The sequence below is a fragment of the Vulpes lagopus genome, chromosome 18 (assembly GCF_018345385.1).
Source record: "Vulpes lagopus strain Blue_001 chromosome 18, ASM1834538v1, whole genome shotgun sequence".
Taxonomy (NCBI): domain Eukaryota; kingdom Metazoa; phylum Chordata; class Mammalia; order Carnivora; family Canidae; genus Vulpes; species Vulpes lagopus.
Genome location: NC_054841.1, coordinates 14,434,304 through 14,573,498, shown reverse-complemented (window position 1 = coordinate 14,573,498; position 139,195 = coordinate 14,434,304). Strand labels below are relative to the sequence as shown.

The following is a 139,195-nucleotide window of genomic DNA, read 5'->3' as shown; positions in this document are numbered from 1 at the left end:
TGTGTGCTTTTTTTTTTTTTTTTTTAAAGATATTTATTCACGAGAGACATAGAGGGAGAGGCAGAGACACAGGTAGAGGGAGAAGCAGGCTCCCTGCAGGGAGCGCAATGCTGGACTTGATCCCGGACCCCAGGATCACAACCTGAGCCAAAGGCAGATGCTCAACCACTGAGCCAGCCGCCAGGAGCCCCTGCATGTGTGCTATTCCTAACAATAAGGAGGTTTCAAAAATAATGGTGCTTGCTCTATGGTAGCAGGAATGGGGATGGAAAGAAGAGGCTTATTTTGACTTTATGTGGAAAGTAAGGAGAAGGGGAACGTGAGGAATGCCCTGGGAGGAACCAATCTGGGGAGCGGGGCAAACAAAGGCAAGGTGCAGTGTTTAACACCGTGAGTCTGAAGTTGGAGATGTCCAGGACCACCGTGTGAGCTCAGGCAAGTCACTTCCCTAAAGTCCAGATTCCCTCTCCTCACGAGGGAAGCAGCAGTGTGGTTTCATGGAATTGGCTTTGGGTTTTGATGCTGGAAACCCCAGTCTTATGACCCCAGTTGATACTTAGTATGATTTCATACCATTACTTGACCCCTGCCCTGTCCCTGCAGCCTGTTTGCTCATGGGTAGACTTGAGATAATCATTTCTACTCTCACGAGTTCTTGAAGAGGATTAAATGGTAAAATAGGATATAAGCACTTGGGATATTTGGTGCTTTCAATTAAGAGACTCTTAGTAACAAAGGAAAAGATACTTTGAAAGTATAACAGCAAGAACAGCTAGAAGTGACTATAAGGTTTTTACACTCCAGTGTTAATAAGAACTACCTGGGGAGCTTGCAAACCTGGGCATTCTGTAAGTCTCAAATGACCATATAATTTACTGTCCAAACCAGGGCACTTTTTAAAAAAGATTTTATTTATTCATGAGACACACACACACACACACACACACACACAGAGAGAGAGAGAGAGAGAGAGACAGGCAGAGGGAGAAGCAGGCTCCACGCAGGGAGCCTGATGTGGGACTCGGCCCCAGGATCCAGGATTACAGCCCCGGGCGGGAGGCAGGTGCTAAACTGCTGAGCCACGCAGGGATCCAAAACCAGGGCACTTTTGAGAAAGGAGGCAACATTAATAATTATGCCAGGAAAACAGATATAAATCAAGACTGTCCCAGGGAAAGCAGGACATGTGGTCCCCCTAGCCAGGTCTGAGGTGGGCACCAGGCATCCGGATTTCCTACCAAGCTTCCCGAGTGAACTGGATGCTCTGTGAGGGCAGGATCGACTGCACCTCCCGTGCCTGTATGGAGCCGGTTTATTTTTGGAGGGCTCGAATCTACTTGGAGCAATCCTCATCACTGGGTGAGGCGGTAACAGCTAACGTTTATTAAATGCCGGGTACCACACATGCTGGGTACTGTAATTACAGGTTATCACCCCAGTTTTCACCAAATCTTTATGAGGTTTGGCGGACTACCTTCAATTAGAGGAAACTAAAGCTTGAAGAGGTCGAACTCCCGCAAGGCCACACATCTAGGATGGAGGCGCAGGGCTCTGAATCTAGCCGGACGGGGGGGGGGGGGGACCCTCGTTCATGCTGCTGCCTCCGATACGGACAATGCCCCAGCCCCACCCAGCTGCACGGGGCCAGGCACCACGGATGCAGAGGCTGCTGCGCAGCGAGGGTACCCGCTGCCTCTGGCTCCGCTAGGGACGCGCCAGGCGAACAGCAGGTGGCAACCTTGGGTTCCTCTTAAGCTACTGTTGAGGTCAGTTTAGCGAGGCGGCCGGCGGGAGGCGGGGCCAGCCTAGAACCCGGCAGGGCGCCGGGCGTGGGGCACCCAGCAACTGCACCTCCCGCTGGGCTAACTTTCGTGGCCGGCCTGAGCTCTTAGCGACGCTCTGCCCCGCAACTCGGAGCCGGATACGTCAGTGCTGGGAGAGCCCTTCTGATGCATTTAGCATCTTCCTAACTTTGCCGAAGCCCATTATTAGGTCTCCCACGGCTGTTCTGAGTTTCTTCTACTCAGGAGCACTTGTAACTAGCGTAGCCTCAACAGTGGGAAAAGGTCCGATTTGCATGCGGCCTGGACATGGAAAGCAGCTGTTAGACATTCTTGACCGAGGCCCAGAGGGCAAGCGGCTAAACGTTTTGGTGGCAGCGCCCCGCCGGAGCTAGGACCCAGGGCCCCGCTACGCCGAGAGCCGCGTCACCAGAACCCCGCCCCCGGGTCGGCGTCTCAGGGAGCGACCGCAGGTTCCCAGCCCGCCCCGCGCCCCCCGGTGCGCACTCTCAGTCCGGTCCTCCCGCCCGGGCCGGTGTGCTCGCGCGGGGAAACTGAGGCAGGGAGCGTGCCTGTGAGCTCGTTCCTTCCTCAGTCCGCACCCCACGGCCCGCGAAGCTGCCGTGCCCTCTTGAGACCCGCATGGGACAACAGGGAAGGACAGGAGGAAGGGGAGGGGGCCAAAACCCAGCAGGGTCTGTGGAGTCGGCCGGTCCTGCCACACTCAAGATGGCGGCGCGGCAGCGGCGAGGTCCCTCAGAGGCGGTACCAGCGCATGCGCAGCGCGGAGTCCCGGCCCGGGACACAAGATGGCGGCAGCGGCGCTGGGGAGGGCGAGGCGGAGGCGGCAAAACGGGAGGTCGAGCAGAACGTGTAGCCGCGTCCCCTCGAGTCCGCTCCGGGCAGGTAAGAGCCCCAGGAAGCCATGGTCCCGCCGCGAGCCGCTCCGGGGTCCGGGGATCCGAAGCCGAGCGGCGGTGGCCCCTCCGGCGCTTTCCGCTCGGGGCCACCGCTTGCCCTGTCTCTGCCGCCGCCGCCATCTTAGGCCCGCGGGTGGGCGGCCGGGCCGGTGGCTTGGGTGAGGGAGGTGGGCCCGGAGAGCGCGGGTGGAGCGGCCTCTAGGGCCCCTCCGCTGCTGCCGCCGCCACCGCCTTTGTGTCGGGCTCCGACTCTGAGTCGCCTCAGCCCGGGGGCGGGAGCGCGCGGTGGGGCGGGGGGCGGAGCCCGGGAGATGGGCCGGCGCGCGCGCGCCAAACAGCCCGCCCCCGCCGGTGTTGGCGGGGAGGGGAAAGGGTGCGCGCGCTGGCGCGGGTGGGGGGGACCCCTCCGCGAGCGGCCCCCGCGCCTGCGCATTTTGCAAGTCCTTTGACTCCGCCTTCCTGGTTCCGAGGGTTCTGATTGGTGCATTGTTGCGATAGTCCCGCCCCATCTTCTTCCAATCCCGTAACCGGGTTCTTTCCTTATGGTGGGTTCCTCGGGTTGCGCAGATACTGTTGTTTATTTAAGCCGATCGGCGGTGTCGAAGTGCGGTATGCGCGGGGGTCGGGGAGCCTCGATAAATAAAAACGTCATCTTAATGATAGAGTCATTTCTTACGTAAAGTGTACAATACGCTGGACTCTACGTATACAGACCCTATAGGTCGAAAGATTCGTGTTTGTAAGTCAAAAGCGGCAGAAGGATCTGGACCCCGGGTCCGCCCAAACCCAGAACGGGTTCCTCGGCCGCCGACTTGCTGCTGCTTCCAGATCACTTGGGGAATTAAGAACAAAATTTTAATCGTAAAAAAAATGGTGATTTGAAGCAGTGTTAAGAATTCGTCATCCCGATTCCCAGATCCACCTTTCGGGGTGGGTTTAGAAAGTACAGATTTCTTGTGTATCTCCCCTCCCCATTTCTGATGCCTAGGACGTGAAGTGAGGGACAGGAATCTGAATTGTTTTACGAGCCCTCGTGATGCGTAGTCGGTTGTAAAAGTACTGCAGTGTCCCCATTTGGCCTGTAATTGTGCTGCTCTCCCTGCCCTGTGTAGTTGAGCTACGTAGTTGGTGGCGCCTGGATGCCGCACGATATTTACTGGGGAACTGTCAATAAAGATGAACATGCTGTGTTACGTAATGCATTTGCATGTACTGTTATTATTGTAATTTTAAAAGATTGATTTAAGAGTGTTTTTTCTGCTCACTGTTGGTGGCTTGGGAGCATGCCCCCCATCTGTGATATGTACAGTTGGCCCTTGAACAACACAGGGCTTTGGGGCACTGATCCTGGCAGAGTCAGAAATCCCAGTATAACTTTCCACTCCCCACAATTTAGCTACTAACAGCCTAATGTTGACTGGAAGCCTTACTGGAAACATAGGTAGTGAATGAAGACATATTTTGTATGTTATGTGTATTATATAGTGTATTCTTACAATAAAGTCAGAGGAAAGAAAATGTTAAGAAAATCATAAGGAAGTGTAAATACATTTATAGTAGTGCATCGTACTGAAAAAATTGCATGTAAGTAGACCCACACAGCTCAGACCTGTGTCATTCAAGAGCCAAACGGTATGTTCACTTTTCTCTTGTCTTCGGGATATTTTGGTTGATAGGAGCAGCTACACAATTCATGGGGTCCAGTGTGCAAAATGAAAACGTGGTTCCTCTTGTTAAAAATTCATTAAAAATTTCAAGAGAGTGACAAGAGAGCATGAAACCAGGCTTAGGGCCCTCCTCAAACCGGGCCTGTGTGACTACATGCTACAAGTCTATGAAGGTGAACCTTTTGGTTTGCAAAGCTTGAGGACCATTTTCATCCTTTTAATCTCCAGATCTCCCACAGTGTCTCCTGCCCCATCCTAGAGGCTCCCAACTTGCTTTGTGTCGCCCCTGTTGCTGTTAGCCCTGCTCTGCAGCATTTCACTGGTCTGTGACTCTCTCTTTTTCTATTTGCTCTGCAGTTGCTGATGCAAGGAATTCCCTGGGCCCCCGTCCACTCCACTGCTGACCAGCCCACCCACCTGTGCTGAACCTCCTGCAGATCTCCCCCCTGCCTCTGTGGGACCCTGTGACGTGGGGGCCCATCCAGTCGGAGAAGAAAACCCTCTCATGCTAGCGTTGCAGACCCCAGAGGGTGAGAAAAAGAGGGACCTTGTTCAGGCTTGAGACCTATGGGCTCAGCCCCAAGGCACCGGGGATCCCTCCTCCCCAGAGAATCAAGCTTTTTCTCCCCTTGGTTAGTGGTTCCGAACCTTTTGTTACCATGGCCCCCTTTGGTTGTATGTATGTCCTCTTGCTCCGTGCATTTTTACTGCCAAACTGTACCAATGAAGTCACCATTCACTTTTCCCTTTCCAAATTAACAAAGACATCTATGACTGAGTGTACAAATAAAATTAATGTCCCAGTGATTCCTATGATGTTGTCGATAGCCAATCAGAGCTTCTGATCATGAGATAATCAGTGTGACCATGATGAGTTGATAAAATTTTAGCAAGCAAAGATAACTGATGTCTCACCATGCCTTTGTGCTCTTTTTTGGGTAAATGTTTGATTTCTTTGGGTGTTGTGACATATTGAGAACAACTTTGGGATCACCAGTCCAATCTCATTTGGGCCCCTAGGAGTCCACCAGCCAGGTCGGAAATCACTGGCCATTGAGGCTCGCACTGGGTGTGCTTTGGTGGGGGTGGTGGAGAATACAGATCTGAAGGAGCTGCCCTGCTTCCTGATGTTTAAAGTAAATTTTCACATGAGGATGAGGAAGGAAAGAATTAGACATTTCTTCTCAGTCCTACGGGTTTCTTTAGCAACAGATTGTTTTCTGCTCTGAAGCAGAGAATGAAGCAGCCACTCAGATGCCTGTCCCCTCTGAGCTGTACTATGTTCCAGTTAGATTTTATTGGATAGGAACAGGAAAGAGGAGGATTTGCTGTTCTTTTTTGTGGGAATAGCTTCTCAGGGGCAGACCCTGTTCTGTCTTCTGTGCCACCCTTTGCTTTATAAATATTTGCAGAATGAATAGAGTTCCTATTGTGTCCAGGTACCATGCTGAGAACTGGAGAGATGAACTGGGCCCAGTTCCTAGCTCTGGGAGTTCTGACCATCTGATGGGTAGACAAACCCAGCTGATAGACAGGACTGGGTACCACAGTGGAGATGTTCATGGCCCTGCAGAGGAGCTCTGACCACCTAGCTTAGGGGAGGGAGAGTCCAGGAAGGCTTTCTGGAGTAGAGTGGACATTGTGACAAACCAGGCAGAGAACTGGGGAGAGTATGTCAGGCAGAAAAGAGCAACAGAAATGCACCCATTTTACAGCCTGAGGGGACTGCGACTTAGATCCCAGGGCTCCTCTGCTACCACACTGGCCTTCTGGGACAGGACTGAATTGATTCCTTCATATCTGCAAGTGGTCAATGGAGCCCTCAGTGGATTGTAATTGGTGGGTGAGGGGTGGAGCTGACCTCCATGCCCTGCTGGCCTGACACCCTTCGGTCCTCTGTGTGGCAGGTCCGGTGTGGGTGCTGAGATGGCCAATGAGAATCACGGCAGCCCCCGAGAGGAGGCGTCCCTGCTGAGTCACTCCCCAGGCACCTCCAATCAGAACCAGCCCTGTTCTCCAAAGCCCATCCGCCTGGTGCAGGACCTCCCAGGTACTGGCGAGGGGCAGGGCAGGGTAGGGTGGTGGGGTAGGAAGGATGCCTCAGGAGCAGCACTGACCCTGGCTGGGTTCCATGCTTGTTTGCAGAGGAGCTGGTGCATGCGGGCTGGGAGAAGTGCTGGAGCCGGAGGGAGAACCGTCCCTACTACTTCAACAGATTCACCAACCAGTCCCTATGGGAGATGCCTGTGCTGGGCCAACATGACGTGATTGTGAGTGCCAGCCCAGGGCAGGGGTCCAGAGCAGCTTCTAGCATCCGGGCCTTCCCTAAACGTCTCTTGAGCCTAGCTCCATCTTGGAACCCGGGGATACAATGGCACACAGATACATTCCCACCCTTGTGTAACCTACACTCAAATAGGGGAGACTGACCCCTAAAAAGATGATTGTATTAGTGTGATATTGAACCTGAACTCCATGTCAGGCACTGTGCCTGTGATGCAGTTGTGAGCAAGATGGATCTGGTCCTGCCCTTGCACTCTCGGGGCCCACAGTCTATTGAGTAGCTGGCAGGATGGCGCTGGCACGGGCATGAAGGATAGTGTTAGATTACACCAGGGACCCTGGTCGGCTGGAAGGGAGGGGACAGGAAAAGCTTCTCTTTGAATTAGCATTTCAGGTGACAAAGTGACATGAAAGTTGTCAGATGGGAGAAGCGTGTTCTAGGAAAGAAGTGTCAATGTGATCAAGGAAGTACTAGCACGAGATGTCTGGCAGAAACGTGGGCTTTTGGATCCCTATCCGTTGGGGCAGACTTACTTTACTGGGCATAATTAAGCCAGTTGGCACCCCCATTTTGCAGATGAAGACACTAAGGGTCAGAGATGGGAAATGACTGGCCCAAGACCTTGAGCCAGTACGAGGCAGAGCTGGAGTTGAACCCGGTGTGATTTCAGGGCCACCCTGCCTACCATCACTAGTTCTTTGTGTCACCAAAGGAGTTCCAGTGTTCAAGGAGGAGAAATTAACGTGTACAGAGGGTTCCTGTCATGTCAGATGTCCTGTTAAGCTGGTCATATTCATGGACTCATTGAATCATCTTCCCAAAGGGAGGTTGGGCCTGCCTTAGCATGGCCATTTTGAAGGTGAGGGAATTAGGAAAGAATGTAACTCTCTCAAGGTCACACAGTTGCAAGTGGCAGGCAGGAATGGAACCCCGTGTTCTTTCTGCGTCCCAGCCTCTTTTGTTCTTCTCTGAGCAGTTGGAGCAGGGGGGCATCAGGATTTTATGTTATTGGGGCTCCTAAGCCACTGGCCCCACTCGCAACTCTGCCGGTCTCCCTCCACCAGTCGGACCCTTTGGGACTGAATGCGACTCCACTGCCCCAAGACTCAAGCTTGGTGGACACCCCCCCGGCTGAGAACAAGCCCCGAAAGCGACAGCTCTCAGAAGAGCAGCCAAGCGGCAATGGTGTGAAGAAGCCCAAGGTGAGTGAGTGCAGGCTGTCAGGATGTGGCTGGTAAGAGGCTGCTCTAGGTGGCAACCAGCAGGTTTCCTGCAAGGGCTGGGCAGTGGTAGGTTGGGAGGGGGCCTGGTGCACAGCCTGCCAGCTGCACCAGCGTAGCAGCCATAGGCCAATCCTCCTGACCCTGATACCTTTGTTATTCTAGATTGAAATCCCTGTGACACCCACAGGCCCATCGGTGCCTAGCTCTCCCAGTATCCCAGGAACCCCAACACTGAAGATGTGGGGGACATCCCCTGAAGATAAACAGCAGGCAGCTCTCCTCCGACCCACTGAGTGAGTCCCTGCTGATGGGCATCCATCATCAGTGCAGCCTGCATGCCTGGCATCCCTCCCTCCTTTTCCTCTACTGTCCTCAGTGCTCCTTTCTGTGCCCCAAGGGTATACTGGGACCTGGACATCCAGACCAATGCTGTCATCAAGCACCGGGGGCCATCAGAGGTGCTGCCCCCACACCCTGAGGTGGAGCTGCTTCGCTCCCAGCTCATCCTCAAGCTTCGGCAGCACTACCGGGAGCTGTGCCAGCAGCGAGAGGGTAACTGCTCCTGGGCTCCGGGACCCTTGTTTCCACCTACCCTTAGCAAGGGCCAGGCTCAACCAGCTGGGCTTGGGGATGGTGCTGTGAAGCCTCGTGGCTGAGAGCATAGGCTGTGGAGGGGACAGGCCTGCTGGAGCCCCAGGTCCGCTGACCGCTTACAGAAAGGGTGGCTGGCACCAGTAACCACAGAACTAGTCCGTAACCTTCCAGAATGCCCACTGTCAGATACACACGAAGCCTTTTTGTGTGCCTGTAAGAGAGCATAGAAACAAAAAAGTGCCTGTACCTCACGGCATGGCTACTACTACACGGAGTAAGTGGATTGGAAAGCCCTCCGTACGCTGTAGCTTTTATTAGTTGTAAAGCAGCCTTCTAACTATGCAGACATATAGTTTCTCCTTTTCCCTCTTATCTAAGTAACATTTACTCACACTCAGTATAAAACTAGCAGTTCTCAGAGGACACTTAGGGGATGTTGCCTAGAGGATGAGCTGCTGGCAGAGTGGGCTGTCGTCTCGGGTGCCCCATCCCTCCCGTGTGCTGGGCCCACACGCAGGCAGCTGATCGAGCCAGACCTTCACCGGCTGTGCTGTCCTGCAGGCATCGAGCCCCCTCGAGAATCTTTCAACCGTTGGATGCTGGAGCGCAAGGTCGTGGATAAAGGCTCTGATCCCCTGTTGCCGAGCAACTGTGAACCAGTCGTGTCACCTTCCATGTTTCGAGAAATCATGAATGACATTCCCATCAGGTACAGCCCACGGCTGGGGCCGACTCGGGGGGCTTTGGGTCTGCGTAGCCACTCCTATGTAGAAGACTCTAACCCTGCCTGCTCCGTATGCCAGGTTATCCCGAATCAAGTTCCGGGAGGAAGCCAAGCGCCTGCTCTTTAAGTACGCAGAGGCTGCTCGGCGGCTCATTGAATCCAGGTTTGCTCTCCTGCCCCAGGAAGCTGGGTGTATGCTCAGAATGGGGAAGTGTTGGGCTGTCTGGCCATCTCACGGAGCTCAGTCACTGCTCTCCGTGGCAGGAAGAGGGCAGGCTCCCAGAGGAGGAGCAGGGGCTTTGAGGGAAGCCCTGATGCCTCAATGTTAGTACAGGTGGGTGGGAGGAGGAAGCGTGGAGCAGATGCCGGACAGCTGGCTGTTATGTGCCTTCAACTGGCAGGAGTGCATCCCCTGACAGCAGGAAGGTGGTCAAATGGAATGTGGAGGATACGTTCAGCTGGCTGCGGAAGGACCACTCGGCATCCAAGGAGGACTATATGGTGAGTGGCCCTGGGTGAGGAGGCTGGTGGAAGGGCTCCGCGGCCACTTCCCACAGCTGCCTGCCTAGGCTGGGCTGGGCCCCACGGCAGCCTGTCTGCAGCTCAGCAGACCTTTGATGCTCATTGGTCCCAAAACTCCCGCCATGTAGAGGTTTGTCCAGGCTCCTGGCTCTCTCCTAAAGACTGATCCTGTGCTCGGCCACACATGAGAAGTATCTGCCTTTTCAACTTAACATCTCCCTTGAATAGATTTTTGGACACAGATTGACAAACTGCCTTTTCTTGGGTGTGTGCGCTCACCACAGTTAAGAGCCGGCACCAGATTCAATTCCCTCCTTTACTGTGTCCACAGCAATTCTGTTTTCTGGCCCAGACCCATCACTTCTTTAACTCTCCACCAGCACTAGCAATGGGCTTTCTTTTCAGGACCATTTTTCACAAGAGACAAGGTTTCGCACTTCACGATAGTAACTGTACTTGACATGTAGAGTGACAAAGGTAGGTGTACTCACTAGCCAGTGACTCATTTTCACTCATCACTTTCACACGTGTGATTCAGCAAAATTACAAATGCCTAGTTAAATCCTTGCAAGTTGCTAAAAGCTCAAATTTTAAATCTGCAATGACCAAGGACCCTGTTTTGTAATGGTCTCTTCTCCCTGGTAGATGGCGAATGCTTTGTAAGTGGGGACTGTGCCTGGTTTGTCTGTTTCCCCAGAAATTATCATGAGATCTGGCACAGTGTAACCCCAACTATAGATGCTGGCATTTATTAGACACTTGCTGGATGCCAGAGGCTTTCTTAAGCCCTTAATGGGAATGTTCACATTTAATACTCAAACTGCCTTCTCTGGTAAGTATTTTGTGTTCCCTTAACAGTTGAGAAATAAGACTCAAAAGACACCAAGGGACTTGTCCAAGTGACACAGCTAGTAGGTAGCAGAGTTGGTTTCAAAATGAGGACTGCTGGAACCCACCAGCCCTCCTCCACCAGCCCCCTAGAGCTCTGATCACGAGTGTCTCCTCCAGGACCGCCTGGAACATCTGCGGAGGCAGTGCGGCCCCCACGTCTCAGCCGCAGCTAAGGACTCTGTGGAGGGCATCTGTAGTAAGATCTATCACATCTCCCTGGAGTATGTCAAGCGGATCCGAGAGAAGCACCTTGCCATCCTCAAGGAAAACAACATCCCAGGTAGGGAGCCAATGGCAGGGAGCCAGCTCGAGGCTGTCAGCTCTGTTTCCCGGTCCCTGACTGAAGGGGAAAGTGAGGCTTGGTTTGGGGAAACCCGTTTTCCCCAGCAGTGTCTGGGGCAGGACCTGTTGTCCTTGAGCTCAGGTATTTCAGCCCTCCTCCAGGAAGTGGACAAGGGCTGGGAAAGGGGGAGCCAGAAGGTGGTGAAGACAGGCACAGGGTAAGCAGTTAGGGGGACTTGGGTTTACACCTGTTCTCTGCAAGCCCCCATCTCCCCCACACTGCGGACTAGGATCATACGAGAACTTAGTGGTAACTCAAAAGAGTGCTGGCCAAAAAAGCTCCCTAAACAAGGTGTTTTAATTCCTGTGAGAGCGATGCAGTACTCCTGCCTGGCAAACTGGGGGTCCAGGTCAGTACAGAACGTGTTGACCTGGGGCCACCAGCTCTTGCCCTTGCCTGGCTGTTAACGTGGTTATCAAACTATCTGAGCTCTGTCCTGCTCCTTCATGGGATGAGACTTCCCTCCCTCGGCTACTGGGGTGTATGCGTGTGAGGCACCCAGCATGCAGTAGGCACTGGGGCTGTCCAGGAAGCCATGGCCCCTGACTGCTCTCCCTGCCCACAGAGGAGGTGGAGGCCCCAGAAGTGGAGCCCCGCCTGGTGTACTGTTATCCAGTACGGCTGGCCGTGTCTGCACCCCCTATGCCCAGTGTGGAGATGCACATGGAGAATAACGTGGTCTGCATCCGGTACAAGGGAGAGATGGTCAAGGTCAGCCGCAACTACTTCAGCAAGCTGGTAAGAGCTGGGGTGAAGGGGAAGCAGGTCCCCCCAGGTGGGAGGTGAGAGGAGGGAGGGCCAGCTACTTCTTGACCCAGTGTCCTCAGCAGACCTGTGATTAGGGAGGGAGGGAGGGAGGGAGCATTGCTGAAGGCCATTCCCCTCTGTTCCCCAGTGGCTGCTTTACCGCTATAGCTGCATTGACGACTCTGCCTTTGAGAGGTTCCTGCCTCGAGTCTGGTGTCTTCTGCGGCGGTACCAGGTACAGGCCTGGGGCGGCAGTGGGAGGGCTCCTCTAGAGGGTGGGAGAAGGCTGAGCCTCAGAGGCTGACAGTGGCCACCGTGCAGATGATGTTTGGCGTGGGCCTCTACGAGGGGACAGGCCTGCAGGGATCGCTGCCCGTGCACGTCTTTGAGGCCCTCCACCGACTCTTCAGCGTCAGCTTTGAGTGCTTTGCCTCGCCCCTCAACTGCTACTTTCGCCAGTACTGCTCTGCCTTCCCGGACACTGATGGCTACTTCGGCTCCCGCGGGTGAGAACCAGGGGCTGCCAAGGGCCCTCTGCCCAGGGAAGGGGTCCCCTAGAGCATAGATCTCCCCTGGGCCAGCTACTTCCTAATGCTTTAGGGTCTTGGAATCGGGTGGTGTTGGGTGTAAGCCCTTGCTGCCTGTGGGGCCTTGGACTGCTCACTGTACTTCGGGAGCTGGTGGGTTTCTCAGTGAATTAGCGTTGGCTGGGGTGGGAGCACATGGTCCAGGCACTGAGAGGCATGGGAGGTGGGGATTCAGACCTCAGGGACCTGACAGACTCACGTGGGAGATGGGAGGGGAGGGAGCACGAATGAAAGGAGACGCGGCCTCCAGCAGAAGAAAGGCTGGGCCAAAAAGGGGATAGGCTCTGCAGCTGGGGACCCCTGGCAGGGGCTTGTGCTGTGATGGCAGCAGAGTCTGAAATGGGTTTGAATTCCAGCCCTTCCATGAAGTGCTTGGTGGACTTGGCCGCCAAACCCGAGCCTCTCCATCCTCAGCCCCCAATGAAGTCGGCCACACTTATGGCCTGACTGCAGGGCCCATCCCTTCAACAAGGTGGGGGTGGCACCCATTTCTGCTTGAGGGCCTGGGTCCTGGTAGGACTTTGAATGCTCACCTCCATCCCCAGGCCCTGCCTGGATTTCTCCCCGCTGAGTGGTTCCTTTGAGGCCAACCCTCCATTCTGCGAGGAGCTCATGGATGCCATGGTCTCTCACTTCGAGGTGCGTGTGCTGCTGTGGGTGGGGGTGGCCAGCAAGATTGCCAGCCACCTGGAGGGCAGCCTTTGATGTCTGCCCGATGCCTCCTCCCTCCCACAGAAACTTCTCGAGAGCTCACCAGAGCCCCTGTCCTTCATCGTGTTCATCCCCGAGTGGCGAGAACCCCCCACACCGGCGCTCACCCGCATGGAGCAGAGCCGCTTCAAACGCCACCAGCTGGTCCTGCCTGCCTTCGAGCATGAGTACCGCAGTGGCTCCCAGCACGTCTGCAAGAAGTGGGTGCTGGGGGAGGGTGGGGCTGGGAGGACTGGGCCGTCTTGCCAGGCCGAGCCCCACCCTGAGCTGCTCCTTTGCCCACAGGGAAGAAATGCACTACAAGGCCGTCCACAACACGGCCGTGCTCTTCCTGCAGAACGACCCTGGCTTTGCCAAGTGGGGGCCGACACCAGAGCGGCTACAGGAGCTGAGTACCGCCTACCGGCAGTCAGGCCGCAGCCACGGCTCCAGCTCCTCCTCTTCCTCTGAGAACAAGGACCGGGACTCGGGCCGTGAACAGGGCCCTAGCCGCGAGCCTCATCCCACTTAACACATCCTGCAGGGAGGAGGAGCCCCAGGGTGCTGGTATGGACTGCTGGGACTCAGGCCTCTCGGGGCTGAGCAGACCCCAGGACCCTCCCCCTGAGGTGGCTGCAGGACTCAGGCTGCCAGGTCATAGGAAGATTATGGCTCTGCCAGGGCTCCCCCTCCCTGCCCGATCCCCCAACTCCTCACCTCAAACTCACTCCAACTCCTGTGTAAATAGGTCCCATCCCTGCCCGTCCAGTCCCTACCATCTTATTGCCATCTTGTTTCATTTGTAAAAGGAAATACAGAACCCTGCCCTCCCCTCTGAGAATGTGTGAGGGTCTTGAGGGCAGAGAAGGCGGAGAACCTGGAGCTAGTCTTGGGACCACACACACTCCACCCAGGCCCATCTTCTTATGACACCCCCGGCCTTCACACTCCCAACCTAGGGCTCTGGTGTCTAACTTCCCACCCTGCTGACCCCACAACTGAGTCTCTGGTGGCCTCTGCCTACGTCCAGTGAATGTGTGGAGTCCAAAGGCCCACCTCATCTATGTGCAAGCTGTTCTCACAGCCAGGCCTGCACTCATACCTCCAGGGAGCAGACTGGGGGCTGTGCCCAGGCAGAGCGCTAGACTCCTGCTAGACCTGGAGCTGCCACAGTGAGTGGGCAGCCAGCTGATTCACAGTCCCGGATCAGTAGGAAGAGCAGCTCAGCCACCATGGGCTTTAGGGTATGGTCTCCGTGCAGATAGGCACCTGGCTGTGCTGCCCTCTGAAGACACAGAGGAGCAGGTGTTTTTCTGGGGCCCGGGGAGAGGGGAAGGAGGTCTGAAAGTGCTCATAGGGGTTCTTACCAGCTCAGCCATCTCTCCTAGTATCAGGCCTCTGCCCCAAGGGCCTGCCCTGCTGTTGGGCCACCACACTTACAGAGGTAGGGCAGGACGCACTGTGGAGCTAGGCAGCTCTTGTGAGCTGTAACAGGCTCTTCTTTCCTGCCATTTCCCAAGTCCTTGCGGACAAAAGTAAGATGGTCAGGACTGGACTCTGGTCCCTTTATTGAGACTGAGGGGCCAGTGGGTCCATCCAAACAAAAATAAATTTCTCTCCCCAAAGCCTGCCTGCAGGCTAGGGCACCCAGCATGTCCTGGCTGGGGCCCAAGGTTGTCCCCTAAACCCAGCAACGCAGGTCTGGCTCTCTTAGAGGGGCAGGATACTGGCTGCTCAGTGTCTGGAGACCCTAGGCGGAACAGGGAGGGGAGTCCCAGTGGGCCCCCCACCCCCAGCACGGTTGGCCCTGATATCCACGGTCTGTGTTGGGCCCTTGGGGCTCAGTCATCCGTCAGGGTGATGACATCATACTCGATGCCCTGGTGTTGCAGCTGTTGGATGTGTTCAGGCACCGCCTCTTCTGTGCCAAATAAGCCCTGGGCTTGGGCCATGGCAGCATCAGCCACCGCTGTCAGGGGAGGGGAAAGGATGGTGAGCTCAAGGCCCCAGAAGCTAGGCCTGAGTCCCCATGGTTGTCAGGTTCCCGCCCCATACCTGTGACGGCTGAGTGTGCCGCAGCCTCCAGTTGGGCCTGTGTGACCAGCTGCTGGCCTGGGGACACAGGCACATACTGGATCTAGAGTGGAGAAGCCAATGAGATCTGGCCTTGGAGGAGCTTGGCCTGTAGCCCAGCACCCCCTGACCCCCTAAAGGACCTACCTGGGATTCCTGAAGGAAAGGGGCCCCTTGTTCATACTGGATGTGTGTGATCTGGCCTTCCTGTACCTAGAGGGAGGAAGGCCATTCGGTGATCGAGGAGGTTGTACACTCCTCCCCTCACTTCCTGCCCCTACCCAGGCCTGGCCTACCTGGATGTGATGGCCCTCTGGAACCACAACATATTCCTGGGGGAGCAGATGCTGGACCCCATCCTGGGAGATGATGTACTGTACCTGGAAAAGGGTAGAGAATAGGCAGGAGCTTAGAGTGAGGAAGACAGAGCAGGGGACCAGGGACACCCACCATTCATGATGGCAGTTGCAGGTACAGACCCGGGGAGGGGTGGTTCCTCAAAGAGGGGTCTGGAGGCCGGTGGAGGGTGTGTGCTGCTGGCTGAGGTGCTCACCTGGTTGTCAGAGGTCACCAGATGCTGCACTGTTTGGCCATCCGCTGTGGTGATCTCCTGGATGTAGGTGGCTTCTTCCTGCCAGGACCAGGCCGGCTCTAGCCTCGGCTCTGTGCGCATCACCCCTCCCTGCCCCATCCTGTGACCTCCCAGCCCAGGCTCTCACCTGATTGGCCACTGTCTGTTCCTGGGCCACAATGATATGCTCCTGGCCCAGTGCCTGCTGTAGCCGCTCTGAGCCCAGGACCCCGTGGCTGGACTGGAGTGCAGCTAGGCAGATAAGGGAGGGTACTCACATAGGGGCTTAGGTGAACCTGGAATTGCCCTGGCCCCTGGTCCCCACCCTGGTGTCCTGGCCTCCACCCTGGTGTCCTGGGGGCAGCTCACTGTGCAGTGTGGCCAGCGTCTCATCGTCACTGTTCAGGATGATGGTCTGGGTGGGGGTCCGGGCTGGGGTCCGGGCAGTAGGTGTCCCTGGCTTTCTCCCATCAGGGCTGTGTAGCCGCTGGATGTGGAACTTGAGGTGGCCATTCCGGTTGAAACTGAGGGGCCAGGGAAAGGCTCAGGGGCAGCCCCATCACACCTGCAGCAGCCCCCACCCTGCCCACCTGTCCCCAGCCTCACCGCTGTCCACAGAGGTGGCATGCAAAAGGCTTCTCGTTGGTATGGGTCAGCATGTGCCGCCGCAGGTCCTTCTTATTCTTGGAGGCAAAGCTACACTGGCTGCACTGGTGAGGCCGCAGGCTCGAGTGCTGTGCCATGTGGGCCTGGGGAAGGGGCAGAGTCAGGGGTGCTGGCTGGGTGACAACATAGCCCCTCACCCACAGTGCTGCTGGGGAGTCTGTCCTCAGGTGGGGAGGAGTTGCGTATAAAGTATGAAGCAGACTGAGACCTGGTGCTTCTGTATGCTGAGAAGGAAACGTCACAGGTCCCATCGTGAGGTCACAGTTCCTGCCCCTGTTCTGACTCAGTGTACCCCCACTAAGCCTAAGATACAGGCTCAGATGAGGGAACCTCTGAAGGGCTCTTCCAGCCGGGATATTCTGGGGTTCTGGGCCCTGCTCCCTCACTGAGCTGCTGTGAGGACTCAGAGCAAGGCTACATCTGGAAATGGTAATTCCTGGGGGAAGGCCCCCACCAGAACCTGCCCTCCCCACCAACTTCCTTGCTCTGTGCGCTCTCCCTATTCTAGACAACCTGCGTTTCTCTGAGCACGCCTCATGCCACCATGCCTGTGCTGCGGCCCCTGGAGACCCAGGTCGGCCAGCACCCACACCCTGAGTCCTGTTCTCTGTGCTCTGTCATCTGCATTCTGTTCATGCCGGGGACACTGTTGGGCATGAGTCACGCTGGTTTGGTTTCCCGCCAGACTGAATGCTGAACCCTCTCGGAGTCATCTCTGACCCTAGAAGGGGGCAGAGGGCTTGGCTTGGGGTGTTCAGTTAAGGTTTATGACACAAGTGGCCGAATGAGTGCCAGGAGAGGCACAGGGGCATAGCACCTACCCGGACCTCAGGCCACTGGCGGGCACTGAAGGGACAGTCAGGACACTTGAAGGCACTAGGTCCGGCGTGGGCCCGTTTATGACTCTCCATCTCTGCACGGCCAGGGAAGGCCTCAGCACAAATCTTGCAGGAAAACTTCTTTGATGATGCCGTGGCTGCAGATGGCGGCGATGGTGGAACTCCCAGACCCAGGGCTTTGTTGGCCACAGGGGGTGGGGAAGCAGAGCCCTGGGAGTCTCCCACCCGGTGGGTCCTGGCTGGAGATGGGGGTTCAGGGCCGTCTCTGGGCAGACCCCCACACTGTAGCAGGGGCCACTTGGCTCCAGAGGCCAGGGAATCCGGATTTGGGAAGGAGATAGAGCCATCTGCAGTCAGCTGTAGGGAGATGGGGAAGCATGAGACACTGACGAGGATGGGGGAAAGATGAGAAACAGGGGAGGACTGGTATCCCAAGCCTCACCTCGATGTGGTGCAGCTGGGTCCCATCAGCTGCCATGATATAGTGGGTGCCAGCTTCCTTCAGGGTGTCACTCACAACCACAGCCTGGGCTGCCTCCCCTGGGGGCTCCTCACTGTGGGCACGAAAGAGGGGAGGAATGAGTGCCAGGATGGGATGGAAGGCCACAGAAGCCCCCTACTCCCAAGAAGTCATCAACGGAGGGGTGACTGCCACCACGGGTGGCCTCCCTGGCATGAACTTTCATTCTGCCCCTTTCCTGCTGCACCTCGACAGTCTCTTCCAGAAACGGTGACCACAGTCCAATGTATCATCTTGCTCAACCGTAGTAATCCTGGCACCCTTGGAGGGTAGGGTGGGCAGACAGCCCCAGGGGTCTGGCCAGGTGCAGCAACAGGAGGGGCCAGTGGGGGAGGCAGGGCTGGCAAGTACCCGGAGACCAGAGCAGATGGCAGACACTGTGACCAGGCCACCCAAGCCTGCAGCCAGCCCAGGGACCCGGATTCCCATCCCAGCCACACACAGTGACACGTCGGTGCCTGGACGGAGGGCTTTCTCCGACTGCCCAGGACTTCAGTGAGCATACACACAGTTCTGGCCCGAACCTGCTCAGTGTAGGGGAAGCAGAGTGCAGTTGCCAGGCCTCCAGTGCCAGAGAGGAGCCTGAGCTTGCCTGCTGGGGCAGAACTGGACACCACCTTAGGGATCACCCACAACAAAGAGCATGTGACTTTAGAACCAAAGGTTCAACTCTTCACTTACTCCTGGTCTGACCTCAGGCCAGTTACTCAACGTCCCTGGCCTATTTCCTCACTTGTAAAATGAGAGAAACATGGATCTCACAAGAATGGTTTAGGTGAGTTCACGAACGTCCAGTGCCTGGAAAATCTAAGTAGCCCAAAAATAGTAGCTTCCAACCTCCTGAGAAAGCTATGACTCTCATGGCTAATTATGTTACACGTATTAGGACTTTTGCTTCCCGCCAACTAGACTCCAGTGGGCACAGCTCTTATTTGAGGCTCCCAGCATGCCTATCAATAGCTGAAGGAGGCCTTAGAGGCAGCAGGTCTCACCTGTAAGGTGTGCCAGGAGCTGACGTCCCCTCCTCCATAGGGGGTGCTGTGATGACGCTGTAGCCAGTCCCACCAAACGGACCCGGTGCCAGGGTGATCTGCTGCAGGTCAGGGGCGCCTAGCTGGCTCTCTGCTGCCACACTGCCCCCCGGCTCTGCCACGTGGAGGGTTACCACTTGTGGAGTGGCACCTGCTGGGGAAGGCTGCCCACCAGGGCATGCTAACTCTGCTTCCATGTCCTCTGACTTCACCACAGCCACCTAAAACAGAATCCGTGGGCATTATGAGCAGGGTCTGTGGTGAAGAGGCTGGTGTTCAGGGGCCTTCTCTATCTCAGGGCCTAAAGGTTACCCACACTCAGACAACCAAGTGCTGCCACCAGTCATTTGTACAACCCCAACTGTGTGTTCTTTCTAAAACACAATCAGGCTCTCCAAGCCCCACCCAGCAACTGGAAATAAACAAGACCAGGGTAGAGCAATGCTGCCCTCCAGGGGTGTTGGGCAATGTCTGAAGACAGTCTTTGGTTGTCACAATTCCAAGGGAGGTGGTACTGGCACGTAGGGGTTATTTGTCAGGGATGTGGCTAACCACCCCACAATGAAGAAGATGGCTCCTGCAACAAAGAACCATGCAGCACAAAAGGCCAAGATTGAGAAATCCTAGGATAGAGAGACAAGTGGCAAACCATTAAAAAAAAAAAAAAAGCATGATCTCACATCTTACTCCAGGTCCGATTCAAATAGACTAAAGACTCAAATGTAATAATAAAAAACGCTAAATAGGAACGCCTGAGTAGCTCAGCAGTTGAGCATATGCCTTTGGCTCAGGGCGTGACTCTGGAGTCCCAAGATCAAGTCCTGCGTCAGGCTCCCTGCATGGAGCCTGCTTCTCCCTCTGCCTGTGTCTCTGCCTCTCTCTCTGTGTCTTTCATGAATACATAAATAAAATCTATTTAAAAAAAAAAGCTAAATATATGAAGAGAAAATGCAGATAAGTGTTTTTATGATCCAGGGTGGGAAGATTTTTTTCTAATCATGACAGAAAAAGATGCTAGAACCTACAGCAAAACAAACCATAAACTGAAATGAGAAAAATGTAGTAATTAACGATTCATATGAGAGAGAAAAGGGGAGTCTCCTTAATATACAAAGAGTCGCTGCAAAGTGATGATAACACTAATAAGGGAACCTGGGTGGCACAGCTAGTTGAGTGTCCAACTCTTGGTTTCGGCTCGGGTCATGATCTTGGGGTAGTAGGATCGGGCCTGCATGGGGCTCCATGCTCAGTGAGGACTCTGCCTAAGGTTTCTCTTTCTGCACCCCCCCTTCACGTGTGCGCTCTCTCAAATAAAATCCTTTTTTTTTTTTTTTAAGACTGACAATAGGAAAACGGATACATGACACAAAAAGGTAAGTCAGAGAAGAAGTAAGTGGTCTGTGAACATACAGAAAGTAGTTCAATCTAATTTATGGTCACAAAATTATTATTATTATTATTTTTTTAAAGATTTTATTTATTCATTCATGATAGAGAGAGAGAGAGAGAGAGAGGCAGAGACACAGGCAGAGGGAGAAGCAGGCTCCACCAGGGGTTATTATATTTTTTAAAGATTTTATTTATTCATTCATGATAGAGAGAGAGAGAGAGAGAGAGGCAGAGACACAGGCAGAGGGAGAAGCAGGCTCCACGCAGGGAGCCCGATGTGGGACTCGATCCCGGGACTCCAGGATCATGCCCTGGGCCAAAGGCAGGCGCTTAAACCGCTGAGCCACCCAGGCTGCCCGGTCACAAAATTATTAATTAAGACCATGAGGGGTACTGGCTGGCTCAGTCAGAGGAGCAGGCCACTTTTGATCTCGGGGTTGAGTTTGAACCTTATATTGCTTGGGTGTAGAGATTACTTAATTAAAAACTTAAAAAAGAAAGGTCATGAAATATACTTCTAGGGCAGCCTGGGTGGCTCAGCAGTTTAGCGCCACCTTCAGCCGAGGGTGTGATCCTGAAGACGCGGGATTGAGTCCCATGTCAGGCTCCCTGCATGGAGCCTGCTTCTCCCTCTGCCTGTGTCTCTGCCTCTGTGTGTGTGTGTGTGTGTGTGTCTCTCATGAATAAATAAATAAAGTCTTTAAAAAAATTTACATATGTATATGTGTGTGTGTGTGTATATATATATATATATATATATATATATATATATCACACACTTCTATGTGGAAGAGATTTATTAAAATTAGGGACATCCAGCGTTGGCAAAGACACAGTAAACACGCTGTAATGGTGGTCACAAAAACCAACGTATCTCTGTAAGAGGCTTCATACCTTCAGACCCACCAATTCTACTTCTAGGAGGCTTTTTAACTAAAAAATGTTTACGAGCACCAGAAATATATGTGTACTGAAGTACTGCCCTGATTAATGAAAAACTGGAAATAACCAACAAAGGACTGAATGAACTTACAACATCTATACGATGGAATAACATGGAGATGTAAAGTGGAAATGTCTTAGTAAGAGAGAGATCTGTATACACCTACCAGGCCATGCCTCGCATACTGCAGAGTGAAGAAAAGTGGGCTGTGGATAAGCATGAATCATGTGACCCTAAATATATATATATTTATTTATTTTTATTTTTTTCTAAATATATATTTTTAAGATTTATTTATTTGAGAGAGGGGCAGAGGCAGGAGGAGAGAGAATCTCAAGCAGACTCTGCATACAGCATGGAGCCCGATGTGAGGCTCGATCTCATGACCCTGAAATCATGACCTGAGCCAAAACTGAGAGTCGGATGCTTAACCGATTGCACCACCCAGGCACCTCCATGATCCTATTTTTTAAGGAGCAAAATGTCTCTGTGTTACTGTATATGTAGAGAAAACTGGAAAAATGCCTGTTAACGGGGAGGGGACGGATGTTAAGAACTTTTACTTTCTGTACAGAACATTTCCTAATGTTCATTTTGGTGGGTTTTTGTTTTTTGTTTTTTTTAACAATATGTTTTTGTAATCAGAAAAAAATGCATGAAATACTGGCATGATGACAGAATAACAGAACAGAAGTTGTCCTGTATATGTGGGAATCTAGAACATGATAAAGTGGACATTTCTAACCACTGGGGAAGATTATCTGATATACTGCACTGGATAACATTTGGGGGAAAAGAAGTAAAGTTAGTCCCCTACCTTTGTGCATACATCAGAAATAAATTCCCGGTGGAGTAAAGATTTAAGTGTAAAAAATGAAACCCTAAATAGAAAATACAAATGAATGTTTATATAATCTTGGCGGGGGGGAGAAGGAGGCCTTTCTAGGGATGATATCAAAGGCAAAAACTATATAAAAGCCTGATTTAACGGTCTAAAAATGTACCAGTTCCATGCTCCCCCAAAAGCGCTCAGGGAATCCTAGGAAGCTGTCCTGGTCCAACAGAAGGCTCCCTCGTCAACAGACTTTTGTCTGTCCTCCAGCCCCCAGGAGCACATTATTGCTCCAAGTTCTTGGAATTTATCATCTCAAACACAGATTCAATATGTTTTCAAGAGGCTCAGAAACAGGAGGGGCTCCCAAAGCTCTCCCCACCTCTGAGGAGCGTGGGAGGTGAGGAGGGGCAAGAGCGACCCCAGGCGGCAAGGAGGGAGAGGTTGTGATGGGGGACGGGGGTGGGGGTGGGGTGTTGGTGGCTAGGGATCAGCCAGGGCTCCAGGCAGGAGCAGGAGCAGCACCCTGGGGGCCTCCTGGCAGTGGGAGGCATCCCAGGATGAGGGTGCTGGGCTACATGGGAAGTGGGCTCCGACCCACAGCACAGGAGGCTGCAGAGCTGCGACGCCTGAGCCGGAGCAGGGGCTGGCGCTAACCGCTTGGCCGGGCAGAGGTCGCCAGTGGCCCTCCCTGCACCGGGGATCCTCCAGGCCTGCGTCTGCTCCCTCCTGGATTTTGGTGGACTGTTTCTTGGCTCAGCGGGAGTGCCCCGAGCATGACTGGCTCCTCTCCTCCAGGTGGGGTGTCAGGGCAGAGCAGATGCGGAAGGTGGCTGCCTAGGGGGGTTGGGGGGGGCGGCGGCGGCTCACCTGCAGGGCTGTGCCCCCCAGCTCCCTCTGTGCACTCATGTTCAGCAGCAGATCCAAGGCCGTCTGCGTGGCCATTGCTGTCGACTCCTCAGCACCTGGGTTGAGTGAGACCTATGCCTCAGAACAGGCCACCGCCCCGCCCCCCTTCTGCCCGGCTCCCCAGGCTCCCGCCTTCCCTTAGAGCTCACCTTGCTGGTAGATGATGGTGGCCCCACCAAGGGTGTCAGGACAGAGCAGTGGGGGGGTCTCGGGTGCCTGGAAAGGTGCTGCCTCTGGGGGAATCTGCGGGGTGGGGATGTGGCCAAGCCTGAGAGGGGGCAGCTGGGATTCCAGCACGGGTGACCAAGCACCTCCTCAGGCGCTTCATATCCTTTGGCTTGTTTCATCTTCACACAACCACGTCTCAAGATATCTCTCAGCTCAGTGCTACAGATGAACTGACCGAGGCTCAGAAAAGCGGAACACTGGCTACGGTTCCACAGCTAGTAAGTAGCACAAGACTGACTCTGGAGCCTGTGTTCACCAGCACATAGAAGCGGTCCATCTTTTGGGGCACGGGAGGGGGAGACAATGTACTCGGCTATGAGACTACACTTCTCGGCCTGCCTTGCAGCTAGGAAAAGTGGGGCCTTGTGGCTAAGCAGGAGCTTCTGGTTAAGTTCGCAGGGAAGACAGATGGAGAGATGGCACGCTTCCTTTCTGCCCTTCTCCCATCCCTTCCTCCTGCTTCTTGCCTGGGATGTGGCTAGAAGACTGGAGCGCCTGCAGCTATACTGGACCATGAGGCAACCACAAAGATGGAAGTCGTATGCCTAGGATGGCTGGGAAAAAATATTGAGAGAGCTTGGTCCCTGATGACTGACCGTGGAGCTGCCACACTAGCCCTGGGCTGCCGACCTCTGGACTCGTTTGTGAGAGAATAATAAACTATTACCACAGTTAAGCTACAGAGATCCCATCCTCTATTCCTAGCACTGGAAAGCCACTCCCACTCTGAGCTTAGGGATGACATATCTGTGACCGCATCTGCTCTTTACTGCAGTTGGAGAGGCAAGGACCATTCTGTTGTCCCCAGTGTGCAAATGAGGATGCTGGGGATGGGAGAGGTGATAGGACACGGTCATCCTGGCCCAGGGCCCCAAGCCCCTTCTGAATGCAGCCTGTGTGCTGAGCTTACCTCAGGAGGTCCTGGGGAGCTGGGGGGTGGTCCAGGGGCTGCACTATGCTGCTGCTTCAGCTCCTCAATCTGCTGCAGGGAGAAGAAGGGGCGACGGCGGGAAGGGGGCTCCTCAGGGTGGCGCCGCCCCCATTCCTCAAAGCTGCTGGCATGTCGGCATCGTACATGCAGGCGCAGATTCTTCTTGTGTCGTGTGCTGAAGTGGCAGTACTCACAGGCAAAGGGCTTGGCCCCTGCAGGCACAGGCGAAGGGATGCTTGGGCTTTCCCACCCCCCTTTACCATGAAGCCTTCCATGAGCCCAAGGACCTCTCCAACTGTTTCCCTCCCAGCACTTCGTCCCCAAGCTCAGGCAAGCACATGGTGCAGTTTGTTCTGGCGGGCCAGGCCAGGTGTGAACTAGGCCCCCCGGCTGCACTCACAGCCTTCCTAGCAGTATCTCATTTTCACAGCACATGACTACACACTCCTCTTATGAATCACCTCTCCCACGTAGACAGGAACCCAGCCCTCTAGTGTGTCCAATCTCCCCCAGTGTGCCCATCAGAAGGCTGGGCAGCAAGCATGAGAAAGAATCAACTGTTTTGTCCACTTTCTGTGGGCCAAGCATGTGATGCTGCTTCTCCTACTTCATGCGCAAGGGCAGGGCCTCTGTAAACGTTTCCTGCCCAGCACCCAGCAGACAGGGCTCAGGGAACAGAGCTCACTTTTACAACCATCACATGGTAGGTACTTCTGACTCCCCCTTTCACAGCCAGGGAAGACTCAGACAGGGCAAGTTGGCCCACGATCATGCAGAGAAGAGCTGGCTGAGCTGAAGAGAGAGTGTGGCACCCTTAGAGGAGATTCCCTTACAACCAAGAAGCTTAGGCTGCTCTCTCCGGGGGCTGTGGCTGCGGAGCAGGAGGAAGAGGACAAAGCAGAGCCTGTGACTCGGGGCACAGTGAGCTGAGGGCCAGCCTGACCTGTGTGCTTGACAGCCACATGGGAGAGCAGGAAGTCCTCCCGGAAGGTGCGGTAGGGGCAGAAGCTGCATTTGAATGGCTTGTCACTGACATGAGACAGCTGGTGGTTCAGTAGTGCTTTCTTGTCCTCACACACAAACTCACAGAACTCGCACTTGAACCTTGGGGTGGTGAGAGGGAGGGAAGTTCAGCAGTGGGCTGGGCTGGGCTGGGGTGCTCCAGTCCCAGGGGCCTCCTTGGGAATATACCTGCGGTTGGCAACAGCCTGGATGTGTGTGAGCAGGTGCATCTTAAAGGTGTAGCGCTTCTTAAAGGACTTTCCACACTGTGAGGAACAGAGTGAGTTAGATGGGGGACTTCCCAGGGAGACCCTCCATCCTGCCCCCAGCCAGCCCTTGGCCCCACCCACCTTGTCACACATGTGGGGCTTCTCCGTGCTGTGTGTCTTCATGTGCTGTGTGAGTCTCTTCTGCATCGGGTAGACACGGCCACACACAGGGCAAGGGAAGGAGCTCAGCTTGGGGGTCTGGGATGGGACAAGAAGGGACCAGATGAAGAAAGAAGGGGAGAAGAGAGGGTGAGACCTCACCTCCTGCCTCCACCCTGACAAGCAGCCGTCAAGCAGGCTTCTTTCTCCAGGCTAGGGCCCAGACTCACCGGATCTGGTCTCTTCTTCCTGGGGGAGAAAGGCATAGGAGTCAGACCACTGCTTCCCCAAGCCCACCTCAGACCTTCTCACACAGACCAGACCCAGTCTCAGCCCTGAGTATCCCTATTGTCTGACCAAGCCCTTCTCTTCACAACAGGGTTTCTCTAAGTAGAATTCACTAGGAAATGCTAGGAGGCATGCTGTAAATAAATTCTGGAATGGTGCTTTCCTCCTTCATCACAAATTAAAATGTGCACTGTAAAGGCCCTAAAAAGTCCTGCAGAAAAGAGTTAGTGAACCAGGTGTTCTATTTGGTGTCCCCAATCTTACTTCCCCCTGCCCAACTTTTTAAAATAAAACCCATAAGCATCTTGGAGATCAGGCTTTCCTGAAAGCACAGTTTGAAAGTCAGTGTCCTCATGGATTCCACCTCTGCTCACACAGCACCCCAAGCAGACTGAGCTCTTTCCTAAAGCTGAGCTGATTTACTGAGCTTTAGCTACACGATTCCCTTCCATCCTTTCAACAATGACCATACCCACCTCACAAAGTGCACAGCAGGGAAGAGACTGAACAAGAGCCCCCAGAAGCCCTGTTACTGCTCTAAGCCAAGCGAGCTGGGATGAATGGCCTATCTTTCTGATGTCTGTAATGTGCTGCCAAGGGGGTAGCCCAGGGCAGGTGCTCAGCAAGGGGGAAACGCGGTTGTGCTGGACCTCTACTTCCCACTCTGACCCGTATACACCCCTGCATGCACTGACCGGTCTCGACTGTGCACAGCTGCGTGCCGGACCACATCCTTCCGGTAGACACTGGTATAGCTGCATTCGTCACACTTGTAGGGCTTACTGCCCACGTGATTGAACATGTGCTCCTAGGACAGAGGTAAATGGGGTCGTGGGCTGGGGTTGGCCTCCCTTGCTCCCCCAACCTGCACCCATAGTCTTAGAGCTGCTGTGGGAGCAAGTTCCCAGAACAAAGGAGTGCTGTAGGGGCCAGAGCCTATTAGGGCTGGGCCCTCTCCTCAGCATGGGTATCTACTCTGCACCAGGCCCTGTGCTGGCTCACCATCTGATGGAGGCAGAAACAGGTTCAGAAGGAAGTAACCTTGGCCCCAAGTGACCTTGTGAATGGCAGAGCTTGGAGTCAAATCCAAGTAGCACGGCTCTAGAGCCTACACTCTCCTGGGGCAGGGTTCTAGAGAACAACTTCTAGGTCATGGGGCCCTGTATGAGGGAGAATGTACCGTGTGCAGAAAGCTTAGGGGCTCTGGCCTGTGCTTCAGGTAGCCCCTATCCCATGATGGCCAACTCTCTACCTTACTTTGGCCAGGCCAAGCCAGTTTCCTGGGTCAGTAAAATGGGGCTACTGATACCTACAATCACTTTGGGTTCTGTGAGCATGAAATTCAAGCAGGCCTACAAGGCCCGGGTACTGAATAAAAAATGGCCTAGGGTGGCAGCAAGCCCACCGGCACTTTTGGGTAATTGATATAAAAAGGAATGCCTTTCTTGAGACACATTACTGCCATCTACTGGAAAACTTTCTAACATACTGAATTAGATAAAACCAGTTGTACTGCCATCTGCTGTGAAGTGCAGTGTGTCTGTGTGTGAAGCAAACCTATGCTGTCTGCAATGTGCAGAGCACCTCTGATGACATGGCACCACTGTGCAGTGTGCAGCCTGCACAAGTGCCCAAGGCGCTGCCTGAACTTCTTCAGCACACCAGCAGCATGCCATGTAAGGTGCCCGACAAAGGGGCAGGAAGGTGCCAGCCAATGGCCCGTGAACTCCATTCCCTTTGGCACTGCCTGCCAGCCATCACCTCTCTATCCTAGTGCTGCGCCCCGCCCCCCACCCCACCCGTTGCCTACCTTGAGTGAAGACCAGCGGCGGGAGCGGTAGCTACACTGCAGGCACCTGAAGAGCTGGGGGTCCCCGGCCTCGTGGGAGTTGACGTGGAAGCGCAGGTCCTCGTGGGACAGGAAGCGGGAACCGCAGATGCGACACAGGAAAGGTCTCAGGAGGGGTTTTGGAGACTTGTAATAATACCTGCCAGGAGGGCGTTGGGGAGAGGTCTGGCTGGGCTGCGCCGCCAACCATTTCCCCTCCCCTTATCCAGGCTCCCTGTGCCACATACTTGCGGTATTTCTTGCCCAGGAAGCGCCTGGAGGGCCGGCCGCGGCGGCGGGGCAGAGCGTCAGGCTCATCTGGGCAGGAGGGTGCTGCGTTCTCTGCATCCGACTGGCTCACACCAGGGTCCACAGGGGCCCTATCAGCCTTGCCCAGGGCAGCCAGGCATCCTGGACCTGAGGAGCTGGGTGCTTCGGGGTCCGGGGGCTCTGGAGGGCTCTGTCCACTCTGGGAACTCACCAGAGGTTCCCCTTCCACACCTGCCACAGACATGGGCACGAATTAGCCACAGACACACCAAGACAGATGTGGACAAGTGTGCCAGAGGCCAGCCAGAATATTTCCTCAAACACTGTCACAGGCTCCCGATGGGCACTTCAGGTCATGGGACAGATGCAGTGGCCTGCAGTTAGAGGGCAGTGTGGACACAACCCTCCTACAGTTGGCCTGCTGCTGGCACAGGACAACTTACACATGACAGTCTGCAGCAGCAGCAAGAGCTGGGGACTTCCCTGTCAAGAGACCCACATGCTAGCTCAGCTCAGACACCGGACTTCTGTGCATCCTTGGGCAAAGCCGCCGCCCTGAGTCTCATTTTCTCATCTGTCAAGTAGAGATGATACCTGCTGTGCTAGTGATCTCATGGAACATTCTAGGGCCTGGGAGTAACAGCAGGGACTTTAACACTGCTTTTCCCTAGGGAGGCTGGGAGTCTGGAGGGCAGACGAGAGGAAGGGAGGAGACATCACATCACTGTACACACTCAAAACGTTTAAAAGTCTGAACAATCTAAATGTGTTACCTATTCAAAAACATCAACAGAAAAAAAAATCTACAGTATTCCAGTGTAATGTTTAAAAAAAATTTTTTTTAAATTAAAAGTGATCTACACAATGCCAATGATATCTGCTTCTTGATGGGGGGGGGGGGCGGTACTGGCTATACAGGTGTATTGCCCTTATCAAAATTTCCTAAGGATTATGTGTATTTTCCCATAAAGATCTTAACAATAAGTTATTTTAAGATGCCTGGGTGGCTCAGTCACTTAAGTACCTGCCTTCAGCTCAGGTCATGATCTCAGGGTCCTGGGAACAAGCCTGCATCAGGCTCTCTGCTTGGTGGGGAGTCTGCTTCTCCCTCTGCCCCTTCCTGGCTCATGCTCTCTCCCATGCTCTCTCTCTCTCAAAATCTTAAATAATTATTTAATAATCTCCCCCAAACTGCATATACGAAAACAGCTAATATGTGATTTTGTATGTATTTACACCTTAAAGAAATCGTGAAAGACAGGTGCAATCATCTCCATTCATAGTAATGGAAGAGGGGATTCAAGAGGCAAAGTACCATGCTCTGATTCACACAGCTAGTAGGTGGCAGAGCCTTTATGCCCACGGGGCTTTCTCCTCCCCTGCCTGTAATACTCCAAGCCAGTGCTCCCTGGACAGTTTCAGGCCTCAGACTTGATGTCATTTCGGCAGTCATACTTAAAACTTATCTTCTTAGTTCAGTTATAAAGATTCAAACTTCTGTGCTGTGACACCTTGCCATTGAGAAGCCTTGTCACAAAGCTGATGTATCACTTCTTAACTCAGGGTTTCTCAAGCTTGTTCTGAGAAGGCTGTATGAGGAGGCCTGCAGGCCCCCCTGGTTTGTTATATGCTGCCCTGTATGGCACACTCAGTCTCCAACGCTCTATAGGAAGAACTAGGGAATGAGGCCACCATTCAGCCCCACTCACACAACCCCACCTATGACCAACTCTCACCATCTGGGAGGTCCGAGGTCTCTAGGCGAGGCAGTTTGCGAGGCCGGCCAGGTCTCCTTCTCGGTCTTGGAGTACTGGGAGTAGGGCGCTGGGGCCGTAGCTGCCGGCCCCGGGGCTCATCCTCGGCTGGATTGTAGTCACTGTCCTCTGTGGGGACCACATGAGAAGGTGGTGGGCATCAACCCTGACCCCTAACTCGGTTTCCCTGGGAAGACGCCCTCTTCCCATCCCTGCCTACTTCCCCTCCAAGCTCACCAACCAGTAATGCCTCCTCCAGAAAGCCCTCCTGGTCTCCCCCTGGCTGACTATGAATGCCTCTCTCCAAGCCCCTGCAATCCTTTCTCTGCACCCTTCCTGACTCTGACCACTAACTCAGCACCACTGTGTTAACTAGAAAAAGATGCCCCTTCCTTAAGACACTTTATAGCCACTGTTAGAAAATAGTTGGAATAAACATTCAAACCTACAACTCTGACAACCATGCTATTCAGTGCAAGAGCCACTAGCCATGTGTCACTATCAAGCACTGTGTCTGATTTACACTGAGACACTGGATTTCAAAAAACTAGTATAAAAAAAGAAAGTAAAATGACCTGATAATTATGATTAAGCTTAATCTTTCAACCTTTTTACGTATAGTTACAAGAAAAAAGTGCATGTGTGGCTTGTACTCTATTTCTGTCAGACAAGTGTGAATGTGGCCCTCTTAGATGTGGTGCTCTTTTTTAGTGCACAGCCTGCACAGCTGTACACAGAGGTCCTGACCTCAGAGCCCCAACTCCTGTCTTATACTGGAGGCACCCACATGCCTGAATCTGTGCCAGGTCCTCTTTCCCAGCCCTCCACATGGGTCAGAGGGAACTCAGTATTTGAAGATGGCCATGGCGGTAGTACGCCTGGGAGCCAAGGTGGCCTACCCTCTAGGTCATCAATGGCGCCGGCGTCGATGATGTCATCATCATCTTCCTCCTCTGGCCCCTCTTCCTCTTGGGTCTTGGCTGAGGTGCCCCATTTCCGCAGACGTCCCTTCTTTCCAGCCACAGCTGCTGCTGCTGTGAAGATCAGAAAAGCTTGCCATGTGTGGCTCTCGGCACCCACCCCCACCCACGCAGCGTCAGCCAGTCAGCCAGTGCACCTGGTCGGAAGTGACGCTCCCGCATATGGCGCAACAACGTGGCCTTGGTGCTGCTCCGGTACTGGCACATCTTGCACTTGAATTGCTGTACCACCACCACCTCCATCATGGCCTCCAGGCTCTGCAGGTCTGGCTCCTCGGTGCCAGAGCCTGGGGGCGGCTGCGCTGGGGAGCTGGGCCTACCCCGTGCTTCCTCAGGGGGCTCTAGGCATGTGGATGTGGGGCCATCAGCCAGGGCCTCGATGGCTGCCAGGCTGTGAGCCAAGGTGGAACTGGACATTGGCGAAGCCATGGGGGCACCTGGTGGTGGGTGAGGGAATCAGAGAGAAGGGAAGGCAAGGGGAAGGCGGGCCATGATCAACAGCTGCCCCTCCCAGGGAGGTCCAGGGATCCGGGAACCCAAATCCCCACCAGAATGACTGGGGAAACGGGCCCAGAGCAGTGAACAACCTGCCAAGATCACACAGTAAGTTTATACAGAGCCCCCTCACCCACTGCAGGGCTCCCTGGGTCTTACCATCATCTGGGCCCTGCAGGATCAGGTACCGTGCAGTCTCGGCCCCACCATCCTCAGCGCTGGTTACGGTGATACAGCCTGGGCAGAAATGTGGGGAGCTGACGATGACAACTGTTACTGTCCATATTCACAGCCAACTATGAACCAGCTGTACTACCCACCGAGCCTCACTTGCATCCTGTCCCTGCTTGTGCACCGTCACCCAGAGCAGGACTGTCGGGAAGTCTGGTGTGACACGCTGGCCCAGCACCCAGCCTAGTCACGTAGGTGGCATGGCTACCCCTGCCACCCTACCTCTGACCACTAAAACCTGGAGAGTCCCCCTCCCCATCTTCAAACCTCCCCAAGGTCATAGGCCTAGCCCCTGCATCACTTTCTCCGGGTTGACTTCCCACACCACCCCAGGGTTTTTCAAAGTCTATGGCCTTTACACACACCATTGATAACACAGGATGCAGGTGGTAATTATGAGTACAGACTCTGGAGTCAGAGTATCTGAGCTCATGGCCCAACACTTGCTGGTCACAGTGGGTTCTCATCTAGACTGTGAGGATAATAGCACCTACTTTTTTGGGGTCACCAGGGAACTCGTGAAATACTATATATAAAGTGCTCAGGACAGACCCCAGTACAAAATAAGGTACTATTGTTTCTGTGTTTATTCAGCATTTATCACATGCCAGGTATTATACCGCACCATTTCATTAAATCCTCACCTCATTCTCCACTACAAGACAGGGGCTACTATTCCCATGTTACACATTTGGAATGCTACAGTTATTTGCCTAAGTTTGCACAGCTGGTTCTGCTGGACCTCACAGAAAAACCCGCGGGCTGACTCTTGCTGCCCTCTGCCCTAACTCACTCGGGATTAGGTCTGGCCCAATGGTGGACTCGATGATCTTGTCAATGGCTGAGCCCAGGTCTGAGGAAGAAGCCGTGCAGTCAGACACCAGCATGTTGGGGTCTGGGAGTGCGCTGGAGTGCACCAGGGCTGGGGGACCACCTGTCACCCCTGCCACTGGCCCACGGGACACAGAAGATGAATCAGGCAGGTACCCGTGGGGCAGGGGGTCTGTGCTCGAGCTGCTCTCAGATACTTCCTCCTGGATGATAGGAAACAGGGAGAGAGGAATTTTAGGAGTCAGGGATGGTGCAAGGCAAGTTGTTACCCACTAGACAGAGCTCCCAGGCCCTCAGACATGGTGAATGGTGCCATCCACACGTCAGCATCACTGATGACCAGCAGATGCCCTCTAGTCACAGAGCCACCAAAGAACAAGTTCCAGGGTCCCCAGCTCTGGTCAGGTAAGAGGCCCCGTAATCCCCATACCCACACAACAGCCTGACAGAACTATTTTCACTGGGCTTTTGTTTTTTAAAGGTTTTTATTTATTTATTCATGAAAAACCCAGAGAGAGAGGCAGAGACACAGACAGAGGAAGAAGCTGGCTCCTTGCAGGGAGCCTGATGTGGGACTCGATCCCAGAACTCCAGGATCACGACCTGAGCCAAAGGCAGATGCTCAACTACTGAGCTACCCAAGCACACCTTCACTGGGCTTTTGAATTAGCTCTTCCCTCTGCCTGAAATGGTTCCCAACCTTGCAGCATGGCTAATTCCTACTCAGCCTTCTCACCACCATTTCACTAGTACCTCTTCTAGGAGGAGGGCCAAACCAGGCCTTTCTGTCCCAAGTGCTAGAGTCACCTGTGTCCTCTAATCATGATTCACTCTGTAGTGTAAGGTCTCCTAGGTCAGGCTGTACTTTCAATAAGGGCCAAGCCCACATCTATCTTGACCCCTGTAGCATACCCCCAGGGTTCACCACAAGCTGGGCACATGTAGGCCCAACTCTGTTCATTTCTTTTTAAAGATTTTATTTATTTATTCATGAGAGTCACAGAGAGAGAGAGAGAGAGAGAGAGAGAGAGAGGGGCAGAGACACAGCAGAGGGAGAAGCAGGCTCCATACAGGGAGCCCAACATGGGACTCGATCCCGGGACTCCAGGATCACGCCCTGGGCCATAGGCAGGTGCCAAACCGCTGAGCCACCCAGGGATCCCAGGTCCATCTCTGTTCACTTAACGAAACCCAAAATGGGGTCCATCTTTGGGCAGCTCTAGAACATGAGGTCTTGGAAGTCATTATCTTGCAAGTAATAACAATGGTAATGGCTAATGCTTACTGAGTACGTACTATGCGTGCTGAGCACTGTTTTATTAATGCTTTGCGTGTATTAATCCTCACAGAACCCCTACTGAGGCAGATATATTTATCATTCCGTCCTTACAGGTGAGAAAACTGAGAGCTAGAAATGAGGTAGCTTGTCCAAGATTACAGAGCCAGGAGATGGCAGCTTCACAGAACGTGTCCAAGAGTACTCCCTTCTGAGGCAAGTATTCCTGCTCCATTTTACAGAGAAAGAATGAGGCTCAAAGAGGTCTCCCGGTGAATCGGAGGCAGAGCCAAGCCTTGAACCAGGGTACCTGCATTCTCAAAGAGTGAGGACAGTGGGTAGTGGAGTGGGGAAGACCACGGCTCAGATCTGAATCGTGGCTCTGCCGGCTCCCTGTGCCTCGGTTTCCTTCCCTATAAGATGTGCAAGAGTGACATGTATGTGCCTTACTAGGTCTCAGACTTAAATGAGAAAAATCCACGTTAGGGGCTTGGCAGGGTGCCTGACGGGCCGTAAACCAAAAACAACTATCAGTTGCAAGCCAGCCTCTCCGGCTGCTTCCCTCCGCTGCCAGGCAAGCCGCCTGCGGTCCCCGCCTCCACCCACGCCGGCCAGCACGGTCCATACCAGAGAGCCGCAGCCTCGGTCAGAGCTTTGCCCCACGCCGGAGTCGTCGGCCTCCGCCGGCCCCGGAGCGGCCGCGGCGTCGCTGCTGTCTGCCGACACCGCTTCAGAGGTGCCCACGCCCAGGCCGCTCTCAGAGGGCTCCTCGGGCCGGCCAGGCCCCGGGGCCGCGTCGCTACTGCTCTCCACCTCGTTCTCCTCCATGGGCTCGGGGGGCCGCCCGACAGGGAGGCGCAGGGGCTGGCTCCTTCACTCTGCGGGAAGAGGCGACGCGGGCTGGACCTGGAACAGGTGGGCCTCCTCCCCGGCCCATCCAGCTGCGCCCGTGTGCCCATTCCGCAGGTGCAAAGACTGAGTCTCCGCCGAGGAGGGGCTTTCTCGTGTGCGGAGACAGGAGCCTCGGGGAAAACTGGACCGAGAAGGCTGGCCTCCCGATCTAGAGCCTTCCCCATCCCCGGGAGGGTGGTCAATGGCCGGTAATCTTGACCCTCCTCGTCTCCCCTCCGTAATTCCCGCAGCGTGGTTCGCTCTAAGAGCGCGCTCGGGCCGGGCTCGGCGGCTCAGCCTTTCGGCCCCCGAGTCCCCCCGGGCGCAGGGTCGGTGGTACAGCCCGCAGGCCCCCCGGGTCAGTGGCTCGCTCCCCCCTCCCCTGGCTCCCATGCGGAGGGGGCTGACAGCGACGGTCCCGGGGCCTGGCGACTCGGGGCTGTCCCCGGCGCTGCCTGCGCTCCAGGCCCGACGCCATCTTGCGGCGGCGCCGGGTTTCCGCTCAGGCAAGTGCGAGAGCGACTAAAGGGCCTGGGACCCCGGGGCCCTGTTCGGACAGCCCCGCCGGCCCGGGAGCTCGCCGCCGGCTCTCTCCGCAGCCTGGCCCCACTTCGCGGCCGCGTGCAGTGGGGCGATCTGACTGTACCCGATGCTCACCCGACGCCTTCGTCGCCGCGCGCCTCTCCGACTCCGGCATCGACGAGGTCGCCATCCTCTTCCCCCCTCTGCGGAGGGACCCGTCGGCCCACCGTAGGCCGGGACTACTTCCTACGCCGACCCGGAGAAAGACAACTTTCCGGCGTGTCAGAAGGTCCTCCTGAGGCCTCAGAACCATGGTCCAGTCCGGGGAGAGTCTAGAATTTTATACGTCGCCAAGCACGGGCGGCAGAATCCGCTGTGGGTCGGGAACTACTTTCTCTCTTGGCGGAGGGCTACACTGGGAGTGGTTTGTGACGTCAAGGCTGGGTCCCTTCCCCGGGCCGCAGGGTTGGGCGCGGCGAAGGCTGCCCCACGGCCCGGGGGCGTGGCCAGGAGGGGGCGTGGCCCTCCGTGGCCTGGCCACGCCCCCCGGAACTGCTCCCGGGAGTGTGCGGCGCCCGGGGCGCTCTGCCTCGGCCGGAGAGGAATAAACATTATTAGTCATTTCACCTGGCTCAGGAAGGACGGGTGACTTAACGCTCTTATCGAGCCTGATCGAATCCTTCCCGATTAGGTCTGATGTATCCTGGGAGGAGGGGAGCTTATAATCCTTGTACCGTTGGGGAAACTGAGGCCCATAGATGGGAAGTGGCTGGTCCAAAGTCACCTCTGGGCACTGGGGAGGCAAGTCCGGATGGCTGGATTCGGGGCCATGGAGAGGAGTCAGTGCCCGGCCCTTAGTGAACTTTATTCATACTTCTTTGTTCCACTAGTAGAGCTGGAGATAGAGACCTCCCCCACAACCCTCCTCTGCTCAGTGTAAACAAGTGTAGATGCATTTTGTGGTCTGCAGCCCTTCAGGTATACCCCTCCTGATGCTGCAAATGCCACCTTTGGCACTATTTTCTGTCGAAGCCTGTCTAGCATTTTGTGAGGGAGTCTGGCCCCTTGGTTTGTCCCTAAATCGGTGTTGCATGAGTTCAATTGAAAAATAGAAATGAGGCGAGAGGAGGAAGACTCTCAAAACACTCCTGTTTAAAAAAACAACAACAACCCTATTTAAAAAGGCAAAGGGTGCTTCTTATAATTTGTGTGTGCTTGAGTATGAGAGGGTTTCCCTGGTCCTTTACTAGGAGCAGGTTTTGGTAGGGGAAATACAGCATGAGGCCTCTGGATGGGTTAGGTCCCCTCATCATCCCTTCCACCCAGCAGGCCTAGCACCCCCCCCCCCCCCAGCAGCCTTGGAAAGCTGAGTCAACAATGGTATGATGGCAGGTTGGTTTTGCACTCCCTGGACTGGTTTCCAGTGAGGACCTGATTTCTCAGCTCTGCAGAGCCAGCTCCAACCCTCACCACTTGCCAGTAGGATATATCCTGTCTCTGACCCAAGTCCATCTCTCCCAAGGATTTTGAGGTACTCAGGAGTAGTCCCATAGCACCCATTCCCCTCTCCAGCCCACCTAAGGATCAACCTTAATCTTGGCATTTCCCACCCAATCATAAGATTGCAGGATACCATGTTTTGTTTTGTTTTTGTTTTTTAAGATTTTATTTTTATTTATTCATGAGAGACACAGGGAGAGAGAGGCAGAGACACAGGCAGAAGAAGCAGGCTCCATGCAGGGAGCCAGACGTGGGACTCGATCCTGGGTCTCCAGGATCATGCCCTGGGCCGAAGGCGGTGCTAAACCGCTGAGCCGCCAGGGCTGCCCAGGATGCCTTGATTTAAAATATAAGAACCCCACCATGGAACAGAAGAGGAGCCCAAGGCCCAGAGAGGGAACACTCTTGGCCCAAGGCCATGGCTCCTTGGAAACAGCGTATCAGCGTATTCCTTCCATTAGGAAGACAAGCAAGCCAACCCTGGTTTTCTGACTGCCAATCCAGGGTTCTTCCCACCAAAATGTGCAGTGTGTCATTGCCTCACTTCTGAGGGGGAGACTTCTTAGAAGTAGCGAAGAGGCTCTGGGTGAGAAGGATGAGGTGGACCATTGAGAAGAATGATGGAGGGAGGAGCCAAGAGGAGGGGCAGAGGAGGGAAACACTTTCAGTGAGCACCTGCCACATGCCAGGCAGTGTACACACGCTTTGCTGCATCATGGTGCCTTAAGGACGCAGGTTGTTACCATCTTACACTGTAGAGAAGAGGAACCCGAGGTTCAGGAAGAGGAAGTGACGTTTCCAAGGTCATACCACCAGGAAGGTGGGACACAGACATAGGTCTTTCTGATTCAAAAGCCCCAAGCAATTTAGGTGCTGTGCGTTGGATGCTTAGTAATCGCAACACTTAAAATGCTCTGTGCTAGTCATTGTTCTAAGCACTTTACCTCCGTTAGTTTATATAATCCTCTCAACCACCCTATGAAGTAGTTGCTGTCATTAACTCCATTTTATGTGTGAGGAAACATCAGGAAAGGAATCTAAGTAGGGGGTAGAGGGATCCCTGGGTGGCGCAGCGGTTTGGCGCCTGCCTTTGGCCCAGGGTGCGATTCTGGAGACCCGGGATCGAACCCCACATCAGGCTCCTGGTGCATGGAGCCTGCTTCTCCCTCTGCCTGTGTCTCTGCCTCTCTCTCTTTCTCTCTGTATGACTATCATAAAAAAAATAAATAAATAAGTAGGGGGTAGAGCTGGGATTGGAAACTGGGCAATGTGGCTCCAGGCACCACACTTTTAGACTGCTCCAACATTGCTCATGTTAGTAACCAATAGTAACAGGTGATACTTTAACTGTTCTTTCCTAAGCTAGGGAGGGCAGTGTTACTAGCTTCCTGTTTTATAGATGATGAAGGTGAAGCCCAGAGAAAGAAAGTGACTTGCTCAAAATCACATAGGACGTTTCTTGGTCTAATGGAGAGGGCTGTGATTTCTGGCCAGAGCTCCTGCAGCAGAGAAGAATCACACTAGTGAATGTTGACTGAGCGCTTACTGTGTACCATATGCTACATGAGGTGCTTTACATGCATTTTTAAACTGTAATCATCACAACAACCAGAGATCTTAGATATTCCCAATATTCCCATGTGGCTGATGAGGAAACAGGCTCAGGAGCAGTGAAGTGAATTGTCCAAGGTCATGTACTTGGTCAGCAGAGCTGGCATTCAAACCCTGGTTTCCTGACACCCAGTCCAGTGCTCCTTGCACTGTACTAGATGCCTCAGGAGGGCAGCAGAGCTAAGAGTAGGCAGTCAGCAGGTGGGTGCTCCAGGGCTCGTCTGTATCTTCTGTCTCCGTGCCCACTGCCATCTATGGGTTTAACTAAACCTGTTCTTAAAAACCTATTTATAGCTTAAAACCACACCACCACTTGAGATAATGAATCCCTTAAGTTGACTTCCCATGGTGTAAATTAAGGCTTCCTTTCATTTGTCCCAAATTTTTCTCTTTCAGGACTTGGGGGAGGAAAGGTGGGGAAAGGCCTTAGGACCAGAACACTTGAACAGGCTTTGGTTCACACAGTGTTTGCCTGTGATGGCAATTCCTGAAACCCAGGCAGCAGGGGGCATTTATGCAAGCATCTCTTCTGATCATCACAGAGACATGAAGGATGGGCAGCATGTGGATTTTCATGTCTTATAATGTATCTTGTTTCCCGTGATATTTCCAACACTTAGCACAGGTGTACAGTCATGAGGAAGCCACTAGATTCCTATTTGTTCAGTGAATCAATGAGCCCTCTTTTTATAGGCCAGGAAACGGACACAGAGCATCTTCCCAGGAAAATAAGACCCATATCAGATGATTCTAAAGAGAGAATCTAATATGGAGAGTTCATTACAAAGTTGTGGGGTGACCAGAAAGAGCAACCACGGGAGGCTGAGGCAAACCAGAAGTTAGCAACAACTTTGAAAGCCATGATCCGCCCCCCAAGGTTGGAGCTCTATGGGGAGGAGATGGCATCACCAAAACTGGTAATGGGCCACCCAGAGAGGACTAGGAACCACAATGGGCCTTTCTAGAAGAAGCCACAACTATGTAGGAGAAATCATAGCTGTGTCATACCCCTGCCCCTCCAGCCCCAACCCACAAGGCTGAAAGAGATGGGGAGAAATACCCTGGCTTCTCCTTTCATCTTACTCTGATCTCTCATCAGGGCTTCCCATTGGTAAATGCAGCCAGAAGCCTGTTGGCAAAGGAGCCCAGGAAGCATAGTTTGCAGGGACCAGCCTCTACTGTAAGGAGTGTAGCAGGAGTGAGTGGATTTGAGATAAACAGAAAAATTAAGTGGCCCAAGTAGTCGCCCACCTAGGAAGGAGCTACATCATGTATATTCTATCAGGCAGTCCACCTCCCCATACCTCCACTTGATCCTTCTAGGCTCCTTATCTTTCCATATTCGCCTTAAGCATCACCTCTTCCAGGGAGCCTTCCTGGATTCCTTCCCAACAGAGTGGTTATCTCCCTAGTGCATGTTCCCCAGCACGTTCTACGTGCCTCTATCATAACATATACCACAGTACTGATGCTACCAGTTATCCCTCAGCCTCCTCCACAGATTTAGCCTCCCAAGCCAAGACCCGGCTTTGATTTTTTTTGCTGTGAAGAAAATAGTTGTTGAATGAATCAGGGGCACCCTGGGGTCTGGATTCGGGCCACACCTAGGGTCTAAATATTCCAACACCTATGTTTATATGCCCTGTGACCTTGGCCAGCCCTCATTCCCTCTGAGTCTAGTTTCCTCATCTGTAAAGTGGGAGTAACAATACAAACTCTGAAGAGTAAAAGGGAGAATGCATGGCAGCACCATTAAGCTCAGGTCCTGGAACTAGACTATCTACAGTCAGGCTTTTGCCTTCTCTTCAAGTTATTTAACTCTACATCTCCACTCCCTCACCTATAAATTGGGGCTGATATGAAGACTTCCTATGGCACCTGGGAGCATTAAATGAAACCATGCATGGAAAACAGTGCAGGCTCTCAACAAATGGGCACAGTATCAGCATGTAGGGGCCCCACTCAGTGGCTGAACACCAAAGAGGGAAGTTATCAGTCATACATTCATAGCAAACAGTGATGTAGACATAGCAAATCTTAATTTTCTCATTTACCACTACAGCCCCATTACCAAGAACACTTACTGGTGCATAGTAGGTGCTCAATCAGTCTTTGTTAGGCCACTGAACAATACTGAGTTATATGTGGTGATGTCATTCTGCCTATGGGCCAGAGCTCATGTGCCCTCCTGCATTGTCCCCAGGCCCCACAGAGGATACCTGTTCTATACCCAGGCCTGATGCAGGCCTGGAGACATACAGGGACAGAAGGTGGTGACAGCTGGGCCTATCAGGAAGAGCCACGGACAGCAGGAGAAGAGGGTCTGGAGCAAAAGACTAGCAAAAGGATCTAACATTTATTGAGCATTTGCTGTGTACCAGATGCTGTACATACCTGATTGCATTTCATCCTTCCAGGAGCCTGCAAAGTGCTGGTCCTTACCTCCCTTTTACAGGGGATGAAATAGCAGTTCAGGGAGATGAGAAAACCCAGGGTTGTGCAGAAATGACAGACACAGCTAGATTTGAACCCTGGACTGTTTGGTTCTGAAATCCTGCTTCTTCTGTGGTACCAGCTGCCTTCCAGAGGGCAGGGCAATGGAATCTGAGCCTCAAACCATACAGAAAGCCCCAACAACCAATGCAGAGGCCAGGCTCAGGCTGAGTGACAGCTTGAGAGCATGATTTTGACAGCTGTGCCCAAGCTGGCCCAGAAGCAAGCAATGCTCAGCTCGAGTGCCTGGGAACTGGAGCTGTGATCATACAGGCAAGGGATGGCCAAGGGTGGCAGCAGGGCGCCGTGGAGGTGCTGGGCCCCAGATAGAATGTCCTCAGGCTGCACCCCCAAAAGAGAAAGGTCCCTACTAACTGGCTCTGTGGCCTTGAGCAAGTCCCTCAATCATCTCCATTCAGCATCCTCACTTGTCATACAGGGTCACCTTGTCTTCTGGGTTGTCATAGAGTTACTTGAGACAATGCAAAGAGACAGAACTGGGGTGAGTCCAGGCCAGGACTCCAGCACTAATTAGTTGTGTGATCTGAGGCAAGTCACTCCACATCTCTGAGCCTCAATGTCCCCAGCTGCATAATGGGCATAGTACATGCCTTACCAGATTGCCATGAGGATGTAGTGATTAAAAGTATGAGCTCTGGGGGGTGCCTGGGTAGCTCAGTCTATTGAGCATCTGATTCTTGTTTCTGGCTCAGGTCATGATCTCGGGATCCTGGGATCGAGCCCCGGGTTGAGGCTCTGCTTGAGGATTCTCTCTCTCCCTCTGCCCCTTATCTGGCTCTCGCACTCTCTTTGTCTAAAATCAATCAATAAATCAATCTTTAAAATCACCTTTAAAAGGGGGACACCTGGGTGGCCCAGTGGTTTAGCGCCTGCCTTCGGCCCAGGTTGTGATCCTGGGGACCTCGGATCGAGTCCCACTTCAGGCTACCTGCATGGAGCCTACTTATCCCTGGGCCTGTGTCTCTGCCTCTCTTTCTCTCTCTGTCTCTCCTGAATAAATAAATAAAATCTTAAAAAAAAAGATACAAAAGATATAAATTAAGTAAATCTCTCCACTTAGTCATACAATAAACAGAAGTACAAAAATCATAAGTTAGGTAAATCTTCTCCCTGTCCCTCAGGTTAACGTTGTGACTCTGAGTAGCAACTGTCTATCAAGTAAAAATCTTAAAAATCTGCACACACTGGGGGCCCCTGGGTGGCTGAGTTGGTTGAGCTTCTGACTCTTGATTTTGCTCAGGTCATGATCTCAGGGTCCTAGGATCCAGTCCTCCGCTGGACTCTGAGCTCAGCATGGAGTCTGCTTGTCTTCTGCTCCCTCTGCTCCTCTTCTTTCTCTCTCTCTCTCTCTCTCTCTCTCTCTCTCTCTCAAGTGAATAAATCTTTTTGAAAAATCTGCACACACTGGATAGGTAATAAAAACTGCTGTAGACAATGCTCCCTCCCCATCCCAACATACACTTAATAGTTCTTGTCTTGGATAATTTTCCACAAGCACCTGTATATCTTGTTCCTTTTAATGTCTGGATAGGTTCCACTACCAAGGGGATGTATCATATTTAACCAGTTCCCTACTAATGGACACTTACATTGACTTATTTGCTACTATAAACAGTGCAGCAAAAAACACCTTGAACCAGTATGTCTCCTTGAGTTCCAAGAGTAATCCAATGACTCTTGTGTAAGTACATTTGTAAGAAAATCTCAGCAGTGAAATTGCTATGTCAAAAGTTATGTCCATTTAAATTACAGTATTTCAAAATTACATTCCCAAAAGTTCACACCAATTTATATTCTGACCAGTGATATATGAGTTTGTCTGTTATTCCATGCCCTTACCAACACTGGATTGTATATCTTTGTCTTATTGATTTGTAAGAACTCTTTGTATATTAGGGAAGTGAATATTTTTGTCTTCCCTTTGTGTTGTTGAGTTTTTTTTCCCAGTGAGGCATTTAGAGTCCCTCCCCCACCACGACCATTTAGAGTTTTTAAAGTTGACTTTAAAAATTGCATTCCGGGATCCCTGGGTGGCGCAGCGGTTTGGCGCCTGCCTTTGGCCCAGGGCGCGATCCTGGAGATCCGGGATCGGGTCCCACGTCGGGCTCCCGGTACATGGAGCCTGCTTCTCCCTCTGCCTGTGTCTCTGCCTCTCTCTCTCACTGTGTTCCTATCATAAATAAATAAAAAAATTTAAAAAAAAAATAAAAAATAAAAATTGCATTCCTAGGGATCCCTGGGTGGCGTAGCAGTTTAACACCTGCATTTGGCCCAGGGCGCGATTCTGGAGACCCAGGATCGAATCCCACATCGGGCTCCCGGTGCATGGAGCCTGCTTCTTCCTCTGCCTGTGTCTCTGCCTCTCTCTCTCTCTCTCTCTCTCTCTGTGTGACTATCATAAATAAATAAATAATTTTTTAAAAAAAAATTGCATTCCTATTTATTTTTTTAAATTGAAGTGAAATTCACATAACAGAAAATTAATCATTTTAAAGTTTGCAAGTCAGTACTATTTAATACACTCATAATGTTATGCAACCACCACCTCTATCTAGTTCCAAAATATTTTTATCACCCCCAAAGGAGACCTCATACCCATTGAGCAATCTATTTTCATTTCCCTGCCCATCAGGGCCATTTGTTTTTTTGTTTTTTGGCCATTTGTTTTTTTATGTAGTAAAATTAATTAATCTTTTTTTCATAATAGCTTTGTGATTTCCGTATAGTGATTTTCTATGGTGCATAGAAATGTTTTCCTCAGTCTAAGATTATTAAAAAGCAATGAATTTAAAATAGTATTATTATGGTTAGTGAAACCTTACAACCTGGGAAGCAGTGTTTTAGATCACCCTCAGTAGTATGAGTTCCTGGAGGGCAACCATCCTTCCCATCTCTAGCACCAAGCACAAAGTTAAAGATTAAGTATTCAGTAAATGTTGGTTAAAGGCAATTCCTACCTCTAGATTATAAAAGGAAAACGTCTCACATTTTCTTGTAGTCCTTTTAGGGTGGTGTTTTTTTTTCTCCTTAATTAACATTTTCATCCATCTGGAATTTATTTTGGTAAATTGGAATGAGGTAGAGATACAGCTTTATTTTTTTCCAAGTGGCTAGCCAGTTGAACCAACACCATATTGAATAATCTGTCTTCCCCCACTAATTTGAAATGCCACCTTTAGCATATACTAAATTCCCACATGTATTCAAGTCTATTTCTGGACTCCTTATCCTTTCTCCGTGACCTCTCTGTCTGGGATTCTGGATTTTTTAAAGCTCTCCTGGTGATTCTGATGCAGTCCATCTGTACCTGGTGCTTATCTATGATGAGATGTGTTTGCGGATTCTTAGCAAAATGAAGGGAAATAGTGTCATAATGTTAAATTTAATATTAAGGGCCCATCTTTTTTTTTAAAGATTTATTTACTTATTCATGAGAGACACAGACTGAGAGAGAGAGGCAGAGACACAGGCAGAGGGAGAAGCAGGCTCCATGCAGGGAGCCCAACGAGACGTGGGACTTGATCCTGGGACTCCAGGATCAGGCCCTGGGCTGAAGGCTGCACTAAACTGCTGAGCCACCCAAGGATCCCCCCTCTTTTTTTTTTTTAAAGTAATCCCTACACTCAACATGGGGCTAGAACTTAACAATCCTGAGATCAAGAGTTACATGTTCTACCAACTGAGCCAGCCAGACACCCAAAGAATTGGCAATCTATGTCCTTTCCCAAATACTTTTGAACATATAATAGTCCCTGAAATTCAAAATCTGCGAGTTGCTGCTATAGACTAGTAGCACAGTTCAAAAGAACTTTCTATGGTGATGCCAGTGTTCTTTAATCTGTACTGTCTGGTGAGATCACCACTGGCCATATATGGCTTTGAAGCCCTGGAAATGTGGCTAGTGAGTCTGGGGAACTGAATTTTACATATTTAATTTTAATTAATTTAAATTGAGACAGAGGCATGGACCTGGTAGCCATTGGGTCAGAGAGTCTGGGTCTCACAAAGCTGAGAGCTCAGGCAGCCTGTGGGTCTGAGTTTTCTTGTCCTTAGCCTGTCATCATCACCATCGTTACACCATCCAAGGTACTGAGTGGTGGTGGGTCAGAGAGGGAGGGGCTCTGAAGTCTAACTTGGCCCTCACCCCTGTCAGCTCACCATCCCTACATCACTTTTTCCTCTGTGCTCCACACATATTTATTGGGTGCCTACTTTGTACTAGGCCCTGAGAATGAGGGATGGATGGTCAGATGGTCATCGCTGTGGCTTTGTCAAAGCGGATTGTCAATGTCTGTGAATGTGTTTGTCTTACACACATCACTCTGTCACCCACTGAGTTCGGGGGCCCTTCTCAGTGCCTGACACTTAGAAGGAGCCTAATAAATATCTGCTGACTGACTGAATGAATGAATGGTAGGAACAAAGGCAGAGGGTAGAGTCTTCCAATTGCATTCCAGAGGCCAGGACAGAAAGGACAGGGGAGATGGTGCTGCTTATCAAGAAGAGGGCTTGCCTCTTCTCCTTGAACTCAGGATGAGTAAGGAAAGGGTTAAGGTATAGGCGGGGAGAGAACAGGAGGCCCCTGACTTCCCAGCCTAGGCTCTGGCAGGAGGCTACTAACCAGGTTCATGGAAATCCCAGATGTGGAGAAATGTTATAGAGGAGATATTAGCCAGAGAGAAGGGAACATAACAAATCCACCTTGTTTGTTCTAATAGATGGGATATTTTCATGATATTTACAAATCCATCTTGTTTGTGATAAATGTTATAGACAAGATATTTACCAAGGTCCCTGATCAGTTTTCTATAAAAGACCCACCATAAAAGCCCTGAGTGGCAACCCATGGGGACCTCTCTCACCCCAAAAGAGTTTTTTCTTTCTTTCCTTTCTGTTCTCCTCTTCACTAATAAACTTTCACTTCACCCTTTTGTGTCCCCGAGATTCATTCTTCAACTCTGTGAGACAAGACCCCTGCAACAAGTTGCCACCCAGGTGTCAGGCCTGACTCTTCCTGTGTTCTTGGCAAATTTTTTCCTTCCTCCAGCGTCTGTTTTCCCGTTAGTAAAAAGAAGTAGCTGGGCTAGGTCAGGTCTCAGGGGCTCTCCCAAGAACAGGGTTGATGGCAGTGGGGAGCTGAAGAACACCTCTTAATTTGCCTTATATCCTGAGGTTTTCTTGGGATCCAATTTCCTAAAAGTATTCTGGGGCTTTAAAGGTTGAGAGATACCCGAGCCAGAGGAGGCTCCCAGAGTCTGAAAGTCAGGCTGAGGACAGTCTGAGTGGGGTTTTGGGGAAACTCCTGGACTCTTCCCACAGGTTCCAGGGCTATCCTGGGTCTGTACCTGCCTGGAGGTGTGCCTGCTGGGCCCTTCCTTCTGAGGTGGTGAGGCAATCCCTGCAAGGAATTGGGGCATGGTTCAGGAGTAAGCCTTGCATCATGAGGCAAGAGGGTAGGGGAGTGTACTTCTCACCCACGCATAGACTGAAGGACCAGAACCCTAGGGCATGTGTAACTTGCCTTGACCCGCTCATGCATGACTCAAGCTGAAACTGGACGCTAAGACAGTCACTGTCTGACCCTCCCAGGCCAGTATCTGGAGTGCTGTCAATTGCTTTCCCTTTGCCCTTTGGGAAGATGCTGTGCATTGACAAATTGAAGGTTGTCCAGTCGGCAAATGCTCCCACCCCCCACTCCTTTTCTACATGGCAAACTTCTATGCATTCTTCAAAACTGGGCTCAAGTGTTGCTCCTGAAGACTTCCCTGACTTCTGACTTCTCCTTAGAATTTATCACTCCCTCTTCCAATATGCAGACTCTGGAGTCAGACTGCCTAGGTTTGAATCCCTACTCTGCTGCTTAATAGCTGTGTTTCCTTGAGTGAGCTAGTTAACTTCTCTGTGTCTCTATCTCTTCATCTGTGAAATGGGAAAACCAATAGCACCCACTCACTGGGTAGTTGTGAAGATTAAATGAGTTAACACATATAAATACTTAAGACAGTTCCTGGCACATAGTATGAATTAAAAAAACAGACTAACATTATTATTATTTTTCTATGCTTAAATACTTGCAAATATAATGAACACAGCAGATAAGGGTCCTGTCCTCATAACTATATCTCAGCCTGTGAAGAGAGATAGAAGAATAAACAGGAAATTCACTCTGAATGATGAAAAATGCCACAGTAAGGGAAGTGGTGGGTTGAGGGGAATCATGAGAGCACAGAAGAGCCCCACCTCCCAGGTTGGGGTGGTCAGCAGTATTTTCCTGGAAGAAATGACATCTCAGCTGAAATCTAAAAGATGAATAAGATTGAGCCAGACACAGGGGGAGGGCAAGGAGGGGGAGGTGTGGGAAGGATTTGGGGCGGGGGCAGGGGGAGTCAGAGAGTGCACTCCAGGGTCCAGAGGTGATGTCCTCTATGAACTGAAGTAAGGGGTGTGGAGGAGAAGTGGGAGTGGGTACGTGTCTTTGTGATCTCTCTCCCTTCCTGGTTTGTGAACTCCTACAGAACAAAACTCCTGTTCCCTTTCATTCCACACACCTGCCCGACACCCAACATTCAACCTGGCACTCAGCAGAGCCTCAATAAATGCTTGCTGAATGGGAAGGAGCAACAAGAATCTTGCCTTTTCCATCAGGGGACCATCCCCAGCAACCCTTTCATTTGTTCATACTTGCGAGTTAGGCATTCCTAATAGCCCTGGGAAGTCAAGTTCACTTGTTTGTTCAGAATCATCATCTGCTATACATCCCAGATTCCTGGGAATTGGATGTTTCTGTTAGGACAAAAACAAGTTTCTGACCCAACAAGGTGATCAAAGGTCTCACTCCTGTGAGTCCCTCTCTGGATACCATTGCTGCTTATAAGCTTCCCGGTTTTGCTTGGGGTCTGTGTATGTGATGCAGATTCTGATTTGGCAGGTCGCCCCCCCCCCCCCCCAGCCTAAGATTCCGCATTTCAAACAAGCTCCCAGGTGATGCCAAAGCTGTAGGTCCAGGAATTAACACTTGGTTGTTTTGCTTTGTTTTCGTAAATTATGAATGACACCAGCAAGGCGCTAGACAGCGTGCCCATTTTTCCTGGCCCTGGTCACCATGATGATTCTTGAAGGAGGTTGTGCCAGGTTCTGAAGGGCCTTGAGTGCCAGGCTAAGGAGTTCAGTCTTTTTTCTGGAGATGCTAGGGGACATGGAAGATTTCTGAGGCATGGTCAGGGAGAGCTGACTGAGGAGAGGAATCTAGAGTATGTGGGTGCTGGGGGTGGGGTTGGCTAGAGGAGCTGAGCTAGTGCACTAGCAGGTGAGAAACAGTAGGGCTGAAGCTCCAGCAGCAGCAGTGAGAATGCAGAGGATGGAGGAGGGTGTTCCAGGCTGAATTCTGCTCCCTTCTCCCAATTCATACGTCCAAGTCCTAACTCCTAGGACCTCAGAATGAGGCTATACTTAGAGACAGGGTCTTTATTTTTTTATTTTTATTTTTTAAAAAAATTTTAAACGATTTTATTTATTCATAGAGAGAGAGGGGGGTGGGGGGCAGAGACACAGGCAGAGGGAGAAGCAGGCTCCATACTGGAAGCCCTACGTGGACACCCCAGGCTGCAGGTGGTGCTAAACTGCTGCGCCACCGGGGCTGCCCCAGACAGGGTCTTTAAAGAGGTAATTAAATTGGGGTGCCTGGGTGGCTCAGTGGTTGAAGGTCTGCCTTTGGCCCAGGTCGTGATCCTGGGGTCCTGGGATTGAGTCCCACATCAGGCAGGGGAGCCTGCTCCTCCCTCTGCCTGTGTCTCTGCCTCTCTCTCTGTCTCTTGTGAATGAATAAATAAATAAAATATTTTTAAAAAGAGGTAATTAATTTAAAACAAGGTCATTAGAGTGGATCCTAATCCAGTATGATTGTCGTTTTGTAAGAGGAAATGAGGATACACAGCTACAGAGAGGAGCCCATGTAGGGTCACAGGAAGAAGACAGCTGGCTACTAGCCAAGGAGAGAGGCCTTAGAAATAACCCATAAGGGGTCCCTGGGTGGCTCAGTTGGTTAAGCGTCTGCCTTTGGTTCAGGTCATGATCTCAGGGTCCTGGGATTGAGTCCCAAGTCATTGAGCTCCCTGCTCAGCAGGGAGCCCGCTTCTCCCTCTCCCTCTGCTGCTCCCCCCCTCTGCTCCTCCCCACTACTCCTGCTCTTTCAAATAAATAGATAGATATCTTAAAAAAAAGTCACCAACTCTGTTGACTCCTTGATCTTGAACTTCAAGCCTCTCAGAATTGTGAGAAAATAAATGTCTGTTGTGTAAGCCTCCCGCCCCAGTCTATGGTACTTTGTTAGGGCAGCCCCAGTAGATGGATTGGGGGAGGGGTTGGATTTAAGAAGATTATACAGGTTGTAAACTGGATGACAGGGGAGTGGGGTGGGGGCAGGCACTCTAGGAGCCTATCCAGATGGTTTGGAAACTGGGAAGAGCAGGGAGGAGAGAGTGCTATGAATAGAACAGAAGCAGGCAGGGGAGCCTGGAGGGAGGAGCAGGGCTAGAGAGGAGTGAATGACCAGGTGGCAGTGGAGTTGCCCCTGGGAACTGCAGGACGCCCTATCTGGGAGGCTTTGGGAAACCCAGATGGTGGAGCTTGCAATCAAAGCAACTCAGGGTGTTGAGAAGGAACAGAATGGCCCTTGTGTCAATTGGGGCCCCTGACAGCAAGCAGTCACAACTGGTCGGGGCTGCCTTAAGTGAAAAGAAAGGTATCTGGTAGGATTCCGGGGGCTCCCAGCAGTGATGTGAAGGCTCAAGACCAGACTAGGAAAGTGAGTAAGAAGCAAAGGAATCTGGTCAGCCTCGAGCCTGGCTGGAACCACACTGCAGGGACAGTCCGTGAGGACTGGTGGGGCTGCTGGGCTCCCCATGCTATCTTCCACCTGCACCTGTTTGCAGATTCCTTCCTAACCTCCGAAGGGGCCTGGGAAAGATATTCCATTACTGAGTCATCAAATAAAGCCGTGGTTCCCATCACTGTGCAATTAGCTTATTATTCCCATTATAAAGATGAGGAAAATGTGGTTTAGGGAGGGGAAGTCATTTACCCAAAGATATAGAGTTCAAATCCAGGCCTGTGGGACCAGCTGTCACTTGGCTGCAGCTTCACAGAGCTGGTGGTCAAAGCTGGCAGAACTTTACCAGCGGTCTCCAAGCCAGGCCCTCTCTGAAGTTGTGAAGGCATCTCACCTGCCTCCCTGAAAGGGAAAGCCCCTCCCCAACTACTGCTGCTCTCATCTTTTCCCACTGAAGAAATTCCGCAGTGCCTCTCATCAGGAGCTGGGTGGAACTGCTGGTTCTAGACCTCGGGAGGCCTCCTGGGTCTGCCTTCCTGCTGCATCCACGCTGAGCCTGTGAGCTGTCTTCCCTTCAACCTGGCAACCCGCTTCAGGTGTATCAAAGTCCCAGCGCTGCGTGAGGTTCAAACACATCTCAGCGGGCTCCGGGAATACATTCGTTTTATTGCCTCCCACCCAGCCAACCTGCCACAGGGTTGGGCGGTGGAGGAGGAGGGGGCACTGGAATTCAATATGCAAATGTATGCAGATCGCATCTAAATGAGGGGGTCCCAGGATTAATGGGAAAGAAAGGCAAATGAGAGCAGGCCTCCGGCTCTGGGCTCTGCTGCGAAAACGCAACCAGGAAACGGCTCTCGCGGGAGGGTGTCTTAGACTGTTTCAGAGCATGTTCTTTGAAGCAATGTCTCTGCAGCACAGGGGAAGGAAGAACTGCGGAAATTGGTTCTGGATACTTCCTGGCAAAATGTTCTTGGTTGCTTCAACTAGTTGGGGGTGGGCTGGGAGAGAGGGGTTAGAATCTCTGAGCCTCTCTCTGTTGCGGTGGCCTGCAGGGGCTGTCCCTGTCACTGGTTTCTATACCAGAGGGGCTTGCTAATGCCCAGGTCCAGGCCCCACTGATTACTGAATCCGAATCTCTTGAGAATCTGTATGTTTTTAAAAAGTCCTCAGCCTTGGGAAATACCAATGCAAACCAGGGATTCTTTTTTTTTTTTTTAATTTTTATTTATTTATGATAGTAACACACACACACAGAGAGAGAGAGAGGCAGAGACATAGGCAGAGGGAGAAGCAGGCTCCATGCACCGGGAGCCCGACGTTGGATTCGATCTCGGGTCTCCAGGATCGCGCCCTGGGCCAAAGGCAGGCGCCAAACCGCTGCGCCACCCAGGGATCCCCTGCAAGCCAGGGATTCTTAATCTGGAAGGTCTCCCAGGCTTCAGGGAACCTGTATAGGATTGTTCTCTTAAAAAAAACAAAAAACAAAAACAAAAAACAAAAAACAAAAAAAAAAAAAACACAGCCCAATGCCCAAGCTGCAACCCAGACCAATTAAGTCAGAGTCTCTGGGGGGATGAAACCCAGGCATCATTAGTCAAAAGAAAATCCTAGGAGACTCCCATGTGCAGCCAAATTTGAGAAGCACTGTTGAACATGTATTCTCATAAGACATTTGTTATACCTGTGATCTCTTTTGGACTGTTTAGCTCCAGGCCCTCTACCCAGTGTGCAAGCTTCAGGAACCTCCCCTGGGAAGCAGACTATATACTCAGGGCTGGTGTTCAGTGGTAAGCACCAGTTATTAAAATGCTGAAAAATTTCCTTACCTACCCATCGATAACAGGCGGTACTTTGAAACTTCTAAATGCCCCAGAGCCCTAGTCCCTTTTCCCAGACTCCTAGAATGACAGAACCAAGAACGAAAGGGTTAATAATGATCATTCTCTCCTTCCACCCCTCCACCCAATGAGGGGCCTCCTGAAGCTCCTTGGATACAATCAGTCTGATTGGTCAGGGTCCCGGTTGTTAAATATTTGAAGTCATCTCTCATTATAATGCTGTGGTGAGGAGCATCAGCTTTACAGTCAGAAAGACCTAGATTCCTACCTTATTTATTTATTTATTTATTTATTTATTTATTTATTTATTTAAGATTTTAATTATTTGGGATCCCTGGGTGGTGCAGCGGTTTGGCGCCTGCCTTTGGCCCAGGGCGCGATCCTGGAGACCCGGGATCGAGTCCCACATCGGGCTCCCGGTGCATGGAGCCTGCTTCTCCCTCTGCCTGTGTCTCTGCGCCTCTCTCTCTCTCTCTCTCTCTGTGACTATCATAAATAAAAAATAAAAAAAAAAGATTTTAATTATTTATACAGAAAGAGACAGAGTGTGAGTAGGGGGAGGGGGAGGGAGAGAATCCCCAAGCAGACTCCCTGCTGAGCAAGGACCTCCTCCGCGTCCCACCCCAGAGCCTGAGGAGGGGCTGATCTCACAACCTGGAGATCCTGACCTGAGCCTAAAGCAAGAGTTGGATGCTTGGGCGCCTGGGTGGCTCAGTGGTTGAGTGTCTGCCTTCAGCTCAGGGCATGATCCAAGGGTCTTGGGATCAGTCCCGCATCACGTTCCCTGCAGGGAACCTGCTTCTCCCTCTGCCTCTGTCTCTGCCTCTCTCTCTGTGTCTCTCATAAATAAAAAAGTAAAATCTTAAAAAAAAAAAAAGAGTTGGATGCTTAACCGACTGAGCCACCCAGCCACCCCTTTGACCATACATTTTATTTTTTATTTTTATTTTTTAATTTAATTTTTTATTTATTTATGATAGGCACACAGTGAGAGAGAGAGAGAGGCAGAGACACAGGCAGAGGGAGAAGCAGGCTCCATGCACCAGGAGCCTGACGTGGGATTCGATCCCGAGTCTCCAGGATCGCGCCCTGGGCCAAAGGCAGGCGCCAAACCGCTGCGCCACCCAGGGATCCCTGACCATACATTTTAAAACAAAGACTGCCGGGTCCCACCCAGGGATGCTGATTCAGTAATTCTGGGGTGGGAGCAGTTGAGAATCTGCATTTCTAACAAATTCCTGGTGGTGCTGATGCTGCTGGTCCTGGGACTACACTTGGAGAACTGCTGAACTAGAAGATGCATGAGAAAGCATGCCTGGCCAAGAGTAGGGGCTCAACCCAGGTTTAGAAATGCAGCAAAGAAGTCACCAGTTTCCCTGTGTGCAGTGTGGACTTCTCCCTCCCCCTCTGGTCCCCAGGGCTCTCAATTCAGGCCAGCACTGCCTGAATGTTTAACCTAGGATTAATGTTTGACCACTAAATATTTAACCTGGAATTTCCAAGGATTAGGGCTTTCCCCAACCCCCTCCCCATTGTGAACAGGACCAGATTTAGACTTTTAGGGGCTGCTATCCCTGAGAATATGATGCCCTTCCCCATATGTCAGAGTAAAACAACACTAAATCCTGAAATGACTATATAAGGAAGTTCACCAAAGATCCAATATTTCCCATGGTGGCTACTTAAAGGATTTTTTTTTTTCAAATATCGAAAACAGTCTTTGTGGTGGGGAGGAATGAATAAGCTGAGTCCAGAGGATTTTTAGGGCAGTGAAACTACCCAGTATGAGAGCATAATGATGGATGCATGTCATTATGCATTTGTCCAAACCCAATGGAATGTACAGCACCACGAGTGAGCCCCTAATTGTAAACTGAGGACTCTGGGTTATAATGATGTGTCGATGCAGGTTCATGGATTGTAACGAATGTACATTGGTAATGTGGGAAGCTGCGCATATGTGGAGGCAGGGGGTATATGGGAATTCTCTGTGCATTCTTCTCAGTTTTGCTGTGAACCCACTAAAGCTTCTCTAAAAAAATAGAGTCTAAATCTAAAAAACAACCAACCGAAGAATCTTTTAAATGTGTATTTGGGGGGCTGCACCTGTTTTGCTGGAACCCATGCATAGCCAGTGGGAATACACTGACAGGGGCTGCCAGTCCCAGGCTCATCCTCTTTCCCCCTCAATTGGTACAACTCTCCCTCCACAGGATTATCCCCTCTTGAAGACATGAACCTCTCACCATAATGGAAACTCCCTTACACTGTTCTCTGCCCTGTCCAGCTACCTTAATCTTTCACTTTCCTTTTTATTCCCCCAATTATTTCCCCCTACAGGACCCACCCAAATACTCCACACCTGTTCTGTCTATTGGTCTCTCCAGCTTGACTTCTGGGCACCCCACCCCATGCTGAGGCTGCTTTCCCCACTGACTTCCTTCTTGTCAGATCCAGTGACCTGATCTTAGCACGGGATTTGGAGTCAGAAAGCTTGCGCAGGAGCTCTGTCACTCACCAGCTATGTGACAGTGAGCAACTTGAAGCATTTTTCTCAGCCTTGGGTCTGTCGCCTTGGAAATGGGCTACAGTCTCGGCTTCCCATGAAAGCTCAGATTCTAATAAAATGTTAAGAAGTTCTGCCATTTGGTGCAAATCAGATGGGATAAGGTACATGACAGCACTGGATAAAGCATTAAGTGGGCTGCGCATTGACTATCAGAATTGTTGGCCACCGGGGTGGCTATGGCTATCGGCCCATGCCAAATGTGGTGGAAAGAACAGGGTGCCAGGGTCAGGTCTGGATGGAATCCCAGGCCTGCCCTTGGCTAGCTGCATGGACTTGGGCAACTCCCTGAGCCTCAAAGATTCCTCACCAGTGAAAGAAGAGCATGAATCCTAATTCATAAAGGAGAGAACATTAGAGCAACAGAATCATGACAGCTAACATGTTTTTCTGGTAGGTGTACCTACTGTGTACAAAAACTTGCTATGTATAATAGCATTTAATCCTCACCATGACCCTTTGAGTGAGGGCTGTTCTCCCCCCATTTTACAGATGAGGCTGTGGAGACACAGAGAAGCAAAGTGACTTATCTAAGGTCACACCACCAGATGTAGTAGGAGCTGGAATTTGAACCCAGAAGGTCTGATTCCAAAGTCTCTACTATATGGTTTCCTTTTGAAGGAGCTCAATAGAGACAGTGGGAGGCAAGACATTATTACTAAGGCCTACAAGAGCCCGGTGATTGCCACCACCCTGGGGCTAGGGATGGTAGGTACGTTTGTGGGTGGCGGTGGGTACTTGGGTGATGCTCTTCCCTGGGGCACTGTCTTGTAGTGTACACACCTTTCTGCTTCATCACAGACACGCACAAGTGTCTTTCCCATTTCCTGCCAGGGCACCTCAGGCCTGGCTGCCCCTCCCATCCTCGGTAGGTTCAGGAGGAACAGGCTTGGAAATCCCCCATCCTACACTGGGGGAGAGGTTCCTTACCTCGTGAGGCTGACCCGGGTCTGGGGGTCTGGTGTTACTAACAGCAGCCTGCGGGGCTGTGTCATCCAGCTGGTGACTCAGGGCTCCAGGAACAGCCCCCTCCCCATCTTATGGGACCTCCACCTGGGGGAGGGGTGTAAAGTCCATGCTATGACCTTAGGTCAGGGTCAAGGGGTAACCACCTGGAGGAATATCCTGCTCTCTGCCTCCTTTCCTGGGGCCTTGGCTAAACTTGTGGTGTTGGAAGGAGGGGCTGAGGGAAGTGGGGAAGGGGATGTGGTAACCAGAACCACTTCCTGCCATTGCTGTGTTGAAAGCCACACTCTCCTAAGTTCCTCTTGATGGGGGCTGGGTTGCCAGTGGGTAAAGGAGGAAGTTGGAAGGGGGTGAGGAAAGGAGGGTTCTTGTTTGGATTGACTCCAGGAATCAAGCCAGGGGTTCCTGGCTGGGTGCTCTCCTCCTGCCCCTGCATTTGGTAAAAACAGCCTGGAGGCCAACATAATTAAAACAGCAGCAAGCACTTACTACCATATGACAGGCACTTTATATGCGTTAATTTGACCCTTACAATGAGGTATTACCTCCTATTATTACGCCCATTTTACAGATGGGGAAACTGAGGGTAATGCTAATACCCACTTTACAGATGTAAATACCCAGATGTAATCTAGGGGAAATTGACAGGTTATGCCAATTGCCCAGATCACACAGCAAGTTGGTGCCAGAACTGAGATTAGAACTTCAGTCGCTTGGCTGGCTCACAAGGCAGGCTCATTGCTACCACTCCTTATTGTGCCACTCATGCTGTCCTTGCTCTGTGACCCAAGAGAGGTAAATTCTCTACTCTGGGCTTTAGTTTCCTCATCTGCCTGATGGGGGTAATTGGAGTAGATTAGTACACCATCCCCTTGTGATGTTGGTCTCTCTGGTAATTAATTATTCAGTTTCTTCCCTACTGGGCTCAGTTCCATGACCACATTTTGGTCAGTACAGTATTCCCAAATTTTTAGCACAATGTCTGGCCCATAAAAACTCAACAAATACTTGAATATTTAAGGATAATTATCACCGGTTTGGATATATGAGAAAAGTTTTGGGTCCTTTATATAAAAAATCAACATATATTAGTGGTTCTCAACTGGTGGTGATTTTGCCCCTCCCACCCATCTAGGGGACGTTTGGCAATGTTTGGCAACATTTCTGGTTGTCACAACTGGCAGGGGGAGGTGCTCCTGGCACCTAGTGGGTAGAGGCTGGGGATGCTACTAAACATCCTATGATGCACAGGACAGACCCTCAAAACAAATAATTATCTGGCCCCAAATGTCAATAGTGTTAAATTTGAGAAACACAACATACATACATAGATATGACATATTTTATTTTTTTAAAGATTTATTTATTTATTTATGATAGAGAGAGAGAGAGAGAGGCAGAGACACAGGAGGAGGGAGAAGCAGGCTCCATGCCAGGAGCCGGGAGTGGGACTTGATCCCGGGACCCCAGGATCACGCCCTGGGCCAAAGGCATGCGCTAAACCACTGAGCCACCCAGAGATCCCTGATATGACATATTTTAAACTGTTGATGGCAAGTTGGGAGTGATTCATGGAATCTTCTAAAGCTTGAGTCTGCCACCAGATGAAGACCCCCTTGATTGGAGAGTCTCTTTATTTCCATCTCTAAAATGATATATTGCTTGGAGCATCTGCATGGCTCAGTCGGTTAAACGTCTGTCTGCAGCTCAGGTCATGATCCCAGGGTCCTCAGATTGAGTCCTGCATTAGGCTCCTTGTTACTAGGGAGCCTGCTTCTCTCTCTCTCTCTCCCTCTGCCCCTCCTTGTGCTCTCTCTTTCAAATAAAAAAATGAAATCTTTCAAAAAATAAAATGATATTGCTCGATGACTGCACACTTTCAATTCTGGAATAGAATATGGTCCCCCTAGGTACCCTGTCCTAACCTCTGATTCCCCAAAGGCCTGAGCCTGCTCTGTTCTTGGGTGGGTGCAGGGGATCAGGGGAGAAAGCGTTGAGTTTTTGGTCTCTCTTCCCCGAGCTCCTTCCCCTCCTCCTCTGGCCATCTCACTCCTCGGTAAATGGTGATGAAGATGAAAGACTTCAGAACTGGTTCAAATTGAACAACAATTAAAAAAAAAAAAAAAGACTTCAGAACTGGGCAGCCTTAGGCTTGAATCCTGGTTTGGTGAACTAACTTGCTGTGTGGTCATAAGCAAGTTCTTTAACTGCTCTTAACCTCAGTGTCCTCTAAAAGTAGGAAGGGTGCTCATTAAATCTACCTCACAGGGGCACCTGAGTGGCTCAGTGGTTGAGCATCTGCTTTTGGCTCAGGTGGTGATCCTGGAATCCTGGGATTAAGCCCTGCATCTGGCTCCCTGCAAGGAGCCCGCTTCTCCCTCTGCCTTTGTCTCTGCCTCCCTCTCTGTGTCTCTCATGAATAAATAAATAAAATCTTAAAAAACAATAAATAAATCTACCTATAGATGGTGGTGGGGATGAAATGAGATGCTTATAGGGAAGTTTTCACAGTACTCCACACAGTGAATCTCAAGAAATAGATGATTAGGGCAGCCCCGTGGCGGCTCGGTGGGTTAGCGCCGCCTTCAGCCCAGGGTGTGATCCTGGAGACCCCAGATTGAGTCCCAGGTCAGGCTCCCTGCATGGAGCCTGCTTCTCCCTCTGCCTGTGTCCTTGCCTCTCTCTTTCTCTGTGTGTCTCTCATGAATAAATAAATAAAATCTTTTTTAAAAAAGAAATAGATGATTAATATGGCTCTGAGGTGAAGTGACTTGCTCAAGGCGACACAGCTGGGTGATGGCAGAGCAGGAATTGAACACCAGAGCTGGATGACTCCAAAGCCAATGCTCATTAATTTGTGAATTCTAAACCTTCAATTTTCCTATAAGGGAAGTATCTTCACCTCACAGATTCATTTATTAGATAAGCATAGAAAGTTCCCAATAGGAGTGCCTGGGTGACTCAGTTGGTTAAGCATCTGACTTGGGTTCAGGTCCTAGGATGGAGTCTGCATCAGGTCCACTTTCAGTTAGGAGTCTGCTTGTCCCTCTGCCTCTCCCTCTGCCCCTCCCCCTGCTCATGCTCTCCCTCTCAGATAAATAAATAAAATTTTTAAAAAACGATTTTATTTATTAATTCATGAGAGACAGAGAGAGAGAGAGAGAGAGAGAGAGAGAGGCAGAGACACAGGTAGAGGGAGAAGCAGGCTCCATGCAGGGAGCCCAATGTCGGACTCATTGGATCTGGGTCTCCAGGATCAGGCTCTGGGCTGAAGGCGGCGCTAAACTGCTGAGCCACCCAGGCTGCCCAATAAAATCTTTTAGGAAAAAGAAGAAGAAAAAGAAAGTGCCTGGCACATAGTGAGCCCTTTAAATCCATATTCTTGTTTTTTTTTTTTTTTTTTTAAGATTTTATTTATTTATTTGAGAGAGAGAGAACACAAGCAGGGGGAGCGGCAGGCAGAGGGAGAAACAGGCTGCTCATGGAGCAGGGAGCCTGATACAGGGCTGTATCGCAGGACCCCGGGACCATGATCTGAGCTGAAGGCAGATGCTTAACTGACTGAGCAACCCAGGCACCCCACTTCTTGGGTTATTATGTTGCCTTTCCCAAGTGATGCCTCCAGGAAGGCAAACACAGACCCTTCTCTAAAGGGGCTGGTGGGGAAGAGAGAAGGGAGGGACCCATACTGGGGAAACTCTGGGGCTGGAGCTCCATGCTCAGTGCAGCGGGGGTGGGGGGGTGGGGGGGCGTGAGGGGGGGTGGAGAACTGAATGCTACCCACCCCTCAACCCATCATCCACCCTGCCCCGTTTTGCAGTTGAAGAGTCCCAAACCTAGAGAGATGGGAAGGCATTTGTTGTAAGTCACACGGGGCAGATTGGAGTCCAAGTCCCCAATCTCCTGATCCCAAGTTGGAATCCCTATCTTGGCCCGTAATTAAAAGCGACCATGGCCATTATTGGGGACTTGCGACGTGCACTGCGGTAAGCATTTCTGTGTTTTTTTTTAAAATTTTTCTTTATTTATGATAGTCACACAGAGAGAGGGAGAGAGGCAGAGACACAGGCAGAGGGAGAAGCAGGCTCCAAGCACCGGGAACCGACGTGGGATTCGATCCCGGGTCTCCAGGATCGCGCCCTGGGCCAAAGGCAGGCGCCAAACCGCTGCGCCACCCAGGGATCCCGCATTTCTGTGTTTGATCTCATTTTGTCCTCACATCAATTTAGGGACAAAGGGCCCTTTTTTACAGTTGAGGAAGCAAATTCAGAGTGAGTGGAGGACATTTGTCTGGAGCCCTGGAGAAGAGTGAAGCCTGTCTGCTGGTTTCCAGATGCCCTGCACTTCCCCCTTTACTCCCCTTGGAAGACAGGGCTTGCTGAGCTGGAATTCCCCAATCCCTGCCTGAGGGAGCCCACTCCTTCCGCCTTGAGGTGGGGTAGGGGGAGGAAGCTGCTGAGAAAGGCTTCCAGGGAAGGGAAAAGAGGATGGATCCCAGCAGTGTGGGAAGGGGGATTGCTGGGCTCAGGAAGAGGCCTTGGGGAAACTTCCATCCCTTGCCCTTGGGCTGACCACTTGGGGCCTTTGGGTGGTGAGCTCAGGGAGTCCTGTAGCCTTAACTCTCTCCCTTGCTTTCATTCAGTTCCCACAAGCTCTGCAGTTTGCAAAACCCAACCCTTCCCCTATGGGCCTGTGGTTTCCTGTGGGTCGGGGGTCCTGCCTGACTCGGCAGTGGGAACTGTGCGCAGGGGGTAGAGGAGGACGTGGTGTAAGCCCTTTCTTTGCCTTCTCATGCTGGGGCCGCCCCCCTCCCCAACACACCCCATCCCCTGAGTCAGCCCCTGCTTGCCAGGGAGGGGCGGGGTTACTGATTCAGTGAACAGTGCCTTCTTAAACCCCTCACAGTGTCAGCTAGTAGCTAGACACACCACTACCCTTACCATGAACCCCAGGCAGCCCCTGGTCCTGGTGTTCCTGGTGCTGGCCTGCTGCTCTGCAGCTCCCAGACCACACAAGCCCACCGTTGTGGTCTTTCCAGGAGAACTGAGAACTAATCTCACTGACAAGGAGCTGGCAGAGGTAGGCTAATCCCCCGGTCTGGAGTTAGAGAGGGCTGGTCAGGAGTCACAGGGAGGGCATGTGGCCTGGAAGGAGATACCTTGGGGCAAGCTGGGGGTGATGGGCATGTCTGGAGAATAGAGGTGTCCAGGATCAGGGCCTGGGGGGTCCTGCAGAGGCTCTGGACAGTGATGGCCAGGAATGGCTAAAATGGGGGTGGTGGTGCATTGGAGGGTTCCAGAGTGGGCATGGGCTGGAGGTAGACAGGGCTAAATGCTAGGGAGCCCCCGAGATAGGCACGGGCCAGGGGCATCCAGGCTGGGAAGGAGCTGAGGATATCTCAGGGATATTAAGGGAGTTAATGGGTGGGTGGGCATTAGTACAGGTATCCAAGGTACCAAGTCCTGTGTAGTCGCTAGTCCCTGAGTGCCTGGCCAGATGCAATCCAGCCACATAGGGCAGAGAAAGAATCAGGGCTCTGGAATATCTTTGCTCCTCCATCCACAGGAATATCTGTTTCGCTATGGCTACACTCACGTGGCCGAGCTGAGCAACGACAAGCAGTCCCTGAGTCGCGGGCTGCGGCTTCTCCAGAGGCGCCTGGCTCTGCCCGAGACTGGAGAGCTGGACAAAACCACCCTGGAGGCCATGCGGGCCCCGCGCTGCGGCGTCCCGGACCTGGGCAAATTCCAGACCTTTGAGGGCGACCTCAAGTGGCACCACCGCGACATCACTTACTGGTGCGCGGCCGGGCTCCGCGGAGGCGCTGGACCCGGGCGGGAGGGCCAGACCCCGCGCGGGCGGTGATCTCATCCTTAGACGGGTCCCTGGGTTTAAATGGGCAGCCTGGGGCAAGTGGCTCCACCTCTGAGCCCCTGTTTCTCCTTCAGGGAAATGGGTCTCGCACGCACCCTTGAATCTTCCTGCTAGGGCCATTGTGAGCGTCCCAAGAGAAAAATGCGTCTGAGAGCGCTTTGTAGATGCAAGCGCGGAGCGCAGGGAGCCCTGCGCTTGCTGAGGTCGCTGACACACCGGGTGTCGCTGCTACTGCCCCGGGCGCCGGCCTCACTTCTGACCTCTAGCCTCCTGCCTTTCCCCCCCAGGATACAAAACTACTCGGAAGACTTGCCCCGCGACGTGATCGACGACGCCTTTGCCCGAGCCTTCGCGGTCTGGAGCGCGGTGACGCCGCTCACCTTCACTCGCGTGTACGGCCCCGAAGCCGACATCCTCATTCAGTTTGGTGTTAGGGGTGAGAGCGCGAGAAGGGGAAGGCCAGGAGGGTCTCGGACGGGGAGAGCGCAGGGAGGACCGCGGAGGGAGTAGGGCGGGCGGTGGACCGGCTCTGAGTCCCCCGTGCGCCCCCTCCCGCCCCGCGCGGCACAGCGCGGGGGCTGGAGGCTCGGACCTCTGCTCCGGGGCGGGTCTCCGCCCACACTCGAGGCAGCGCCCTTGCGCAGCGCGCAATCTGCACGGCTGCGCTCAGCTAACGCCCTTCTTCCCCACCTGCTTCCCCAGAGCACGGAGATGGGTATCCCTTCGATGGGAAGAACGGGCTCCTGGCTCACGCCTTTCCTCCCGGCCCGGGCATTCAGGGAGATGCCCACTTCGACGATGAAGAGTTATGGACTCTGGGCAAGGGCGTCGGTGAGATCCTGAGCCGCCCCGGCCCCCACTCCCTTCTCTTTTCACACTCATCACCGGCCACCCTGACCCCGTCCCCCTCCTCCCGCAGTGGTTCCGACCCACTTCGGAAACGCAGATGGCGCCCCCTGCCACTTCCCCTTCACCTTCGAGGGCCGCTCCTACTCGGCCTGCACCACGGACGGCCGCTCGGATGACACGCCCTGGTGCAGCACCACGGCCGACTATGACACCGACCGTCGGTTCGGCTTCTGCCCCAGCGAGAGTGAGTGCGGGGTCGCGGCGGGGGTGAGCGGCGCCCACCCCCTCGAGGGGCCAGAACCCTAGAGTTTCATCCCGGCTCTGCCACTAGGGCTGTGCGGCCTGCAAGTCAGCCTCTCGTTCTCTGGGGCCAGTTTCTCATCTGTGAAATGGGTACAGGAGGAATGGAGGACACAGAGTGGGGGTCAGTATACTCATGGCATCTTCGGGTAATTGTGTGGGTCTCCCCAGAACTCTACACCCAGGACGGCAATGGGGACGGCAAGCCCTGCGTGTTTCCGTTCACCTTCGAGGGCCGCTCCTACTCCACGTGCACCACCGACGGCCGCTCGGACGGCTACCGCTGGTGCTCCACCACCGCCAACTACGACCAGGACAAACTCTTCGGCTTCTGCCCAACCCGAGGTACCTCTGCCCCGCCTGCCAGACTCAGGCCCGCCCCACTTAGTTTCGCATTGGTCCCCGAAATGGGGCTCCTCTGCCCATCGGTTTGTCTCTCCACTACACGCTGGTCCTCAGGACCACGGTGTCTCGGCCTGACGTCCACGTGCCGCCCCAACCCACCCCGCACCCCTGCGGCTTGGCCTTTTAGTCCAGCTTGCTGCCTCTCCTGTAGTCTCCGTCGGCAGGCCCCGCCCACCACCCTAGCCCGGGCTCAGCTGCATCCCCAGCGTCCCCTAGGCTTTTAAAATAGGACACCAGGATTATCTAGCTCCCAGTTTGGCCCGCCCTGGTTCCTTACTGGGCCCACCCACCTGGCTCACCCAAGGCGCTTCCTGTCTCCAGTCGATTCCGCGGTGACCGGGGGCAACTCCGCTGGGGAGCCGTGTGTCTTCCCCTTCATCTTCCTGGGCAAGCAGTACTCGACGTGCACCAGGGAGGGCCGCGGAGATGGGCACCTCTGGTGCGCCACCACTTCGAACTTTGACAGAGACAAGAAGTGGGGCTTCTGCCCGGACCAAGGTGAACAGGGTTCCAAGGTTGGGGGCATTGGTGTTGGGGGAGGGAGGGCCAGGACTCACATCCCAGGGCCTCTCTTTCCTCCAGGATACAGCCTGTTCCTTGTGGCCGCCCATGAGTTCGGCCACGCGCTGGGTTTAGATCATTCATCGGTGCCAGAAGCGCTCATGTACCCCATGTACAGCTTCACCGAGGGTCCCCCCCTGCATGAAGACGACGTGAAGGGCATCCAGCATCTGTACGGTGAGGTTGGGGGCAGGGATGGAGGAAGGGGCGGGGCTTTGTCGCAGTACCCACAATGGGGAAACGGAGGGAGGTGGGCAGGGGGGACCTCAACGTTTATCTGTGGGAAAGCCTGGGGCCAGTGGGTCCAATTGCTGCCTGGTCATTGCTTGGAGATGGTGATAAAGAGCGTAGACTCTAGACTGAGTCTAGACAGATGTGGGTTCAAAAGCCAGTCCAGCCACTTCCTGGCTAGGTGACCGTGGAAGTTACTTCACCTCTCAATTTTCTCACCTGTGAAATGGCACCTGCTCATAGGGTTGTTGGGAGGTTTGAGTGAGTTAGAATAATGCCTGACATATAGTAGACACCATATGAGTGTTTAATATTTTGTTATCATCACTTATGATCATTAATATTATTCCTTCATTTAAAAATGGAGATATTAAAGAATCTACTTGATGTTTTTTTTTTTTTAAGTCAAATGAGCTAATGCGAATTTATAAAGCTCTTAGCAGTAAGTTTGGCGTTCAAAAAACACTTCTTTCCCACCACCCTGGAGGGGGAGGGAGAGCTCCTGCATGTCCTGTGTCCCTAAGGCCCTTTGGGTTCCTACACAGCCCAGGGATTGGACAAACATGACTAGAATGAAAGGTGAATGGATGGGGGTGGGGTGGGGAATGGGCTTGTCAGTGTGATTGAGGGAAGGCAGCACCCAAAGTGAGGAGAGGGAGTGCTAAACGCCTAACTGGTGGGGTTTGGGGTGGCATATATTCCACCAGCAGAGATGTGTGCAGGAATAGAGGTATCTCATCCGGATGCCGCCGTCTCTCCCGTCTCTCTAGGTCCTCGGCCTGAACCTCAGCCACAGCCTCCAACCGCCCAGCCCACCGCCCCGCCCACCGTCTGCGCTACTGGTCCTCCCACCACCCGCCCCTCCGAGCGCCCCACTGCTGGCCCCACAGGCCCCCCTGCAGCTGGCCCCACGGGTCCCCCCACTGCTGGCCCTTCTGAGGCCCCTACAGTGCCTGTGGATCCGGCAGAGGATATATGCAAAGTGAACATCTTCGACGCCATCGCAGAGATCAGGAACTACTTGCATTTCTTCAAGGAAGGGTGAGCGGGCTTGGATGTGTGGCTGGGGGGGTGGGGGGGACTTGGAGGGGCATCTGCCTGCCCCTCTCCGCCCACTGGCCTCGGGTTCAAAATTCAGTGCCCCGCTGCTCCCTTTTCTCATTCAGGAAGTACTGGCGATTCTCCAAGGGCAAGGGACGCCGGGTGCAGGGCCCCTTCCTTATCACCGACACGTGGCCTGCGCTGCCCCGCAAGCTGGACTCCGCCTTTGAGGACCAGCTCACCAAGAAGACTTTCTTCTTCTCTGGTTAGTTTCCTCCTTTTTCTTCCTCCGCTCCCGCCATCCTCATCCTCGCCAATCTAGGAGGGCCAAGAGACCGAGTATAAATCCGTGAAAGTTTACGCGGATTAGGAAAAAGGCGCCCCCTTCTGGCGCAGATCGTCGCCGTCCCCTTGCACCGTCCGGCCCAGCCGGTCTCCTCCGTGGGCGCCGAGACTGCGGGCACCTCGGGCGCAGAAAGGCCTCGCTGGGTTCTTCCCCTTGACATTCAAGAGCAATGTGTGTCCACTCCCTGCCCCCAGACCGACGTGGCTCTTCTCCCCTGCAGGGCGCCAGGTGTGGGTGTACACAGGCACGTCGGTGGTAGGCCCGAGGCGTCTGGACAAGCTGGGCCTGGGCCCCGAGGTTACCCAAGTCACCGGCGCCCTCCCGCAAGGCGGGGGTAAGGTGCTGCTGTTCAGCAGGCAGCGCTTCTGGAGGTGAGAGTCACGCGACCGCGGACCGCCGGCAGGGGGACCTCGGGCGACATCCGCCCACCCCGCCCTGCGGCTCAGCACCTGTCTCTTCACCACCTGTTTCTTCACCACCTTCCTGCAGCTTCGACGTGAAGACGCAGACCGTGGATCCCAGGAGCGCCGGCTCGGTGGAACAGACGTACCCCGGGGTGCCCTTGAACACGCATGACATCTTCCAGTACCAAGGTGAGGGCTGCAGACCCGCGGGTCAGGAGCGAGTACCACCCCCCCCCCCCACTTCCTACTTAGCCTGCCTCAGGTGATTGGTCAAATTCTGAAAGAGAAAAAAAAAAATCCCCTGGAGACTGAGGCAAATGCCCCAGCACAGATGAAGTTCCTTAAAAATGCAGAGACCTTTCCCAGATCATGAAGGGACACTAGGAACAACCAGAACTAGAACCCAGATATCCTGCCTCCCCATCTGGAAGCTCTTTCCCAGACAGTACAGGACGCCTGCTTTGCTCGGAGGCTCATTCCTTTATTAGACAATATTTATCAAGTGCCTATAATATGCCAGGCACCCATGCTGACATGGGAAATACAGTGATTAAAAAAAAAAAAAGAAAATTTGTAACTGTATCTTTGGGCAAGTCACTACTGCTCATGGAGCCTCATTTCCCCATCTGTAAAATGGGCATGATAGCTGGAGTTACTCGTACTTTCTCTGTCTCACCGCTCACATACAATCAGTTGACAAGTTCTGTTGACTCTACTAACAAAATATTCAGTTTTCACCATCTCCTTTGTAAATACTCTGTTCCAAGGTATACTGGTTGTTCAGTGCCATCAGGATGTTCTCAGGAGTAGGGAATGTGTAGGAGTGCAGGGCCACGGTCCTGGGGATGACTACAGACCAGTTCCAAGGTCAAAGAAACTACTGGGATCTGATCTTCCCCTCATACCCTCCCAGCACTCCAGTGGTTCCTGCTCTGCACCACCCACCTGGCCTTGGCTGCTCTTTGAACATGTCAAGGTCACTCTTAGCTCCAGGCCTCTGTGCTTTTTGTTCCCACACCTGGAAGGTTCTCCCCCAGACCATGGCTGGGCTGCTTCCCTTTTACCCTTTGGGGCTGGGAGGCTTAGGCTACCTTTTCAAAGAGGCCTTCTCTGCCCTTCATGAGTTATTCACCTACTTGCTTTTATTTCCTTCATAGCTTTCTATGTTGTCACAGTCTCATTTATTTATTTACTTAAATGTTTGCTTGTTAATTGTCTCTCTTACCCCTTGAGAGTGCCAGCAGCAGCAGAACTGAGATGATGCCTACGTTTTTTACTCTGCTGTATCCCCCGGTGCCTCTAACAGTGCTGAGCACTATAAATATTTGATGAAATGAATCGCTGAACACACGCATGTTGAATGAATTGTTTTGAGTACCTACTGTGTGCCAGGCTCGGTGCCAGTGCTTTGGACATTGAGGTTTTCTGCCCTCCAACATCTCTGTTGGGGCGGGGGAGACAGAGATGTCATATGAAAAGGGCAAGAGGGATGATTGTAAAGCTCTTGTTCTGCTTCTGTATATGTTTGTGGGAAGGTTGACATCACCTCCCTTGTCCTTGCTGTTCCCCTGCAGAGAAAGCCTACTTCTGCCAGGACCGCTTCTACTGGCGTGTGAATTCTCGGAATGAGGTGAACCAGGTGGACGAAGTGGGCTACGTGACCTTTGACATTTTGCAGTGCCCTGAGGATTAGGGCTTCCCACCCTGCTTCAGCACTGCAGAGTGGATCCTATAGGGATGGTCCCAATGGGGAGGGAGCCAGTTTGCCGGACACAAACTGGTGGGTTTGTTCTGGAGGACAAGGAAGAGTTGAGGTGGGCTGGGCCCCTCTTTCCACCTTCCTTTTTTGCTGGATGTTTTTAATAAACTTGAATTCTTTAATCTTGAGGAGATTTCTTTATGTATGTATGCACACATGCATGTATGTAACTGATAGACTGCTCACTATGTGCCAGGTAGTGTCCTAAGCACTTCATAAATATTAACATTCATTCTTCCTATTTGGAAGATAGAATGTGATTACTTCTATTTTACAGCTGGGAAAATGGCCAACCTATTTTTCATTCATCAAACATTTATTGAGCCACTGAGTAGAGCCAGGCTGTGTGCTGGGCACTGAGAAAGGAGAGATGAGTTGGACTATGTTTCTGTCCTCAAGGACCTCTTGGGGTCCTCCAACTTTATGTACACAAGAGTACCCTCAGAACTTGCTTAAAATGCAGACTCCAGGCTCAGTCCCTGAAGAATCTCGCTCAGTTACCAGAGTGATTCTTTGTCTGGTGGGGGTGGGATCACACTTGAAGAGTGTGCAGTGTGTGGCCCTTTATCCTAGAATAATGGTGTGTGTATGCGATGCTGTATGTCGTGGTTGAAGTCAGGGAACATTTCTCAGCTCAGATGGCATCTGAACTTGAACTGAATCTGGAATGATGGCAAGAGTTTTTTTTCTATGCAAGTAGGACTGTCTTCCTAGAGGATAATTTTTACCACAAACCATTAAACCTAAAAATGTGCCTACTCTATCTCTCACACACATGTGCACAAAACAACAGACAGAGGGACACTGCAGTATGGCTCGTATAGTGAGGCAACGTCCTAAGTGTGCAGAGGTCAGACAGTGGGTAAATGGAGTATGGATTATATACACAATGATAGATAGTAGCCACCCCTAGTTCAATACTGAGTCAGTGCCAGGCACTGTTTCACGTGCTTTATGTGTTAACACAGCTAATCCTTTAAACAACCCAGAAGACAGGTACTACTTTTACCTTATGAGTATGATTGCCATCATCCCCTTCCCCTGTTTGACAGATGAGGTAACCAAGGCTCACAGAATTACATAGCTCAGAGGAAGTCCCATGGCTGGTGAGCGGTGGCAGTGGGATTTGACTGTGGGCTCTTGAGGCAAATACCAGGGAGAAGAGAAAAAGCAGGGGGCGCTTGGGGGAACTACAAATGGCTGAGAACTCTAATGTGTGGTTTTAGGAGGTAGATAGCAGGGGAGCAGAGAGGATTCTGGAACGGTTGAGGTAGGAATGGTGGTCTGGACCAGATGAGACAAGGTATGAATGCCAGGCTGAGGAGCATGGATGTGACTCCACAGGACAGCAGAGGGACTTGAGGCTTGGGGTAGGTGAGCGGAAGTGATGGGCTTGTTCAGATTTGGTTGTCTTCTGGACTCAGGCCCAAGTGGGAATTTGAGGGACTCAGAGGACTTCCTCCCGAGCTTCCTTTGGGTGGACTCAACCCCACCTCATCCATTTCTTACCGAGGAATGACCCATAATGACCCATTTCCATGGGCATACCCACATTCCTTAATAGGTCTTATTTAAAGCCCCTCCGAACCTCAGTCTCTCTCTAGATACTGTTGCATTTCTCTACCTCTCACCCCACCCACAGTAAAACTCCAAAGAACAATCTCCACTCACTGTCTCCACTTCAGTTTTCGTTTTCTCTGCAGCCATTTCCAGCCTGACTCCCACCCCACTATACCACTGAAATCATTCTCTTCAAAGCCATCTATGAACTTGCTGCAGCCAGATGCGACAGGCACTCTGTGCTCATCCTACATGTCTCTCAGCTTGTTTGACGCCATCGGTAATGCCATTCTCCCCCAAATTTTTCTTGACTCAGTTTCTGGAGAACATTCCTGGTTCTCCTCACCTCACTGGCTGGATATTCCTCTTTCTAACCTTTAGATGATAGCATAGCATACCCTCGTGCTCAATCCTTGGACTTCTCTGTGTATACTGCTTCCCTGTGATTTTTTTAAAAAAGATTTATTTATTTATCCATGTGCAACACAGAGAGAGACAGAGAGAGGCAGAGACACAGGCAGAGGGAGAAGCAGGCTCCATGCAGGGAGCCCGACGTGGGACTCTATCCCGGGTCTCCATGATCACGCCCCGGGCTGCAGGCCGTGCTAAACTGATGCGTCACTGGGGCTGCCCTGCTTCCCTGTGATCTTACCCAGCCTTACAGTTTTATGTATCTCTACTAAAGACTCCAAAGTTTAAGTCCCCAGGTTTAATCTCTCCCCTGACCTCCTGACTTATATGTTCAAGGGCTGACTCTCATGATCCTTAGGTGCTTCTTAGGGTTCTCAACCTAACAGGTCCAACTGAACTCAGTTGGGACCACTGAGATGGTCAGTGGGATCCACTGGGAACATGTGGGATCCACTTTCTGAACATGTTCTCTGTCTATCATACTACCTCGATAAAGATGACATCATCTGCTCCCAATCAGTCTTAGAACCTGATCAGTCCTAAAATCTAGGTATCAGTTAAACTCCTTATTATTGTACAGTTTCTCAACCTGGGCACTACTGACATATTGGGCTAGATAATTTTTTTAGTTGTGGGAAACATCATAGGAATGTTTGGTGTCTTCCTCTAGGGGGTAGTGGGATCATGGACAGACAGCAGACCCACTCAGAATCAGTGCTCCTCTCCCTACATTGGGTCCCAGTGTGGGAGTGGAGTGCAGGGAGGTGATGGAGAACCCATGGCTCCTGGCCAGGTCGACCTGGTGCAAGCCTAGATGGCACAAATGGCGTCTACTCCCTTGATGTCCCTAACACTGCCCTCCAGTTCTGACAATCAGAAATGCCTCTGAACATTGCCAGGTGTTCCCTGTTGGGCAACACTAACCCCAGTTGAGAACTATTGCTCTAATATAATAAACATATAGACAAGTCCACATGTCATAAGTGTACATTTCAATAAATTTCCACATACCAAACACAACTGTGTAACCAACATCCAGATCAAAAAACAAAACATAATCAGCATCCTAAAAGCCCCTCTGCTGCTCCCTTGCAATTGCTACTCCTCCACTCCAAGAGTTACCACCAATACTTCTAACAGCTTAGACAGATTTGACTAGTTTCTACTTTAAATGGTATTTTACAGTACGTACTCTTGCATCTGGCTTCTTCTGCTCAAGGTCCCACTATTTATCCATTTATTTTTTTATTTATGCATTTTATGGTTAATGGGTATTTGGGTAGTTCCCAATTTGAGGCTATTATGAGTAATGCTCCTATAAACATTCTTGTAACCTTTTGGTGAACATGGGCAGCCATTTTCCAGGGCACACACCTCGTATATCTAGTACAGCAATTAATGATGCAATTAGAAATGTAATTGAGCAATTGCATAGGTAGAAGTAGGATATTGTATATTCAAATATATTAAATCTTACTTATTCATACAAGTGGCTTGGCAGAGCACATACCTAGGAGAGGAATTGCTGGGAAGACAGGTATATGCATGTTCAGCTTGAGCAGATATGATCAAACAATTTTCCAGAGTGGTTTTGCCCATCTGTACTCTCACCAGCAATGTGTGACAGTTTTCAGGAGTCCTTTTTGACTCTTCTTTCCCACCCATGCAACGTCCAATTCAGCAACAGGTTTTGTAGATTCTACTTCTAAAACATACCTTGAATGGGATGACTGCCAGCACTCTACTCTGGCTTTTACCACTTCTGACATGGGGGTCTACAGGAACCTCCTACCTAGACTCCCAGTTTCCACTCTTGCTCTTAGTTGGGTCTTCACAAGTCAGATCACATCACTCTTCTGCTCAAGAACTTTCAACGGCTCCTCTCTGAAGCCTTCAAGAGAGCACATGACTTGCCCTCCTCCCCTCCCTCATCTCCTATCATTCTCACCTCTGTTCACTCTATTCCAGACACACTGGCCTTCTTGCTGCTCCCTGAACAGTCCAGGCTCCTTTTCAGCCCGGGGCCTTTCCACTTGCTATGTTCTCTGCCGGAGAGCTCTTCCCTCAGATCTTTGCATAGCTGGCTCCTTCTCATCAGGGAGGTTTCAGTTACAATATCACATCTTCTGAGGGATCTTCTCAGACCACCCTCTAAACTAGTCCTTCCCCCTGGTCGTCATCCCTGGGCCCTATTTTTTCTCCTTAACGTATTCCAGAATCTCAAATTATCTTGACTGTGCGTTTGCTCGCTTATGACCTTTCTCCCCTCACTCCTTATTAGGATTTAAGCCATAGCAGGGCAGGAAGCCAGGCAGTGCTGTATCCCCAGTGCCTAGTACCGTTGCCTGAAACACAGGAGCACTGTCAAGATGGGTTGAATGAATGAGTGAATAAATCCCAGGTGTTTAGGAGACTCCAGCCCAGGTGGGCCTGGGCTCCGGGAGCCACACACTAGGGCCTCCAGTGTAGGGATGGTTCTCAGGTGCGGGCGCGATCCTCAGGAGCTTCCTAGACTTGAGAGCCCAGGGACTTGGAGCGAAATGGCCAGGTTCTGCGGCTCAGCACAGCGGGCACTAGGACCCTGAGCGGCGCGGCGCCCGGTGGGGGGCGGCGGACGGGGGGAATCCGCTCTTTCTGTCTGCTGAGCCGGGCTGCGGCCACTTGTGCGATCTGGGCCCGTACCGCCGCCGCCCGGCCCCTTTCCGCACTATGAGCCGCAGGTTCACAGTCACCTCACTGCCCCCCGCGGCGCCCGCCGCGACCCCTGACTTAGAGTCCCACCCGCAGCCGGCAGCCAAGCTCCGCCACCTCTCAGGAGAAGACGCCAAAGGTAGAGGCCGCAGGGGGCGGGGCCTGCCGGAGGGGGCGGGGCGAGAGGGGAGGCGGGGCCATGGGAAGCGGGGCTTCTTTTGGAAAGGGCTAGGCCTGGGCTGGGCGTGGGGTGGTCTCAGCCCAGGGCGGGACGAGGGAGGGGAGCTGGGACCTAGCGGGGAGGGCAGGAGGCCGGGTGGGAAGTGGCGGGGGGAGGGGCCAGATCCGAGGTGGGCGGGGCACAGCGAAGGGGGTGGGGCTCTAGGCAAAGGGGCGGACCTCGGGATGGAGGGGCAGTCGAAGGAGGGCTGACCTGGAGGGCACTAAAGGGGCGGGGCCAACTCGGGTAAGGGGCGTGTCCAGAGGGGAGGAGGTGAAACCAAGGAAAGGGGAGGGCCCCAGGATTAAACGCTGGGTTCAAAGGCAATGGGAGAAGGCAGGACTATCCCTGTTTGGGGGCAGAAAAGGGAGGACCAGAGAGGAAGAGGTCGTGCCGGGAAGATAGGGGTGGGGTCGAGGGCGGGAGGTAAAATGAGTCCGGGACGCTAGGGCTGGTGCTTGGCTCTGCAGGTGATTGGTGCCAGGAGGATCTTACAAACCTCCCTGGAGACGTCGCGGACAGAGCCCGGGGATCCCGGGAAGGAGATGGGAGAAAGAGAAGCTACTTTTGGGCAGCTAGATCTTGGCAGGATTCTGTGGGGTCTCCAGTCTCGAGCCTTGGAGACCCACTTAAGCTCCTCTGCTCCAGCTCCAGAAGAGGGTTGGGTGGAGCAAGCTCAGGCTAGATTGGGGGCGTGCTCCTGGAGGACCCATTGCTGTTGTCTTGTAATGGAAGTTACATGCAGGCTAAAGAAGAGGGGAGGTGAAGGGTCCTTTTAGCTTTCGGTGTATCCTGGATGCACTCACAGTCTCCTCCGAGGGGGCACTTATCAGGGGTCCCCTTCCTGGTGCTGAGCCCCTCAGGTCTGCAAGAAACGGCGAATCGGCTTGATGTGGCCCCAGCACGGGGAGGAGGAAGAGCCTCCCCGGGCCGCCAGGGGTCGCTGCTGAGCCGCAGGTGAGCCGACTGCAGCAAAACTAAGCACCAACAGCCCTGGAGGGGGCATTTTAGGGGTTTCTTTGGTGAACTCCCTCGTTTGTGTAGATGAGCAAACCGAGGCCTAGGTTTCCGCAGACCTCCAGCCCCTGAACCAGCCGCTTCCTGGACGTACCTTGGGATTTCCTGGGCTCTTTCTATTCTCCGTGTTTCCCCATAAACTGTCTGCCTCCTTTCTCATCCCCCCCCCTCATTTTCATGAATATCCTTTCCATCCTTACAGTTTCAAAAGTCAGAACTCCAGGAGCTATTCTCGATGCTTCCTTTTCTTTTCTCACCGGATGGAATAGGTCCTCACATTGTGGTCAACCCACCCCCAACACTAATCCTGAATCTGTCCCATCTCTCTTCCGGTAACTGTCACTCGACAAGCCTCCATCATTTCTCGCACCGCCAGGGCCATGGCCTCAGCCTCCTAACTGGTCTGCTTGCCTCAGATCCTGTCCTAACCATCCTCCACACAAGCTCCCTGTCGCTTTTAGGATAAAGACCAATGCAGTTGTCTGTCATTCAGACTCTTTCCTCATCTGCTCCCAAGGCATACCTATCTGTGTTCATCTTTCCACCTCCATTAGCCAGGGGAACTCCTACTCACTCTGTAGGTTATGGCTCATTTAACCTCTCCTGAAAATCTTTTTCACTTTCCTTTGCTTCCAGGCAGAGGCGGTCATTCCTCTCCTGCCCACCCACTGCACCATTAGAGCCCATGTCCCAGTGGACTTGTGTGGCTCCTGTAAGTCACAAGCAGGGACCATATCCTTTTATCTTTGTGTTCAAAGTTCCATGCCCACAGCCTGGCACTTAGTAGGTGCTTACTGTTTGTCAGATGAGAAGGGGAGTGGCTGTAAGCTCCTGCTTCTCCTACTCTTGCCCACTCTCCTCTCGTTCCCTATCCGCTGGCTTGAGAATAAGATGGCCAGTCTCTCATTCCTTGGTGACTGACAGATTCACATTCCCAGGCTCCTGCATGTTGAAGTAAAATATGGCTCCCAGTTTTGGGTATGCAGGTATGTGTGTGCAAGCTGGATGTGAATCTGGAATACTGTGTGCTTGTGGTAGAGGCAGTGTGTGTGTATCTTTGTGTGTCCTGAGGGAGGAGCATCCCACATGAGCTCTGATGACCTGTGGGGCAGTCAGTGAGTCAGTGCTTGTGTGTGTCACTGTCTTCCAGTGTGTTGATGAGCATGTTGATATGTGTATTCATTTGTCTGTCATGTGGGGTGGGTACCTGTGTGCATGAGTTTATTAAAGTTTCATCTTGAGAATTATTTGGGTGATTTTTAACATCTTTGGCCCTGAGGGGTGCCTCCAGCACTTCCTCCTGGGTAGGTCACTGCATGGGGGTGGGTAGACAAGGGCTCCTTAGGGGAAACAAAATCTGGTGATGTCTTTCCCACAGCTGTTCTTGCATCAGTCCTCTGGTCCCAAGTAGATGCTTTCCCCACCCCTTATCCTCACCCAGACCCATGGGGAGAAATGACAGCATGTGGAAGATGGGGAAGGGTTGGGAGACGTTTGGGAGGTCACTTGTGTATGAGCATTATCTTTAATTCTGGACCAATGGGGTGGAGTTTGCCCCTGGAAGTGCCTCCTGCTGCCAGGGGATCAGCTGTAGTGGGAACCTAACTGATGGGGGTGAAAGAAGCAAGTCAGAGGCTGATTCTTGAATCCACCATTAATCCTGGGCTGCAGCCCCCATATCTTAGTTTTGTAATCTGTAGTATAGGGAAGTTAATAATGATTTGGCTGGTTAGAAGTGGACCTGGGGTCAGTTGTTACAACTCTGAGCTATTCCCACATCCCTTTATACCTCTTTCCACTGTCCCCAAGTTTCTGAAGGAGCAAGGTAGGGCACTGGGCCTCAGTTAAGACTAACAGGAGTTGAGATGTGTTCCCATGCATGAGAAGGAGCTGACTTATGCTAGGGGGATGGAGCAAGACCATAAGATAGCCCATCTCTGTTCTAGCTCAAGCTCTGTGGTGTCGCCTTGGGCATGTTGCTTCCACTGTTTGAGCCTCAGTTTCCTCATCTGTAGTATAAAGGAGTTGAACAGGAAGCTATCTGAGGGTCATTGTAGCCATAAAGATGCTAAGATTCTTTGATGATCTAGAAGGGTGAAGTTCTCTGCCTCCCCCATACTCAAACCTCATGTTGCCGTCTATTTGTAAATTGGGAAGAATGACACTGAGTTATTCATATAAATATCTGATCTGGAGATCGCCAGTCTGTTCAGGTTGTTCTCCAATCACCCCCTTTTCAAGCCAGGACTCAGAACCTCACTGCCCAGTACCTCAGCCCAAGGTGAGCCCCGGGAATCTCCATGGCAACAAACTGGTTATGAACGGGGCTGCAGTTGCCATGGTGACGGGCTTCTCTCTCTCTCTCTCTCTCTCTCTCTCTCTCTCTCTCTCATCCCCCTCATCTCCCCTCCCCTCTTCTCAATGAACCAGAGCGATCTGTGGGCACCAGCTTTCCAGGTGGGGTGGGGGTGGGGGGTGGTGCAGTGAGAAGGGGGTCCAGATTGAGAAAGAAGAAAGATGGGTTGAATCTGTAGGGGAATGGGGGGCTGTTGGGGTGCCATTGCCATGGTGACAGGGCTGCAGCCTGTTAATTAAGCCCCCGGTTGCCACGGAGACGATGGTGGTTGACGTGCTCTGCGGCGAGCCCTGTGTGTGTGGGGTGTGCTGTGCTCTGGACTCATCAATTCACTGTGAGGGTTTTGGGTCTGGAGGACAAGCATGTAGTTTGGGAGAGGAGTGAAAGAGGGAATTCAGGGCCTTGGCTCCAGGAGGACAGCTGGGGTGGGTGGGTTAGGTCATGGGGGTAATGATATGCAGATAAGGATGGGTAGAGATTGAGCCATGAGGAGGAACACTACGTCTACCTCCTGTGGAAAGAAGACTCAGTCAGGTGGCTCCAGCTTCCTCCAAATGGCCTTATATCCTGGGTCAGTGGTTGGAGCCCTGGGCTGGAGGTCAGGGAGCTGGATTCTAGTCCCCAGTCTGCCACAAGTTTACCCCATGAAGAAATTTGTACCTTTCCATTTCTAGACTTAAATTTTCCCATAAATGAGGGATGGCAAAAAATAATTTATAAAGTCTCTTCCAGTTCCCACATCCTGACACTTAGGCAGCTTCCCTGAAACCTTTTTCTCTCTGAGAAATGCACGGTGGGAGAAGAGTGAACTTTAAGACATTCAGAATTCAGAAACAGAACCCTGCCCAACTCTGCATCTTGTGTTGATAGAATGAGAGAGTTTCCCTAGCCCTCGATCTTCCTAGTGCTCTGGGTGGAGATAGGATGCTGAGCCATGTTCCTGGGGCTCAGAGCTGAGGGTCACCTTACTGGTGACCTTATTGGCTGAGACCAGGCTGGCAGTGCAGGTAGTACCTGCAATGGTGTTTTCTCAAAGCCTCACTGCAGAGGGTTGGCCTGAAAAGCCAGAGTAGGGACCACTCTCCTTGAGAAGTAGGAGCATTACTTGAAGGTATAGGCTCTCCCTCTGGGGCTGTTTCCTTACTTGGTCTTGGCTCCTCAGGGAGGGCTCCAAGGCTTTAGTCTGAAATAAATGGAGAGAGCACTAAGAGCTAGCAGAGTGAGAAGAAGTTCCTTGGATGTATGTGACCTAACCCTTTTGCAGATGGAGACACTGAAGCCCAGAAAGAGGAAGTTAATTTTTCCCAGGGATACACACAGTTTGGGGATAGAGAACAGGGTAAGTTCACTATGTCTTGAATTACAGATGCCTTGTGGGATAGGAACTCCCATAAGGGTAGGCAGACGGAGCACCCAGAGAAGAGGAGTCACTCCTGCCTTCACCTGCACTCTCTTGGGATCTAGGTTCCTCCTGTGGGTGGGCTCAGTCCCTGTGTGGCCAGGGCTCTGGACCACAAATGAATGGAAGTACCTCCAGGGGAACATCCCAGATCTGAAGTTGCTGAAAAAAATCTCAGCATTTATTTTACAGCACTTCTCAGACAAACATGCTACACATTTTGCTGTTACCTGCCTCTATGAGTAGTGGAAAACCATAATGCTGTGGCTTGTGGCGGTGATGGTGGGTGTATATGGAGTGGAGAGCTTAGATATTCTTGAATATTGGTCTGTCCACCTGCTATCCTTTTAACCTCTGTCACCAATCCAAACTCATCTCACCTTTTTGGTGATTTTCTCCCTGGGAAAGCCAAGAAGACCAATTTTTAAAAGATATTTATTTATTTATTTATTTATTTATTTATTTATTTATGAGAGAGAGAGAGAGAGAGAGAGAGAGAGAGAGAGAGAGAAAGCATGAATGGAGGGGTGGGCAGAGAGAGATGGAGAAGCAGATTCCCTGCTGAGCAGGGAGCCCAATGTGGGGGTTGAGACCATGACCCTGAGACCATGACCTGAGCCAAAGCAGATGCTCAACCAAGTCAGCCAGGGCCCCCCAAGAAGACCAATTCTTACGCCTTGTCTGAATAGCTACCTCTCCACCCTAACGAGGCCTTCCAGCATCCATAAACCCTGGTGGTAGTGATACCTTAGTGGTGGGTACCTCCGAACCTCTTTCAGTCAGCTGCCAAAGACTGTGATTGACCTGATCTGAAGCCACTGACAAATATGTGCAAGGACTCTGAGCAGCGGGTCCTGTCAATGGCCCTGTAAAGTCATGTCCTAGAATGGGGTCTCTAGTCATGTGGACGGATTTTTTTTAGGACCCTTGAAGATCTTCTGGGCCTACTTCCAGTTGCCAGCTGAGGGGCCCCTTCAGTCCTGCACCTCTGAAGTCTGGCCACCAGTAAAGGGGAGAGAGCTCATCTCAGACCCTTCCCCTTTCCCTTTTTGGTAGCCAAGAATCAGAGATTGCTGAGCAGTTTGGTTTGACTATATCCTTGTCCCTTCCGTTGGAGGCAAGACCAATGTTTCAAAGAAGTTATGTTGAGGAGGGGTCCTAAACGAGAATAAAGCAAACTGGATTCTAGACTAAATCCTGCCATTTGCTGGCATTGTGTCCATAGGCAGTCATTTCTCCTCTTTGGGCCTTAGCTTTTTCATCTATAAGATGAAAGTTGTCTGTTAGATAAGATGGTTGATGTGATCCTCTCCAGCCCTGGAACTCTCCTGAAACTTAGAGGGCCAGTGCTGGGGGGCTAGGGTGAGTCTGAAAATAATTTCCCCTTAATCTGCTCTCACCCTTGGATGTTTAGATCTTTCAGAGACACACAGGGTCCATACCTCTGATGCTGCTTCCTGAGATGTCTCCACTGCTGGCTTAAGTCTAAATTCTAGGGGTTGGCCCAGAGAGGTCCCAGGACTATCAAGCTTCTGGAGGACTGGTGTCAGTGGAGGGGGAGGAATGGAGAGAGCGGGCTGGCTCTGGAATCCTCAGAAAGCAATCCTGGATTAGGGGATTAGACACTCCCGCCCCAGGAGAAAATCTGGTCCCAAACCCACAGTCGGCCTCATTCCTCCCTCCCCCACTCTGTCCCCGGCCAGCCTCCTACCCGCCTGCCCTCCCTTGAGGCTGCACCATCCCCAGTGGGGAGTCAGCCATCCCTGGAATCTCACTGCTGCCTTCTCTCCTTCTCACCACATCTCCTTCCCAGGGTCATTCTACAGTCAGAGGGTCCCTGTCTGTGGACTCCTGGAATTTGTCTTGGGGGTGAAATGCTAGGATTCCGTCTAAGCACAATGAGAGGGTTCATTGCAACTCCTCAGGTTCCACCCTTCCCATTTTAAGACAAGATGAGACAGACAGTTCAGCCCAGTGACCCTGAACCCTTGGGGGCAGCACACTGATTCAGTTAAGGGCTCTATCCTCAACCCTCCCTCCCCCATCCGCCCCCAGTTCCAACCTTTTGAACAGCGGTTTGGGAAAGGGCCTGGTTCTCTGCTCCTCTTCAGGGCTGGCCTCCCCAGCTTTGCAGACAGGCTCCCCAGGGACCCATATTCCATGGCGCCCCACCCCCGCCGCCTCAGTACTCCTCGCCTTCCCCCTAGGGGTCACCCCAGACCCCCAGCCAGGCAGCCGCTGCGGGGCCGCCTCCCGGCGGCCGCGACCTAGTTCCCTGCCGTTATTTTTAGGGCGCGGGATGGCACCTGCCCACGTGCCGGCCCCGCCTGTGCCGGGGAGTGGGGGGGCGGGCGGAGCTGCGTCTGCTCGTGGGAGGCGAGGCCCCCCGTCCCCCGCAGCATCCCCTTCATCCTACCCGTGCAAGCCCCCGGTTTTCGTGCGAGGGGGCCTCCAGCCGCGCTTAGCCCGCCCCTCGTCTCCTCTTCTTCCTCCCTCTCGCGCTCCCCCCCAAAACCCCGCCAGTGGCTCACGCCTCCTGCATACGGGATGAGGTGAGCAGCGCCGCCGCTGAGAGGGGGCGCGCGCGGGTGTGAGCGTGTGTCCGTGTGCGAGTGTGTGTGCGCCGGGCGGGCGGGCACTGCAGCTTCTTCCTCCGTGGAGCGGAGAGCGAGAGAGAGCTAGAGCGAGCGAGAGCGGCGAAGGCGGGCAGAGGGGCGCGGGCGAGGCGGAGCAGCCATCCCCGGGCCCGGCGCCGCGCCGCCACCATGCTAAACAACCTGACGGACTGCGAGGACGGCGATGGGGGAGCCAACCCCGGTAAGCAGCGGCCCGGGGGCGGCGAGGGAGGGGGCGGCAAGGAGAGGAGGCAGCTCTGGGGTTAGAGGCAGAGCGGGGGCCGCCTCCTTCAGAGAAGAGGCTGAGACTGACCGGGGCGGTGGGCGCCCAAGGCGGCCTGGAGCCCGGCTCCATTGGAATGCGCCAGGCGCTGTCCGAGGTGCTGGAATGCGCCGCGCCCCGGGCAGGGCTGGGGGCCGAGGGGTTGCCATTGCCCACAGCCCGGGGGCAGACGTGGGTTAGCTAAGCGGGGGAGGCGGTGGGAAGGGGATGGAAGAGCTAAAATGGGCTGACGTGGACCTCGACGGGCGGGAGGAGGGTTCCTTTCCCCAAGAAGGGACCCCGGCGTCCTGGCGCAGAGCGTTGACCGGCGGCGCGGGGAGGGGGTGGGGGGTGCAGTCTGCTGCAGTCCCTCGCTCTGAGACTTCCAGCTGAAAGGTGGGGGGAAGGTGCCCATGGGGGGTTGGAGACATATGACAGCCCCCGTCCGGGCTGCAGTGTCTCCTTAAGGGGACACTTGGTGCAATCCGGGCCCCCTCCCCCAAAGCTGCCCCAGGTCCGACCTCAGACTGAAGCATCTCCTCCGGAGATTTTTTCAGCTCTACTTTGCGGAATCTCCCTCTCCCTCTCCCTCTCGCGTGCCCAAGGGTTCCTATTCAGGACGGGAAGCAAGATCACCCTCCTTTCTTCCCCCTTTTCCCTTCCTCTGGTGCCCTGGGATGGCAATGAGGTTTCCAGGGTGGGGCAAGGGGGAGCCTTTCTAGTCAGCTCTGCTAGCTTCCCCAGTGAGGCCTCAGGAATGGGGGTCCCGGCGGCTGAATCCCCGGCGCCGCGGAGCGGACACTGCGGACGCGCTGCGGTGGGTGCGGAGACTCGCTAGGAGCCCAGGGGCTTGAAGCAAGTCCTTTCGCCGCTCCTGCTTTCCGCCGCCCTCCTCCACGGTTTCCCTGCTCCGAGGTCTTCGGGGCCAGCCACCCCCTCGGGCTCCCAGGCCCCCCGCCGCCCCCCAGCGGTCTCAGCCATCCATCACGGCTGTCAGCCGCCCCCACCCCCCACCCTCCAGCGGCGCTGCGTCCCTTGCGCACTAGCGCGCCTCCCGCTCCGGCTGTCTGCGCTCCGCGCCTTCAAACGCTCCCCTGGGCATTGCTTGACCCTCTGGGCTGAGACTCCTGCAGACTTCCCTGGGGGCTGGCCAAAGACCCCTAAGGACCGAAAGACCGGGTTTTCTAGAAAGACTGGGAGCCTAAACTTAAAGTCTTCCAGATCCTGGATCCAAGTCAGAGCCAAGTGGCCACTTGGGAAGACTGTGGACACCAGGGTCCCCAATGCTCTGTCTGAGACCCCCTTTACGTCCCTGAAGTTGAGTGGTGTACAGGCGTCGGAACCACAGGCTGGCCAGCTAGCTCGTTCATCGTCCCAGTGACCCTGGGGTTGCCTCATCCAGCAGCCGCCCCCTCCCCAGCAGGCTTCGGCTACAGCTATGGGGGAAGAGGGTTTGGCAAAGTCGAGTCTGCGGCAGATTTAGGCATGCCGACGCGGTGCCCAGGGAATGAGTTGTGTGTGTGTGTGTGTGTGTGTGTGTGTGTGTATGGGGAGGGTCATTGGCATCTGGGATCTCCTTCAGATGCCTCCACTCTGAGGACAGTTGCTCAGCCTGAGAGAGATAATCTCTACTCCCCTCAGACACAGAGTGTGGTATGATCCCCTAGCCCCTGCTTTCTCTACTCGTAGGTTTGTGCCTTACTGGGTCTTGGGGTTTCCATGGGGGTCTCAGGAGGCCTAGGAAAGAGGCATCTCTGTGTATGAATGGGAATCAAACTAGGAACTCCCTTCTGTTCTACCCATTCTCCATTAGTTTCTGGACTCTGAGTATAGAGGCCCATCTGGAGACCTTCTCTTTTTGTGTAGGGTCCAGGACCTGGGACTAGAGTGACCAGGACCTGGGTCAGGCATTTGGGGTCCCAGAAAGAGAAAGACTCCCATGATGCCCAAAGGTGGTCATAGAGGGCTCTAAGAAGCCGCTGGGCTGGAGGGAATAGCCAAGAGGCTCTGCCATCTCTGATCTTAGGTTCCTGGGGGTGTAGGTGAGGACCTGGGGACTGACCTCAGGGAGGTGGTAATAGCCCAACAAGTAAGGGGGCTCCTCTAGACTAAAGAAGAACCGAAGGATATTGTCTCTGGTCCCCAATCTCCTATCCCTTTGGGGTCTGGGGCCCTCCCCCACTCCCCCAATCTGGCTTGGGGATTCCCCCAGGCCTGGCCCCAGGCCCCGGGGGAGGCTCCTTAGGTCGAGCCGTTAGCCTGTTTCCTCCCCAGGAGCTCTGGCCGCCGCAGCTTAATTGAAAGCCGATTCGGGCTGAGAGCTCCCAGGGGGCGGGGGCGGGGGCGGGGGCGGGGGCGGGGGCCGGGCGGAGAGGGCTCAGCCTCAGTCTGGCCCTGCCTCTCGCGCGCGCGCCTCCTGCCGCTACCCAGCAGCCTGCGTCCTGGCCCTGGGGATTCAGGGCGAGTCCCCCAGCTCCTCTGAGAACTCCTGAGGCTCGCCCCTCTCCCCGCAACCAGCGGGCCCGCCGTTCCAAGGAGGGGACAAAAATCAGCCCCGGCAGACGAGGCTGGCGGCCTTGGCGGCCGGTCCAGATGGCGGGTGGAAGGGCGGGACCCAGGACGAGCCTGCCGAGCCGCCCTCTCCCCGGCCCTCAGCTCCTAGCTGGGATCCGGCCCGGAGCCTGGCTCCGCGCTGCGCGTCGCGTTACATAAGCGGCTGCGGGCGCGTGGCCGCCTCGGCTCGGCGCTGCGCTCTCGGCCCGCGCGGTCGCCATGGAGACCGGCGCGGGGCTGCCTGGTAGCCGGGTCTCGGGCCAGGACGCCCCCCTTGCCGCCCCGCACGCGCCCCGGGACCCCGGGAAAGAGGAGGGGCTTGGGAGGGGGCGTGGAAGGTAGAGGGGAAGGGCTCTACCCGGAGACCCGGAGCGGACGCCGCCGGGAGAGGGACCCAGCCCCACAGGGGACAAGGTCCCTAAATCTTGGCGCTTGGGGAGGAGTATGGGATGGAGAGCCCGAGCTGAGTACGGCATCAAGTACATGAATAATAACTGTACTTGTAATAGCATCGATAGTTACGGTTATGTGCCAGGCGCACCCAATAGGCATTATTTCCCCCAATCCCCAGGACAGCCCTGGGAGCTAAGCACAATTATTATCCCTTTGCAAAGGAGGAAACTGAGGCTTAGTTTAAGTGACTTGCCCAACATGGCGACACAGCCAATGAAGCTGGGACCAGAACCTAAATCTTGATCCCAGCCCTTTCCCTTAATCATCAAGAAATTTGTTCTTATTCCCCTCAACCCCTTTGGTTCCCACCACCGTGTGGTGAGGATATGAAGCATCTTGTCAGCATTTTAAAAGGAGGAGGAACCCACTTCTCTTTTATTTCTTCTGTTCTCTGGCCCCAGACAGCTCTTCTGAGACCCCGGGGGTCAGGAAGAGAGCCTTGGGGAACTTATGTCCAATGACATTTTTTTCCCCTGAGCATCTATTATGTGCTAGTTCTCACTGAGGGGACAGGTCTGCCATTTTCAGGAACTCATATGTGTGGACAAGAAAGAGGTGATGATGCCCCCCTGTTTGGGGATCAGGAGTTTCCGGCTTGATGGATGAGGTGGAGGTGGTGGCAGGAGAAGGTGGTGGGTGTCCCTTGAGCTGGTGAGGCATCGCTTTCCCTTTCACAACTTTGAGTCAGGATGAGATTGGATTTGTAACAGGTCATGCTCTGGGGATGGACCCTGGCTGGGTGACTAAGGCAAGTTTCTAGGAGTTAGGGAGGAGAAGGATAGGGGAGGCTTTGGGAAGATGGGGATGGAGAGAAACATGGCAGGAGATGAAAGGACAGGAAATTCGGAATACACAGGGCCTCAACTTCATTTAGGATTTATTTATTGGGGAGTTTCCCCAGGGTCTGGAGAGATGTCTACTATTGGGATTCAGTCCTGGAACTGGGAAAGGGTGCCCGCTGAAGCCACGGCAAGTGCCTGGGAGGGTCCCCTTATCTCTTTGAAAGGACCTCTCCTAGATGGCCAAGAGCCTTTCTCCTTGAGTGATCTCATTCAGATGCACGGTTTCATACACTTCCTCCACACATTCTCCTGGGTTACCCTTATCTTTTCTCTGCCCAGCCTCTCTCCTGGGTCCCAGACTCTGTATGGCTTCTGGCTGTATTTGCTTGAGTGGTCTATTCTGTCTTACCCTCCATCAAATTCAGCATCTTCTCCACCCCCAGTCTCTTCTCTTCCCCCATTTATCAAATAGCACCATCACCCACCCATTAACCTATGCTAGAAACCCCAGGCATTATCCCAGATTCTTCCTTCTCACGTCCCCAAACATCTGGCATAGAAATATGTGCCAGTAATTCTTGAGTCTGCCCATTGCCCTGCATTGCTCTGGTCTGGGTCATCATCAGCCCCTGCCCGGATTACTGAAAGTCTCGAACTAGCATCTGTGTTCTTCATCTAAAGGCCAGAGTGATTGCTTTAAAACACGAGTCTGTTCGTGGCACTTCTTGGCGTGAAACTCTTCATGACTTCCCATTGTCCTCTGGATGAAGGCCAAAATCTTTAACATGTTTTGCTAATCATTTAAGGACCCAGCCCATACCTTCTGAGGCTCATCTTTTCATAGGTTACTTTCCGCCTTTCAGCCCCTTCCTCTGTGCCCCTTCCTCAGACTTTCTTTCAGCCTCTCTGACCGACTCTGTTCACTCGCCCCTCTGGGCCAGCGAACATGCTGTTCTGCTGTTCTCTTTGCCTGGAACACCCTCCTGTCTCCCTCCCGGTCTAGCTCTTACTCATCCTTCAGTTCTCAGCCTACTCGTCACTTCCTCTGGGAAGCCTTCCGTGACCTCCCAGGCTGGGCTGAATGCCTCTCTTGTATTCCCACAGTCCCTAGTTCATCTTCAGTCACAGAATTTACCACTCTCAGTTGGAAATTCCTGAATACTGGTTTATCTCTCCTGCCTGTGGGTTCCCCGAGGGCAGAAGTGGTGACTTAGTCTTTGTCTACTCTTCCCTCCCTCCACATGCCCATGCTGGCACATGGGAGAGATTCAGTAAATATGTGTTGACTGAAGATGCATGAGTTGCGTAGGAGTTGCCAAATGGGTCACTTCTCCAAGAGGTGGAGTATCCTTTGGGCCTTGGGCTGTAGTAGTCTTTATCTTTGCCTCTGGGAGAGAGCATGCTTCCACCCCAGAACACCAGCATGGTCCCAGTTATGGACAAGGAGGGGAACCTGGAGAGTCTGGGGTGCCCTGCTGAATGAAGAAGGACACCCAAGAGCAAGGAAGCACTCATGTGTTCATTAAAAACTTAGTATGTGCCCGGAAGTGCACTAGGCTCTTTATACATGTTGTCAACTAAAATGCGGCTAGCTCGGTTTTTCCAATGTGCAAACTGAGGTGCAGGGAGTTAAAGTGGCCACACAGCTGGATGCGCAGACACAGGGATGACAACCAGTTGGTGCTGGACCCCTGATGGGAACCTCTGCCTTCTCAGGTGATGGCAACCCCAAGGAGAGCAGCCCCTTCATCAACAGCACTGACACAGAGAAGGGAAGGGAGTATGATGGCAAGAACATGGCCCTGTTTGAGGTGGGTTGCTGGGGTCTCCCCCCTTCCCCAGTTCATTTCCTCATTCATCTGCCATCCTTCCCTCAGGAAGTGTTCTTCTCTCCACTTCCTCCTCAGGTCCACCTTCTTCTCCTTCCCATTACCCCTGATACTCCCTCGCCTTATCCCACCATCTTCTTTCCCTGTTTTCCATGCCTCTCCCTCCTCCTTCCCCATGTCATCCCAACCCCAGTGGTTTGCCTTCCTTGCCCCCATCCCTCCCTGCCTCCTACCATGTAAGTCACCTGGCCCTCCCCCAGGCCCCAGAGTCTTATCACTGCCACCCTCCCCTCACAGGAGGAGATGGACACCAGCCCCATGGTGTCCTCCCTGCTCAGTGGCCTGGCCAACTACACCAACCTGCCCCAGGGAAGTAGGGAGCATGAAGAGGCAGAAAACAATGAGGGTGGAAAAAAGAAGCCAGTGCAGGTGATGGCCTTGGGGAAAAATGGATGAGGGAGGAAGGAGGGGTAGAGGGGATAAAGGATGGGGAGACAAAAGAGTGTTAGTTGAAGGGATGGATGATGGAGGCAGAAGGACAGGAGTTAGGGGTTGAGGGTGAGGAAGAGATGGGAGATGAGGGATAGAGATGGAAGGAGAAGGGGGGAGAGGGAAGGGGGGTAAAAACCAGAGGGAGGAGGGGTGAAAGGATGGGGATGGAGAACGGGGAGAAGGAGTGGGTCTGGGACGTTCATAGTGATTAGGAGCTGCAGAAACTGATGCTGGCGTCCTTGGCAGGCCCCACGCATGGGCACCTTCATGGGCGTGTACCTCCCGTGCCTGCAGAACATCTTTGGTGTCATCCTCTTCCTGCGACTCACTTGGGTGGTGGGCATCGCAGGCATCATGGAAGCCTTCTGCATGGTCTTCATCTGCTGCTCCTGTGTGAGTGACACCTTCCCTTTCCCAACCCCTGACCACTGGGTCAGAGCAGGGACCCCAGGGGTGGTAGGGGGTGGGGAAGCATGAGACTTGAGCTTTTTATAGGAACCACTGTGTATGATCTTTGAGAGTAAATTAGGTCTGACTGGTCCTTCCTGCCTCTCACAGGCTGGTCCCTGATGGCCGCTAACCAGGTTTCACCTAGATCTGTGTTTGCGTGTGTGTGAGTGAGTGTGTGTGTATAATTATACAAGTAATGCAGATTCATTGATGAAAAAGATAGGCGTATAGAAGGAAATCAAGTCCACCTAGAAAACTACAGTTGTTAATATTTTGGTAGGCTCAGACTCACAAAACATGAGAGTATGCCACAAACAGCTTTGTAACAGAATCCTTTCCACCTCCCTAAAAAGTCAAATATTTACTAACCACCTCCTCGTCATGTTTCCATTCCCTCACATGTGACCCTTGAGCCACATCTGCGTGTGTGATAGCCAGTACTGATGCTAGTACACCTATTTTATTTCTTTTTAACTTTTATTTTGACATAATTTCAGACATGGAAAGTTTGCAAGAATAGGAAAAATGTTAATACATTATCATATTTATTCCATCCTCTCTGTAAGTACCTTTTCCCTCCTGAATCTGAGAGCAAGTCGCAGACATGATGCCTCTTTATCCTAAATCCTTCAGCGTGTGTTTACTAAAAACGAGGACATTCCCTTACATAACCACAGTACAATTATCAAACCCAGGAAACTAGTGTTGATACATTAATGATGTCTTAACAGTGACACATTAATAAGGTTTTATCTGCAGGCCTTATTCAGATTTTGTCAATTGTCCCAATCATGTCCTTGGTAACTGAAGAAAAATTCAAGATCATGTTTATACTCATTTATGAGATTGTTTTAGCCTCCATTAATCTGTAACAGCTCCTCCTTTGTCTTGCATGACATTGACACTTTGGAAGAGTATGAATCAGTTAGTTTGTATAATGTCCTTTGGTCTGGGTTTGTCACGTATCTGTATCTGTTCACGATCAGATTAAGCATATGCATTTAGGCAGGAATACAGTATATATATTTTATTTTATTTTTTAAAAAATATTTTATCTATTCAACAGGGAGAGAGAGAGAGAGAGAGAGAGAGAGAGCCCAAGCAGAGAGAGTGGCAGGCTGAGGGAGAGGGAGAAGCAGGCTCCCCACTGAGTAGGGAGCCCAATGATGCGGGGGGGGCTCAATCCCAGGATACTGGGATCATGATCCTAGCCAAAGGTAGTCACTTAACTGACTGAGCCACCTAGGCGCCCCTACAGTGTACCTATTTTATAGATAAAGGCACCAAGGCTTAGAGAAGTGAGGTGACTTGTCCCAGGTCAGACAGCTGGTCAGAGGCCAAGCTGGGATTTCCAGAGCTCTCTGATGCTGTAGCTTGTGCTTCTCCTGTGTGCATGGTGAATAAGAGGTTTTCTTGACAAGAAGGTCTTGGCAGGAGTAGAAGTTGGAACAGGACCAGGGAGAAGCTCAGCAAGGACTTGTGGGTTTGGCAGGTGTTTATGGGGTAGGAAGGTTTGGCCCTTTCCCAGGGCACTGCGGCCCCCACCCTAGCTGCCACTCTGATGATCTCTCTCCTCACAGACCATGCTCACGGCCATCTCCATGAGTGCAATTGCAACTAATGGTGTTGTACCTGGTATGTGATGGGGCTGCTTGAGGGGAAAGGGACCTGGATGGTCGGGAGGGGTGCCTGGATGGTTGGAAAGAAGGACAGAGCCACAGGATTCATGGGCTGTCAGGACCAGGAGAGGCAATATTGCAAGCCTGGGGGCTGGGCTGTGATTTGGTGGGGTGGGTGGGGGCAGCAGTATTAAGCAGAAGGGAGGGAAGCAGTTTATGGAGTTGAACAGGGCAATGCAGATCTCCTTTTTGCCTGAGACCCTCCTCTCTGTCATCCTATTTTTCTGAGCCATGACCTCCTTAGAGGGGTAATTAGCAACATGGTAATTAGTGCTGCAAAATCCAGTCAGAGTGGCTGGCTGAGTCTCCCACCAGTCCTAGGCTGCACCGTGTAAGGTGTGAGGCCCAGAACAACTCCTTTCTCACCTCTGTCCCTGAGCCCCCTCACCCTCAATGGCAGCCCAGCTCCCCTTGAACTTCTTGCTGACATTAGGTTCTTTCTGCAGCTGGCGGCTCCTACTACATGATTTCCAGGTCTCTGGGCCCAGAGTTTGGGGGCGCCGTGGGCCTCTGCTTCTACCTGGGCACTACCTTTGCTGGGGCCATGTACATCCTGGGCACCATCGAAATCCTACTGGTGAGAGGGGTCAAGGAGGAGGTGTGGGGTTCCAGGCTGTCAGTCAGTTAACCAATGCTTCCTCGTCTCCTCCTGGGGAGAGGTCCAAACCACTCAGTGAGGCCAAAATGAAGTGTAGTTCTGTCTTTAAAGAATTCACAATCTAGTTGGGGAGACAAGATACGATAATTACGTAATGTGAACAACTGTCGTTCATTGGGCTCCCACTGTGCTCTCAGCAGACTTCCAATTGCTTTACAGTCATTATCTTGAATCCTCACAAGGATCAAGTATTATTATGCCCATTTTACAAATGAGAAGTTCAGAGAGGTGACATGACTTGCTCAAGGTCATTCAGCTACCAAGTGGCAGAGGTGGGTTGTTAAGAGTAAAATCGTGGTAGAAATAATAAAAATAATGTCACATCATAGCTACGTAGTAGATGATTGCCTACCACGTGCCTGGGACTGTGCTGATTTCTCTGTGGATGTTCATTGTCCAGGCAGGCTGGTGCTGGTGACCAGTGGGTTGCAAAAGAGAAGAATTTGAGATGAGGAAAGCAGAGTTCAGGGAGTTTAGGGAACATGTGGAAGGGATATGAACCTGTGCTTTTCTGACCCCAAAGCCAGTGCTTTTCCACTCTACCACACTGTCTTGGAGAACTAGAACTAAAAGATGCAGCTTCTGGGTTTGGGGCAGAATGGAGGAGTATGGGGACAGGGAGGATGGATGGCAAATAAAAGACCCAAAGAGCCAAATTCTGAGAGGATAATAATAGACCTCCATGACTTAAAACAATTAAATAATTTAAAAATTATTATAAAAGCAGTTCTGCCCATTGTGTAAAATTGGAAAAATACCAAAGAATGTAAAAAGGGAAATAACAATTGCCCGAAATCACCATTAACATTTGGGTGTATTTCCTTCTATTTTTTTTTGTTTTAACTATATGATATTGTATTCTGTCTTTGTAATGTAGAATTCTATAGATATCCCTAAATAGCTAGAAACTCCCTTTGTAAATAACATTTAGAATGAAAATAACTTTTTTAAAGAACATAAACAATAATAATAAACATGGAAGTTTTAGAAAATATAAATGTATGTGCCAAAAGAATACAGATGATCACATTTCCTCTTATCAGTGGATGCCATTTCCAGTCTTACACTTCTGTAAATATGCTATGATGAGCGTATTTTTTCCAAAGTGCTTCCTGCACTTCAGGTTATATCCTTGGGGGTGATTCTTAGTTGGTTCTTGCTGTGTCACTCACCTGACATCCTTGCCTCCTTTCCACAGGCTTACCTCTTCCCAGCTATGGCCATTTTTAAGGCAGAAGATGCCAGTGGGGAGGCAGCAGCCATGTTGAACAATATGCGTGTATATGGCACTTGTGTGCTCACTTGCATGGCCACTGTGGTATTTGTGGGCGTCAAGTATGTCAACAAGTTTGCCCTTGTCTTCCTGGGTTGTGTCATCCTCTCCATCCTGGCCATCTATGCTGGGGTCATCAAATCTGCCTTCGACCCACCCAACTTCCCGTAAGTGCTGTTGCTCTGAGCCTAAGGCATTGTCCTTCTTCTCCCTGGCTCCGTTTCAGGGTCTGTGATGCCAGCCTCTGCCAACCTCCCTCACCTCATCTCTCAGAATCTGAGTGATTGTGGATTCACAGCAACCTCCCTTGGGAGGGAAAATCTCCCCTGGTTTTGGGGAAATCTCTACAGGGTGGGGTAATGTTCCTGGAGGTTGGCACAGTTTCCCTTTTGAGGGTGAACTGCTTGCTGGTGGGGTGGACTTAAGAAGAATCAAGTGGGACGATTTCTGAAGGAATGACTGTTTAAGTTAGGAAGCATTTCCTGGATGGGGACAAATTCCTGGAATAGGACAACTTATTAGTGTTGTCATATTCTCTATCCTGGGAAAGGTCACAGAAGAAAGGGTCTAGAGGCTCAGATCTCTGTGGGTTCTGCCTCTTTAGGACACATTCCCTTAAAATCTCACTGCTAGGACGGCGTTCAGAGACTGCTGTCCGTGGTGCTGAAACACAGCTTTGCACTAAAACGGTGCTTTGCGATGGCTGCATATTAAAATCACTTGGGGGAGCTTTGAACAAACACCAACTCTGTGCTCCATCCCAATTAAATTAGAATCTCTGGATATGGGGCCCTGGGATCTGTGTTTTTTAGAGCTCCCCCATGGTTCTATTGTGAAGCCAAGACAAGGTTATGTCCCTCCCCCATCTTCCTCCCTTGTTTCTCTCCCTAGGATCTGCCTCCTGGGGAACCGCACACTGTCTCGCCATGGCTTTGATGTCTGTGCCAAGCTGGCTTGGGAAGGAAATGAGACGGTGACCACACGGCTCTGGGGCCTTTTCTGTTCCTCCCGTTTCCTCAACGCCACCTGTGATGAGTACTTCACCCGAAATAATGTCACGGAGATCCAGGGCATCCCTGGCGCTGCCAGTGGCCTCATCAAAGGTCTGGGGGAGGGAAGAGGGCTGATGTCCAGGGAACACTACAGGGATTGTGGGTTAAACGGTCAGGATTAAGGAACTCTCCTTGGGATTCACTTAAATTCAGTCAGTTTTAATTGAGCACCTACTCTGGGCCATGTTCTGTCCTTGGCATCATGGAGGAAGAGAGATGAAAGGGAGCCTTCAAGTATCTTACCACCTAGTAGGAATGAAAGTCATTAGTTTAACAACTATTCACTAAGTGTCTACTTAATGTCTAGCACTGTGCTGAGCACCAGGAATACGACATAAATAAGTCATAGTCTTTGGCTTCAAGGAGTCTAATGGCAGACACAGATGTATTAGGAAATAAATTGTGATATGAGCAGATGTAGATTCAATGAACAGAAACCTTACAGGGGAGAGATGGGTCATGTGTATAAGGTGGCAAGACAAGGCTTCCTAGACTCCTCTGAGGAGGATTTTGGGGAAAAATAAGAGATTTTGAGTTATACTAGGGGAATAAAGGACTTAAGGCAGAAGAACAGCTTGCCTGAAAGCATGCAGACAGAGAAGAGCATATTGTGTCTTTCCAACCACAAATAATTTAGTATGACTGGGGCATAAAGTACAAAGGAAGGAGGGGCAAGAAATGATGTCGGAGAGGCTGGCATAAGCCAGATTGTGGCAGGCCTTGGAAGCCATGTTAGGGGTTTGAACCATGTCCTGAGGGCAATGAGGAGCACCAGAGGGTTTCAAATAAGGGATGAGCATGGTCAGATCATTTCTAAAGGTTCACTCTGGCTTATCATATGGGTGAGGTAAAAGGGAGAGAGAACAGAGGCAGGGAGTCCAGGAGGATGCTAATGCTGAGTCCAGGTGAGAGATGCTGTTTTTCTAACTTAGAGTGATGGAGTGATGTCAGTGGGAGTGGAGCAGTGGTTCTTCCCCAGGGCTGTTTTGCCCGTCAGGAGACATATAGCAATGTCTGGAGACATTTTTTGCCATCACAACTAGATGGTTGTTACTGGCATCTAATGCGTAGAAGCTGTGATTTTGCTAAACATTCTGCAGTGCTGTAGGATAGGTCTCCGTAACAAAGAATTATCTGACTCAAAATGTCAATAGTGCAGAAGTGGGGGAGCCCTGGAAAGGAGAGAAGGGGCATATTTGAGAAATATTTAGAGGAATGATGGACAGAAGTTGGAGATGGTTTTGAAATGGAGGGGGGAGAGGAGTAGTTGAGGGCAACATAAAAGTGTCTGAATTGATGGTGATGCCATTTGTTGAGATAAAGGATACAAAAAAGGTTTGAGGTGTCTGGGCACTGAGATCAGTTTGAGAATGTTAAATCGGTCAGAGATAGGTCTTTATGTGTTTTTTCACCCCACCAGACTGGACTATTTTGAGGGCAAGGACTAGATATGATTCATGTACAAAGCCTCTACACATGACCTGGCCCAAAGCAGGAGTTTAGGAAATGTTGGTGGAAATAAAACAGAGCCAAGGCCTCCAGGAGGAGTGAGAAGTGGCTGACCTTGGTCCTTCTTTTTTGCCCACCCCACCTCCTGGCCCTATAGCTCTAGCACCCTGATTTCTGGTCTTCCTCATGAACATCTTGTCTCCCCCCACAGAGAATCTTTGGAGCTCCTACCTAACCAAAGGGGTGATTGTGGAGAGGCGTGGGATGCCCTCGGTGGGCCTGGCGGAGGGCACCCCTATCGACATGGACCATCCTTATGTCTTCAGCGATATGACCTCCTACTTCACCCTGCTGGTTGGCATCTACTTCCCCTCAGTCACAGGTGAAGGGGAGCTCAGAGAGGGAGGACTCAGCCTGGGAGTGATGGGTAGAGAGAGTCAATGATGATGTGGGGGAATTTCTTAGTCCTACAATCTCATCACATAGACAAGAGCTAACAGTCCAGTTCCTATTGCACAGATGAGGGAATTAAGGCCTGGGGAAGCCAAGTAATGTGCCCAAGTTCTCACACCAGGTGGTATGCCAGGACTAGATCCCAGGCTTCCTGACTCCGAGGCTGCTGTCCTTTCTTCTTATTCTGTCTGGTCTCCTGTGGACACTGTCCTAGCTGCTCCTCTGTTTACAGGGATCATGGCTGGTTCTAACCGCTCTGGGGACCTACGGGATGCCCAGAAGTCAATTCCCACTGGCACCATCCTGGCCATTGCCACCACCTCTGCTGTCTGTATCCTGCACTGCTGGGCTGAAACCATACTGGGTGGGGAGGCCTGGAGGGAGGGCATCTGAAGCCTCTGCCTCCCGCCCAGCTGGTTTGGGAGGAGAAAGGGGAACGTCACCTTGGGGATTCTCCTTCATCCTCTGCTACAGATATCAGCTCCGTTGTTCTGTTTGGGGCCTGCATTGAGGGGGTCGTCCTGCGGGACAAGTAAGTAAGGGAATCAGAGCTGATCCTGTTCTGGGTGGTGGGTATAAGGGGGCAAGTTCTGGGAAACAGACCCAGCAGGGAGTGCTGAGCCTGTGCAAGGGGAATTGTGGGAGGGAGGTCACAGGGGACTGCTTGCAAACCCACTTTCTTATATTTTATCTTTCTCCTGTCACTCCAGCTCAAGAAGTTTGGATTCTCTCTCTCTCTCAGATAATGCTACTTCCCTTTTTTTTTCTTTAAAATCTATTAACCCATTTAACATTTCCTAGATGTCTGTTTATTGGTCACTGTCCAGAGTTCTGGGGGGAATAAACATAAATGACACATGCTTCTTGTCCTGGAGGAGCTCTTTCAGGGCTGGTAACCATAGTCAACAACAGATTTGGAATGTGGAGCAGCAGAAGTGGGATAAAATAACGTACAGGGGCTCTGGTAGTACAAGGAGACTGCAATTCAGTGTGCAGGGGGCTGGGGAGGAGGAGGTGATGCTGGAAGTGCCTTCTACACATTTTCTCATTTATCCTTCTCACTTCAAATGTTGAGTAGAGATTACTTAGGTGACTAGGAGTGGGAAGGGCACTCTAGGCAGTGGGAACAGCATGAACAAAGGTGGAGGAGAGAAATAGCTGTGTGTGTGTGTGTGTGTGTGTGTGTGTGTGTGCATGTGCATGTGGGTGCCTGTAGCTATAAGCAATTCAGAGCTTCTGGAACATACGCTTTTGAAGGATGTGGGCATGTACCACTAGCCGGGTGAAGTAGGAGGTCTTGTCACAGAAGTCAGTTTCCATGGTGCCATCGTGGCTTCTGTAAGGGGAATGAAGCTGGAACCAATTCTGGAAGCCTGGTTTTTGGTACCAGGACATTAGAGCTTTATTTTATAGAAGATGGGGGAAACTCTGACAGGTTTTAAGTAAAGGAGTGACTTGGCCAAATGGACAATTTGCACATATTGCACTTATTCACTTTTAGGGCAACTTAATCTCCACTTATTTCATTTGATCGTAGACCTCCCACAGGATTCCAAAAGATTCAGCAGGTCATCCAGTAAAACCCTTCATCTGTAGTCCTTTAGCAATGGCCCATTTGAGCAAACCTCTGGTTATACACTCCAGTGACAGGCTCTCTCTGCCTACAGAGGCAGCATCTTTCAATTTAAGATAGTGTCATTGTTAGAAAATGCTTTACTTTGATTCTCACACTGCATAACCATGACCATATGATGAGACCAGAACCCCATTTTTCAGATGGAGACATGTTCTAATAAGCTAAGAGATTTTACCAGATTAACATAGTTTTACACAATTGATAATTTTTTATTTTTAAAGATTTTATTTATTTATTTGAGAGAGAGAGAAAGAGAGAGAGAGAGAGAGCACAAGCAGAAGGAGCAGCAGGCAGAGGGAGAGGGAGAAGCAGACTCCCTGCTGAGCAGGGAGCCTGATGTGGGGCTCAGTTCAAGGACCCTGGGTTCATGACCTGAGCTGAAGGCAGACACTTAACCGACTGAGCCACCCAGGTGCCCCCATAATTGACCATTTGCTCTAATCACTTTTGGCATCTTGTTCCAGGCATGCTGCTGAGCATTTTACCTGTGCTATCTCCTTTTATCTTGTCACCAATCATATGAGATAGGTTTATAATGGTTCTGCTTTACAGCTGAGGAAGCTGAGGCAAAGAGAGAGCAAACGAATTGCCCAAGACCACACAGTCAGAAAATCCCCAGGGCCTTACAAGCCCTGTCTCCTCCCCTTGCTCCTTTGGAGCCTAGCTCTGGAGTGGGCATACAGCTGGTCCTGAGGTTGGTGTGGGAGACATGGCCTGGAAATTGAGGCAGCATTGCTCATCCAGCATCTCCTATCCCCTCGCTGCTTCATTCCAGGTTTGGAGAAGCTGTGAATGGCAACCTGGTGGTGGGCACACTGGCCTGGCCATCCCCCTGGGTCATTGTCATTGGATCCTTCTTCTCCACCTGTGGGGCCGGGCTGCAGAGCCTCACGGGGGCCCCACGCCTGCTGCAGGCCATCTCCCGGGATGGCATCGTGCCCTTCCTGCAGGTCAGTGGGAGGTGGAGTGTGAGAACAGCCCATCCACTACACCAGCCAGCCAAGCCATTGCCCAGAGAGGCCACCCAGTGAGCCTATGCCCCCTGAGGCCCTTCCGCTCTTACTGCCACTGAGAAGAATGGGTGTGCCTTATTTTGGATTTGGCTCATGGCAGTGCCACTCTTGGGGCAGAGTTGTCTGCTCTGAGGGGAGAAACAAATGGCCCTCCTTTGGCTGAGTGATCAGATAGGGAGGCAGCCAAAGGGCAAGCTCTCTCCATGGTGCTTAAAACAAAAAAGATTTATGGAGCACGGTCATGGCCACTTGCTGGCTCCCGGTGCTCCTCTCTATCTGTCCCACAGGTGGTTCTTTTCTCCTTAAGTGATCATTCAAACTTCATTGCACTGAGGTACCAATGCCAGAGTGAGAGAGACAGAGCCAAAGCCTGGCATCCCCTTGCGTACCCCTTGAAGGATGAGGAATACAGCATCCGCTCCCCATTTCCTCACTGATTAGGGGATTTCTGCCTCTGTTGCACTGATTTCCAATATTGGAGGAGAGATGAGACATCTCTAAGATCTCAGACCTCTGTGATGGTTGCTTTCTCTCTAGGTCTTTGGCCACGGCAAAGCAAATGGAGAACCAACATGGGCCTTGCTCCTGACTGCCTGCATCTGTGAGATTGGCATCCTCATCGCATCCCTTGACGAGGTCGCCCCCATCCTTTCTATGTGCGTGCTGGCCTCTTTCCCTCCCAATAGCTCTGAGGGAGGGGGCGTGTCTCTCTACCTGGATCCTCTGGTTGTGACCCTGGATAGCCCACCCAATTGTTTTAACTGTCTGTCTTTCGTTATATGGAGATTCATTCCCACTTGGATCAAGGTGTGTTGTAAGGGGATTTGGCCTTTGAATCCCTTCTGAAGCACGAGAATGTGATTTGATCACCTCCTCAAATTCTCATTCTTTCCTGCCCTTTCTTCTCTTATGTTTCTCTTTCTCTTTCTGCCTCCCTTTGCATCTCTGTCTCTTCTGGGTCTTTTCTGTGTTCTAGGTTCTTCCTGATGTGCTACATGTTTGTGAACCTGGCTTGCGCAGTCCAGACACTGCTGAGGACACCCAACTGGAGGCCACGCTTTCGATATTACCACTGGTAGGTGCCCTGTCCCCTTCCCTGCCTGACAGAACCACCTTCTCATCTCCACCCCAACCCCCACCTCACCGCAGCCCATCCCCTAGGTCTAAGGATCCAAAACTCAAATAGGGATTTGACATTCCTCCATGTCTCCAGCTTTTGTAGCCCAACTAGCATGAGAAGGGTTCTGGAGAGGGTCTCCTTCCCTACCCCATCTAACTCCAGCTGTCTGAGCCCCGGCACCAGGGACATTTCTGCCAGGGCTCAGAAGCTGGGTCTTCCCCCCATCATCCAGGACACTCTCGTTCCTGGGCATGAGCCTCTGCCTGGCCCTCATGTTTATCTGCTCCTGGTATTATGCCCTGGTGGCCATGCTCATCGCTGGGCTCATCTACAAGTACATCGAGTACCGAGGGTAAGCATAGGAAGCGGGGGGTAGGGGGGGTGGGGGGTGGGGGATGGGGATGGGTGAGAAGGGGTGGGGATAAAGGAAATGGGGAAGGGGAAGGAGCGATGGGTGGGATTGGGAGACAAAAGGGAGGAGCTGAAGGAGGGGTGAAGCTTTGAGAAAAGGAGGTGGCAGGATGGCTGCACATCTTCTGCCTTGAGGGAGCTGCTTCAGTGTGTGTGGTTCTTACTGATGCCCTTGGCTTTCTTTCCTGGTTGATCCCCTTCGGGCCCCTAGGGCAGAGAAGGAGTGGGGCGATGGGATCCGAGGCCTGTCCCTCAGTGCTGCACGCTATGCCCTCTTACGCCTGGAGGAAGGACCCCCACATACAAAGAACTGGAGGTAGGTGGCCAGGCACTCATGGTAGGGCCCAGGGGAAGGACAGGAAGGGAGCAGGGTCTGATCCTCCTCATCTGCTTTGTATAATCAGTACCATTCCCACCACAGTGGTTTCCTTCTCAGCCCCAGCCGAGTCTGACCTTTCTTACCTGCAGCACCTGGGGCCGGGCTGAGCTACCATTGTTTCAGCCTTCCATTCATTCCACCATGTGTTTAAAAAATGTATGAATGCATGGTGTGTGCCAGGCGCCCTTCCAGTCTGTGGGACCTAGTGAGCTAATGGTTCCATGGAGAAGGCACACACAGAGACAGATGAATGTAATGCCATGTAGCATTTGTTCTGGGAGAGGTGGCCTCATTCACTTTGAGAGTTAAAGAGACTCCTAGAAATCTCTAGACTAATAATAATCCCTCTACTTTATTTGTGTGAAAATCAGGGGCCAGAGAGGGTCTCATAGAAGGCTGTATTGGAAGCAGAATCTTTACTTCCCTCCTCTCAACCCAGGGTGTTTTCTAGCTGAGGGCTCTGCGAGCTTGGCCCTCACTCATCTCCCTCAGGTCACTTTGCTGAGAGTAAGGCCTGAACTCTGAACCATGCCGAGCACATAGTTAGCTGGCGCTTGCTGATGTCTGCTAACCTGGGGCTACCAGAGACCAGGGCTTTGTGTGATCTGTCTGTGAATTCTTAAATTCTTGACACAGGGTCTAGCCCAGGGTGCTTAGAGAATGCTCTTGAACTGAATAGATGAATTTGTAAATGGACAGTGGCAGGTGGATGTTAGATAATTAGGTGAATAATGCATGTATAGGTAAATTAATATGGATACAAGTGGGTGACTGGTGGATAAAATGGATGGGTGGGTGAATGGATGGATGGATAAAGTGAGGTGGATGGGGAGATGAGAAGGTGGGTGGGTGGATGTGCGTGTCTGGTTGGATGGGTTAATGTTCAAGGAAATGGATGGATGGATGTTTAGGTGGATGGGTGAGTGATGGGGGTATAGGTGGGTGGGGCTATAGAGGACAGATGGCTAGTAAACTCACCGGGGTACCGTGTGTGGGTGTGTGGTGGGTGGTGGGTGGAGGTTGGGTGGGTGTTGAATGGCTCACACGGCCTTGCATCCTCTGCAGGCCACAGCTACTGGTGCTGGTGCGTGTGGACCAAGACCAGAATGTGGTACACCCACAGCTGCTCTCACTGACCTCCCAGCTCAAGGCAGGGAAGGGCCTGACCATTGTGGGTTCCGTCCTTGAGGGCACCTTTCTCGACAACCATCCCCAGGCCCAGCGGGCAGAGGAGGTGAGCCGAGGTCCTGGTGGGAGGGGAAGGGCAGGGCACTCAGGAAGACAGGTTTCTCTCTCTCTCTTTTTTAAAGGTTTTATTTATTTATTTATTAATGAGACACACACACACACACACACACACAGAGAGGCAGAGACACAGGCAAAGGGAGAAGCAGGCTCCCTGTGGGAAGCTCGGTGCGGGACTCGATCCCAGGACCCTGGGATCACAACCTGAGTCAAAGGCAGATGCTCAACCACTGAGCCACCCAGGTGCCCCTAAACAGGCCCATTTTATGGATAAAGAAACTGAGGCTTAGATAAGTCAGGGCATTTGTCTAAGGACAGAAAACAGAGACCCAGGTTAGGACTACTTGACTCCTGCTCCAGACTTCTCCCTGCCAAAATAGGAATCTTTCAAGTGCTTCTACATCCCTGATTCTTGCGATCCCTACACTACATGGAGTTGGCACTGTGTACACTTAGTACAGGAAGAAACAGGCCCAGAGAAGGAAAGCAGCTTGCCGAAAGTCACAAAGCTGGCTGGAATCACAGCTGAGATTTATGCCTGGGACCCTGGCTCTGGGTCACCTGCTCCTGTCCCCATCCACGGGCCCATGCTCTCAGAGCAGTGTCCAGAGCCAGGGTGGGCAGGGGCAGGCCCCTCTGCATTATGGGGCAGTCGCAGGTGTCTGGAACCTGGTGGGTGGCGGAGGAAGTGGGTTCTGTCTTTGATCCCTGCCTCTCTCCCCTTGGGGCTATGGCTAGTTGTGGAGGAAGGAAAGGGGGCCAGAGGGAGGCAGGGAGAGATGGGGCGGGGCACCCCTAATGGCTTGTGACAGTTGCTGTTTCTGCCTCACTGGGCCGTTCACACCAATCTGTCAGGGCCCAGAGCTGGAGGCCTCCACTGGGCAGCTTCCCTCAACATGCAGTGGCTGAGAATGTGCTGTGTACTAGGCATGGGGAGATGGGGGATGTATGAGACTGAATCCCAGCCCTCAAGGCGCTCACAGGCTAGTGGGAAGCTGGAACACACCCAGAAGGCTCTCAAGGCCGTCTGCTGTTGATAGGGGCTTCACTGGAGGTCACATCATCAGAGCAATAGAATGTGTTGAGTGTTTACAGTCTGTCAGGCAACATTCTACCTTACATCATGTCTTGTAATCCTGCCTGTTTCTAAATGAGGTAGCCGTCACGACCCCCATTTGACAGATGGGAAAACTGAGGCTTGTAGAAGTTAGGTGATTTGCCCAAGGTCCCACAGCCAGGAGGTGGCAGAGGTAGGAGCCGAAGCCCTCTGGCATCAGGGTAGTAGTTCAGGGTATGGGGGATGGAGTCAGGGCTCTGGAGTGGAATGGGGACACCCATTAGCGTGTGGCTGCAAGCAAGTCTTCATTCTTTTAAGCCTCAATATCTTCATCTATAAAACGAGAGCACCAAAAACACTAACCTCATAATCCAGGTGCAATGTACATTTAAAATGCTTATCATTAATGCTGACTTTTAAGAGTTGTTAAAAGCAAATTGTCTGGGCACGCAGAGGAGCCCGGTTCCATTCTGGTCTGGGTGGGGGGTGGTTTCTGAGAAGCTAACATTTGGGTTGAGCCAGGTAGGGTGGAATATACAGTGGGAGGGAGAGGTCTGGAAGGTGGTGGAGGGCTGGCAGTGCTGGCAGGGTGCGGAGAAGTGTTGGGTAAGGTCGTGCAGAGCTTTGATGGACCAACAAGGAATGGGGGCCATGGGTGATGGGGAGCCATGCACGATTCTGGCGCCAGAGGCTGACCTGATCGGAGCTGAGCTTCAGAGAGATGGGGGTGATGGAGGGGAGAGACAGGAGGAAGGGAGGCCCGAGGGGGAGGGGCTGTGCAGTGCCAGGGAGGCCTGAGGCTCAGCCTCATCTGACATGCTGCCACCCCCTCCCCGCCCCCTAGTCCATCCGGCGCCTGATGGAGGCAGAGAAGGTGAAAGGCTTCTGCCAGGTGGTGATTTCCTCCAACCTGCGTGATGGTGTGTCACATCTGATTCAGTCTGGGGGCCTTGGGGGGCTGCAGCACAACACCGTGCTCGTCGGCTGGCCCCGCAACTGGCGGCAGAAGGAAGATCATCAGACGTGGAGGAACTTCATTGGTAACACTGAGTGGGCTGGGGGCAGTGGCGGGCTGTGGCTTCTCCTTCTTGGGCCCTGGGGCTATTTCCTAGACATGACAAGTGTGGAATATGCAGGTGTCGGTGCTCAGAGCTGGCCCCATGCCACAGAGGCTGTGCTGGGTGCTGGGGACTCAGATGTGAACTCAGGGTAGTCTGGGACCCTGCAGAGCTTGGTGGGCCCTGGGAGGGAGTCAGTGGAGGGCAGTGGAAACAGCTACAGCCACGAAGTCAGAGAGGCCTGGGTCTAAACCTCGCCTCTGGCCCTTCCTAGCTGTGTGCTGGTTCACCAGTGACTTCCCCTCTCTGAGCACCAGATTCCTTGGTAATAATATAACTACCATTTGTAGACTGTTCTGTGTGTGAGACAAGTTGAGGCTTTCTCTAAGCCTCTCGTCCCCTCAGCAGTCCTGTGAGGGCTACTACCTGTTATCTCCACTTTACTGGTGTGAAACAGAGGCACAGAGAGATTGAGGATCCTGCTCTAGGTCACGCAGCTGGTTAAACTAGAGGCTGCCCTGCTGACTCCAGGCTCTTCTGTGTCCTTTATAGTTGGGTCATAGTTAGAAGGCAGTTGGGAGGATAAATGAGGCTGCGCACAGAAGAGTTCCTAATAGGAAGGGCAGGTGGTGTTATTGCCACTTAACAGATGGCAAAACTGAGGCCCAGCAAGGTTGAGAGGCTTTCCCAAATCCAAACAAGATTAAGTGATGAAACCTACATGGATGCTGGTTTTCTGATGACTCAGGCCAAGGCCAAGGCAGGGTGGGGTGAGACGCTGGGAGCCAGGAGCCTCTGTGACTGCTGCTTGGTGCGGGAGGGGACCAGGATCACTGCTTTCCCATCTGGCCCTCTCCCTGGCCTTCCCCAGAGCTGGTCCGGGAAACCACAGCTGGTCACCTGGCCCTGCTGGTCACCAAAAACGTTTCCATGTTCCCTGGGAATCCCGAGCGCTTCTCCGAGGGCAGCATTGACGTCTGGTGGATCGTGCACGATGGAGGCATGCTCATGCTGTTACCCTTCCTGCTGCGGCACCACAAGGTGAGGGCGCTCATGGCTCCCCGGCTCTGGCCAGGGCCGGCCTCCCCAAGAGCTCCTGGGAAAGCAGGCTGATCACCTCCCTTAAACTGAGATGTTAGGAACTGATTTGGTCTCCTCTTGCAGGTGTGCTTGCATTGTAAAGGAGAGCAATGCTCCGCCCAAGCAAGGGATACTTTAATGGGGGACCCTTACCTAAGCAGGGGAGTTTTTGTAGGGAGAGGCCGCTGAGATAGAGGATTTCGGGTCTGTGTGTATGTGTGGGAAGGTGGGTGAGAAGGGCGAGGGACGGGGCCTCTCGAGGTTCTGACTCTGGATCTCCTCACTCCATCTGGGCTGGACCTTTCTGGGTCCCCTTCTCCCCTCCAGGTCTGGCGGAAGTGCAAGATGCGTATCTTCACGGTGGCCCAGATGGACGACAATAGCATCCAGATGAAGAAGGACCTGACCACCTTTCTGTACCACTTACGTATCACCGCAGAGGTCGAGGTGGTGGAGATGGTGAGTGCCCAGGAGCCATCCCTGAGCCTTCGGAGTCCTCCCTGGTCCTCTTTCCTCTTGGCCCCACACCAAATAAGGCAACTCCCAGATCCATCAGCTGATGATGGTGGATCCCTTCCCCACCTTCTCCACCTCTCAGACTCTCATATAGTCACCCAAGAGTCAGTCTGTCTGTCCGTCCATCCATCCATCCCTCCCTCCCTCCTCTTTTATAAGAATAGCCATGTCATTGTATGTGAAGCACTGTCTCATGCACTGTAAATATATATATATATATATATTTTTTTTTACATATAGTAATTCTCACAGCAACCAGTGAAATAGATACAACTATCAACATTTTCATTTTATAGATTAGGAAGGCACAGAAATGTTAAGTAATTTACCCAACAGTACAACTAAGTGACAGAACCAGGATTTCAACCCCAGCTGGTTGGCTTCAGAGTCCACGCCCCTCACAATTACACTACAGAGCCCCTTGTCCATCTTTTCCTGCAGTTTATTTATCCATCCTCCCATCCCTCTGTGTATTCATTAATGTATTCATTCACTCAACCACCCATTCATCCATATATGTATTCATTCATCACTGTGTTCCTTTAAAATTTCTTCCCCTTCTCCATTCAGCCAGGTAATTAATTAATCTACTCATTCACTAATTCACCCATTCATACTCTTGGTCCTGAGTTGGGCTGAGCAGGGAATGAGCTGCATTGCCTTCAAGGAGCATTGCCCTGTGCTTCATCCTTGACTCCCACAGCTATTGGTTAACCTAGGTCATTAGACAGAGAAGCCCCAGCTTGGCAGAAGGAAGGGGGTCTGCCTCCCTTCCCTTGGCCTTGCACCTGAACTCACTGCTTTCCTCCTTTGCCCCCATTCCTGCCCGCCCACAGCATGAGAGCGACATCTCGGCTTACACCTACGAGAAGACGCTGGTGATGGAGCAGCGTTCCCAGATCCTCAAACAGATGCATTTAACCAAGAATGAGCGAGAGCGGGAGGTAAGGTTGCCCCGGCTGGGCTCTGAGAGCCTCAAGCTCCTGCCAGCTCTGGGTCTGCACAGTAGAGATGGCCCAGGGCTCATGCTCCTGGTCACTGGCACGGTCTTCACCCTAGAGCATTACTCATCACCCTTCTTCCCCTCAACCCCCCCCCCTCCCAGCACCGGGCTTCCTAGCAGCAGGGGCACACTCAGCTGCACCTACCAAGCCTGCCAGCCAGGATGCAGAGGGCTTTGGCATGGGTGACAGATTTCCCCCTCTGAACGTGGTTTCTGGGGCCCAACGGAGAACAGTGGAAGCTAAATATGTATGGATGATGATTCCTCAGGGACGTGGGCTGCGAGTGTGGGGGACAAGGGATCATGTGACAGACCCTGTGAGAGTGGGTAAGAGATGGATATTTAGGGATGTGGCTAATGGTGGGAGTTGGGGGCACACTTCCTAGGATGTGGTTGATGGGTTCTCAGGGATAATGACGATGAGCCTCCCATGGGGTATGGGTGTAAGATTGCCCAGGTGTGAGTAACGTGGGACCACTAGTCCCTTGGAGTTGGGACGAAAGCCCCACCTCAGGGAACAGAGTCCTTGGGGGAAATGAGCCACGGTACTCTGGGACTGAAGACTTTGGGGGCAGGTGACAGGGTGCCTGTGGAATGGGTAGCAGATCCTACAGGTGAGGGTGACAGACCATAGTTGAGGGGGCCTCCCAGGTGTGAATAATATATTTCTCAGATTGTGGTTACTGGGTTCTCAGGGAAAGGACTGATGGGTACGTTTTTGAGCTGGGAAAGATGAATACTCCGAGGATGTTGTCCAGGGGTGATAGTAAAAAAAAAAAAAAAAAAAAGTAAGAAATGGCAAGTGCCCTGACCAATCACAACTGGTACTGGACCATATGCTAAGATAGAGCCTTGCTGGGCCAACTGTTAACCCTTTGGTTACTGGATGGTGGGGAGGTCAGGGGTTCTGCAGATGAGTTGGAGCGGCCAGGTCAGTGGGCCAGTAGCTATTTGGTATGCAAGCACTGCGACATTTGAACAACTGGTACAGTTCCCGAAAGCGTGCCTCTGTGGCTGAACATCAGCTCCCACGGTAGCTCCTGGCAGGGAATGGGTGGTGAGTGAGAGCAGAGCTGGTGCTAACCTGTGTCACTCCCTAGATCCAGAGTATCACAGATGAGTCTCGTGGCTCAATCCGGAGAAAGAATCCAGCCAACACTCGGCTCCGCCTCAACGTCCCAGAAGAGACAGCTGGTGACAGCGAGGAGAAGCCAGAGGAGGAGGTGTGCAGCTGGGGTGGTTTGGCCCCAGCCAGTGGGAGCAGAAGCTTTGGTCTCTAAATAGGAGTCACGTGCTGCCCTTTCCTTCATCTCTCAGGTGCAGCTGATCCACGACCAGAGCGCTCCCAGCTGCCCCAGCAGCTCTCCGTCCCCGGGGGAGGAGCCTGAGGGGGAGGGCGAGGGAGATCCCGAGAAGGTGCATCTCACCTGGACCAAGGACAAGTCGGTGGCAGAGAAGAATAAGGGCCCCAGTCCGGTCTCCTCCGAGGGCATCAAGGACTTCTTCAGCATGAAGCCGTAGGGGCCTGGAGGCTGGGCCTCGGGTGGGGTGGGCCTACAGGGTCCCTGCTCCCCATGGCAGAGCGAACGAGCAGCGGAGGTCCCCGCGGAAGACTGAGCCCAGACCTTGTCTGGGTTTCCCCATCTGACAACCTGGGGGTTGGGCTGGTGGCCGAGGGTCGGCACTCCCAGGTGTAGGCAGTGAAAAAGAGGAGGGCGTGTGGCCGGGAGAGCGGGACCAGCATGCACCTGCGTGGGGGGCAAGTCCTCAGTCTCTCCTTCCTCCGCTGACCCCTCTCGTTCTTCCTCTCTTTGCTTCTCTTGTGTTTCCTGAAGGGAGTGGGAGAATTTGTAAGTGCTTCAGGATTTTTTTTTTATTCGCTCTCTGGGTTGGCCGGGGTCCCTGCGCTCCTCACTCAGCCACGAGCCTCAGTTCGTGCCCCTGGCCTCTGGGGTCTCCGGAGAGGTGTGGGGTTGAGCAGGTGCCGGGCGCCCAGGCCCTGGGCCGGGGGGGGGGGGGGGCGCTGGGTCCCGCTCTCCGCGGCCCAGCTCACGCGCCCTCCCCGCCCCGCCTCCCGCAGGAACCAGTCCAACGTGCGGCGCATGCACACGGCCGTGCGGCTGAACGAGGTCATCGTGAAGAAATCCCGGGACGCCAAACTGGTCTTGCTCAACATGCCCGGACCTCCGCGCAACCGCAACGGTGACGAAAACTGTATCCTGGCGCTAGGGTGCGGGGTGCGGGAGCGAGGCGGGCGTCGGGGGCCGCGGTCCCAGCCCTGGGGTGGAGGAGCCGAGCCCGTCCCCGCCTCCGTTACCGCGGGCCCCGCGGGGGGGGGGCACCGCGACCTCCGGCCGGGGGCGGGCCAGGCGTTCTCCTTGACGCGCGCGCAGACATGGAGTTCCTCGAGGTGCTCACCGAGCACCTGGACCGGGTGATGCTGGTCCGCGGCGGCGGCCGCGAGGTCATCACCATCTACTCCTGAGAGCCGGGACCTGCCCCGGGCCCGAGCGCGCCCGCCGGCGGCCCCGGAGCCCTGCCGCGCCCCCTGCCGCTGTCACCGTTTACATAGAGACCCGTGCCCGCGCCCCGGCCCCTTTCCCCGCTGCCTGAAGCCCGGAGGCCGCGCCGCTCGGGGCTGACTCGGAGAGGACCGCCCCGCGCGGAGGCCGGAGCCCGAGCGCCCCTTTGGCCGCTGCTCCGCGGGCCCAGCCTCGCCCCGCGGGCGGAGACGCTGCAATAAGGCCGGGGAGCCCGGTCCTCGTGGGCGGCCCCGCGGGCGCGCGGCGGGGCAGCCTCGGCCCGAGCGGCCTTCCCCCGGCGGGGCCGCGCCTATACATAGTGTACAGGAGACATCGCGTGTATTTTTAACGTCCCCATATTTCTGTGACTAGAAGCGCAACGGACTTCTCTGCTCGCCGCCGTCGAGCTCTCCGGCTGGGGGCGCCCGGGGAGGCGGCGGCCGGGAGCTGGGCTTTCCCGGACGCCCGCGAGCTTGGGGGCAGAAGTGCTTTCGGCCCAGGCGGGAGCCGTGGTCCTGGCCCCTTGGCGCCCGCCCCGCTCTCGCCGCCTCGCCCTCCCCGCGCCCCTGGCTTCCCCCCCGCCCGCGACTTCCTTTCCGAGAGGGGGTGAGACCGGCGTCGGGCTCGTCCTGGGCCCGCCTCCCCGCGGCGGGGGCGCGGCCTCGGGACAGGGGCGGGGCTCGGGGGGGGCGCCGGCCGAGGAAGCCCCGCCCCGTGCCTTCGCGGGGGAGCAGGCGCCTCTCCGCGTCCGCTCGTCGCCTGCTCCCCCGACCCCGTGGCTCCTCGCCAAAGACTGAATCCGGGGAGCTGGAGGGCGTCCCCTCCCCGGAGTTGCGTCCCTGGGACAGGCGAGGGAGGAGGGGGGCGGCGATTTGGGTTTAGGGGCCAGACCCACCGGGGAGGCCCCAGCGCCGCCCCTGATGTTCCCTCTTCTGTCCCCATCCGGCAGCTGGCAGCTCGGGGCGCGGGGACCCCGTCGCCTTCTCCGCGCCGCGGGGCCGGGCCTCGCCGCCCAGCAGCGGCCTCCAGCTGCGTCTCCCAGGCGCCTGGGCCTGACGGAGGGCTGGAGTCGCCACGTGCTTTGTTCTTAGCGCCTCTCTGCCCTCCTCCAACTAGGACCCAAGGCCTTTGGCTTCTCCAACTCCAGTCCTTGGCGCTTTTGCTCCAAGCAGCCCCATCAGAGGCGCCCTCTATCCCCAGGGAAGGCGCATTGGGCGGGTTCCCTTCCCCCAGGGCACGATACTAAGGGGGCAGGCCCTGCATGCTCGTTCCAGCGCCCTCTGGGACTGGGTTCAGTACCTCCAGCCCCAGGGCCCTGACATTTGCACCTAGTTAGACATCCTGCCCGCCTCCCAGAACTGGGGCTACTGGGTACTCCTGACCTCACCACCTCCTTCCCTTTGAGCCCAAGAGCTGGAGCTGTTGCCATCAATAGACTGGGTCAGGTGTGGCTGGAGGTAGGTCTGGATATCTCCCCGTTAGGCCAAGGCCCTCTGAGATTTGATGAGGGGGCCAGATAGACTTTTTAGAAAGTTGTATTAGGACACCAGGCCGCCCCCCTCCCCTCCCGGCATCTTCCTGAAGACTGCCCTCCCAGAACCACAGCTGGGTCCAGCCTTCCCAGCGAAGCAGTGCGCTGAGCAGAAGGGGGATGGGGCTGTATCAACACCTGTTAGGGAACCAAAGTTACGCTGTCTGGGCCCGGAATGTCTGGTTGGCAAGAGCAAAGTTTCCGTTGATGAAGACAAACATCCCACCACAAAACCCAAGTTTTCTGTGCTACATGTGCAATATTTGTTATGAATGTTATCACAAGTCACTCATCAAATTATCTTTATAACCATTGTAGCTAGATGTTTCATGTCCATTCAAGTGACTTTTATTCTGAGTGCAATATTTCAATAGCCTTGTAGTGATAACTAGTGTTGCTTTTGTTTTAGACGATCTATGTGCAGGGCAATGCAATGAAGTTGAAAACCCTTGTATATAGGAGAGGTTGCAAACCAAATCAAGATTATTTATTACTATTATTAGGCCTGCCTTTAATTTTCAGTGTGTTTCAGTATTCCGCATTCTGCCTCAGTACTGATCTTGTGTTCTTCGTGCCAATACGGAAAGGAGCGCGTTGGTTCTTTCCTTCATTGTTGAATGCTCCCATTTAATGCTTTACAGCTTTTACTGTATTTTTTAGACTCCCGTCTGCACAAAATGCAATAAAAATAATTTTATTATACCCTTTACAGCCTGAGGTGTGTTGTTTGGACACTTAAGGGGGAAAGAGGAGTAGGTGGGAAGAGGGGTACTCGAGGTAGCTCTTCAGGAGCCTAGTTTGCTCATCACATCACATCACACCCTGACCTTCACTGACAGAAAGGGGCTGGTTGCCTGCTGCGAGTTCAGACTGCCATGGAGCCCTGTCCTGGAGAGCACTGCCATCATCCTCCTAGAGCAAGCACTCAGCAGGTCAGGCTTGGCACGATCCCTAGCCCACCGGAGGCCTAGTGCAGTCCCTTCACTCCCCAGCCCCGAGGTTTCCTGGTGGGGCTGGCTTAAATGCTCTTGCAGGCACTCACAGCTTCTGGGACTCTATGGTTCTCTCAACTCCTCACATAACGGGGAGAACAGAAGGTGGCAACTGAGATGAAATCAAAATAGGAGAGTGCCTCACGCCAGGGGCCAGAAATGGCCTCCTTGGGATCCTGTTTTCCTCTCTTAGAGTAAGAGGACGAGCCTGCTGCCACACTAGAAGTCTACCATAAACAAGGATGTTTAACACAGCATCAAAATTAGCCAGGAGGCTTAGTTCTTGACTGTTACGGAAGCTTCTAAGTAGGTGGTATGCATGAGGAGAGCCTAGGGTTAGGAGGTCTTCAGGCCTGACCACAAGAGGATGACAAAGGGGGTAGATGGAAACCAGTCTGTGCTCCATCAGGGACCCTCACCTTCTGACCTTGAGAGGGAATGCCCCTGCAGTATTCACACCCCAAAAAGACAACACAGATTTTACTTTTTCATTTTAATTAAAAAGTAATCATCTCATCTTATTAACAACACAGATTCCAAAGAGAAAAAAAAAAACACTCTATAACACAAACAGGTCAGAACGTAAAACGCTGCCACCTGGGGACCTTGAATTTTTGAAATCATTGTTTGCTCAGCCACTGGCCCGGACTCAGCTGAAGTCACTGCTCTTCCTCGTCCCTGCCAGGGGCCCCTTGAGACTGTGATCCACAGGGCTCTAATGAGCGCCATCCCTAGGGAGAGGGCAGCTTCCTTTGGCTCCATTTAGAGCAGCAGCCAGAAGTCCTCCCTCTAATAATTTCACTCTGGCTCAAAAGTTATGAACAGCCACCTGTAACAAGGACATGTCCAGCTACCAAAAGTCTGACATCAAAATGGTCCCTACCTCCTGCTGCTCAGAAAACAGAACAAGAGTCCAGATGAAAATAAGAGCCTGATTTCTGAGCCAAAAGCTCAATCACTTGGAAAAAAAAAAGGGGAGGGGGGTGTTCCCTGCCAGAGTCTCCAGCTGCCTTTTCAGAGCCTCCATGAAAACTAGCACTGGAGAGGAAGAGGCTGACAGAAATGTTAAGGGGGTGAGTGGTCAGGGTCCAGATTCACAGTTCCTATTGAACTGCTGGAGACTGGAGCTGTTCAGTCCACTGGAGAAACTCCAATGAAATGGAGAGGAAAAAAAAAAAAAAAAGAGAAAACCCTAAACCAACCACCCTGGATGATGCAGAAAAGTGCTTCCTTCTATGGCTGCCATGGACACTTCTCAACAACTCCAGAACAGTTCATTTATGAATCCTCAAGCAGGCCCCATAAACATGGGATGAGGAACAACAACGACAACACTGCTGGCCAAGCCAAGACCAAGCCCAGACCAAGCCCTCTGCAACCCCAGGCAGGAGTTACAGAACAGGAGCTTGAGCTCCAGTCGGCCTGTGCGAAGCTAGAAAACCTTGGTAGATTCAAAATGAACAAAGGTGGTGGCAATTGGCATGAAATGCCATTCTAAACTCATCCGACCGTGCTTGGCTTCCTCCTGTCCCCCAACCTCCATATCCAGCAGACGGAGACCAGAGTAACCCATGACATATAAACTGAGACACCTATACTGCCCAAGTGACCCCAGAGATATTTATTTTCTACAAAACAAAAAACAAAAACAACAAAAAAAGATACACCCCCAAATGCAGTATAAACTCTGACTCTGGAAGGAATAAGCAACACAGCCTCAGGCAGAAGAGAGCAGGTGGTAGAAACATTCGATGTAGACCTGGAGAGGCGCAGAGAACATCCTCCAAATAACTATTTGAACGAAGTAGGTGGGAGGCCAGGGGATGAGGGGACTGGGGGTAGTTGAGAGATTAGCCTCAGTAATGCCTCTGGTAAGATCCCAACGGGGCCTGGGGCCGCCCCACCTGTGCTGTGGTTTGGTTAACCAGGTGGGAGAGAGCAGGGCCACTCTGGATCAGGGTGTCCAGAGCCTTCTGTACACTTGGATTGTCAAAGTTGATACCTGTGGAAGACACAGACCTCTGGCTAGCCATGTTGCTGGCAGGTGCCAGGCGACTGGAAGGCTGGCCAAAGAGCCCTTGGGAAGGAGCCCCAGGCCTGGGGCCCATGTTCCGAGCAGATCCCGCCTGTCCCAAAATGTTTGGAGGCTGATTGCCAGAGGCCTGTGATCTTTGCTGAGGCTGGCTGTTCACTGCTGTGGAAAAATTCTGGTTCTGGGTGTTTCCGGCAACGACTGAGGGGGATGCAGAGCTGCTATTGGCCACAACCGTGCCACTATTGAAGAGGCTGAGGATTTTGGCCTGAAGCTCTTGCTGGGAGGTGGGGGGTGCAGCTGGAGTGGGTGTAGCAGAGGGGAGCACTTGGCCGCTCTGGAGCGGTTGGGAGCTTGGCTGTGTCTTCAGCGAGGCACCCGAGGTCGCCCCGAGTGGTTGGCGGGAAATCGGGCCTAAAAGACAGAAGGAGGAGGTATCGGGTTGAAATACCCTCCGTGGGAAGGAGGCTTAGCAGCCAGGGAAGAACAACAATTACTGATCACATCAATCACATGATACACAGACTATAACATCAACTTCCCAAAGGGGCTACTTCATGGTATGTGCTGTCTCCAGAAAACAGCTTAATTGCCTCAGAGGACTACTTAAGGAAAAAAAGGGCATCCATCTCGGTGACCAGGTGGCCAGCAATCCTAGCCCACCCAACACCACATTAACTACAGAGAATGAAATTCAGTTCCCAGATCTTAAGTTACCATTATATCAGCAAGGACAGCCCATGGGAGAACCCAGGGCATGAGCTCATTCCCCTTACCCACCCCAAAGAGCCTGGGCCTGCCACCCTCCCAACAGAGCCTGGGGGTTAGAGAAATGCAGAGTCAGAACTTCACCTCGGCCCTGCCACGTAGCTCACCAGGCAGAGAGTCGGTGCTGCTCCTCATAAGGCGCTCCTTCCGCTCTCGCAGGTAGTTGATGATCTTGTCAGTCTCCTCAGCAGTGAGGTACCTGTTGTCTGCTAGTAGGTTGATGAGGCTTTGGATGGCTGGAGGGTGCCCCCCACGCACTCCTTCATCGGGGCCCCCACGCTCCCTTTCCTGCAGGATGGCCTCATCAGCCATCTTGGCTGCCTGTCTGGCAATCTCCTCACGTTCCTTCTCTCGACACTCATTCTTGTAGCGCTCATAATTTCTGGCCACTAGCACCATGGCATCTGCCTGTGGCATGTTGCGATGCTCTGCAGGAGAGAATGACAGGACTTATTTTATCCCCTGACACACCTGAGTGCCTACCTGCTGGATTCTACCGGGCCTTTCCTGACCTCAAACCAGCAAGAAAACCATTTTGGTGACAAAAAGCTGTGGGATAGGGAGCAGAGAGGAAGGAGATGAAGGCTGGGAAGATAAGTGAATAGATTTCTTTGGTGGGGAACACACACCTTTCACAGAGCTGGTTCTTTGGGGGAATTCCTAGATCACAGACTTGTAGCAAAAATCAAAGAAACACGACCATCTCCCAGAGATTCAAAAAGACCACATAGGGAATAACCAGGGGAGGCAGGCCGCAGGGTGCCAAAAAAGGCCTTCTGTAAAGCCTGCTCTCCACTGAGATGCTCAGCACAGAGCCAGCCTACTGTTTTTGAATTCATCAGTTCAAAGGTCATGGATTAAGATCAAATGTGACCCTAAATAACCTCCTCTCCTCAGCTGGGGGCAACATTACTTACAGGGTGGTAAGAAGCCTCAGAACTTTACATAAATGTCCTCACACATCTTGAGAACTACTCGAGAGACAAATGACCAAATGACCTAGTGGAGAGCCTTACGTATTTTATGGTTATGGGCGCAACCCATCAGGTAAAGAGGTTCCGAGTGTGGTGGGAAAAGGTAAAAGTCTGCCCTGGAGGAGCAATGACCAGGGCATCAGTTGGCCGAGTCCCAACATTCTGAGTTGGGACTACTACTACTACTACTAAAAGCGACTTCAGGGAAGGGCTTCAAGGGCTTCCTGGGCCTCCTCCTTGCCCTTCTGCCCCTTCAACTCCTCTAATACACTTGTACACAGTATCCTCATCGCCTGTTGTATTCTCTGTCCCTTATCACGAAGTCTGGTGAAATCAAGGATTCTCTTGCGCTCAGTGCAGTGTGCGCCAGGGTGCGCATCTCTTCTCAAGTGACTTCACGTTGGTGGCTTGAAACAGGACAAAGTGGGAGCATTTACACCACAGAGATTAGCAAATGCTGTAAACCACATTGCTTCCTGATCCCTCCCCAGAACTAGTTGTTAAACATTTGCCAGTATCCTACTGTCTATACCTATGGGCTAAATATAAGGTGTTCTATACAGTAGGCCCAGAACTGTCTCCACTGAAAGAATATCAGACTCAAGAAATGACCATGCAGGCTTCTCCAGTATGCTTCTAAAAGGGCCCTACCATATCTGAGTGACCTACAAGTTATATGCCCAAAACCTGCTGCTTCTGAGTAAGGTATGAAAGAATTAATGGACTAGTGACTACCTCTGGAATTCTGATATACTTGGGCCTCCGTACCTTGTGGGGTTCCAAACATGATGTTGACTGTGCAGGAGCGGTGAATCTGGTGTTGCTGGGTGATGACAATAGCAAAAGGAGACCCACCCCTGCTAACATCCTCCAAGGCTTGTGACAGTGACACCTCTGTGTTGAGGAAGATCAAGTCCACTACCATGCCTAGGTCTCGTACCTTTCGCCCCACAGATTCAGCATAATCTCTGCAGAAACAAACAGGATCCAGGTGAGCACTCCCTGACCAGCTCCCAATCTGTACACTGCTGCACCTCAGCCAGGAGTGTGCTCCTATCACGAGTTCAAATCTTAGCATATCCAGTGTCTCCCTAGCGTCCACTTCAGGATCCAAGAATCTAGACCAATTCTTTCTTTTACACTAGTCCAGAGTGGTTATGACTAGCTAAGAATGGTCACACACAAGTTGCCAAAAGCACAGTACTTAGTACCCAGGTCCTTCTCTTGGTCCTGTAGTCCAGTGGTCCTTCCTTAAACACCATCCTCCTGCCTAAGACTTGTAACATGTATCTGTCTTTGGGGTGGCTGAATATAATGGAAAAAGACATGGGCTTTAATGCTAGAAAGAGAAGTATGGATCCCAGCCTTATTGTTTACTTGTGAAGATTAAGCAAATCCTTTAACCTCTTATGAAACTGTTTCTTTACCAATAAAACCAGAACAATATGGCTCAGTTCCTGTCATTCCCTTGACCTTCTCTCCAATCTAAATTAGATCCTTGATGTACTTCTCTGAGGGCTCATCACCAATACATCCATTTTTGTCATCTGCCTGACGAGGGTGTAAGCTCCACAACAGGAAGGGGCCCTGTGCATGCTTACCATCACAGCCCTAGTACCTAGATTCGTCATACATATGGGAAATGAGCTGAATGAATATATATGTGACGGGAGGAGTGTAAAGATTAAAAATAATTTAAGTAAAGCACCAGCAAAGGGGTAGAAGAGTAGGTGCTCAGAAAATGACAGCTATTATCATGTGTCGAGGACAAAAAAAAGCCATCTACAGTTAAAGCGGTATCTATCTCTGACAAGGCAGCCCAGAGCCTGGAGGTTCTTCCTGCCGCTTGGTGTCCCAACACCTATTTCCCTAGTCTCTGCCTTGAAATTAGCTCTTTAACCCCAAACTGCTAGAAAACACATGAAGTTATTTACTAACCACCTGGGGAAAGGAAAGATAGCTAGTGCCAAGCCGCAAGTTGCTATGCTTCCTTCTGCCTCTCCGCTCAGTCTCTTTAGGAAATAATGTGAAAAAGAGGTGTGCAGAGAGGTACTGTAAACTCTGGACTGGCTAGAAGGGTCTCCTAACAGTTCTGCAAGATCATGGCACTACACAAAGAAGGCTTGGCTGACAAATGCAGAGACATGTGCTTCCCAAAGCACTGGGGATTCAGGTTTTTCCATCAAGGGGGCATCTATTGCTTTGCATGACCAACATATATTCTCTCTTCAATATTCCTTTGGGAAAGCACCCTTCTCCTACCCTGTCCACATGATTCTATAGGCCCAACTGCACCTTTAGCTCTAGGAATGGGTACATGACCTAGCCCTGGCCAATCAAGGCATCCCAGCACTGCTGGTTCAAGGATGGGAGAGTGAGCTAGGTCAGTCCAGTGAGAAACAGTTCCAGGCCTTTAGGTAGAAGCACTGGGAAAGAGAAGCTTCTGCTAAGATAAATGTCTAGGATCAGTGCCCTTCTGCCTTTTAAGGTAGAAAGCTTGTCCGAGAATGGTGACACAGAGACCAAGTCTTGATGACATGGTTTGAGACCCTGGATGTGGCCATATCTGAAGCTCCCAGTCAAGCAAGCTAAAATTTCGCTTTGGGGCCAGAGCCAGTTTGCAATGGGTTTTCTGTTAAGCTATAAATGACATAACTCTGGGTGAACACAGGAGAGCAATGCTAGAATACACAGCCCAAATTCAGTGGGTACAACTGCCAAAGGAAGTTTTCTCTTCTAACCTTTCTCCTTACGCAGGAGAAATAGCCAAAGGATTCTTACTTAGTCTGCTTGTTGACCACAATCACAGAACAATCAACAGGCCTCTCAGCATCAAAACGTCTCTGGATTTCCTCAAAATATTGACGATAAAGTTCTTCTCTACGTCGTTCCTCACGTTTCAAACGCTCTGTAAGAAACCAACAAGGAAAACTGAAATATGGACTGTCCCTTTCTATACAAATAAGTTACAGGGCACCTGGGTGGGTCAGTGGTTGAGCATCTGCCTTTGGCTCAGGTCATGATCCCAGGGTGCTGGAACTGAATCCCCCATCGGGCTCCCCACAGGGAGTCTGCTTCTCCCTCTGCCTATGTGTCTGCCTCTCTGTGTCTTGTATGAATAAATAAATAAAATCTTAAAAAAAAAACACCCCAAAACAGCATTATTTAAAAAAATAAATAAATAAGTTATAGGCCTTATTGTAAATCCTGAACTACTTGTAGGCCAAGATCATAACATACACATTCTCTCTAAATTATTCTTCAGGACTTTCTAAAAATACTTTGCATTTTGATTATTTACTTTTAAGCTGAATGATCCCTACACACTATAGCAGGCTATTTGTATTTCTTTTTCGTGGAATGCTCCACCAAGTCATTAGTCCCTTTCCAGTTGGTTATTCATTTCCTGTTTCATTTGTCAAGTGTTCTACCAGTAACAGAAATAAACTGCTACTTTACCTTTTGCACGAGATTGACTTTCTGGGCCTGGAGGGCCCCGTCCATCAAAGCTATCTCTGTAGCGGTCAAAGTAAGCATCGTCCTTCCTCCTGCAATAGTCATCCATTCGCAGGTATCGGTCATAAGAGCTTTCTCTCCTGAAAAGTGGAAGAAATGCTCACAAAGTTAAAACTCACCTATACTGTAAAACTCAGATACAGAATTCTTCAACACCCAGTCCCCTGTGAGGAAGTGACACAGTAAGGCAGGGCATATAGATTAGACAAACAAGGTCTGTGTCTGAAATTCACCACTTATCAGCTCTGTGGCTGTGACTGTGTTAACAGTCATTGCAAAATGAATGACTGGGGCGGGGGGGGGGGGGGAATGTACAAAAAGCTCTCAGAATAGTCCCTGGATTAAAGTAAATGCAAAGTAACTGACAATAACTATGGATATTAATTTTGATGTTTCTCCATCCCTCTAGCCTAAAAACCTAAAAGTGTTTTTTAAAAACTATGGTTTAAAATACATGTATAAATAGTATTTCAAAGAAACACAAAGTTCTCATCACTCTGAGCAGAACACTCAGAACAGAAACTCTATACCCATTAAGCAGTAACTCTTCGCTTCCCATCCCTGTAACTGCTAATCTATTGTCTGTCTATGAATTTGCTTTCTCTAGATATTTCATGTCAGTGGACTCCTACATTTGTTCTTTTGTCTGGATTATTTCATTTAGCATTATGTTTTCAAGATCATCCTTATTGTAGCATGTGTCAGAATTACCTTCCATTTTACAGTATTCCACTGTATGGATATATCAATTCATCTCTTGGTGGACATTCAGGTTTTGTCCACCTTCAGCTACTGTGAAGAGTGCTGCTATGCACATTTACATACAAGTAATTGTTTGAGTCCCTCTTTTGGATATATACCTAGGAGTGGAATTGATGGGTCAGAGTAATTCTGCTCTATTTGATTTTTTGAGGAATCTCCCACCAACTGTTCTTCATAGCAGCCACACTATTTATATGCCCACCAACAACGTATGGAGGGTTCTATTTCTCCACGCCTTGTCAATACTTGTTATTGCTTGTTATTTGCTGTTGTTTTCCTTAATAGATGATTATAGTCATCCTAGTAGGTGTGAAGTGGTAACTCACTGTGGCTTTGACAATGCATTTCCCTGTTGACTAATGATGTTGAGCCTCTTTTCACAGACCTGCTGGCCACGTGTGTATCTTCCCTGTGTTTGTGCACTACGAAAACGATTTGTGCTTTTTTCCCATCTATACAATGCTGCCTTTTATAGGTCACATGAAGAGATCCAGATTCATTCACTAAGCATAATTCATCAAACATTCACACATTTAGCAAATATTTATTGAGTAGCACATCTGCCACTTGCTAGACATTAGAAAAATAAGGCTGATAAAGTTGCTGCCCTCAAAGAGCCTTCAATTAGTTCAGCAGAACACCCATAAAAAAGACTGTTACAAAAAAAAAAAAACAACAGAAATCCAAGCAGATGGCTGTATATGTACCTGTACATGGGCTCTCGGGAGTCTCTCATATCTCTGTATCTGTCGTACATGGGATCCCGGTGATCTCGAAAATCCCTAGAGTCTCTTAGATCACGAAAGTCTCTAAGGTCCCTCATGTCCCGAGCATCCCGCATACTTCTGCTGTCTCTGTGATCCCGAATGTCTCTGCTATCTCTGTGGTCCCGCAAGTCTCGCGGATCTCGCATGGCTCTGCTATCCCGGGCATCCCGGCCATTTCTGCCATCCCTGGGCTCTCTCCTTGGACTTCCTCGGATTGGGGATCTATCACGTCGTGTATCTCGACCGTCTCCAAAACCATATGGATCTCTGTGGGAGGTAGCAAGAAGGAGCTAAGACAAAGAAATTGAAGGTAGCCAACCCTTCAGCTCTTTATTGGAGGAAGCCCCCACCCTCTCCAAGCATTTTTCTCTAAAACACGGCAGCCAAACAGTGAGAACATGACTAAAATTTGAAGACAGTCACCCAACTGGTCAGCAAATAAAGACTAGTAGGTTCCAGGATCTCAAAGGATTAGGACATCAAAAGAAGAATAATGTATGACTCAAAGCCAAAGATTCTGGCAGGGGTCACAGTATTTGTCAGGTATCAGGGAGTAATTCAGTATTCCTTACACATGCCATGCTATCATCTCAATCTCCAGGTTTTCAAAGTGGAAGCATCTTCCCCCTAGAACCTGCTTTTCCCCACCAGACATGTTTGAAAGAGATTCTAAAAGGGGTGAAAGTTGGAGGGACATATGAAGACTCATGAAGAAAAAAAGGAGCAAATGCACAATCTCATTCAAAGTAACAGTGATCAAAGTAGTTGTTCCTGAAGTACAGAAAACGTCATTTAAAATATCGAGCAGGATAATCAAATTAAGGGGGGGAAAAAGCACAATATGACACACACAATAAAGTATAAAGACATTCAGCTTTTCTGTCTTCACAACATGGTTATTGAGTATCTGAATTTAATGCAGAACCCAGTTCCTTTTCATTAATTTTTTTTTAACTGTGAAGTCACAAATATGTTTGGGCCACTCCCATTCAATATTCCTCGTAAGACATCCCACCCCACCAGAAACTCAGTCTCAAAATGTCTAAAATTCTTATTCGGGGTGCCTGGGTGGCTCAGTAGGTTAAGCATCTTAGGCTCAGGTCATGATCTCACAGTCCTGGGACTGAGCCCCACATCAGGCTCCCTGCTCATTGAGGAGTCTGCTTCACCCTCTCCCTCTACCCTTCCTGCTCGTGTTCTCTCAAATGAATAGTCTTTAAAACAAAAACAAAAACAAAAACAAACTTCTTATTCAACCCACTTCTTAGTCCCATTCCCAAATTTTTCACTTCTGACGAAAATCATCTTTCTAGTTAACCAAGGCTTATGTTCTTGAAAGTCAGTGTTGAAATGTTGATTCTTCCTTTCTTTTCCCCATTTAGTCAGTAGAATCCTTGTCACTTTTCCTTTTCATTCCCTCTGGATTCACAAGTATAACTCAAACCCTTATTTTTATGCTTGATACCAAGTTTCCAAAAAACAAAAACCCAAACCCAAAACCAATCTTCCAGATTTCAATTCATTCAACACATAAATACCAGATTGACCATCCCAATCTCCACCTGTTACCAACTGCAGCTTGACAATCATACTTCTAGATATCCCTCCCTAACAAATATGGACCCTTCCCTACTATTGTTCTCTCATTTCCTGATTCAACCTTCTCAGTTTTGTTCTAATGATTTAACTCACATGATCCTATCTGCTTCAGGATTTCTATTCATATAGTTTTCCAACTTGTAATATTTTTCCTGTGCCTTCCTCTCAGGCAAGATCATGTCTCAAATCTTCCAAGAATCTCTAATCTCCCTAATAACTGCTGATTTTTCCTGCTGCTCAACTCTTAGAGCACTTACTATTTCTATTACTCATCTCTATCTGATATTTACCTTTTCACAACGTCTTCTTGTTTGACCTATTTAAGGATCAGCACCTGCATAAAATTTGCCCTTAAACTCCTGGACTTTCCCAACAAACATGCTCCTCCTCCAGTCATTTCCATCTCAGTAAATGGCACACCCACCTACTCAGTTGCTCAAGTCAGGGAACTGAATGTCATCTTTTCCGAAGCCCCATCCGCTCTTCCAATCACATTTGCAAGTTCTGTTCATTCTTTCTCTGAAACTGATTATCAATTCTGTCCACATTTCTTGACATCCATTAGCAATGCTGCAGGCCAATCCATAATGACCTCTCTCTCTAAAACCATAGCCAAGAGACTTCTACCATGGTGAAAGATTTCCCCATTTCTGCTCTTGCTCCTTTTCTAATCTTTCTCCAAATTTTTTTTTATTATTATTTATTTATGATAGTCACAGAGAGAGAGAGAGAGAGGCAGAGACACAGGCAGAGGGAGAAGCAGGCTCCATGCCCCGGGAGCCCGACGTGGGATTCGATCCCAGGTCTCCAGGATCGCGCCCTGGGCCAAAGGCACGCGCCGAACCGCTGCGCCACCCAGGGATCCCTCTCCAAATTATTCTAAAGTGATTTTTCAAATATGTAAAAACCCTTCACTGGTTTCCCACAGTATTGAGAATTCAATCCAAAATCTCTGGTAAGAAACTTGGCTGTCTTCTCAAACCTCATCCCCTCCAGTCCCAAGTTTACCACTATCTAGCCATGCTGGCCTTTCACCTGTAACTAGCCAAGGTTTTTCCTGATGCCTCTACTTGGGCAGCAAGAACAGATCTGTACACATTCTCCATGTCTCAGCATAGTATGTGTCTCTTACTCCAGATTCTAAGAGTCTAAAAGTTTATTTTCTGCCCTTAAATCCCGGCCACACTTTCTCATAGCACTGTTTTTTACTTGTCATTCGTCACAATTTGACATATCTATTTACTTGTGTAACGTCTGTCTGCTCTACTAGACTGTGAGTCCACGAGGACAAGGATTGTCAATCTGACTCTCCACTATCAACCCACTATGTAAGTTTATAATGTCTGGCATGCAGCAGATGCTGCATGACTTATGTTGAATGAATTTTGCTCCTGTACATATTTCTATCACTGCACTTATCACATAGTTCTGTAATTATCTGTTTACATGGCTTCTCTACTAAAGAGTAAGCTTTCTTGAAGTCTTTGGATCTCTAGGACAACAGAATGGAGTTCAATAAATGTTTAAACTGAGCAGGCATCATTATTTGGTTTATACTTTTGTCATCTGCCATGATTACATATATTAGGCAGCCATCATGATGCCATCAAGCTTGGCTGAAAGCCTCAATTTCACTTCATCCACATGAGCAGAGCAAAAATAATTCAAACACCAATTTTGGATCTATGAAAAGTTCTTATCACATATTTTAAGGCTCATAAGTACTCTTGATTTGTGGGAACAAACATATGGGAGACCAGGGAGTTTAGTACGTAATGTGGGAAAACATTTAGGATCCTATGGGAAGGGATAACTGTAAATATTTTTGGATTAATGATCAGCAGATAAACCTGACTTGGGGAGCAGTCAGAAGTAGTCATTAGAGGTAGAATCAGATTTCAAGTGTTCTTGGTAATCAGGGATGAGATATAACATGAACCTAACAGACCAAAGACCACACACAAAGTCTTTCGTGGTGGAAATGAGGGGTGCGGATATAGATAAGAACACTGAGTCACAGCACATTATTCACAGCCTTAGGATAATTAAAAATGCCATACTGCTCTCATTCTTTTGAATCCACTGAAATACGTTACTTACCTGTCAGAGTCCATCCCTGGAGGCTGACCACAACCCTAGATTCCCAAAGTCTCAGTTCATGCTTCTAGTGCAGGAAGGGAAGCACTCCCTTTACCTCAATGAATCTAAGTCCATGTGCAACAAAACTAATTCCCCCTCAATTGCCTTCTGAGTAAAATGTAGAAAAGATGATATTCACATGGGGGAGAGAATCAAAGGAATGGTGGAAGTAGGAACAGAAAAGATAATAATATGAAAAGGCATAGCTTTTCTCTTTTCTCCAAAAGAGGAGCAGTATAGCAGAAGCTGTTCTTCTAGAGACAAAAACAAAAAACCTTTTGGGGTCACTTTAGGACCCAAAGAACTCCCCAGAACAAAAGCGCTCCTGCTGCTGGCCCCAACATCTTTCTCAAAACAAGAACCAGCTAATAAAAGGGAGGTACAGGGTGCAGGATTCAGAGTGCCACAAAGACGAAGCCTCTGAATGAGATGCTTGACCTTAGACAACAAGTGGGTTATAAAAAGCAAGTTTCTGGAGAATAGGTTCACAATCTCATCTCACGGCACCAGAGGTTTTACTGGACACCAAATGCAGTGTACCCTCAGGTACCAGGTCACTAGAGGCTAAAAAGAAACTGAACCTTTAAACTGAACCAGTTACATAAATTTCAGCACCAGGGTCCACAAACTGAAGGCAGATGACAAACACTACTAAAGTAGTTATAAATTTCTCATCTATTCAGCTGAGGGAGAAAAGCCAAATGCTCTTTGCCTCGAGAGAAATACAGTCATATCATTTGGAAACATTTGAGAGGTAAGAGAAGAGGGGTAAAAGGAAAAGCCATGGCTCAGATGGTTAAGTGACATGCTTCTGGTAGAAATGCTTTTCTTCCTGGGACTAAAGAGGTATGCAGAGCACCAGGTATTTGAGAGCCTAAAGAGTAAGAAATGACAGATGATCATCTTGGAAGACTGTGATGGACTTTGAACTTCTTTTCCTCCAGAGACTGAAACCACAAGCCCAGGATGGTGTCCTTTGGCCTTGGTTCTACAGAATGTCATGGAGGAGGGCCTCTGTCCTTTTTGTCGGCGTCTCCTTTCTGTTCACTGGAATATTTTCTTTGGGCGGGCCAGTTTTTCTTTTTTTGTTCCTGAAAAAAAATTCTTCAATAGTTCTTGGTACTTCTGTTCTGTCAGATACCGTCCACAAATATCATTATCTAAATAACTGGCTGCTGTGTGATGTTGATCCCCCACCACAATGGCTCCATGCTACTGTGAGAAACGGAAACAATAGACCTGTGCAGTATTTTGCCATTAGGTGCTGGTAGGATATGGGGTGCAATGAGATATCACACCTCACAGATCCAAGTTTTCTAAGTGTCCATGCTTCTCCCTAGGAAGCATGCTGATGATTTTCTTAAGCACAAATAGAGAAGTTTTCCGTTGGTAGAGGTGGCACTTGCTGAGAACCGAGTGCAGAGGTGATCGCAGCCTGGAATCGTAACTTGCGAGGCCCACCTAGAGCTAGTGTTGTCTCATACCCAAGGAGCAATTGGTTGTCAAAGGAATGAACATTGTAGAGTAGATAGAATTCATCTTGAGCCACATAAGAAACTTGTCTATAGCTAGGATTTTTGATGAGCCAATCCCCGATGACTTTCACCAAAAGAGGCACCAAGCTTAACATCCTTAACACGTGGGGAAAATTCTCTGCAGAGCTTTTGATGTAGACAAATTAGTTCTATTTGCTCTTTTTTAATGTCAGACAGGAAGGTTTAGGAAATGCAGACTCTCACTTGGAGGCCACATCTGTGTAGGGATATGCTCCAAGACCTGGATTGCCAGGGTGTTGAGCTGAAGATAGAAACTGAGAACATCTGAGGTACGACCAGAATCATGGTCCAGTGTTTGAAGAGGGTTAAGGGCCAGTGCCTAGCACCAATGCTAGACAACTGACATGGTAATTAAGTAATGTTATTCAAGAGTCCAATGAAGTGGTCCAAGGGTTAAATAATGAGAATTCCGGCCGAAATTTGATCCAGAGCAGATTCCTGATGCAGAGTTTTGTGCTTGGCTGGACCAATATTGTCAGAATTACACACTGACAGCTGGAGTCATTAGGGAGGCACATTACTGAACAGAGAGCAATGCCAGCAGAACTGTGGCTTAGAGACATTTGAAGAGGTGATAATCCTGTGAAAACTCCCAAAGATACTTAGGTGTTTTGACACTCAAGGTTAACGTCCAGCAAAACAAGGTGTTACAAAGGTCTTGCCAGAATACTTAGAAACAATTTTATTAAAAGGAGCAACACTGAAGACATAAAAATACAACTTAAGGGAAATATTTGCCACAAATATGCTTTTTTCCCCCCTGTGAACAATGCATTCCCTATGGCTGGGGACACATAAATGATTAGGGTTGCCAAAAGGCGGCAGTTTGGCTCTTGTCAACAGACTGGTATATCTGGAATTACTTCAAGGCTCTGACTGGAAGTATCCACCCAAAGAGTGATATCCAGTGTTCACCCTTAGAGAAATGATTCTTCCAGGCTAGTCATCCATCTTGCCTACTTACTCCATTTTATTTCTGCCCTATTGGTATCCTGTAAGAGACAATACATGATCAATGTGATGATGACAAAATGTTAGTGTTCTGTTTTGAGTACAATATTCAAATTTGTCTGGCTTAAGAGTTTTAAAATTTTTATTCTTACAAGTAAAAAACTGGGACTCTCTACTCAGGTTTTAGACGAGGCTCAGAAGGGATTTTACTAAATGTGATTATCCTTTTTCCCTGAACCTGATTAATAGGCATGACTTTATGACACTTCATCATGTTAAATAACATGCTGCGGAACCCAGTTAGGGACATAGCACCAAAGGGGAAGACTGATTCTTGATGGAAATTAAATTAGCCCAACTGTGCCTCCTATTGATTGTAAAAAAAGGCAGGAAGCTACTGCCCTATCCACATCCCAAACAACCTCATTTTAGAAATTATTTCTGAGGAAGGTGATATTTTAAAAGGTATATAAAAGTGACATATTTATATATCTGTAGGGAGAACATTTTAAAAATCCCCTCCAATTGTATGTTTTTTTTTGTTGGGGGGGGGGATCTATTTAAAAAAAGAATAAAAGCATATAGCTTTTTCTTTCATTATAGATGAAATTACAGAGCTGCATTTTAAACTGGGATGAAATTAATCTTTTTAATTTAATGTCCTGGCAACAGCTATACTGGATTCCAAGCAGGGGAAATGGTTATTTCCTCAACATTGCCAATGTTTGTTGAATACTGTATTCAATTAGAAATATTAACAGTATTTAGCTAAGAATTACTAATAAGATGATATAAATCAAGAGCACAAACAGGAACTACTCTGTATTCTGCAATGTGCTTTGTTTTTTTTTGTTATTTGGGGGGGAGGGGGGGTTGCTGCAAAAATACATAGACATTATCCAGAGATTATAAGCATCATGGGGACAAAAGAGGGGAGAGGATTTTACTATTGAAGTCAGTGTCTTTATAGTTACCAATTCCATACACCCTTCTGGTATGCTACCTAGTTCAGGAACACATCCATTAGAGCTCCTTGGAAACTGGATACACACTATATCTCCTTTCAAGCCAGTTGGCAACCACAGCTTCCAATGAATGCCCCATATTTCAGACCATCTGATGTAAACTTGTAGCCCCCTGTATTCCATGTTTACTGGGGCAATGAGAAGCAACAAATATGGGACTTCCCAAGATCTACAGCATGATTTGGTGCAGCATAATGGAAGCAGACATTATATGGAACTGCTGAAGTTCTGCAGGATTCATTTAAGTTCTTCAGGATACTCACACATACCCACAAAATCAATCAACACAGTATTTACCTGCAAGCTACAGGTATTCCTTATGCTGTTAGAGAGAACAGAATACCAATGTGTATGCTCACTTCTGCAGTGAGACCATTGGATGGCCAGGGCATCCACCTGGTGGTTGTAGTGTAGCTGTAGTTATGGTGTCAGATTTAACTCCTCTGCATGGCAGAGTGCTCAAAGAATCCAACAGAAATCACTACCTTGCTGCTACAGTCTGCTTGAACTTCACAGAGCAGTCATGTCTAATCTATTCCTGGTAGCTTACAAAATACCCACCCTTCACATCCAAGTGGGGACAACATACACCAAACATAGAGCAGCCTTTTTTCCTGTGAGGAAAAAAAAATAGATGTTTTTGTCTCAAAGGACAGCTGTATGTTATGTGTAAGTTAGTTGGGTATATTATTCCAGGTGACCTGTGGAGCTACCAGTACAGACTAGGATTCATCATACTGAGCAGTGTTCCATTCATTGTAGGAAATGTCGTCTACCATGGTATGTAGTTTAGGTATGTAGTTTATTGTGGAAAACTGTTATTTTTACTGAGAGGCAAAAGCAAAATCCATACTGAGTATCCATTTGGGCCACCAAAGACACCAGATATGAAATATATCATATCTGTCTGCATTCCACACAAAAGTGCACACACTGCATCCACTTGTGTACTGTTGGGGAGCTAGTTTGGATATTGTATCTTTGGTGTAAATGGTAACTTTAATAAGGCTCTTCTTTGAGAGAAGGGCCAATTTAATGCGTATCTCAAGGGTACACATCAGGACTACTTCTTTTGTATATGTTAAGGAAATGCCTTTTATTTCCAGAAAAGCTAAGAAAAAGGGAGACTTTTGAGAGCTGGAGTATTTTTGCCCTTTTTATTTCCCCTCAAACGGTAACCCAAGCATGCGAGCAAACAGGGGATCTGCAGCACAGGCACAGCAGCCATCTCTCAAGCAGCACTTTCCATAAACCTGGGTTAACATCTGGACCGGCAGCCATTTGGAATGAAGAGTCGAATCTCTGCTGCCCACTGCAGTGCAGCATGGCACACACCAACGACCCTGGGGCACTCCTCCTGCTGTGGAGGCTCCCAATGACACGTGAGCTGGGGACAGACAGAGGTTTATCCTCTTCCAATCACCTGCAACTCATGTTGCAGGCTGAACTTGCTGGGTTTGTCACCGAAAACGCAAAGCTTCTCTGCATCTCCTGATGTATGTTTAAAAAAAGCAGCAAGGCCCTTCACACAAGGTTCATGTTCTTATTGTTTGCTTGAGCGTTTCTGATTTGTTGGGGGAAGAAAAGACCCTTGATGTACGAAGTTGGGCTTAACTCCCCAGAGCCCAACTCTCCCAAGGTAACTCACTGCTTCAGGGTACTTTACCTTCGTGTGGGGCTGGGTCTTGATGGAGCCGTATTCATATTTCTTCTTTCCGCTGCCTTATTAATATCTGAAAAGAATAATCAACCCATCTGTTCAATGCTACGGAATAAAAACAAAATCATCAGCACATTTCAAATGAAAGCAACAACAAAAAAACTACAATGACAACCAGATGGTGTAAGAAAATCCATTCAGCAGACACACTGTCACTTGGGCAATTTTTATTAAGTTACGGCAGTACATTGTCATGGTTTGGTAAGGAATATCCCTCAGTTTTCTAGCTAACACAATGCTTTAACACTCTGCCAAGTCCCAAACCTAACAACTGCCCCCTCCAAAAGTAGAAAAGGTTGCCTTCTAGACTATGGAGTGTCAGCTGTAAGAATTTTTTTTTTGTGTGGGTGAGTACAGGACAGTGGGAGAGACAGAGTTAAAAAAAAAAAAAAGAGCAAAGGCAAATAATTCCATTTTATGTTATAAAGAAGAAACAGTTGGCTGTTGTCTTAAAACTTCCAATATGCCATGAAGCAAGGCCTACTTTTAATGTGCTCGGTGTTGCATCCCATTGGATAGAATGTTCTAGAATAAGATGTAGGAAAAAAAATTTTTAATGAAGTATATTACAGGTTAGCAACTATAACCCTCACAGGTAAGTACCTAAGAATAAGAATTGGTATTTGGTTTGATAGTAAAACACTCCACATAAGAAGTTTTCATTAGAGAAATGTGGCATTTACTAATATGTAAGGGAGAACAGTGGACTCATACAAACTTACAGAAAAGCTAATATATGTAGTTAAAGTCTGCTTGAGAAAAACAAATCTGCTTTGAAAAAATTGAAGTGAATAATAACACCACATATAAGGAAGAACTGATGCAATATCTAAGGAAATGAAATGTACCAATCTATGCCCAAAGGTAACAAAGGCCAATTTTTATGACTTAAAGAGTAATGAATGTATTAAAAATCTGAATCTTTGGTTGAATGAAGAAATGAAACTGTGTCCTGCTGCAGTATAATTTTGTTCCCCTTGTTCCATAGTAAGCAATTAGTAGTGTATTTAATGACATTAAATGGTATTAAGCACTCACATAATTAGAGTGCTTTAAAATAGTAATTATGTATTTAAAAAATTCCAACGGGAGTCCTATGATGTGAGATCACAGTACCCTGCTATGTTGTCAACTTCTAAGTTTCTATTCAAGTGAGAATGATCTTCAGTTTCATTTTAAGTCAGTTTCTATCATAATCTAGAAAAATGACTTCTGATAAACTGAAAGTAACATAAATCTAAGTAAGAGAAGCATATTTCACCCCAAGTTGCTTCTCATATTTTTCAATTAAGTAGACACAATGCTATCATCCCTCTATTTTAAAACGATCAGAAAATAATGTCTATATAGGACTTAGCCAGTACTGACTATGGCTTTGGTATGGCAAGTAGAACTTTCACTTACAAGCCTGAAAGTTTGGCAATATCTGAATTACACATCATATAATGATAAATCTTATAGGGAATAATACCTAGTTCTCTTATGTGTTATTGTAGAGATTATCAGTTCAGGTTTAGAAGGGCCTACTAACCTAGTCTACTCACTTCGTACTGCTCTCTAATATGGGGTGACTAGGATTCAGAGGAAAATGTCATCTCTTTGATTGTTTAAGTAGTTTTTAAAGTATCTTTGGAATACACTGAGGGTGGTAGGGGTGTGAAGATATCTTCTAAATAAGCACCATATCTCCCAGCAGGATTCCAAATACTATTAAATGGTCTTGTGAATAAAGAAAACTTCTCGGGATCCCTGGGTGGCGCAGCGGTTTGGCGCCTGCCTTTGGCCCAGGGCGCGATCCTGGAGACCCGGGATCGATTCCCACATCGGGCTCCCGGTGCATGGAGCCTGCTTCTTCCTCTGCCTGTGTCTCTGCCTCTCTCTCTCTCTCTGTGACTATCATAAATAAATAAAAATTAAAAAAAAAAAAAAAGAAAAAAAAGAAAACTTCTCTGAACATTGACTTGACCTGAACATTTAGGTTAGAGTACAGAACATATGGTACTATTTTTGTTGGCAAGTTTCTATTAATGTTATATAATTTGCCCATATGAAATGAAAAGGACTATTACACTGTTTAATTATATCCAGTTCTGTGAGCACCTATAAATAGGACTGGGAGACCAATGTAGTCATGAATTACATACTTTTGGGGCAAAACTGGTTCTATTTAGAATGAATGAGGTAAATACTGTTCTTTGAAATTAGTGAAATTTTTTTGCAATTTTTGGCAAATTATTTAAAATTCAAAATTATTATATCTTTAAACCATTTGATTATAATTTGCTTCCTAATATGTATTTTCATCAAATAGTCTAAAGCAATTAATTATATTTGGATAGTGTGGCTTATGTTTCCTCTGTAAAAAAAGAGAACTCTGAGACCATTTTCTTAATTTTTTTCTTAAGTGTCAAGTGTTTGTTTATTCACCTCTATTTAAGAGTTCTTATACCTCCATTTTGGGTGAGATATGGAGAAAATGAGACTTGGAAATTTCTAATAGTTTCACTGCCACCCAAAAGGACTGCTCAGGTTAGAGGAGGGTTGGGGGATGGGTTTCAGTGAGAGTTATGAAAACAATACTGTCATCACTATTAATCCTAATACACAAAAATATCCTAACACATGGTCACACGGAACTTTTGAAAACCTCTGAGTTCAGAAATGCAGGAAGAATAGAGAAGCTACCAAAAGAACAGATAACTTCAGGGAGCTGATCACAAAAGTGTAATAAAGATTTAAAGAGTCAAGGGGAAAAAACCTCTTGCCCCATCTCAATTTTTTGTCATAATGACCCATCAACTGGGAGGGAGGTTAGACATTCATTTGAGTAAGTTTCTCTTTGAAAATGTAAATATTGGAACTGGTAAAGGGGGCTTTTGTATTAATTAGATGAATCAGATTTTTACCTTCTTAAATCCTTTTAGAGACATATAGTCTACCTCAAGGAAATATAAATAATATAAAGGAAAAGGAAAAAAAAGACATAAAGTCAATTTGGGCACCTTTCTGGACATCTGGTAGAGAACCACAACTGGAGAGAATTTAATCAATGAGAGGATAATGGCAACTGTGATGCTTCTTTCTCCTCCTGCTCTATCTCATACTGGCCAAATGGCCTTAAGATCCAAAGTCAGTCTCTTAGCACCTCTCTCACTTCAGCCTGGTTGGTACCTCTAGACTTTGTTAAGTAGATTAGCAAGGTGAATGCCATTCAAAAATCACCATCACTACAAGGTACTTTGGCCTGAATATCTTTTAAGTAGTCTTCTGAAAATAGTTAAAAGCACTTTTCAGGTAAGGATTTTTAGATAAGAAAAATACCAACTGAAGGGATCTACATAAAAGGAACAAACGAGAAAATAATCTAGAAAACATGTCACACAGGAAACGGTAGAGCTGTTTTAAGTCACCAAAGATTGGGGCAAAGAACTTTCAAAGAATGACACAATGCCTAATGTACTATTTTAGACTAATATGCTAGACAGGGTTCACACAACGGTCTTTGTATAATGCTATAAATAAAAATGCATGTTTCATTCATAGTACCAGAAACTGCTTTGCTCTATTTTTTAATTGTACTATCCTAAAAACTCTTTTCACCTTAAAATCAGTTTTTATCACAAGCTATCACAATGGAAAACCATAAGGACCATGTTAAACAAAGTGCAGTATGAATCGCTGTACTGAGTGACAGTACCACTGTTTGCAGTTGAAAGAATCCAGAAGCCTATACAATTTCAATAAGTGATTACAAATGAAATAAAATTCTCCAAAAGCTTAGTCGAAAACCAACTAACAATCAGTAATTACTAAATTGGAAATATGTGATGATAAAGATAAAGCCATTTGAAACACCATACTGGCAAGAAAGCGGTTATCACACATTAAACTCCTCAAACTGGGAGGGGAAAGGATTGGACTTTTCACTTAAACTGTATTTATGAAGATGATCTTGAGGTATATTTTAACATCAGGGATATGAAACCAGTTATACTGTCATGAGTCAGGGATAAGAGAATGCTCTGATTATGGTTTCTAAATCAATCCTTTAAGCTTACTTTAAAAACTATGCATTCCCTCATATTTGATTATCTCTTTCATTCTCTAATCAAAATAATTATTCTATCTTTAGCTGTATTAAATTATTATTCCTATGTACAGGAATGGGAGAAACAATAACTTATATTTACAGAATGCTTATTCTGTCCCAGAGCCTGCACTAACAGCATCATGTGCATTATATCATCCAATCCTTTCTACAACTCTTTTTTTTTTTTTTTCCTTTCTACAACTCTTAAAGTACTATTATGTTCTCTATTTTGCGAATGAAGAAATTTGATATTTAGAGAAATGAAGTGACCTCTCTTTGGTCACATGATGACCAGGAGGCTCAGAGCTAGGATTCAAATCCAGGTCTGTCTGACACCAAAGTGCTTAACCATTATGCTATGCTGCCCCAACAGGGAATGGAAAAACATGGTTTCCATTATGAGCACTTGCTAAGACTCCCTGATCAAAAACGACAGAACCTGGAAAAGGACCAGTCTATGCCAGTCACACCAATGTTTAAGTGCCTTAGACACCCAGCGGGGCAGAACTTACTTATTCAATTACCACTTCAATTTCTATCACCTCAAACTGCAGTTCACCCTTGAACAATGCAGGGATTAGGAGTGCTGTCCCCATGCAGCCAAAAAACTTCTGACTACCTAAAAACTTAACAATAGCCTATGTTGGGCAGCCCGGATGGCTCAGTGGTTTAGCACCGCCTTCTGCCCAGGATGTGATCCTGAGTCCCACGTTGGGCTCCCTGCATGGAGCCTCCTTCTCTCTCTGCCTGTGTGTCTGCCTCTCTCTCTGTGTCTCATGAGTAAATAAATAAAATCTTTAAAACAAAACAAAAAACAATAGTCTATGTGGACTGGAGCCTTAATAATACGAACAGTTGATTAACACAAAATTTTTTATGATATCTGTATTATATACTGTATTCTTATAGTAAAGTAAGCTAGAGAAAAGAAAATATTATGGAAATCATAAGGAAGAAAACACATTTATGGTACTGTAAAAAAAAAAAAAAAAACACATATAGGTGGACTTCTGCAGTTGAAACCCAGGCTGTTCAAGGGTCAACTGTACAATGTTTCTGGCTTTGCTCCTGATATTCTATTCACTTCAACACTTCAGACAAAAATTCTCTATCAACATTTAATTTCCTGCCCTTTTAACTTCTTTCGAGGAAAGAGCACTTGCCTAATCAGCATATCTGAGTTCTAGTCCTAACAGGGGCAAGGGATGGTTAGTCAACCTGATGAAATGGATATTCTACCTGTGTTGGTTATGTGGATTCAAGGAGAACATCAGCTAAGAGAAAAACCTCACTAATTAGGATTCACAAAGATTGAGCTAATCCAAACTAGTAACAGTCTGAGCTATAAAAAATGTAATATACAGGTTTATTTAACACAGGTAAAATTTCAACTCAACTGTACAAGTAGAGATCCTTACAGAATTAAGTTAACACACTTGAAAGGACAGCTTATAATCAGCTCATCAAATGCCTCTAGGCCTACCATGTGTCACACTCTGTACTAAGCCTTACACATATGGAAATAACAGGACTAAAGTCTCTGCTTTAAAGGAGTTCACTGTTTAATAAAGGAGAGTGGGACATATACACGGATAATCATAATATAATCAAAAGTGGGTTTATAGCAGAGACAATGAAGGCCTGTATATGTGGCAGGGGAGAGGAAAAGGGCAGACAGGAGACTGGAAAAAATAAGGGGTAGGAGGTACATGGAGGAGTAAGGGATGGCCTAAAAAGAAACTGAATCCTGAAGGATGAGGAGTTTACCCGCAAGAGAGAAGTCATTCCAGCACATGTAAAGGTGAAGGAATGGTGTGAAGAATATAATTAGAAAAACTAAAGGAAGTGTAATGTAGGGAAGAGGGGATAGGAGGAAGAAAAGAGAGCGGAATTACAGATGCAAGCCAGAGTTAGAAAAAGGTCACAAAACACTTTGACTTTGAAAAGGAAAAAATTGGTGGCAAGAGGGCTTGTATAAACTGAGCTACCATAATAGAGTCTCAGTAAAGCCAAATTAATGAACGCTTCCTATATGTATATTATCCAGAAAAGGGGGTTGGGAGGATTCAAGCCTAAGACATTCAAAATATTGCCTATTATAGTGATGTTTTTCAAGGATCACTGGTTTGACAATCAAGGAAAGAGATACCAGAAAAATGTTTAAAAGGTTACAATTTTACCTTCAGTTAAGGAATATTAAAAAAACTTAGGGCCAGAGTCAGTAATTAATTGCTAACAATATTAGCTTAACCTATTGTTCAGGAAGAAATTGACAGCCAAGCACTCTTACTTTTTTCTAGTATTTTTTTTTAAGAAGTGTGATAAAAAACATATAACATACAATTGATCATATTAACTATTATTTTTTAAAAGTAAGCTCTATACCCAGTGTGGGGCTTGAACTCACAATCCCAAGATCAAGAGTAGCATGCTTTGCCGACTGAGCCAGCCAGGTGCCCTTCACATGAACTATTTTCACATGTACCAGTTTAGTATGCTGAGTATATTCACAGTTGTACAACAGATCTTCAGAACTTTTTCATCTTGCAAAACTAAAACTCTTTATACCCATTAGTTTCCCATGTTCCCTCTCTTCATTTATATATATATACATACACATTTTTTTTCATTCTTCACGTCGCATTCCTTTAATGAAGCATCACCCATGAAGATAGTTAAACGTTATTCTCAGACCCCATCTCAAACTTTGAGAATCTGAGGATGAAGTCTAGGAATCTGCATTATAACAAGCTTCTCAGGTGATTCCTGGCAAGTATTTGGGAACCGTATTATCTATTTATCCCTTTAGCTTATGCATAACATATACTCAGATCCTCCATTTAGAAACCTCTTTAACTCCTGTATTCAAGGAGTAATAACCCATAAACATAATGTTACAAAGAAAATGTCATGACAATGGCTAAAATCTGTCAAAGTATAACCTTTGAAAACAATATAGAAAACATAATTACATTGCTACCTCCAAAGGAAATGGAATCATCAACCAAGTTTCCATTGTAATAAACGTAGTAACAATGTCCAATTATAAGGTCAGCACCCCCACCACCAAGGAGGAGTGTGCACCAACAACTCTTTAATTTCATCTGATAGTTTAAAAAGTATCCTGAGAACTTAAGCTTCTTTTCCCAATTAGCTAGTTATAAAACAGCAAGAAAAATATTAACCACTGAACTTGCCACTTTTTGATAGCATAATATCCACTTCTTTGAATGGCAAACTGCCAACTAAAGTTCTGTCTGAATTCTGCAGATTGTTTTGCTGGCAGAGGCTAAAACTCCTGCTTCTTCTGAGGCATTTGGTTTTCATATCTAAATGCATCTCTTTGCAAGAAGAGAAAAATGGTCACACACATAATTTCATATCTACACCATTAAAAGCAAAATGGGTCAAATCTAAATTTAATAAGCCGACCATGGAATCTTGGTAGGTCTGCTTCCTTTGTTCTCAAGAAGGTGAAAGCATCCTATTGATGTGAATGGAAGGAATTAAAATACTGAAAACTACAGATATTCTAACTATTGCTATTACCTCTCGAGTTCAAACTATAATGCCAAAGAACATTTTATAGTTAAATTACAGTTTTGCTTAAAATGTATACCCAGCCATAAACCAGAGTTGCCAATTCTATTAGTAATCTGGGATATAAGTAATACTAGATTAGTACTAGAATCTGCTGTTTCCAGTGAAAACTCATTTTCTAAAGCCTAAATCAGGGGTTCTTAAAACTTTAATGTACATAAAAACTGCAGGGGTTGCTTCTGAAAGGCAGATACCTCAGGCCCCACCTCAACAGACTGGTCAGTTGAGGGGTTAGAGAGCTGTATACTGATATGTATTTTCAACAAACTGTTCTAGTGACTCTGACACTGTCCTAATATAAATTTTTCAAAGAAAGGTTCAGTTTATAATCTAAGTTTTTGTACTGAACGAAAGCATATTTTTCCTTTTTCTTTTGGATATCAAGAATAATTTCTGAAGAGATTTAAAAATAAATTTCTTATATCCTCTCATGGTAAATACATGTTACTACTACCTCAATCTCCAAATGCATAATGAAGTATACTCATTTAAAGTCAAATTATTCATAATTCAAAGTTCTCCAAAGCTTGCTCACTAACTGCAGGATCAATCTAATGTTCAGCAATTCAAGCATTCTCGATCCAAACCAGGAGACCACTCAAGACATTTTATAGAGCTAAAGTTCTAAAACATTCTGCTTTATAAATTCTCCAATGCAACTTAAGTTGCCCTGATCCTTGCCTAGAGTTGTTGGTCTTTATGTAGGTCAACAATAATATTTTGAATATGAAATAAGGGGAAAAGTTCTGATTCTTTGGAGGAGAATTATTTTAACATAAAAGTAATTAATAATGAACACTGGGTGTTATATACAACTGATGAATCACTGAACTCTACCTCGCCCACTAATAATACACTATCTTACTTAATTGGATTTAAATTAAAAAAAAAAGAAAGAAAAAAGTAATTGGTCTAGTTGACCTATTATCTCAGTTTTTTTTTAGTGATAGGATAAAGAATGAAAATGATCATCCCTATAAATATTCATATCTGGTGGTAATAAAACCACCATTTAAAAAGCAGCAGGCATGCTGGTATTATATATTTAGCTGTCAGTATACTTCATATTTCTCTAATGTGCTGCTGCTTCAGACAGTGGCCTTATCCTGATCCTTTCATTAACACTTCTCATTAACCAAAGTAGCATAGAGGGTAATTTTCTGTTGGTCACTGCCCTTTTAACTTCTTGATAGTTTAACTCTGCTTAAGCCAAATAGTCTAGACAAACATGTATGCTATTCACAGGACAAATCTTTTGGCACAATAAAAGCTGACTGAGCTTTAAAAGCACTTGTCTCAAAGACACATGATAATCACTAGTAAACCACAAGGTATAGAGAGCAAACAGTGCAGCAGAAAGAATAGTCCATTTGGGAAAACACTAGGATCTAAAGATGTATGCATACAGGATAGCAAGAAAAGAGGCACCAATAATATCTTCCTTTCTTGGACATCTACAGTGCATATGTTTGGCAGATTAAAGTTCTGGAATAAGGACACTTCTTAATCTCCATATTTCTCAATTTTGCTTGACCACAAAATCTTTTATCTACAGTAGTATCTTGAATATGTTCTATAAATACGTGATTTGGACAAAAAAAAAAATCTAACTTCTCTGTGCCATTATTTCCTCATACACAAAAAGGATTCAATAATAATACCCCACCTATCTCACAAGATTGGTGGGAACAAGTGAGTTGGTACTGTAAACCTGCTTTGTAAATCATATGCACTGCTGGATATATGTCATCATTACCATTAAGATTAACAGTTTAGGAGCTGCATTTCATTCTTTACGTGGGGAGTCAAAAACAAAGAAACAATGATAGTTGAAGGGAATAAAATATTAAATACATCTCTTCCACAGATTTCTCATTCTTAAAAGCACAAGTGAATCCCAATACTTCTCACAGTAGTAACAAGCCATACAAAGGCACTGCCATCTGCAGGCCATAGGGATGGAATGCTTGCAATAGTTATTAAGAATGAAGTTTCAAACCACAAGGCACTCTTTTTCATCACACCTCTAAAACCTCACCAAAGGACTTAGCTTTTGAGCACTGGTAGACTGAAGCTCCATTTGCTGAAGTTCTGAAATGCACTTGAGTAAAAAATTCTCATTTCTTTTCTAAACAGGACCGATGCTGAGAAATGTGAAGAAAATCATCTTAGCCTTATTTTAAGTTCTACATTTCGCTCTTACCAAAGTAACCCCAAGGAATGTGGATTTTTCTTTAAACTGTTGAGAAAACAACACCTGAATGGCCTAAAAGCACACTTCTCTGAGTTTCCTTTCAATGGATTAAAGTAAATCTGCTCTCTCACACACAAAAACAGTTTATGAACAGGCCATACAAACAGAACAGACTGTTTACAGAAATAAGTTAATCTGTCAATGCCTCCCTTTCTTTGAAAGATCTAATTAGCTTTATTCAACAATTCACCAATTGACAGCATCTGATCTAGCAAGTACAAAGGAGCTCCTAAAACCTTCTTTAAATGTGTGTTCATTGGCATGTGACATTGAACAACCTGCACCTAGAAAAATTCCTTCCACTGGGCCTTGAAATATGGTTTCTCCAGCACATTCTACATGGAAAGCTAGTTTCTATGTTTTAGGTTAAAAGATAGTATTATCAGAGGTTTCAAAGAGTATCTGGAGAGTGACAGATGAGCTAAAAGAAAGGCAAAAAAAACTAGAGTATAGGAAGAAATACATGTTAAATGGCCAAGAGATCTCCATTACTCACAATGCAAAGAGCTTGGGCTTTACTGGTTGGAAAAAGGCAACATGAAAGTTAGTTTTCACACCCAGACTGACTCATACAAACATTAAATCTGGAGTTGTCAAAAACCAAAACTGCTCCATCGTCATTATGCAGAAACTGTCAGGTGGTTACCACACCCCACACCCCGCAACGCTACAAAAACACTGAGGAGGCACACCGGGTGCACTTGAGCTGAAGTTCCTGCGGTTCCCTGGGACTACGGATTGTAAGTCAACAATGAGAACGGCTTACAAAGAAGAAAGCCTTATAATATTAATTACCATCCCCGAAGATCCTGGGGCATTTCATGGAACCCGCTATGCCTCCGGGAAAAATTCTGTGCACAAAGCGAAAGCCAGGACCACAATTAACCCCATACTCCTTAGGGCAGCGTTTCCCAAAGCGTGGAACGCAGAATAATTTCAGGAGGAACGAGGACGCACTGTTTATTTTAATAGATAGGTATTTATTTTGTTTATGAGCATGAGAAAAATAACTGGCTTTCCATTATACGGCTTGTGATTTACGTTTCCACCTTAAATTCGTTTAAGAAGGAAGAAAAAGTCGGTTTAAAAGGAAAAAAAATTAACATTTGGTAAATAGCAGTACAGATGGTACACGGACAGAAAGGTGCAACGCGAGAGACTGAAATTTGGGAAACGCCGTCCTAAAAAAAAAAAAAAATTAAAAAAAAAAAAAAAAAGCCCCGGGCGGATTGTTGGGAGCGGAGAGTGCCCTGGGTCAGGAGACGGAAGAGCCAGCGGACTGGGGCGCCGGCGCTCATTTCCGCGGTAACCTCGGGCACAGTTTGTGGGCCCGGGGTCCGCGTTATAAAAGGAGTGCGGGTATCACCCAAGGAGACAAGGCGCCTCGAAGATGCTGTCAGGGGGCCGCGGGGCGGCGGCGGCGGCGGCGACGGGGCCCAGCGCTCGGTTCGCCGCGCGGCGCCCAGGAGAACGCCCGGAGTGGCGGGCCGGGCCGCCTGGGTCCGAGTTCGAATCCCGACCTGCGCCACCGACTCGCTGAGGACCCGCAGGCGAACGACTCCACCATTTCGAGAAAAAGGCGCGGGGTGTGCAGGCCTACCCTACAGAGGAGCTCGGAGAACTACTGCCGGCGGTTCGCGCGCAGAGAGGCGGGCGCGGCGCGGCGCCGCCCGGACCCGAGCCCACCACGGGCCGCCCCGGCTGGCCCGGGCCTGGGCTTGACCGGAGCCAGAGGCCGCGCCCCGCACCGGGCATGCGCAGCTCCGCGCGCACCCGGAGAGGAGCCGAGGCCGCGGCCGCGACAGCGCGTCGAGCGGGCCCTCCCGCCTCAGCCTCCCGGTCCGGCCCGGGCCCCCTCAACCGCCTGCCGTGAGCCCCACGCCTCGGCGGACGGCCACCGCTTCCCGGCACTCACCGCTACCAGCGCGGCGGGCTCCCGGCCGCTCCTTCGCCTCAGGCCCGCCCCTGCCGCCTCCACCTCAGCCCACCTGCCCGCCGTAGGACAAAGGCGCCACCAACCGACCGGCGCGGGCACGAGGCAATGGCGGCCGGGGCGGAGAGTGGGGGCAGAGGGCGCGCACGCAGCGGCAGGCGCGGCAGTGTCGCAAGAGCGCGCGGGTTTATGGCAGGGCTGAGTTGGGCGTCGATCTCCTTGGCAACGAGAGGAGGAAGTGGCTCCCCGGCGGCGGTTGGGAACGCTAGGGGTTGCCTAGTAACGGCGTCCCCGGCTAAGACTGGGTCCAGGCTCCGTCCCTTCCGTCCCCCCGAAAGGCTTCGCCTTTCTTCTAATTTTTGGAGCTCTTTCCATTCAAACTGTGGAGATAGGTCACTGAAATCCTAAAATGCTTTGATTTAGTTTTTCATAAAGCGAAACAGAAAAGAATGTGGATGTGTGTGTTGGAGAATAGTGTATACACATTCCTGTAAATTCCGGATCCCAAGGAACAAAGAGAGCAGAGAGGTAGAGAAAACGTTTTATTTAAATTTACATCTAAATAGGCTGTGTACCCTATTCGTTTCTCAGACAAGGAGCAAAAGGCTTCTGGTGATCCAGTTACAGGTTCTTTTGGAGTTATTTCTTCCTGCAATATTTATTCAATGTCAAAAATAAATTTCCTGTGAAGCATGTAAAATGCTGTATTGTTCATTTAATCCCTAGAATAATTTATCAGAGGGAATGGAATTTGCTCACACAATTGTAAATACACTTTATTAATCACAGCTATTGCTCTATGAATCAGGTAGGCTTTTTTGTTAGCCAGGATATGCCTCAGACCCCATGGGGGGCCCACGGGGGGAGGGTGTCTAGTTTTTCTTCTGGTGAATAGTGCATGCCAAGTAAAAATAGTGGCTGCGGAGTTGGAACGGCTATGGGAACTCAGATTTCTTTGATAACCACCAATTTGTTGCCCCCTTCACTCATTTGCTCACCCAATGTTTATTATACACCTACTAGGTGGCCCCATGATTTATTAGACACCAACTTTCCAAGCACAGTCAAGAGCAAATGCAGACCCATCTCTGCTATCTTGGAGATTATTGCCTAGCAGAGAGAGAGGAATTAGGTGAATAATCACACTTGAGTGTATAGTTACAAACAGTAAGTACTTGAAGAAAAGAAACAGGGGCACACTGTATTGTCTAGTTTGTCTCACCTGTGATGAGCGGCAGGGTGTGCCTGATGCCTATGGACAAATGGTCTTCGGATACTTAAAAGTTCATAATTCATCATGGCACCCAGGAAAATGGAAGCTGAGTGGTTTTTCCCACCTTTGCTGAGAGCTCCTGGAGCCAGATAGGGGCATATACACCCAGGGTTTTGTTTGGTTTTGTTTTTCTTTACTTTTGCTCAGGTTGTTCACTCACTCTAGGTGAGAAGTCTGAGGATTTTGTGGATTTGCCTGCTTTCCTGGTATCCTTTTCTGGGCAGGTGACACACTTGACACAGTTCAGAATCTTCTGTTTCTTTCCTCGGTTGCTCCTTTTTGATGTTTATGCCATAAAGTATGATTTTTCATTGTTTGGCTGAATTGATTAATTCCTTTAATTTTCTGGTATCTCTAATTATTACTATTTTTCTGGTTAGATATACAGAGACAGAGATTTTTATGGCCCAACTTCATCTTCCTATCTTTTCTCACCCAGAAAATTTCACATTATATTAGTTATTATTCACATCCATCCATGAGATAGGTGCTATATAATTTGAACTTCAAAAATTCCTAAACATTTCAAACATACATTAAAAGTACATTAAAAAATATAATACATACCCTTCTGCTCACTGTTAAGACTCTCTTCCCATTTCCTTGTTCTCCCTTCCCAAATAATCACTCTCCTGAAATACATTCTGACATATATTTTGTACTTTTATTTTTTTTAAAGAATTTTATTTTATTTTTATTTATGATAGTCACAGAGAGAGAGAGAGAGAGAGAGAGAGAGAGAGAGAGAGAGGCAGAGACACAGGCAGAGGGAGGAGAAGCAGG

The 139,195-nt window shown here is 50.1% G+C and overlaps 5 protein-coding genes across 15 annotated transcripts; 3 read left to right on the top strand and 2 right to left on the bottom strand.

Moving 5' to 3' along the window:
* The first annotated feature begins 2,418 nt into the window (after positions 1-2,418).
* PCIF1 (phosphorylated CTD interacting factor 1) lies at positions 2,419-13,811 on the top strand. Of its 2 annotated transcripts, none has more exons than XM_041732999.1 (17): positions 2,419-2,687; positions 4,726-4,898; positions 6,276-6,418; positions 6,514-6,638; positions 7,717-7,854; positions 8,038-8,168; positions 8,273-8,427; positions 9,031-9,178; positions 9,273-9,356; positions 9,595-9,694; positions 10,724-10,886; positions 11,515-11,687; positions 11,845-11,931; positions 12,018-12,202; positions 12,829-12,922; positions 13,019-13,194; positions 13,280-13,811. In XM_041732999.1, exons 3-17 carry the CDS (start codon positions 6,295-6,297, stop codon positions 13,503-13,505), a joined length of 2,109 nt encoding a protein of 702 aa, XP_041588933.1. In that variant the 5' UTR covers positions 2,419-2,687; positions 4,726-4,898; positions 6,276-6,294; the 3' UTR covers positions 13,506-13,811. The 2 variants fall into 2 exon arrangements, with proteins under 2 accessions (XP_041588933.1, XP_041588934.1); XM_041733000.1 differs by lacking the exon at positions 2,419-2,687 and adding an exon at positions 3,236-3,310.
* A 713-nt stretch (positions 13,812-14,524) lies between these two features.
* On the bottom strand, positions 14,525-34,890 carry ZNF335 (zinc finger protein 335). 5 transcript variants are annotated; one of them, XM_041732989.1, is made up of 28 exons: positions 34,777-34,890; positions 33,856-34,106; positions 31,915-32,155; positions 31,050-31,127; positions 30,533-30,832; positions 30,315-30,452; positions 29,398-29,544; positions 27,640-27,892; positions 27,374-27,551; positions 26,259-26,371; positions 25,506-25,524; positions 25,258-25,374; positions 25,097-25,173; positions 24,849-25,009; positions 23,885-24,117; positions 22,896-22,989; positions 22,708-22,802; positions 18,635-18,894; positions 17,565-17,676; positions 17,105-17,479; positions 16,224-16,366; positions 15,987-16,141; positions 15,766-15,869; positions 15,600-15,677; positions 15,343-15,426; positions 15,194-15,259; positions 15,029-15,110; positions 14,525-14,942 (listed from the first exon to the last, which is right to left on the bottom strand). In XM_041732989.1, the coding sequence occupies exons 2-28, from the start codon at positions 34,054-34,056 to the stop codon at positions 14,815-14,817; spliced, it is 4,032 nt and encodes a 1,343-aa protein (XP_041588923.1). In that variant the 5' UTR covers positions 34,057-34,106; positions 34,777-34,890; the 3' UTR covers positions 14,525-14,814. The 5 variants fall into 5 exon arrangements, with proteins under 5 accessions (XP_041588923.1, XP_041588924.1, XP_041588920.1 ...); XM_041732990.1 differs by having other exon boundaries at positions 30,315-30,449; XM_041732986.1 differs by lacking the exon at positions 34,777-34,890 and having other exon boundaries at positions 31,915-31,974; positions 32,109-32,155; positions 33,856-34,750.
* A 24,499-nt stretch (positions 34,891-59,389) lies between these two features.
* MMP9 (matrix metallopeptidase 9) lies at positions 59,390-66,324 on the top strand. Its single transcript, XM_041732998.1, has 13 exons — positions 59,390-59,545; positions 60,032-60,264; positions 60,628-60,776; positions 61,043-61,171; positions 61,260-61,433; positions 61,661-61,834; positions 62,216-62,392; positions 62,477-62,632; positions 63,457-63,727; positions 63,853-63,992; positions 64,294-64,444; positions 64,563-64,666; positions 66,052-66,324. The coding sequence occupies exons 1-13, from the start codon at positions 59,408-59,410 to the stop codon at positions 66,168-66,170; spliced, it is 2,115 nt and encodes a 704-aa protein (XP_041588932.1). The 5' UTR covers positions 59,390-59,407; the 3' UTR covers positions 66,171-66,324.
* Positions 66,325-70,847: 4,523 nt separating this feature from the next.
* On the top strand, positions 70,848-107,168 carry SLC12A5 (solute carrier family 12 member 5). 4 transcript variants are annotated; one of them, XM_041732991.1, is made up of 26 exons: positions 70,848-71,037; positions 84,272-84,366; positions 84,682-84,813; positions 85,123-85,269; positions 86,907-86,961; positions 87,452-87,582; positions 88,862-89,103; positions 89,828-90,039; positions 91,649-91,819; positions 92,123-92,221; positions 92,365-92,422; positions 94,302-94,476; positions 95,077-95,195; positions 95,516-95,614; positions 95,892-96,011; positions 96,282-96,386; positions 97,515-97,683; positions 99,596-99,791; positions 100,681-100,850; positions 101,217-101,348; positions 102,242-102,349; positions 103,509-103,631; positions 103,726-103,925; positions 104,244-104,258; positions 104,489-104,622; positions 104,802-107,168. In XM_041732991.1, the coding sequence occupies exons 1-26, from the start codon at positions 70,917-70,919 to the stop codon at positions 104,891-104,893; spliced, it is 3,420 nt and encodes a 1,139-aa protein (XP_041588925.1). In that variant the 5' UTR covers positions 70,848-70,916; the 3' UTR covers positions 104,894-107,168. The 4 variants fall into 4 exon arrangements, with proteins under 4 accessions (XP_041588925.1, XP_041588926.1, XP_041588927.1 ...); XM_041732992.1 differs by lacking the exon at positions 70,848-71,037 and adding an exon at positions 78,396-78,442; XM_041732993.1 differs by lacking the exon at positions 70,848-71,037 and adding an exon at positions 78,518-78,707.
* Positions 107,169-107,931: 763 nt separating this feature from the next.
* On the bottom strand, positions 107,932-137,783 carry NCOA5 (nuclear receptor coactivator 5). Of its 3 annotated transcripts, none has more exons than XM_041733002.1 (8): positions 137,122-137,783; positions 125,209-125,275; positions 116,213-116,539; positions 114,687-114,823; positions 114,009-114,135; positions 111,996-112,195; positions 110,361-110,681; positions 107,932-109,899 (listed from the first exon to the last, which is right to left on the bottom strand). In XM_041733002.1, exons 2-8 carry the CDS (start codon positions 125,244-125,246, stop codon positions 109,310-109,312), a joined length of 1,740 nt encoding a protein of 579 aa, XP_041588936.1. In that variant the 5' UTR covers positions 125,247-125,275; positions 137,122-137,783; the 3' UTR covers positions 107,932-109,309. The 3 variants fall into 3 exon arrangements, with proteins under 3 accessions (XP_041588936.1, XP_041588937.1, XP_041588938.1); XM_041733004.1 differs by having other exon boundaries at positions 109,705-109,899; positions 110,338-110,681; positions 137,122-137,778; XM_041733003.1 differs by lacking the exon at positions 125,209-125,275.
* Between the last annotated feature and the right edge of the window lie 1,412 nt (positions 137,784-139,195).

Excerpts from the sequence above, each read along its gene's own strand:
- PCIF1 (XM_041732999.1), top strand. The coding sequence starts at position 6,295 with ATGGCCAATGAGAATCACGGCAGCCCCCGAGAGGAGGCGTCCCTGCTG. Across the intron at positions 6,639-7,716 it reads TGGGCCAACATGACGTGATT|TCGGACCCTTTGGGACTGAA; the intron begins GTGAGTGCCAGC and ends TCCCTCCACCAG. Across the intron at positions 9,179-9,272 it reads ATGAATGACATTCCCATCAG|GTTATCCCGAATCAAGTTCC; the intron begins GTACAGCCCACG and ends TCCGTATGCCAG.
- ZNF335 (XM_041732986.1), bottom strand. The coding sequence starts at position 34,304 with ATGGGGAAGGCTCTAGATCGGGAGGCCAGCCTTCTCGGTCCAGTTTTC. Across the intron at positions 22,990-23,884 it reads GCTCCCCAGGACCTCCTGAG|ATTCCCCCAGAGGCAGCACC; the intron begins GTAAGCTCAGCA and ends CCCACCCCGCAG. Across the intron at positions 16,142-16,223 it reads TGCCACCTCTGTGGACAGCG|TTTCAACCGGAATGGCCACC; the intron begins GTGAGGCTGGGG and ends CTGGCCCCTCAG.
- MMP9 (XM_041732998.1), top strand. The coding sequence starts at position 59,408 with ATGAACCCCAGGCAGCCCCTGGTCCTGGTGTTCCTGGTGCTGGCCTGC. Across the intron at positions 60,265-60,627 it reads CACCGCGACATCACTTACTG|GATACAAAACTACTCGGAAG; the intron begins GTGCGCGGCCGG and ends TTTCCCCCCCAG. Across the intron at positions 62,633-63,456 it reads GGGCATCCAGCATCTGTACG|GTCCTCGGCCTGAACCTCAG; the intron begins GTGAGGTTGGGG and ends CCGTCTCTCTAG.
- SLC12A5 (XM_041732991.1), top strand. The coding sequence starts at position 70,917 with ATGAGCCGCAGGTTCACAGTCACCTCACTGCCCCCCGCGGCGCCCGCC. Across the intron at positions 87,583-88,861 it reads GCACCATCGAAATCCTACTG|GCTTACCTCTTCCCAGCTAT; the intron begins GTGAGAGGGGTC and ends TCCTTTCCACAG. Across the intron at positions 103,632-103,725 it reads AGGAGAAGCCAGAGGAGGAG|GTGCAGCTGATCCACGACCA; the intron begins GTGTGCAGCTGG and ends TTCATCTCTCAG.
- NCOA5 (XM_041733002.1), bottom strand. The coding sequence starts at position 125,246 with ATGAATACGGCTCCATCAAGACCCAGCCCCACACGAAG. Across the intron at positions 110,682-111,995 it reads CATGTTTGGAACCCCACAAG|AGCATCGCAACATGCCACAG; the intron begins GTACGGAGGCCC and ends TCTCTCCTGCAG. Across the intron at positions 109,900-110,360 it reads CAGCACCGACTCTCTGCCTG|GCCCGATTTCCCGCCAACCA; the intron begins GTGAGCTACGTG and ends TCTGTCTTTTAG.